This window comes from Gavia stellata, chromosome 3, assembly GCF_030936135.1.
Source record: "Gavia stellata isolate bGavSte3 chromosome 3, bGavSte3.hap2, whole genome shotgun sequence".
Lineage (NCBI taxonomy): Eukaryota > Metazoa > Chordata > Aves > Gaviiformes > Gaviidae > Gavia > Gavia stellata.
The window spans coordinates 102,589,061-102,733,239 of NC_082596.1; the positions used below are offsets into that span (position 1 = coordinate 102,589,061).

General features: G+C 39.8%; 1 protein-coding gene across 1 annotated transcript; it reads right to left on the reverse strand.

Moving 5' to 3' along the window:
* Positions 1-15,129: 15,129 nt before the first annotated feature.
* Positions 15,130-68,083, reverse strand: SLC9A3 (solute carrier family 9 member A3). The gene is made up of 16 exons (XM_059815381.1): positions 67,888-68,083; positions 40,109-40,411; positions 34,806-34,966; positions 32,654-32,732; positions 31,653-31,830; positions 30,916-31,136; positions 29,503-29,705; positions 28,590-28,679; positions 26,609-26,679; positions 24,226-24,355; positions 20,724-20,839; positions 19,891-20,020; positions 19,182-19,358; positions 18,516-18,591; positions 16,729-16,842; positions 15,130-15,377 (listed from the first exon to the last, which is right to left on the reverse strand). The coding sequence occupies exons 1-16, from the start codon at positions 68,081-68,083 to the stop codon at positions 15,130-15,132; spliced, it is 2,493 nt and encodes an 830-aa protein (XP_059671364.1).
* Between the last annotated feature and the right edge of the window lie 76,096 nt (positions 68,084-144,179).

Genomic DNA, 144,179 nt, shown 5'->3' on the forward strand with positions numbered 1-144,179 from the left:
AATTAGAGAAAGATGTGATTCATTTTCATGGATTTTACTGCAAAAAGGGAAGGAAAGCATAGTTACCTATCCGATATAATTCAGGAATCACTCCAATGGAGAATCTAACACAGAACTTCTTCCATTGGTACTTTTGGGTGTTCTATTTGTCCTGTGCAATGTGTTTTTACAGCCAACCTACCTGTGTTACAGCATGAGACTTTACAATCATCCCACACTTCATGCTCCCTAACACACGTCTCATACATTTTATAGCTCAGCATAGTGGCCTCATCCCTCAGTGACAGGACAAGAGGAAATGACCTCAAGTTTCTCCAGGGGAGGTTTACATTGGATATTAGGAAAAATATCTTCACCAAAAGGGTTGTCAAGCGCTGGAACAGGCTGCCCAGGGGAGTGCTTGAGTCACTGTCCCTGGAGGTATTTAGAAAATGTGTAGACGTGGCACTTAGGGACATGGTTTAGTGGTGGACTTGGCAGTGTTGGGTTAATGGTTGGACTCGATGATCTTAAGGGTCTTTTCCAACATAAGTGATTCTATGATTCTAAGATTCTGTGATTTACTCCAGGCCCACGTGTAAATACAGTGGGTTTTCTTGTTAATTACTGACAACCTATATATGACAGGATTAAGGGCCACAAAGCTTCACCTCAGCTGAAGTGTGTGCTACCTACACTATGGTCTTGTAAACAGCACCCGCTGCTTCATCTGGCAGACAGTTGTCACCCTGCCACCTGGCACAGCGTGGCAAAACAGCCTGGCCGCATGGCCAAGATGCATGCTGTTCCCAATCGTATGACTTGACAGTTGGTCTCACATTGGAAAGAGGCCTGAAAGAAGCTCTGTTATAGCCATACTGGGTCATTCACCTCATCCTCGGACAAAGTGATTAACAATTCCATTTCACACTGTATGGAAAACATTTTTTTTGATCAAGTCCGCCACCTGCCAGCTTTATTTGACACTTCTAAGAACTTGTGCTACAAGAAACGAGGAATTTTTATCTATACATCCATACTGTTGCACTCATAATTATATACAGCTCTGTCATTATCTCCTGGAAGCCATCCTGTTTCCATTCAGGGAAGTCTTACACTGCTTCCTCACCTTTCTCCAGACTTTTCTCAGTTCTTCTGCATTCTTTGATGGTGTATTTTTTAATTATTTAACCTGCTGTTCTTTAGCGCTTTAGACCTCGCTGTGATGATGTCTGTAAAGAAAAGCTTGCTCAGTACTGAAACACCAAGCAGAGTAACCTGTGCATATCTACAGACCACGCCTGGTTTTTAGGGTTTTCCTAGACTTCAGCATGGTACCTTCTAACCCTATCTGAAAGACTCAAAATGACCTTTGAGTCATGTCTTGTTTTTCCAAGCATGACATAGTCCAGAGAGGGGTAAGCTAGTTGGAGTATTGCCAGCTGCCCAATAATTGCTAATGGGTTTGTCTGTACCTTCGAATGAAAGAATTGACTGGAAAGTAGGATATATACTCAAATGCAACACACTGTGGCCCCTCTTCTGGCTCCAGAACGTCTTGTTGAGATTCTAATTGCACTTCTTCCCTTATGTTTTCATTTGTCCACATCTGGACAGGCTGGATCGATGGGCCCAGGTCAATTGTATGAGGTTCAACAAGGCCAAGTGCCGGGTCCTGCACTTGGGTCACAACAACCCCATGCAACGCTGCAGGCTTGGGGATGAGTGGCTGGAAAGCTGCCCGGCAGAAAAGGACTTGGGGATGTCAATCAGCAGCCGGCTGAATATGAGCCGGCAGTGTGCCCAGGTGGCCAAGAAGGCCAACGGCATCCTGGCCTGTATCAGAAACTGTGTGGCCAGCAGGAGTAGGGGGGGGATCGTGCCCCTGTACTCGGCACTGGTGAGGTCGCACCTCGAATGCTGTGTTCAGTTTTGGGCCCCTCGCTCCAAGAAGGACATTGAGGTGCTGGAGCGTGTCCAGAGAAGGGCGACCGAAGCTGGTGAGGGGTCTGGAGCACAAGTCTTGTGAGGAGCGGCTGAGGGAGCTGGGGTTGTTCAGTCTGGAGAAGAGGAGGCTGAGGGGAGACCTCATCGCTCTCTGCAACTACCTGAAAGGGGGTTGTGGTGAGGTGGGTGTTGGTCTCTTCTCCCAAGTGACAAGTGACAGGACAAGAGGAAATGGCATCAAGTTGCACCAGGGGAGGTTTAGGCTGGATATTAAGAAAAATGTCTTTCCTGAGAGAGTGGTGAAGCATTGGAACAGGCTGCCCAGGGAGGTGGTGGAGTCACCATCCCTGGATGTGTTCAAGGAACGTGTGGACGAGGCATTGTGGGACATGGTTTAGTGGGCATGGTGGTGTTGGGTTGATGGTTGGACTTGATGATCTTACAGGTCTTTTCCAACCTTAGTGATTCTGTGATTCTGTGATCTTCCCTATCTGAGGTTCCCCTGAGTAACAGAACTTAAACTGTCAACCACCTCCTGGCCAGCCACCAGGAGGAAGATCAACAAGAGAAATCGCTGTTACTGTGGGATCCTGTGCGCACTCCCTCCTTTTTTAATTATGCTTTAGTTGATAATTTTTATTTCATTGGTTACAACCTTCTAGGATCAAATTCATGCTGAGAATAAGCTGCATCAATAAAATAACACCAGATTATACTGTCATTACTTGCTGTAATTACCAGATTATATTGTTATTACTATATCTGTTATTATTTCATGAGGAACACCACATATGAAATCAGAATGAATCATTTTGAAGATCAGCATGTCAAAAGTGTAGGGCTTGTATTCTGCTTTTTTGGGCCTAAAGACCAAAGGAGTTGCTACTAGGTTAGCTCCAAAACTGACTTGTGCTCCAGGCCACTGCAAGTGTCATTACATTGCTCTGGACCTTATCAGCAGTGGAAAGGAACAAAAATGGGGGCCTGTCCAGCAAAAATTTTTTACCTTTTATCCTCAGTTAGCCTGTCTCACAGATTAATCATCATTGTGTGTCACAAGAGTGCATTCTTAGGGATCTGTGCAGAAATGTGAAGAACTGGGCTGAAACCCAGCATGTTCTGAACAGCTTGAGCTGCAGTGGACCTTGTGGAGTAATGCAATGGCATAGTGACAGATGACCTTCAAGCTGGTCATTCTCCTGTTAATGGGATCCAGCTCAGCAAAGGTGTCTTTGCTGACCAGAGGGAGAAATAGTATCTTAGGATATTTCTACATTGTTAAATGAAACAGCATCAGAGAGGGATTCCTGGACTAGAGGCAGAATAGCACACAGTGCCTTGGATCCAGATAGCTGAAATCTTGAAATCTTCCTCTTCTCCCTTCACCTTACAAAACAGAATCAATGATGATTATTGTTTAGAGGAATCTCCAACTTGGTGACTATACCACACACCTTTGCTCATCCTCACATCTCTTGAGCACATGGTACACACCATTCTCCCTTCAGAGGATGTTCTGGGCATAGGATGTAGACTTGCGGGCCGGCTCTGTGGGAAGGTTGCTGAATCTGTGACTGCAGGAGGACGTTGGTTAGCACTCACTTCCACAACAAGCTGCCCACCCTGGTTAGTGCTACATCTTAAGTTACTAATGATCCTGCTGTGCTCTGTTTGCTGCTCATGTTCATGCCACGCAGACCATGAGTCTTCCTCTGACCAGTCTGCCAGCATGTCATCGGGCTTTTCCTTCGGGAGCAGGAGTTCTGCCAGTCTGCATCATAACAGGTAAGCGGAACTCCTGCAGAACACTAGGTCATGCAAGAGACAGATGCCAGAGAACTACACATTTACCAGTGACCCAAGAGGCTGTTTGACTACCACCTTTGCCAGTCTCTTGACAGTAGGAAAGAGATTTGAGCTTTTAGAGCTCCATCCAGGCACTCACACTGATTAATTTACTCCTGAGAGTTTCAAAGTCTACTTCATAGACCTGTAATGGATGGAGATACAGGTTCTGTGTGGCACATCACCTAGCCAACCGATCAGAAGGACCTGTTTTGTGAGGCAGAAGTGATACCGCTCAGATCCATAACAGTATGTTATGTTCAAGCCATTCCTTCAGTTCCCAGTCTGCATACGGTTGTGAAGTAAAAAAGTCACCACTTTTAACAGAGATCTTAAAATTCCTCCCAAATTTGCATTTTATATAGAAAAAAAATTTTAAGCCTGTCAGTAGAAATGAATACATTTCACAAATGAAGGCATGAATAGACTATACATTCTTGGTGGTGTGTAAAAACCAGACATTGACTTTGTAGCCACTGTTAGCTTGGGTTGCTTCCCTGACTGTCCACACCTCCTGCTTGTTAAGTCACTCCCAAGGTGCCTTCTGCAACAGGAACCACCAAGTCCTGCATCCAGCTCTCAGGAGAGATTCAGTGGCCACACGCTCCACAGAATACTCCAACAGGCAGTATGGTTGAGACAACTTCAGGCTCTATTCCCCATCTTGTGATCCCGTTTTCTAGCCTTTTCCCTTCACACACCCATTCCCATGCTTCTCTGCATGCAGCACGCAGACATCGCATCGGGTGAAAAGCCTCAAATGGCAGGCTTTAGTGCAGCTGTGTCTCAAAGGAAGATGACTGGGAAAAAATGGGTCCATATGTTATTGGGGTCTTTCTATGTTTCAAGAATGAAGAAAGCTCCAGAGGAAATGCAAAGTTTAAATGACAGAAGTTTTTATGTGGTGAAGACTACTGGAAAGCAGAATTCACTACTGCCTGCGGAGTCTTGGCAGCATACAAGACTGTTGCAGAGCAGCTACATCATCAGCACTACCAGCACAGCTTCCTGCAGTGCTGGTTAAAGCTAAAGAAGATGAAGACTACCTATCTTTAATCCTATGACCAGGATTATACTTGTAGCTACCGCCTCTGGGGAATAGAGGAGCAGTGTTTTTCACAGAGCAAGGTAAGTCAGCGCTTATAGGGAAAAGGGCATGGGTTCAAAATTAGTGCCACATACATCAGCATAATAAACACCCCTCTATCGCACATTCTGAGGATTAGTATATGCAGAAGGCTTTATTTGGCTGGTGAAGTGATCTTAGCCCGCTCTGTCCTGAGCATACCATACCGTGCCCCTCTGCAGTCTGGACTCTTGGCTCCTGTATAAACCTCTAGACACCAGGGATTACCAGCACTTGGAATGTTTTCTTGGGGATACCCTGATGGCTTTCCGCCAGGAAGGTAGATTTTCTTTTGGTGAGCTGAGAAAGTAGCCTTGAGAGCTGAAAGTGAGTGTATGAAAAGAGGTAAATCCTGCCACCCCCCTATCATTCCAGATTCTAACCTCATTTGACTTTGGTCAGTTAGCTCTAAGTTAGTCAGCCCTCAGCTAGCTCCTCAGGGATTGGATAAGAGGACGTCCAGAAGTCTCTTCCAACTTAACTTTTTCTATGATTCTCTCATTCTCTGCCTTATGCAGTATCAGCCAGATGTTCACTCATCCATAGCCACACAGTTCACAGCCCAGTTACACAGATAGACTCAAATTTGATGTCTTTGAACCACATGTTGGGTGTAATACTGACATTTTCGGGATCAATATTTCAGAACAGCAAGTAATTAAATGGTAAATGCACATAAATGAGAGGGATCAGGTTTTGCAAATAACAGAATGCAGTAGCTCTAACAAGAGCAACACTGGATGGTTATGTGTTCTTGACAGAGGCGTTGCAGGCCAATCAGCTCACCTGTAATGGATGGAGTTACACGTTCTGTGTGGCACGTCACCTAGCCAACCGCCCAGAAGGACCCGTTTTGTGAGGCAGAAGTGATACTGCTCAGATCCATAACAGTATCCAATGAAATTCACTGAAAGCCTGCTCTCTTCCAGTCTTCCCTTTCCGTAACTGTTGAGCATAGTGGGGTGTAATATTGGTAAAGAAATGTGAACCTCAGGTGTGGTTAGGATTTCAGAGTGAGTTAGAATATTGACAACTCCCTAGGCGTACGTAGTTTTGACTCTAGATTGGCAAAAGGCCATTGTTGACGGAGCTTCAGTTTATGTCTTGGTTTGAACATGAAACCCAATTTGTAAAATCTCTGAAACAAAACTTTCTCAGTCCTCCTGTAAAGCACAATGTCTGGGGTGAAAATGGGGTTTCCAGTCTTACCTGCTAAAACCATGACACACACAAGTAGTGGCAGAAGACTATGTGGCATTGGCTATGATAGGTATGATGACATATGATGACTGCAGTAGCCATTATCTTGTATCACAGCAGGAGCTGATATGAACTGATACCAGTAGATAAAGATACATCTTTTAAATATAGAGCTCCAGTGCTCCAAAAATATAAACTGAAACAAATGTAATTACCATGAAAAAATACACTCCAGTTTATAAGTCAAAAAAAATGGCAAACAAAACGACAATCGAACATAATGATGCAAAGCAGCAACTTTGCAATTGATGCTGTGTGCCCCAACATCAAGCTTCTTTGACTTTCTCATAGTGTTCTCATAGAATGTTGTAGCTTCCAAAAGCCACTCTCTTCTGTTCGAGTTGGGAAGAGAGTCAGATCCAATGCCAAAAGCCAGAGTTTATATGCCACTCCATATTTCTGCTTGGTTTGGCCGAAATCGCTAATGACTAGCATTGAGCCTTTCTCTACCTCCATATCCGTGAGGTACAAAGCTCAGAGGTACAAAGCTTTGGGATACCCCTGAGAATGTGAGGAGTGCCTGAAGCAGATGTGAAGGGGAAAGAATATAAAAGCTTTTTGTGGTGTGTTCAGTCCACCAATACTGTTTTAAAAAAATGAAAACACAGCTGGGATTTGAAACTTAGTTATAATCTCACTGGTTTTATCAGGGATTAGAGCTCATGCGGAGTGTTATCTAAAACCTCTTGGACTGTTCACTCTTCACCTTGCCTGGGTCTACTGTGCTGACCACAACTTTGTAGTTGTTTGCGTTTCTAAGCAATGGACAGCACCGAATTCGCTCATCTTCTGCGTGCCGGTTGTGTTGTGCACATCATTTTGCAAAAGCCTGTGATCTGTTTCAATGTGATGTACCTCTTGGCTCATTAAACTAAGAAGCCATTAAATCTGACCTATCAGAATCCTTACCAGTAGCTTTCAATGCTGATTTACAAGTTTAATTTTTCCCAAGAGAAGTGGCCATTCATAGCTTCTGTATGCTTTGTGTATCAACAAAGGTGTGATGACACTCCCCCCACCATTGATTTAATGAACTATTAACTGATTAGCTATTGTATGGGCATACCACAAAAACAGTTCTAATTTTACCATTGCAGCATCTTTTTGCTAGCATATGGTTCAATCATCTGTCCTATCTTTTTAAATCTCTTCAAATCCATACTTAGAAAAGGATGTGTATTTAACGGCATTAAATATTTAATACCATTACACTATAAATAAATTTAGAAGTTATTTCTTCACCCCATGCCTCCATCTATTGTAGAAAACAATGTCAGGTATGGAAACATCCTAACAGCAGGATGACAGTAGAAATGGTAATTTTCACTGGGATAACAGAGCTTTCAGGGAAAATGGATTCATCCAATACAAGACAGCTTAGATTAAGTTTCCTTGGTTTCTGTGTAGCAAATCAAGCTGGCTGGCATTCGTGACTACCAAATCTTCAAAAAGCATTGCACAGTAAAACAAAACCCCAAAAGATTGCTTGAATCTTTGCATCAAAAGATGGTGATATTGTAATGAGAATTATATTATAATGATATTATAATGAGATGCTATATATCGTCATATAGGTAAAGTTTAAATTATAGTGTTGCTATAATGACAACATCTCCATATATATCTTGACAAAATATGGACCCTTCTGTTCTAAGGATGGAAATATTGGCTTGTAAAGTCAATGGGAATTCTGTCATTGACTACAGTGGGGCTAGAACTGTACAAAAAGTGTCATAGTTGTCAGAGAGAGACTCAGGAGATCTACAACTTCTGTTGCTGCTTTTAATGCTTTTTAATGCGTTTTATAAATGACACGAATTATCAGCAGCACACTATTGTCTTTTTTAACTTTGATTTTGGAGCAGAAATACAAACTTCTCGGAAGTCTTGTATGGGAAGTCTTCTCTAAATGTGCTAAATAAATGATTCTCTAAATCACTTGCCAAAGCAGTGTGATTCCACCAAAGTGATACAATTTATTGCCAAACTTCTCATTATGATATACTATTAAAACATTTCTTTAAAGACACATTAGCAGAACAACTTGACTTGTTTAAAAATATATGCAGTAAGTTGACACCTTTTGGAAAGTACACACAAAAATCTCCAAAGAGTGACAATTTAAGGCACATGATTATTTTGCAAACTTTGATACATAAATCTCCGGCTAGACCATATATTTGTAAAACATAATTTCATATATTTCAGTAACTAGTTTCACAGCTCAGAGAGACAGAATTCCTCTGAACGCAGGCGACACTCCTTTTTTTTAACATTGCTAGGTCATAGTGCAGCATAATAAACATTTTTAAAAAGAACCTTATCCATGGAGCAAAATGTATAGAAGAGACATCAAATATTTCTGCATTTCATCTTTTTACAACAAGGTAGGCCATAGTTACTTGTCCAATAAATAGCGACTGTGGAATTCCCAACTTGCCTTTCTTTGAGAGACCATGTCACACAAAAAATTTAGAAACAGAATTTTCAGCCAGGGAAGCAAGAACTGAACTCGCCTCACCAGAGGTGAACTGATTTACCAACTGATCATTCCAATCTAATTCACAGGTAAAAAAGAAGCTGGTACATACAGGCAGATCCTCAGCAGCTCTAAATCTATGTTGCTGTGATGGAAATTAGTGGTGCTTGACTGATTAAAGTGTGCTGAAGAAGCAACCAAACACTTGCACCCACAGGACATGTACTGAAATGTGAAAGGACATGGAAAGAGTATGGGGGGGAAAAAAAAAGTGAGACAGATTATGAACTCTTATAACCTGCTTTTTGTATATACCCTGGTAGACATTGGGAGCAATTGCCTTGGAAAAAAATAAGGAATTAGAATCCACTACATTCTAGCTAAGATTATGTTCCCAATATAGAAATTGGGGACATGAAGCTTTTTTTTTTCATCACATTTCAAATTGAGAAACTATGCCAAACGAAACCTTGCTGTAGAGGCAATTACACTAGGAAACACCTTAAAGCGGCATAAGAGCTTCAGAAATTATGCAAGCTACTCCAAGGAAAGGTCTCTTTGCTATCATAATTGTCCATTTTATCCTTCATCTGTTCAGCGATGGTGACACAACATGTAGACAATGCCTAAGGCCTTTGAAAGTAAATGGAGAGTTAAGCCCTTTGTATATAGTGTCTTTCCACTTCTTCTGTTCTTAAAAATGGCATAATATTCCTCTCTGTTTTGCAAAAACTCCTACAGCCCACAGCCCTCTCAAAAGCAGATAGGATCCTGCTGACTTTTCACAGAGACTGCTGTATTTGTAAACACTATGGTGTCTATTGATCCTCTCTTGTTCGGCATAAAAGCATACAAGAACGTTAAAATCTTCTCGCCTGTGATCTTCAAAATTGCATACTCCTGTGTGTGCAACACACATCTGGTGAAAACTTCCATCTGCTGATGATGATTTACAAATGTTTTCTTGAGGTAGCCTGTACACAAAGAGATTAGGAATGCTCTAAAAAGCACGCAGAAAACACGGTCCAGTGTGTTTCTTCTTCTGACTGCAACACAGCCGTGACCTCTGTACAGCAGCAATAAGAAATGAAAGTTTTATTTCAAAGCCAACACCTGACGAGCATCTTGCCAACTTTGGTGTTGGTACTTCAGCATTATGCTGTGAGACTGGAGATTAGATTTTGGCACATTGCACTTTACCTGTGCTAATATTTAGGATCAGTCATGGTCCTGTTATATATCTATGCCAATGACTAAGATACTTGTTCCAATTATAATATCTGGAACAGCATTAATATGCTCTACTTCACCAAAATAGTATGTTCATAGGTACTCAGTTCACAAAAAATTGTATTTACATTATTGAATTATAAAATAAGCATCCCTACCGGTGACAGCCTTATGTCTCATGACCCTCATTAACAAGACTAGCTCTGGGTGATGAAGCTTTCCAACTAGGGACACTGATTTGAATCAGCGCCTGAGATGACTGCAAACAGGCAGCTGCTTGCGGGTTAATATCAAAAGAACCAGTACTCTGAATCTAGTCTCTAAAGGCATGTGTTTTCTATCTATCTAGGTTTGTATATGACAGTTGCCATCTCATCTCTGCAATTTGCACTAGCCTAACCGGCAGTTTTAGCAAAGAGGACAAAGAGAGGAAAAAGACGTGGGCACGAATTGTCACACATTGCTCCACTCTTTTTGGGTGTCTGGGTGAATGTCAAATTTGACATCTGACACAGAATCACCTAGAACCTGTTCAAAATCTGGGTAGGTAGAGTGAAACAACCACTAATTCCTAAAGATAAAGTAAAATTTACCAAATAAAGCCTCTGTTGGATCCAGTCTTAAGCAATTCAGATACCTCCCTGAAGGTGACTTAGTTCATTTACAAATGGTTTACACTGATATTAAATAGAAATATGGTACAGATTAGGATCACAGAAGTGGCTAAGCACTCATCTTCTATATGTCAGAACCTTTGCAGCTTATACCACTGAAGATTTCAAGCCAAAATTTCAGGACTGGAATCATCCAAGGCAAAATACAGACAGGCCAGAGGACTATACGCCAGCATGTAGCGTTGTACATCCATGAGAGGTCTCAGAGTTTTCACTTTTATTTAGTCTTCATCTAAGCTGGCTCTCACTGATGTCCCTAGCTGTCTTCAAGGTGATCGGGAGCAGATTCATACGCAATAGGTGTCTAGTGCAATCTTAACTACTATCATTTAACAGAAAGCTGGGGACAAAAAAATAAAGGAAGTTCCTTACACAAACAGGTATGTACACACACGGTAGCCAAACTACCTCTGTACAATACTTTGAACCATCAACATCCTGAGTCATTGTGGCACTTAAACCATGTGGCAAAACGCAGGACAGTATCTGAGAGACCATTATCCTGATCAGCTATTGAAAGTGATATATAAATTAACAAGATAATCTAACAGACTATTTGGAAGGTGTCTTCCAAAGCAGCAGTAAAAATGACAAATATTTACACTTCTGTCTGAGTGAGGCTATTTAAAATAGAGCAGCTTAATTAAGAATATGAAATGAATTGCTTGTGACCACACAAACTAAAATTCTGAGCTAATTCTGGATGTTCTCTCATTCCAGTGCTACTGAGTTGAGAAAATGAAGGTGAAGGAAGGAAATGGCCTTCCTGGAGTCCTTGATTAAATTTCAAGATGCCAGGACTTACTTCTCCCTGGAAAGTTTTCCACCAGAGTCAATATCCCACAATTACTCAGTGACATAAATATTCAAGAGCAGGAAAGTATTTTTTCTTTAGCTTGCACTTATAAAAGGCACTGATCCATTTCAATCAGAGTAGACTTAGCAGGCAAGAGGCTAACCACTGACTTCTCCTACATTAATTTCTTACATTGTAAATATTGAATTCCATTACTGAAGCAGCAAATGCAGCCTATTTCTTTAAATGTATTTATGGCATAATGGCATAGTAAACCATTTCCATGTAAAAAACCAACAAGAATTTACCATTGCAAAGATTCTTGGTTTAGCCCTCCAAAAATAATATTGATTTTTTGTAACAGTCTACATGAAAAAATAACAAGGAGGCATATTTCCCCTTCACTATGCATCCTTTCGTTATGAATAAGAACTTAAAATGTAAGTGCAGCAGAAAAGCTCCAGTGTTTCTGACATGATGGGACCCCACTCCCTTTCCGTCTGAAACAATTCTAGAGCAGATCCCATGAACCAATAGGTTGCTCTCTATTTTTACAGAAGCCCTTTGTTCAAGTTATTCTCTCTCATCTTCTCCTTTCAAGTAAGTCCTGGCTCACAACTGTGTTTCCTCTTGTTCCAAAGAATGTGGAGGGACATGGCAAGATGCTGGAAGAGATGCTAGCTTCTGAAGCTTAGGGTGTTGCAGAGGTTTTGGCCTGTGAAAAGAACGTCGGCTTTGTACACGTCTGGCTGCAGCAGATCTGTAATTTCCTTGTACATCAAGCAACATTTTCTCCTCTTGGGGCTCCTTCAGATAAGAGTCTTCCAGCCCTTCAAACATAAGTAGAGAATTCTCTTCTTGTGAATTCTCTGACTTGTAGCTAACTTCAGAACCATAACCTGAGTTTACTGTCTCTTTGTTATTCATATCTGTACCTGCTTCCCAGAAGAGATCAGGTACATTTGGGTCACAAGAAGCTATATACTCAGAGACAGTAGAAAGAGAGATATTCCCTCTGTTTTCCAATGAAGAATAGTTTTGTGTCCAAGGCATTTGAAGACAAGATGGGAAGAATTGGAGGGGAGTCACTGAAACACTTTGGTTTTGATTTAGTTGGTCATCTGAAGAGGAGTATTCTGTCATTTCAACATCATGGTCCATATCACCTGGAGAGCACAGTTAAATAGAAACATTTGTAAAACACACTTTCTATACTAGCATGCTGGCTATTGGGCTTTGCTTTTGGCTATTTTTATGAGTGTCTTATGAAAGTGAGTGGTTTAAGATGGTTTTTTTTGCTGGGGAACTGTACCCTGTCCCAATTTCTATCTTGGACAACCTAAATTGAGTTTATTAAACTAACTTCTTATCCTTGCTGAGTATCAGGCAAAACTTAGTTCAGTGTTTGTGATGAACAACTGCCTCTTTCAGATATTTAGGAGGTGGAGCCATCATCTGGTCATTAAGGTGTATCTTGAAATATTTAGTCCTCATGCTCAGCAAGGAAATCTTTTAGAAACGTTTGAAAGAAATTGTGCTCTTCCAATCGAGTAGCAGAGGCTATCACCAGGGAGTCCACTTCTTATTGACCAGAGCCTATGATCAGTTTTCTGTATACTTTAGACTCTGTAGAGAAACTTCACATTTCCACCCTTGGCTTCCAGTTTACATTGTTTTTTAAAACATTTTATTTGAAATTTCAGTATCATTCTCCTATTAGGAGAATTTTGTTAAGGAGGTAATTCAGAGGACTGTTTCAGAGACTAATCAAGGTCTAAGCTTATTAGCTGGGGAAATCTAACTTCCCAAAACACTTCTTAAGAAACGCAGCAGTCAAAACCCAGTGATTTTGATATATCAAAGGTATCTGCACAAGAACTTATACATACCAGTTCCTAGTAATAAAGTAAATTATAAATAAGGCAATAGAATGGAGGAGAAGAACAAAGGTTAGCAAGAAAATGTTCAGCAAGTCATATGCCAATATTTTATGACAATGTTCTCAGTGGGAAAAAAAAGTGAAGAGAATTTCAATATGGGTAAGTGCAAAGGAGAAGTTTTCCTTTTGGAATGCTGCTTATTGTTCAAGTTTCTAATCAGGATATTGGAATTTCATTCACAGTTCTTTAATTAATCCAGTGTTAATTTTAAAATATTGTTTTAAAAATAATCAAAGCTGCATTAATAAGGAACTGAGTACTGGAAGCAACCACAGACCTACAGGCCACTCCAGTAAAGAAAGTGATGTGCTTCCTGCAATTACACTTGAACTAGCATATCTTCTGCAGGGACAGAAGCCAGAACAGAGGAAGAATGGAACTTCCTTTTCTGTTTCTCTTCAAAAGGTTATGAAGTTCTTCTCAAATCAAATTTACCAGCATTTATTCTTATCCTGAGGTCTTTGTCTGAACAAAGTTTCATCAACTAACTGCAGAAGTACTTTCAACTTACCATATTCCTTTATCTGTCGATGCACAGAGGACACTAGGTCATGCATTTGTGATCAGGGATTCCACAAAAGTGAATTCACAATGAAACTAAATATTGCATTTCATTGCATAATCCCTGCAGTGCCCTATGTTCCATTCAATTATGATGTCTGAACTGTGATCTGACCCACCTCATTTACAGCACTGTGTTGATTATAGAAGTGAAGGCTGCTTTTTATGGTGTGGAAAATTTCCACAAAGCAAGAATTAAAGGGCAACTAAGATAGTCATTTAAACCCAGAGTCAATTTAATTTTAAGCCTCTAACACATTAGAAGCAACAACTTATTTACTGCATCAGAAAGATAAACATTTTTCTGTTTTCAGAATAAGGTATGGATTAAGATAAACTTACAGTTTAAGGATAAAGCTCTAACCAAAACTGGAATTCTGCTTCTTCACTGTCCAGCTGTTGTGTAATTATCTCTACCTGTGCAAGGGCACTCTGATACATTCTAGTAAACATGCTTCATTTTTAAACCCTTTCTTATGTAATTTAATTACAACATCAACAGTGTCATTGAGTACTTGTATTGTAGCAGTGGGACCATTTTCCCTTCCTGGGCACTGGATAAATAACCTGGACAAATGTTCAGAACTGACTCAAGGCTTCTTAGCAATAGAGTCCAAAATCATATGCTAATCATGCTAAGAATGAGAGACTTAGCCCAGCTCATTGCTGGCCTAGCCCTGCCGCTCCTGTTGTACATCCGAATGCAATAGAGTCCCACGGGTTAAATGACTCATCTGACCTCTTATGGGCAAACCATATCCTTTGGCATCAGCAACTGGATTGTCTTTGTGGGGCTTCAGACTACTTTGCTTACATCTGCAGACAGTAGCAACAGGGTTACTTGAAAAGACCAATCACTGTTTAAGGGGGTTGAATCAGAATTAGCTGATTCCTGTTAGGGAATTCAGGTACAAATTTTATCGTCTAGAACTGACTAACCAAGAAACCTGGAATCTCTTGAAAATGCATGCACAATATTCTGGTATTTGGAATGCTATTTTCTTGGCATTTAAAGTACTCAAGCCAAAACAAAGAGTGGGACCCTTAGCTGCCATAAAAATAGCAAGGCATTGGACCCCAAATAGTTGGACAGCTCTTCTGCAGAAGGAAAATAGAAAGGTGTTTTGTTATTCAAGCTGGAAGAAAATAGAAAATGTTTAGTTGTACGAAGAAAACAGGAAGGAAAGAGATGTTCTGGGAGAAGAAAAACCAGAAAGGTAAGTTTACTTGTCAGTAGTCAGGGTTGATAGGAAAGCTGATTAAAAATAAAGGTGATAATATCCTTTAAAATATTACATATGTGTTGATTCTGGGAGAAAAGATCTGGGTCGGTCCTCTGGGCCGTCTGCTAGCAGGAAGGAATCTATTGATTTATTGCTGAGCCGGAATGGAGTGAGCCGTCTGAAGTTGTTTGGAGAATATGGGATCTGCACTCGGGCCCTTTGTGATGGTACCACAGTATCTTCACTAGATAACCATGGTGAGAACTTCATGTAGATGCTTTGATCATCATCAGCTGAAAATACTGGGTTATCAATTCCTAAAAAAAGTTCATGAGTGACAAATACAATTAATCAAAATAATTTCTTGGTAATACAGCAAGATACTTGGTAAACAGAGAATGGCTATAGTGGGAAAAAAATAGACCGACACACACTGGTATAGGTGTGACTAGGGCAATACACAGACCATTATACACACATAGGTTGCTCTTTCTACCTTGGTTATTGCTAGTCATTTTGGATTTCTATTAAAGAGAAAAATTTGACATTATATCCAATATGCAGTTATGTTTGGGATATCTGGAGACAAAAAATAAAATCAATAAAAGAAGAAATCAGTCAGCAAATTTTAAGCAAAATAAAGCACAATATAAAACAACTGCAGAAAATTCAAATCAAACCCATAAAAAAGAAACAAAAGATGGAAAAAAACTGCAAAGGCATAAACTGCACAACTCCATAAAGGAATGAGATGTGTGTAAGGGAGCTAGAGAAGGCCACAGAACAGTCAAAAGTAAGTTACAGGAGCCTTTTAATATAGATATTAAGTTTGTAGTGTTTGAACAGAAAAAGAAATCTAAAAAATGAGTCTAGGTCTGCACCTTGCCACCCACTTATTTCTGGATTGATTTCTGGACGACTTTACACATTCTCAAAACATAGAATTTGTCATGGAACAGTGAAAAGGCTGTCTCAGCATGTCTGCCAAAAGAGTACAGACACAAGTATTTTTCTTCACTGTATACACCATGTTACATATGAAGCACACAGTGGCATGCTGAAAATTCAAGCACAAAAGTGCTAAAGAGAAATACTAGATTTTAAAACTGTGTAAATCATATAATATAATTTGTTATATATAGTGACACACTTTCAGTCTGGTATTTTGGAGCCTTTCAGGGCTGGAAATCAAATTCAATGAATGCTCCGGGAATGCTGCAAATCTGCCCTTTTCAGTGACTTCTGTGAGCCTGTAAGGATCTGAGGGAGCTGTGAATTTAAGAGGAGAAATCCTGTGTGAAAGAAGAAGCATGGAATTTATCACAACAAAGTGCTTCAATTGCAAGTAGAAAACAGTTCCAAAGGACTAGTATTGACTGGTCTTGTGAGCTAGGACAATGCTAAAATAACATTTTCTGTTGCTAGAAATAATTGGTGGGTTTAGTTCTGGTTTAGGCAGTCATGCTCACAACTTCTACCAGTAGCAAATTTGACGCTCTCCATACCTCTAGATATCCAAAACTTGTTATCTGTTAACATTAATATATTTTCTAATAGAACACGTCAAATCAAGACAAAACAAAAAATACAGGCTAAATCAAGCAGCATTTCTAGTATTTTTTTTAACATGTGAGAAAAAAAACCTCTGTAGGTAATTAATATTTTTACCAGTAGGAGTATCTGTGAAATTTTGCTTCGTCACATTAGCCAGGAAATCAACTCCTTTGCCTAGATGCAAAGTTTCATAATCATTATTTTCTTCTGATTCAGAAAACTCCACATCTGGAAAAAAAAAAAAACAAAGTCCAATTTGATTAGAGATTTGTATCAGTTCTGATAGAAAATGCTATTTCATGCTGGTTTGATGCTGGCATAGTTATCAAAGATACATCTTTAACAAGGATCTAGATAAGGGCAAAATTTAATCAACAGTTTTAGCACTGAAATGCAAATGTGAATGTATGTAGAGTTTGCAGCTTGGATACCAATCACGTCAAGAAACTCAACACAGGTTTCTGGCTTGCATTATTATCTGGTGCTATGATAGAGAGATTTCACATTCTGGCTAAGCATTTGGCTAACGGAATTGTTTGCTTTCCTGGGACTGAAACAAACCAACCTATGACATGGCAGCACTGCTGCTGCTGTGTTTTGTGTCTTAAATGCTCACGTGTTGACAAATGCCGTCCAGTTACAATAACAAGTCACTGCATTTTCATCATTTGACAGAGGTCAGCATTAGTATCCTGACTGACTTCAAATCTGGTGAGGTCATTGCTACTTTTACTGCAGTGGAATCACTTTTACAACAGCTGCTAAACCACTTGTTAAGATTATCTTCCAATAAAGCTTTTTTTTTTTAAGTAGAGGATGACATCTATACACTGTGTTCTTTAACAAGACAGTATTGAATGGCCTACTTAGAAGTATTCGGAAAGCTCTTTCCATGCAAAATGGTTCTAGAATATTACACTTATTCAGCCAGCCTGCATTGCCCTTGTCAGTCAAAGAAAAATAATGCTCAGAAAAATATCTTTGCTTGGCACTATTGAGAAAAGATGAATCCCTCTCTACTTCAATTCTCTTTGAGATCAAGGGGTTGCATGCATGAGCAGAGGAAAGAACACAAATAAGAGTTAGTTCAGTGGCTTTTAAACCACGTTTCAGTTTTTAAGTGACACATACTATTTTATAATTATATAACAAACATATCAACATCCATCACATCTTGCTATGACTGACACCAATGCCAAAAGATGGCTAAAACATGAGATGAAAGAATCTGGGGCTTTACATGCAAAACCTACTTTGCTAGGGGTGCTCCCTAGGCCAGTCAGCTTCAGATTACACTTTCAGTGTTGACTTGTGTGCTAGATTTGTGCATGAAGTGTGAATCAGTGCTGAAACTGGTCTCTGACTATACGTTCCTTTCAAAGCTACACTCTCCTTGAGTTCTAACGCGCTTGCTTAGTGTCGACTCGGATTCAGACCCTTCTAAACAAGTGGACCTCAACTCAGATCAGAACGTCATCTCAGCTACTGAATTTGATATGGCATGGCATACTGGGCAGACATATCCTGCTGTCACGAAAAAGAAGAATGTTAGCAAAAGTTGCTCTGTGCAGCTTATCCAAAAGGAAGCTGAACGTTCAACCCCGTTGTAGCCACTGCATTGTTTGGTTTTCAAAATTTAAATGTGATATTTTAAAAATGTGAGTAAGAAGGCCAATTAAAATTTGGTTTGTCATCCAGCTGCCTAGAAAAACACTTCTGAGTCATCGAGACACTGCATTTAAGCATGGAGCAGATCCCTGCTCTGAGTTCTGAATGATGACTAGAAGTCCCTTTTTAATACCAGCTTCGCTGTTGCATACCACAAAATATTTCAATGATGCTTTACAAACAATGTAGCTGGTAAAATGCAGTTAATGAAACTGGTCTAAGAGTCTTTTTACCTTTTTCCTTCAAAGTAAAATCTTGTACTGGATTTTCTGAAGGTATTTTTCCATTTGGTATGACACTGCTGTTTCGCTGAAAGAAAACAAACAAAGTTACCAAAAACGCTACCATCATCAGATAGCAATGGCAGTGACATCCTTTGAAATCACGAGTTCAGCAGCATAACCCTGAAATCTGTTGTAATCTTTGCTTGAGGCTCAATATGGATGTCATTAGCTTCCCCCCTACACTTGTACTCACTGCAGGAAAAGAAAGGAACTTTGGCTCTTTGTACACTGTATGTTCCCTCTTAGTTTCATGCAAATTTTGTGGAACGCTCTATGCTGTAGTGCTACCCTGCTACATCTACACTGCAACATGTCCTCACAGTATTGTAGCATGGCTCAAGGTCTGTTGTTTTTGAAGTGATCAAAAATCTCTCGCCCAGAAGAAGGGTCCCAAAGCATAGAGAAAAGCAGCATGTGAGAAGATGCCCCTTGAGTTATCTCATGGTTTAATTCTTCTTGCTTAGGCCCTTTAAGTTCATGAAGGTCTATAGGACAGAGATAAATGTAGGACATAGGACCCTTCAGAGTCCTCCCTGCCCTCCCCACCCCTTAGGTTGTATAAGGTGGTATAAGGTTGTAGGTGGCTACATCTGGGTCCTTGTGAAAGTATTTTACCCTTTTTTGGCCACGGTCTCGCTTGTGGATTTTGTTGAGCTTCTTGGAATGGTTTATTCCTAGTTTGGTACTCTTGAAAGATTCTAAACGCTTCCTCATTGTCCTATGGAAAATCTCCTTGTCTTGTTTCTCATCTTCACTGTGCATGATCTCATGTCGACTGTACAGGTGTTTGTGCTGCGGTCAGGATAAGAAGACAATATTCATTTATTTAGAAATACAGTTGGAAGCCCTGAATCAACGCATTCAATCAGTGTCATGCAAATGTAAACAATGCCATAAAAAAGAATGAACCAAAGACTAGTCCGAAGGCATTAATGCAACTCCTATTTTCCTTTCTCTTTCTTCACCATGAAACAGGTATAAGTCCAGGAATTTTAAGTACATAAGTGTGACTGTCATTCAAAGGAAGCCTCTCCCTGTAAGTGTCTGAATCACTTTAGTTGATACACTCCATTTAATCCTGCTTCAGAACCCATGTTGGACCCAGTTCTGCATTCCACTGGCTCCAGTGAAGTCAAAGGCACTAGCGCTGTTAAAGAGGCATGTTCATAAATGAGAAAGAATATAACCAAAAAGCCTATCTTCCTCAAGGGTGTGGATTTTGCAGATGGGTTCTTTCCTTTTGAGTTTCAATCCCAAGTTTTGGTTCCTAATGTCTCCGAGTTTTAGATTGGAAAACAGTCCAATGCTAGCCTTCTGCTCTCACCTCCTGCCTGGGTTTGTACAGGTACTGTTGTAGGGTGTGATGAGCGACCGTGTCTTCTGTGTCCCGGATACTTTTCCGCCTCTGCTCTAAAGCTTGCATGTCAAGGCAAACTGGTCCAGCTTTTTCTCTCCTGAAGAAGAATACAATATACAAACAGCAGTTTTAAAAATCAGCAATTGCTGAAAGAGGAAGGAAAAACAGGAAAATGGGGAATGAGGGGGAGAAATGAAGTTTAAATAAAAAAAGGAAAGGACAAAATCAGCTAAATGAAAATGAGTGAGCAAATACCTAAAGGGAAATGTGAAAAGATTATTGTTTTTTGTCTTTCAGGTGGGTGCAGCATTAATTTCTCAGTTTACATGACACACGGTCTGTTCAGTGAAAAAATCATGAAAGAGTTAAGGAAGGGGCAATTTTTTTCCTTGCCTCTCTCCTGACTTTTTCTGGAGCAGACACAAAAATGACATCCAGCGCTGTCTATAGCAGTTGGTGAGCAAAAGGCACATGAAACAACTCTAATGTGGATGTCTGCTTTGTCTTACCAGCCTTTACTGCAAAAATGTGTTTGCGTGTGAAATGCAACAATATAATCACAGAATCACAGAATCATTAAGGTTGGAAAAGATGTGTAAAATCATCAAGTCCGACCATACATAACTGTATGTATACCCATTTTATGGGGGAGAAAAGATTAACTGAAGTTCAAAAAAGCAGTGAATGAAGCCCCTGTAGTTTGCATTTTTCAAAATTTATAACACTCTTTCCATTTCCTCACATATAACAAAAAAACCCCACAAACCACCCCCCCCCCCCAATCAGTCCACATTACTTACAGTAAATAAGAGACAGAGCTTTCCACAGTGCTTGGGCGTGGTGTGCTGAAATCCACATTTACCATGTTGTCTGTACTTGGAGAACGTATAAATGCCAAGGAACCTCTACGTTCTCCCTGGCCACAGAAAGAAACAAGACATATTTCAGCTGTAAACAGCTAGGGCAAAATGTATGTCAGAAAATGCACATAATTTGTGAGGCTGCTGTATGCAAATGGCACAAGAAGCAAGGGAGAAGTTGTATTTAGGCAATGAACACAAACCATTTTTTGGGTTTATGGTTTCTTTACGTTGAGTGATGTTATCCCAATGAACAAAGCTAGGAGGAAAACTATTCCACTCTTGTAAATTGATTTTGAGGAGGTGAGTGATTTCTTAGGCCTCAGTCTATTTGCGAATTATATCCTTGCACTTTTGCAGTCTAGCTCTTTTCACAGACCCTTTCAAGGATGGACCTTTTACTCTGTACCACATTGCAAACCAAGTATGTAGGGATATCTATGCAGATTTTTATGACTCGACTTATCACTGCACTAAAAGTAGCGTTTTTGAAGATATCACAGTAAGTTTTTTGTTCTCTACCAGACCGGAAGCAGCAAATGTTAAGTGGTGGTAGAAGTCTACAAGACTATTTGAAAGAGGTTATGGCACGAAGAGATGAGATACTGAAGAGATGAGATTTGCTTTCAGTTCTAAAACTAGAGTCACAGAAGTGAATTGCTGGAAAAGCTCGGATTTATGTCTTCAGAGTTTTCCCTGGTGCTTGCTTAATGTCTTAGTTTAGGTGAAAGGGAGCTGTGAGTGACATCGTGGTTACAGAGGCTGAACCGATCTATGCTTTTGAATCACAGCAAAGTGAAATCACATACCAGGTCTCTACATTTTAAACTGTAATAAAGAATACACCAAGAAAAAAGTCTCCCTTGCAGAATATTGAAAGAGATTTTATCTACATTTCTCCAACTTTAACTGTATTGTGTCCCCTTAACATTTTTATATTCATAAAGCAAATCAAACAAATGTTTGTGGTAGCCCACATACACATTACAGTAGTATGCGTTGGATCAGATCAGTGGCATTAAGAAGTACGCTCTGGCCTCTGTAGGCAGAAAACTTAGAGAAAAAAAAGTAAATTCTGGGTCAGCATCATCCTGTCCATTTTCTTAAGTGCATCTGACTTTCTTTTCAAATCAAGTTTAATGTTTCATACATACATCATACCGTATCATCAATGGAGGAATTTTAACCAGAAGAAGTTATGAACTGTAAGTATTTTGAGTCGCTTCTATTCACTTGCTCTGGATTATTTTCATTTTGCCTGCCTTAGCCTCTCCCCTCTCAACTGCAAGGAATTTATTTAGGTTCAGACTGAACTCTCACAAGCTCTTGTTTATTGTACAGATGCAGCATAACAGCAGAGCTGAAGAAAGAAAAAATTATAAAATAGTGCAAGTGAGAAGAAAGCGCGTAGCTGGGGGAGGCAGATCTTTACTCCTCCTGGAAGAAATGGCTTCAATTTCAATGTCAGCTTGTAATTCACAGATATTTTGCTCAAAGATACATTTCAGAAGTCAAGGGAAAGTTGTTAAAGCAGTGTATCACTGAAGCCAATATTTACATGAGACAGGTGGAATGACTTTAGGATTGACAACTCATGACTAATCAGGCATATTAACATAACCAATTTCCAGTGGAAGAAACCATGTTGCAAATCTTTTGTAGAACCTGGAGAACTTCTAATATCTTTGTCTATTGTTATAAGATCAGTAGACATTTGCCAATAGAATTGGCTGCAAGACACAGTATACACAAATAGTATTTGGACTAGGGTAGCAAAAGTCAGTTTACTTGTGCTATGAACTGTACTAAGGTATAATGAAAAAGGTAACTCTCCTAAAAAATGAATAATCTAACTTAATCTGACATTACTAGATGGGATTCAAGACATTATTGGGTAAGGATTCCGGGGCTAAATCTGCATGGCTTAGTGATCTATAGAGCCCTTTGCATCTGTTAAAGAGAAAAAATACTGTAGTGAATATACTGAACAGATTCTGCAGTGAATCTGAACATGAGTCTCATGCTCATCAACATCAAAGTTGTTATGAGGGATGCCCCATCCCTGGAGGTGTTCAAGGCCAGGTTGGACAGGGCTTTGAGCAACCTGGTCTAGTGGAAGGTGTCTCTGCCCATGCCAGGGGGGTTGGAACTAGGTGATCTTTAAGGTCCCTTCCAACCCAAACCATTCTATGATTCTATGATCTAACTTTCTTCCTCCGAGGTGTGACCCAGAAAGCACCACGAGAAAGAAAATTACTTCTTGAGCTCACATGGTCTGAAAACTGAATGGATAGTTTACCAAATCTCAAAAGTATTTGCTTATCTTGTGAACCACTGCCTCTTTTTCACACTAACATCATTTCTGAATTTTATCTTATTTTATGAATTTGATCTTTGAAATTCCATGTTTCACTGGGAGAAGTATGCCTGGCTGTAGATCATTTTCAAAAAAAGAAAAGAGTAGGAGTAGCACCAGTCATAGTAACCAGTTATTAGTAGTAGTATCAGTCATAGCAATAGTGTTTATTTTAATTAAAGAAATTAACTGGTATATCACTTAGCTGTGAAAATGAGTTCACCGGGAGATTACGGACATAGATAGATCATCACTTCAAAGATTACTGTTTAAAATATTCCATTTAAAACTATCCTCTACACCGTATGCATACTGCACATTTGTGGTGATTTGAACTAAGGAGGCCAGTTTCATAGTGAAGAAGATTAGGAACTCTTACACAATCTGTTAACATTGCTCCAGTCTGGGAATGGTACTCCTGCAAAAGGCCAGTAACTTTCTTCCATTCTGTAACTTTAAAAATTTCTCCTGTTGCAAGTCTTAAGTTTCTCTAACTTCACAATTCTATGATTGCATTTGATATCTGTTGTTTATCACTTTAACCCTAATTTTTGAAGTGTGGGTGTTATGATTCCTTTGAATTGAAGTTACCCTTCCCAGTTTTTTTGTATTACTGTGATCTGGCAGAATGAGATTATAGCAGTCCACTACTTTGGTCATATATCCACATCGTTTGGAAGTGAGCTTCTTCAAATCAGATTTGTCATCACATAGAACCACTGTTCTGCAGGAGCGAGATTCTGTTGTCACATTTAGAAAGACACTACTTTGCCTGATCCCTTTGGAATTACAGTATTTTTTCATGCAATGAATAGAGAAACAAAGTTATTCAGTAAAATCCAACAGAAAAGTACAGTGATGTAAGTACAATATACTCATACTTGGGGATCAGGCACGATACCGAGAAATACAGCCACTCAAACATGAGACTCAAAACACATTTAGAAAAAAAAAGCAGAGCAGAAATGAAAATAGTTTTCTTTTAGACATCTCCTGCAATATATCTAACTTCAGATTATATTATAAATAAAAAAAAAAACAAAAACCAAACGATGCTATAATATGTCAACAAGTGTTCATAAGTACCTCAGCCACATAGCTAATTGCATCCTTCAAGTTGAGTTCATGGAAAACATTAAGGATCTGGTCTCTTGATTTTTGAGCAGATCTTCGCATCAGCACTTTACTGAGGAATTTCCTATCAAAATTGGACCACCTGATAATTTAAACAAACTGTGTTAATGGCAACAAGCAATTTTAGTTTCACAGCATTTTTAGTTTAGCATAAATGATATTTTTGTGAGCTAACCACTTTTAAAAAAATGGTGAACATCATAGCAATGTGAGGGATTTGTGTTTTGAAGCTTTTCAATTAGCATTTAAAGAAAGTTAAGGAAAAGCCTGCTACAGAGTTATGCAGCTGTCACAAAGCATTTAACAGGTTCCCTTACCAAACACTACTACAACAGCAAGAGTGCTATGATTACAGTATCCCATTTCAGAGTCACTAGGACATTTTATACTCTGGGAGATCATGCTACCTTATTTTTCCACTTCTGATTACGCATTGTTATATTTAATAGCTTCATTCTAAAAGTTTAATTTTCTTTCCTCCTTTGGAAGGGAATCTGCTTTTCCCCAGCTGTATTGTAGAACAGCCAGCCTAGAAAATGAGTTCACAACAACAGTGCTCTTCCAAAAGCACTTGCAGAGGGCCTTATTCATGCCATTGATGTACTCTGGGGGATAGAAGTGACGTGTATTTTCTCTGATTTACACTTCCAGGCTTGTTGGATAGCAGGATATCTGCCATTTTGTATTTAGGCTCCAGAAGATAAAGGTTGCTTTACTTTCATCTACCTTCCTCAAGATTTTCTCTAAAGGGCATGAGGCAACTTCACCCATCTTGCCCAACGGCTATTTTGAGTTTATGACATTTTATTGAGACTGTTGAAACTTTTTTGTTGTTAAACATTATTCACAGAATTGATAACTATTCCTCGTCTCTAGCCGGAACATCTGACAAGCAGTCTCTAATTCAGGCTGCCACACCTGAGCACGTCAGAGGGGATGCTGTGGCTGCCATTTCTTTGAGGAAGCAGCACTTTCATGTACGTATAGTCCAAAAGAAGCAGACTAAAGGTGGTCTCATTCAAAATACATTAGTCATCAAACCACACACTCAACCATGAATCTACATTAAGCTACTGCTTCTCTTGTTACTCAGGGAGATTACTTTCTGACATCTAAGAAGTCAAACTCTAATCTGCCACTTTAAAAGTATTTAGCTCCATCTTCAAGACAGTATTTCAAAACTGGGGATGTATTACCCTGTATTATAGCCTGCTGAAATTCATTCCCAAAAAGTAAACTAAAAATTTAGACCAAAAGAAAGAGGATGTTCTATTTGGGATGCCTCATGAAAATTCTTCCCTGCATAAATGAGAAAAGAGCAAAGGGAAATGAAGGAGACTGTCCCTATAACTGGGTACAGAGAGGTGAGCAATTTGGCTTGAGCTCAGATACAATCTAGCTCCAGCCCAGGAGTTGTATAATTATATGAGCATAATGCTAAACCTCGGCTAATATACTCAGCTTCTCAGCAAGGCTTAGGGGAGTGCTCTGCGGAAAGCTGACACAACCACATGGCTTTTGGATTGGAATTGTCATGTTGAGTCAGCAGGACATTGGCAGGTCAGAACTGTGACTGTCTGCACCTATGAAATGACCTAACTCCAGGGAGAGAACTGCTTAACTTTAAATAACCTTCCTAAAGATGTCCAGATTTAATGTCCTTTCTTCACATTTGTTCATCCAGATTATGGAAGTGTGCCCATCACAATGGCAACTCTTCACGTGTACTTTAAAGAAAACAGTGTCCATATCTTTCAGCTGAGTAATTTTGCTTCTCTCAAGATGAATCAACTATAAACAGAGAGGGATGGAAATGATCCATAATTTTCATCGTTGGTTTCAAACTAATAGGCTTAAACTATCCAAGTCATTTCAAAGCATCCTCTGCCATCACTTTCAGAGCTGTTGAACACATCCTTTGTAGAAATAGGATAAACAACTAGCACAGTCATAGTTGAGGTTTTTTTAGTTACTCCACACACAAATAACATTCATGAAATGGAGTATTACAGAGAAGGGCCAACATTAATCTTTTAGGTTAAATCTTGTGCAAATGGCCAGTTCTCAAATCTTGAGAGAAGCTGATCCCTGGATATGAACTGAGGCATTTGCAAAGGCCTAATCTGAACTGCGGAAGAAAAAGAAAATATTCCAGTTGTAGGGGACAAAAATAAACTATTTTCACATTTGCTGTATTTCCAGTATTTGCAGTATATACTCTTTCAAGCTACATTTGACATCCTTCCTGTCCCTAAACTCACAGGCTTAAAAAGTCATAATTTACAGGTAAGATTTCCTAGCAGTATTTCAACATTCCAAGTGAGTTACTACTTACTTGTCTCTCAGATAATTATGTCCTATTTGTCCAGAAATGTCTTCTATAGCAGAAAGAATGTGATCAAAGGCCTAGGAAAGTGAAAGTGGAATTAATATCTTTACAGAAATAAAAGGCATAATTAGAAAATAGCTCAATTTATGTCAGGCTAGACCAGGTGACTATGCAGAATAATTTTATTGCTGCTAAGCAGATTTTTTTTTTCCCATTTACAGAAATGCTAACTACTATATGCTTTTCTTCAAAGTTCCTGAGCTTTGTAACCAGTTCTTTACAAATTCACTAACTATTCTTGAATTACAAGGGTCTCAGCAAGAAGGTACTTAAGCCCCCATTTTAACATTCAGTTTTAAGACTCTGTTTATCGACTCATTTTACCATCTCCATTTCTGGCCTATGAAGTACATCAGCCACTATTAGTGCTGGTGATTAAATCAGTTGAAAAATTTCCCTAGTGTTTCTTTTTAGACATTTCAGGAATCCATACTTCCCTCAGAGTAGAAGCAGGCACCATTCTTTCGCTATCTAGGGCAAAATCCCGTACTGGGTATATTAGATGGATGATTGATAGAAATCCTGAGGTTTGTAACTCCGGATTCAAAGCAAGGCAGTTGCAGGTGGAATTTGGTCTTTTTCTGTACATGGTTGTTAACATGTCACTCTAACATTGGAGTGATTACTGCAGAATATACAGCATGCTAGGTTTAGAACAACATGGTGATACGGATTATTCCTGAATATAATATTAATTACTGCCTCAGGAGATATCTGACATGGAAGTTGAGAAAATGATATTATAAGTAAGTTGTCTCCCTCCTACTCCCTGAGAACAGACAGTGCTCCCTCCCTCAGAAGGCTGAAATTTATACAGTTCTGGGAGCGCTGTGCCTCCTGAGACAATATCTGCTAGAATACTCTAGGAAGTGGTGAATCAGTACATACAACGTTACAAAGTGTTAGGATTAACATTACTGCTTGGCCTGCACTACTAACTGACATGTAAAGGTATATCCCATAAATGTAGACAGGCTGTATTTGTTCACCTGGGGAAAGAATCCTGATTTTCAAATAGTAAAATATTTGAATGGAAGTGGAAATTTGAATTGCTGGATAACAAAAGCATAATGTATTTATTCAGTAGTCTGTAAAAGAATTACTCAGAAACAAACCCTGTCCATCACTAAGTTGTTAATTCACTTCAGGTAGCCCCCAATGTGAAAACGGACAAGATTAGAAGCTCATTCAAGAATGTGTTAAAATGCTCAATGCAGAATAGCGGTGTAAATCTGAAAAGTTTATGAATTAAAGAAGGCCATGAAAGATGTCTTACCGTCTTCCATCCTTTAACCTATATTTGTATTGAAAATGTATGTTTTCTTTTACTGAATAAAAACTTTATAATGTTGTGTAAAATTGAATTGGAAGAGATCATGTTTCAAAATCTTTTAAAAAGGTTAAAGAAATGCAGGCAGACCCAGCATTCACATTGAACTAAAACTATTACCATTAATCTGGAATTTCAGTATATAATTAACATCTGCACTGGGCAGCAGGCTACCTTTCTATGTAATATGCAAGCTACAAAGCCTGCTTTCTTATCTTTACCATAAATAAACAATATTTAAGAAGAAAAAAACCCCTTACTTCCACATGCTTTGCCCTAGCAATCTTTAATCAAATGTTCTCCTCTTTTAGATGAAGAGAAAGAAGCATATTCCAGCCGTGCTGTTTCCCAGTACTGTCAGCCCCATTGAACTCTCAAGTGAAAGACCAGAACCTTCAGTTGAGTATCCCCTCACAGGACTCAACCCAAAGACAAATTACAGCCTAGAGATAACTTTTGAAATATTTGAAGGGTTTTGCACTTGAAATTTGATTCTCCCCTCCCTTCCAAAAAGAAATTTTCTCTAATATTTTTTTTTTCTTAAGGCACTCTGTAAAAATCCAAAAGATATCGTAGTTTTGTTTAAAAATATCTTACTCTGCCATGAAGTTTCTCATTCAGTTTTGGCTCTCTGTGTTCACTTTTCTTCACTTTCAGCCACTGTACCAAAGGCTTGATAGTCAGTCCCTAAGGATTGAAGCATGATAACAAATACTTAGGAATTATGTTAGACTTCCTTCCAGCTGGTCATTGTTAAAGAGAAATAGAGCATTTTTGTATGTTATGTGGTGTTTCTCATACTTCCTTGGTTGGTCTCTGTCCCCTTCAGATGATTAAATAACACAGTACCCTCAGCTCCTGTTACAAAGGTTTGAAAAGACACCAACCAGTGGAAATATATAACTTCTACAAGAAAAATAAGGTAGTGGAAGGGTTAAAGTGTTTCCTATACCATTGATTGTGGTATTTTCTGCACATATCAGGAGTTTGTGACCACAATTAAACCTTCTATAGTAAATTTTAGAAAAAATTCCAAGCTGGTATATACTGATATATCTCAATTTAAATTAATGTTGTTTTTTTCAGCCAGAAAGTGCTATCTTTTTTGGATGCTAAATATTTTCTTGTCCCACTGCTTACTGTTGTATTTTAAAACAAGGACTTGGGCTCAGGTAGATCAGCTTAATGACTGTATTTGCCCATAAAAAGGACTGTTCCCTATAGCTGTTCACATGAGGTGAAGGATGTTTAATCAGATATTAACCTGAGCACTATTAATACCAAGCAGCTAAGACTGAACATTTTTTAGCACAGAGGAAATTGTGTTTTGTCCCTTGTGGTGCCATATCAAAACATAAAATAGGATCTTTGTTACTAAAATTACAAATTCAATTATGCTTTCAGTTCAGTGAAACAATATGCAACCTTCAGCTGAGAAATGCTTTAAGCATTTGGTACTTTGGGGGGACTCCTTCTCCTTGCAAGAAGCATGCTTAAGAAGTTGAATTACCTGGAAAATAACAGTAAAAAACACAACAATGATAGTTGTGCTGACAAACAGGTTTTTATCATTCACTTTTGTATCATCCAGAAGTACAACCAGAGCAAAAGCAACCGCTCCACGTAGTCCACCATATGACATCACCACCTGGTCTATTATCTCCAACTGGACCATTCTGTAGTGGTTAAGAATCCATGTCTGTAAAACTACACCTATAAAAAAAAAAATGCCAGCATGTCTAGAAATACCCTTATGAAACGTCAATATCCCAACCATGTGTAACAGAAACAGTACCACCAGTCTGCTTTCAAAACAAATTCTCTACACCACCTACTTCTCCCTCTGTACTGCTACACTGCCAAGGAGGGCAGGCCCACTCAGTATGTTTAGCCAAAGGAATTAGATGAAGCTGCTTCTGTGACACCTCACACACGTCAGCGGTTACTGAAAGGTGGCTAACCGAACAATGGTTCCTTTAGAAAGGAGGACATGGGGCTAGGCCCTTCCTTTAGCCCAGGAATCTTGGGATAGAATAAGAATACAGTGTCTAGGAAAACTGCCAGCTGGATAGATGTCTTACATTTTATTTTAATTTAGTTCAAGACAAACAGGCAAATAAACCCATTTAGTTTATTCCCAGATGTAAGTACATGCACCAAATCACGAAGTGTGTTACACTCTAGTACTTCATTCTATGCCTTTTTTGCGATTTTATACCCTTTGCTATGTCACAAAACAGTGATTAAATAGTAGAACTACATAGCTGGGCAAATTGTCATTAGTATTTTGAAATGTTTGCGAACTTATATAAGCCCAGTAAATTGACAGTAGGTAATCCCTACCTGCCACAGTCTTATTTACCTAATTTTTCACCAGTTCCTGAGAATTATTTCTTAAGCCAGAGAACCTGTGGTATAACTATGTATGGTCTTACATCACTGTGTGTCTCAAACCTGAAGTCAACCATAAAATTAGCTTAAGACAATCTCTTTATTACCAAATTGAAAGACCTGAAGGAAAGAGATGGCTGACAGGACTCACATCTTTTGTTAGGCTGCAAGTTAAAGAACAAAGTCCATTTCACTGGGAGATTTTGCCAATGCCGTGTGCTGGGGCAACAAAGGTTAGCCACTGGGTGATTCATGTTAACCACTGGGCTAGTCATATCCTCACACGTTGTCAAAAGTGAAATCCTACTATATTTTCAGCATATGATGAAGCTTACTGTAGAGATCTACCCTCCTAACCCAAAACCAACCATAAATTCAACTAAAATAAATGGAATATTTTAAAAATAACAAGTCTAGAACTCCAAATTCTTCGGTTTGGGGTTTTTTGGTTTGGTTTTTTTTTTGGTGGCAAAAGAATATGTGATTGCATCAACAATAAAATGCAAGGACAGGAAGAAGATCATTCCCTTACCAATAACTCTGTATACTGAGATGAAGACCAGAGTGAACAGAATAAAAGCTGTATTCCAAGTCCAGATATCTGGATCTACAGCTGAAATTCCCAGGAACATGAAGATAATAGTTTCTGCTCCACTGGCCATCATTTTCATGGTATATCTTACAGTTGTAGAAGATTGTTCAGATATGTTAGCCTTGACATATTTCTGACAGCAGATGCCACAGAAAGTTATCCTAGAATAAAGAAAAGAAGCAATTATTCAGAAAATATTTGTTGTAACATGTAATATTATTTCCATCTGTCTGTCACATAGTGATAAAACCCCACCATTAATTCCTAAGAAAAAATACCCTCAGGAGCCATTGTGGAGTCTAATCTAGGTAAAAAGCATATCTTGAACATTCATCCTGAGGTGATCCCAAGAGATCAGAAGACAGCATTTCATTAGGTTGTAACAGACCTTAATTCTCTTCAGATTACCATACTGCTTTACAGGCAAAATTTTAAATTTTGTTTACAGTAGACATAATCTTAAACTAATGATCTGTTTACAGTAAGATTTTCAGGTCTTGAATGACACTATTTGCGAACTATAATCTACTGCAGTGTGAAGATAGTAATATTCAGCATAAATTTCATGAGTTTCATGAGTGTCATTTTCTACATAATTTAGGTCTTTCTTTTCAATGTTTTTAAAAACCATATTCCCTTCTCAGCCCCTGCACAGGCAGTAATAAAAAGAGACTTACGCAAGGATAGCGGAAAGAGAAAACATCTCTGCTGTGAGGTAGGATAGGTAGGAAATGATAAACACAAATCCAGGTTCAATGATCCTCACATGCTTGGTGAAACGACTGACCAATGAGAGCAGGAATGCAAAGAAAATGCCAACCAGTGTCCCACCCAGGCTCACCACAAAGAATGACACTGAAAAACAAAACCAAATACAGCTTAAACAGTAGAAATACAATGGTCTGAACTAGTTCTCTTCTATTGTATGGCCAGCAAATCAGAGACAATTTTGGAGGACACATCAAAAATTATTTATAAAATGCAACAATATTAATTGCTTTTGAGCACTTGGTATGTGAATGCAGAATTCTGTAGAAAAAACAAGGTTGCTTTCTGGTAAGACTCACCATTTTAGGCTTGTTCAAAACCCATTACATTTCTTGGAACAATTTTTTTCCCACATTCTGTAAACAAAAGCTTTTCCAAAAGCATATTATAGAATATGCCAAAGTCACTGTTAAAACATTGATTCATAAGATAATGTAGTATCATGTCATGCTTGGAATGGTAAATAGTGACTAAATTTTTAGGTAAATAACATTTCTTGATAGTCACTGGCAAACGTTGCTTGATGGCAATCAGTGATAAGGAGTGAGAATGCCCATAGGCAATCTCAACTTTCCTGGAATGCCGGGAGAGCATAGGCTGAAACCAAGGACATGTTATAAAATAAAAAGAAAATAAGTAGAGCTGTCAGGTTTGGTGGTCTTAACAATTGAACTCCACATCTGTTGAGTCTCCTCAGAAGAAAACAAATCTGATTAAGTTTCCCAAACATTCAGGAATAGTCATTTCTTAATTTTCTTAAGACATTCGTCTATGCCAGAGGAGTGTGGCAATATGCGTGACAAGGGAAAGGGCTGAAAAATAACAGTTACTGATAGCATAATAATGATATTTTGTTCAAAAGTCTGCACATGTACATCAATGATGTGATACGGAATTCAATTCTACGCACCTATGCCTTTGACACATTCAATCCCCGTCACATTCTCTGGACCCATTTTAACAAAAGTTTCAAACACATTGTACAGCACCTGAAAAGAAAGGCAGACTAACTTAATATTTGCTCCTGAATTAAGCCTATTAAAATAATCTCATCATAAGCCCCAACATTATTAATTCTGAAAGTACGTATGACTGAGGAAAATTCTGTGTGGAGAGGATTTTGCAGATTTTTTAATTTTTCAAAATGGAAAAAATGCAGTGGAGCAAGAAGAAACAAAGATTTTTTAAAAACAACTTTCCATTTCTTATTTCAATATGATTTCTATCTATAAGAAGCATTGTTACACCTAGATGTGTTTTCTAAAGCACTTCTCACTCTAAAATCCAGGTATTTGGCAGATTTATTTAATTGCCTGTATAAGATAAATAAGATACTTAATTAGATAATAATAAGATGCTAATAACAAGATACCGGATTGAAATAGGTTGAGCATAGGTAAAATAAGTTGAACAGACAAGAGAATAAACTATAATAACTGTACTAAAGCTTTTAAAATAATTGGCTAACAGTGATAGTGCTGACAGTAAAGAATTCATCTTATCCATACCCCTGCCTAAGGAGGTTTGTACGAGCATCATTCTTGACACATGCCTGTCTAATCTATTCTTAATTCCTCCAGTGATGGAGGAGAACTTCACTATGGCTTTGTCCGCTTTCCTTGTTGCAGCTAAGATTGTTAATTCTTATCATATTTACCCCAGTCATGGCATATGGGTTACTTCATTCTGTAACAGTAGTCTTTTACATATTTACTTTTAAAGAATGCTACATCATCCACTTTCTTCTGTCCTGATGTCCTTCCTTTTTCAAGGTAAGAACTACGGTTGTTTCAAACTTTCTCATAGGCTATGCTCTCTGACTCTTGATCGTGCTCACTCTTCTTTTCTGCATTTTCTTCAACAAATAATCAAACTTTCTTTTATTGGTAGAGTGAGTGTTTGATTTCATTTCACAGTAACAAAATCTCCTTTCCTTCTGAATGCCAGTGATGTTGATAGTTGAGTTCATCAAGGGTTATTTTAATATTTGTTTCTGGTAATACCCCAAAAGTACTAATGAGACTATCTAAAGGCAATTAGGTTTCTCTGGAAGGCCTAAATGGCATTTTCAAACTCATGTGAGCAGCTAGGCTGCTGTCAGTGACCTTGCAGTGCCCTGCTGCCTTGGGTGCAAAAAATTAAGTCACTGAGCCTGGTGGACATCTCTTACCCTCCTTTGGAGATCTGCAGGAGCAGTAATAGGAGATGATCCAAGAAGCAAATTGAAGCTCTATAGCAACTCATTTGCATAGCGTCTCTCTGCCTTCAGACTTCCTGGTCCCTGCCTACTAGCACTGTACTACAGAACTATTGACTCTTTTATTCTGAGAAATTTTTTGTGTGAAAAGGAAAGGTGTTTCAATCAAAATAAAAACATCAGTAGAAATTTGCGATTGTTTTAAGTCTATTAAAGTCTATTAAGTTTTCCTTTCTTTCTAAATGAAAAAACCCCAAAAAACAGAAATCAACATGTTACCAAAAAAAAACCAAACCAGAAACTTTCTAAAATGTCCCACAATTTTTTCCAATTTGGCTTTTTGTTATATATCTGTTTGATAAACACCTGATCGACGTAAAAGAGAGGAAACAGGCATAAGCACTTTGATGAGTATTCTGTCTTTCATTGTCTGTATGTCTGAGGTATGCGTATAAATTATCGGCATAATGGAAATATGCAGGAAAGAGTATGTGCATTAAAAAACAACAGCAAAGGCAGGCTTAAAATCCCTGGAACTAATTTCAGTAAGTCATTAAGCCCTAATTGAACAGCAAAGGCAGATAGAACATACACACCTGAAACTTAATTTTGAATGTTTTTATGCTCATCCAACCCAGGACTGTATATTTTTATGTGATTTACAGGCTCCAAATAGCTTTCATGCCCAAACATTTAATCTTTGCAGTACAGTGTTTGCAACCAAGACAGAGAACACCACGAGCTACAGTACACTAGCCCATCAGCAGATAGACACACATGATACAGTATTTCATTTAAGGGGAAGATACACTTCAGAAGAAAGCCTCTAGAGTTTGGGTGACTTTGGGATATATAATTTACTTACTACAGTTACAGCATCATTCAGAAGCGATTCTCCAAAAACAATGATGAATAGAACTTCGTTGACATGGACTTCTTCAAACACTGCCAGAACAGCTACAGGATCCACAGCAGCAATTAAGCTGCCGAACAGGAGGAACTCCAGCAGCCCACTCTTCAGCTGGCCTTCAGAAACAAAGCAAAGTATAAGAAGATTCAGCTCTGTATTATCTATAATAATGACAGACTCCAATATTACAGATAATGCAAAATCCTTGAAAATAGGGATCCTAAGGCATCAACTGGAAAACATGGCACAGAAACTACTTGACAATTCTGCGTTGTGTCACCTTGTATCCTACAAGGTTTGTTGGATCCAGCATTGGCCCGTGCGGATCAAAGTTGATTCTGGGAGCAGTACAGTCCTGTTCTTATGGCAAGCCACTTGAGATAAGTATTTCTAGATCTAAACTGGCTTTGTATTTGTGGGTGGTATGGTTTATCTAACTTGAGTAAATTATCTCAGGATAACTGAGAACTGACAAGAGGGTAAGAGGAATATGCCAGTAATCCTGAAGTAAATGTTCCAAAATACTTCATGCCACAGGCCAAATTTGACTCTTGGTCGCTAGGAACTGCTACAGTGGGGCTTAACTGCACTCAGTGCAGTTAAATACCACTTGTGGCCTCCTTGTTGAAGTAGACATGCATTGATAGGTGCAGTTAAGCCACTTGTTCCAAATTATGATTCATGAGACCGCTATTGAATTGTCCACAAGTGGACCATAAAAATAGATGAAGGACTAAACTGTACCTCAACGTGTTTGTGTTGTAGCCCCTTAGGAAGTTTGGCAATGATTTCAAAAGTTTTGGAACTACAAAAGTCTGGTGACAAAGTAACCCGGTATTTATTTAATTTTTTTAATCTTCTTTTAGTTATTAAGGTTATTTTGTTCAGTTATGCAAACAGACAGAGGCAAGCATCACTATTGTTTTAACAGCAACAGAAAAGGGAGAGCCACAAAGATCACTTTGCTCAGCTTCCTAAATATCTTGCAAAATTTACCCTCTTCATGCAACCATGAGTGGTATCCCAGTTGTTTTTTATGGGGAACAGATTTTAGAAAGGGTAGAGAACAGGAAAATTTTGTGTTCATTAATGGATGGAGGAGGAAGCAAGGTTCATTAAGAGGTGATAAAGCCCAAAATTATATGAGGAAGAGCAAAGAAGGAATATGTTGAGAGTTCATTCATTAGAACGCAGTGCAGAGGCCCATGCTCAAAATTAATAGACAGTTGTATCAGGCATGATATCTACAGGTGAGGGAGAAATCCATCTGATTAAATGATTTGGAAGCATGTGTCAGACAATGACAGTCAGTAGCCGTAGCCAAAGGATCAATATTGCCTATAAGGTACTTCCAGAACAACATGGCCACTCCTCTAGCAAGAGCTCTTACAAGATAATTTTTCAAATCCAGAATGTTTAGTGCTTGGAAGGTAATTGAAACAGAAACTAGATTCCAATTATTTTTGATACAAAATGGCATGGGCATATTTACTCAAGAGAAGGACACTTACACAGACAGCCAGAGACAGGAGTAGACAACACCCTGTTGTAAGCAACAATGGCCAATAATCTGGGGGAGCTGCAGAAGTACATATTCTCTTAGCTGCTGTCTGCCAATCAGAGCATCTAGAATGTTTTCCATACAGTTTATAGGGACCTTGGTAAGGCCCTGAAAACAGAAATTCATAGTTTGCACAGACATATAACTACTTTATCTCTTCAAAAAGAGAAATAGTCTTGTTCGCTCTTGGACATACTGGGCTGCGAATGAGGACTGAATCTATCCATTTTCGTGTGAGAGAGAGGTTGAAGCAGTGAGCTGAAGTCTGTGCCAAAAATTCTGAGAACAGCCTTGAACCTGAATCTAAGTCATGGTTCCATCAAATGTTGTCCTTCTCTGCCATGCTTAAGGAAGGAACAAGCCCAATGACAATAACTATCAGGTATCAGGGTACAATAGAACGTAAGCTTTTAAAATAAATTGGCTCACTGAGATTGCTTATCTTTTTTATATGTTACCAATTATAATCATTGGTACATTCTTTGAAGACTTGCAAAGCTAGTGAGCAAATATTTATGGAAAGGTTAGGACACATCTATAATTCCAACAAAGCAGTGTCAAGAGGCATGGGGTTTCTAAATCAGACTTTTATTTAGACTAATAATGCAAGTTATTTCCAAGTGATACATGACCACTGCTTCCTCCAGCTCACCAGAGTCTGGAGTGACTAGCTGCTAGCAGTGACACCTGAGCAAGGTAAGTTCGCTGGGCCCAGATTAAGAATTCTACACGTACTCAGCACATCATCACTGTGACCTAGATTGTACAGGAAAAACTTTTCTAAGCGTTAGTCACAACCACAATTATTCAACCGAGAAGTGCTGCATGTGCTAGTTCTCCAGCAGATGGTGAACAGGTAGGTGCAAACAGCCAGGAAAATCTAGGGTTAGATACTTCTTCCTGTTCTGTGAAAGCAGACTTGTATGTCTGTTAGTTAATAGTTAAAGTGCGGATATTTTAATTTCCCTTCTAAAGAAGGATTTCTTTGTTGTTATCACCTCTCTCTTTTTCTGCTGCAAATTACAATATCTATAAGGATACTGAATGCAAACAAAGAGCTGCTTTTATGTTTATTTATGTAGAAAAATCTGTGTAATCCAGTTTGGATTATGCACTCTCGTACTGATGGCCCATTCAATGGTAAAGGCCCATTCAATGGTGAAGTTGGAAGTAATTTGGTTTTAGTTCATCTAAGTCTGTAGTGGATATACATTGCTACATTTTCATTATATTACTTTTAGCATTATTCACTCCAATTGTAGAAAAAGTGGGATAGAAACAAAAATATGCCATAGAACTTCAACCAGAGGCTGCTATGAACTCTTCTAGAAATGGAGTAACTCAGCATTCCCCTGTCTTCAGCAAGTAAGTAGCAACAGCAAAGCTTTTCACAAAGTGTGGTGCTCAGGTCTTGCTTACATATTGGAGGCCAACACGATGTATTTAGCGGATTAGTCAGTACGTGTCATGTAGATATTTTAAAGTCCTACTTAGCTTTCCTGGAGAATGACATAGTTTGAATCAGGGACAGGCTTCTCTGGCCTTTTCCATAGCTGAAATTAGAACTCTGGTAGGTTATAATATGTCTTGGTGGTAAAGACAGGCCTCCACAGCATACAAATTAATGTTCATTCTAAACATTTAAATTCACCAGGCATGTCAGTTTATTGTTTGCCTTTGTTAACATCCCTATTTTTAGCTTGTAGAGCTTTAGCTGTGACCTGTGGTAAGGGCTGATTCTCCTGTTTAACTGTAAGCTCAGAGTTCTAGTATATACTGTCACTGAAGGATTTGCGTAATGATGAAGCAGAACATGTAGCCATCAAATCCAGCTTTTACAGTTAGTCAAGAATTGTTTATGGACTGGGAGGAGAGCAAGAGACAAATGGATTTTTCTCTTAAAATAAAATTTGGGGAGAAACACTTAACTTTTCCATTTCACATGTCCTAAAAAGGTCAATGCTTTTCCTTTAATGATTTTTATCAACATATTTTTTAAAGTAATTATCATTCATTCTATTTCCCAGAACAGGATGTTAAAATATTTTTGGTCATATTTTTTAAATTGTTCCAAGCAGCTTGGATATTTAAAGAAAGAAATCCCTGTCCGATCTGTTACAACAGCAATATCCCTTTGTCATCTTTTTTGTTCCTGAAAACCTGTATTTAACTACAAATGTGAAATTGTGGATGCAATATATTGTGCCTACAGGCTGAAAGCACATAAAACATCTTACCTACCTATAAAAGTCAATAGTGTCTGCATCTGAGCTGTCGCCTTTATATCTTCTAAAGAAAAACTGTTACTTATAAAACAGGAGTTATAGTAAGGTAAATATATAAACTGTAAACTAAATCTATCATAGATGTCTATATTAGAAACACCTGAGTTACGTAAGATGAGTCTCATATAAACAAGTCTGTGGTCTAGTTTTTCCAGACTGGGATTTTCAAATAAGGACAACAAAAGTTTCCCTTAAAATGGGTGGAACAGACAGCCCAATCTTACACTCAGTTTCAAAGAATCCAGCCCCAAATTCTGCTGCTTCCCTGTGCTGGACAATGGGAGCAGTTTTTGAGGCTGGAAAACTCTACTACGTTCTCTTCTGCAATCATCAGCTAATAGTTTAATTCTTCATCACAGAAATGTCCTCTGCAACATCTGCAACTTCTGACATTTGAGGCACTCTTTTTATCTGGACTTAAAAGGAAGTCTATGGTAAATTGCTCTGAGTCGATTTTGCACCACTGTGTTTAGAGAACAGCCCCATGCCTAGCTGTTGAGCCTTTCATACAACACAACACAACCCTTGCAGTCTTGGAGCTGCTCTCTCAGTCCAGGATCTCAGCACTGGTTGCCAAGAACAGATGGGCAAAAATGCACAGCCAGAGCAGCACATTGTATCTGTACTGCTCTCAGCAGCACTCAGATGTGCCCTGGAAGTACTTCCCAGAACTCACTAACCTAAGAGAATTTTGTCCTGGAAAAGCTCTTGAGCTTCTTCAATACAGACACTAAAAAAGCATAAATAGGATGCCTGTTTCAAAACACGTGCAATCCACATACAATGTGAATTACTGTTCTTCAGGTGGCAGCACATAGCTTACGTGCATGCCACAGCTGCTGGGGAGATGAAGAACTGCTGTTCTGTGCCTCTTCTAGCAGCCCCATGCCCTTATATTTTAGTAAAAATAGGACAGAGTGTGTCTTCTATGTGCTGCTTGGCTCTGTAAGCCTTCAATTGCAATTTCCAGCCTCAGAAAGCAAAATAGAGATGCGTCGTGCATACATACCCACTCAGCAACCATTGCTTACTTAATATTAAAACTGACTGAAGGAAGACAGTTCCATTTCACAGTAACTTTGAAGGTTTCTATCACAGCAGAAAGAAACAAGTCCTTCAGAGTGTATTTTTGTCCAGATGTCCATTAGCAGGATGAATCCTGAGCTTTATCCCGAGAGTGTATGCACACATTTAGAGCAGGGAAATATGAGACGCACAGGTTCAAGTCCTTTTTGTGCTTGCTTCAGAGAAGATTTCTCAGATCATTCTTAAATTTGGTAAAAAATATTACAAATTTCTCCCATTAAAATTGGATTTTTCTGCTGAAAAGAGTTGTTAGGTTGTGAAGTATCACCCGTCTAACAGCTGGCATACCGTAGCATTCACAATTTGCCTTCGCAGATCAAACTTACCCATTATTCCTGTCCGATAGACACCATAGAGAGATAAACCGGTTGTGGCAGCATTCCAGACTGTCCCAATGACAGCATACAAAAGGATGGAACCAAGATTTCCAAAAAACAATCTATTTGGCATAAAATATCCAGCATCCAAAACAATGGGGGGCAGCAGATAGAAGAAAAATACAGTTGGTGTAAGGGTGAAGGAGGCGATGTGATCTGCTGCCCATACAATGCCACCAAGGACGAGACCAAGAACAATCAGCAGAGCACTCTCTGGAACCACCCGAGTGACTTTGTGCGACAAGTGGAAAACTGCAAGGGAAGAGGAAAACGGTTGTCAGAATTGGAATGGAGAAACAATTTGAGCAACAACTGTTGTTAGCTGGCAATTTTGACTTCACACAAACTTCCTGCTTTCATTGTTATTAGACCCAAAAGCATGTACGGAATGCATGGGATACAGACAGTGTCAGAACCCAGCCACTTATAAAGTAAAAAGGTTGATTTTCGGATTTTATCCAGCATATTTCAACTTACATGAACCTAATATTCCATGACATTTATTTCCGTTCTTGGATTACCTTCTCCATACAAGATCTGTTTAGGGAAAGATGATGTTCTGTGCAAAGCAGTAAGTGCAAGACTGAAAAGAAATGGTAGAAGTGCTAGAAATGTATGACTTTATGGGTTTTTTCTGTATCTAAAAATACACCTCTGACCTCCCAACATTTGTCTTTAAAAATAGTCAGTATACTACCAGGTTTATAGCAGGATGGGAGAAGAATGCTGAAAGAAGAACTAGTTTCAAGACAACTCTTTAAATTTATGAAGAATATTATACGACAACGTAGCCTGCAGCAGGAGCAGAATGGAACTAATATCATGGGAGATCCCTTTTGGGCCTTTTCCTCAAAATCTCCCTAGTAAGGATTTCAGATAATTCAGAGGCTTTCTGAAGGAACAGGGTCTTTAGTGGTGCCTTCTTCATCTATAGATATATTTGTGGGAAATGGTTCTGCAACAGGCTACTATCTTTTGCATAAACAGCGTCATAAAATCTGTATCTTACAGTAGTACATCAAATCTATTAATAAAGATGAACAGTTTATGGTATCTATTATAGAAAAACATGTAATGGTATGGTGTGGTAAAACTGTCAAACCAGCCAATAATTAGAGGGAGAGAAAATCAGAGAGAGCCATGAGTGAATCTAATGAGACAGAAAGATGGCAAGGCCAAGACAGAAAAAAATAGACTGTTCAAGGTGACAGAAACACAAGTAAGGCTGCAAATATATGTGGCAACATATATTTATAGTGCACTTGTTAGGTATCAGATAAAAGAAAAAAATAAACAGAGAGAAGAACAGAGAGAAGCAAAGTCTACAAAGAAATATGGAACATGAAAAAGGAAGAGGTGGCAAAGGTGTTTGGTAGTAAGGAAGCACAGGTGTGTTAACTGACTTTCTTGGGATTTCTGTGAGCTTTTCCTTCAGTTTATGTTAAATATTGATATGTTCCAGATGGTCTGAACCCTGGCATTTTGTGATACTGACCCAATAAATGGAATTTTACTTATATAGCTTTGTGTTGAAAATGTGAGTTTCACTTTAGGAAGAAAATTCCACTGAAAGCCACCGAGTTTCTCCTGGTTTGAGCATCAGCCTAGAACTGTGTTGGAGCTTTTACAATGCTAATGCAAGTTAGCTCAAAACTAGTTTGGACAAGAAACCATCATTAAGAATTCCAGCCTTTTAAGGTATAGTGGAAGAATCTTTCCCATGACTATGCAGAGATCTTAGACCAGGTTACTTTACTGAAAGACCATTGTTTTTCCTCCCAGCCAAGTATTTGTCCTAGTCAAACATTTACTAGTTACCTTTTAGAGTGTTTTAAGGGCCCCATTCCTCAACTGTCTGTCTTTGTCTTGGCTGCATCTACCCAGGCAATGTTAGGAGCATCACCCATCATTATAGTAGTCCCACAATAAGATGGTTCCTACAATAATGTTCCTACTCTATATATAGTTGTATAACCTCCATGGCCTCATTGGAATAGAAAACACGAAAGGAAAAATGACAACGGCCTGCCTATACCAACAATGAGCATGAATGTAGATGTTCCTAAGCATTTGTAGACAAGACTTGAAAACTAAGCCATGCTAGAACATAGCTTCAGAATGGGATTAATACAAGAGCAATCACACATGAAAGCAAAACCGCATTCAGTGAAGTTGGCTAAACCGTGCCAATTTTCTGTATCATCTGTGTCATGTAATCAATAGCTGAATAACACTTCACAGAAACAAAGACTGTGGTTTTTCCAGGTTAGTTTCCTCTATAATAAAATCCCTTGGGCTTGCATAAAAAAAAGAGAAGAAATTACATAAAGAAAAACAAACTAGCTACTATTCCATGTATATAAATTGTAGCATTTAACTTCTCAAAAGTCTTTCCTACTGGTCATTCTTGATTCCTTGAATTTCCAGTCAGTGAATTATCAACTAATTTATCACCTCACAGAGTAGGGATTATCTCCTTATCCCTGAAAATGAATGTTGCTGAGCTAGTCTTACTAACCCAAGTCTGTTTTTCCTACTCTCATGTTTGCAGATAAGCCATGACTACAAGAAGTTAAAGTTAAAAATTTAAAATAGACCTGTGAAGACTTTTCAGAACTAGACATTTGGAAAAAACTCCATGTCCAGCTAAAAATTCATATTCTGTATAATTCTCACCTTTACAACCAAAACCAGTTTCTCCCGGTGAGTGCTGGGAAGCCAGCCTGATTTTGGTTATAACACTGTCTCCTCCTAGAAGTTGCATGTTCCCAGTGAATCAGCTACATCATATCTGTCTGTGTTCCCTTTAACTCCTATCGACTGATTATCTGTACCAGATTTTAATACTATCAGCAATAAATTCTTCTACTCTGTTAGTTTAGGAATGCAGGCTGTGGACAAGAAAGTTATTGCATGAAACAGGGCTCTAGAGATGTCTCTTCTCTTTTTTGCATTTGGCCCAAGCAAAATCTGAACACTAGACCATATTTGTTTTAAGGTAACTGCCTAGCTAACTCTGCAGGCAGATAGTATGCAATACGATTAGCAGAATCCTAGTGTCTATAAACATAGAAATATGTAAAAGGAAAATACCACAACTGATGACATTCAATGAAATAGCTTTAGACTAAAATGTAATTGGAACTTAGATCGATGTTTGAGTTCATATTTGCACTTACAGTGATAGATTTTTTTTTTTCTGGCTATATGCATAAAATATATTCAATCAAGATCGTGCATTATGAGTAGTTATTACATTTATGGAAATTGATAGAGATAGGTTAATTCCAAATTCACTCCCTAATTTTTTTTTAACAATTCATTACCCTGAAGTTATGTCCCTAATACATTCTGAGTGTGTTACAAACTGACATAATGATAGTATATTAATTTCATAAAGTTTGCCTTTACTTGCTTAGGAGAGATCCAGAAATAGTACCGCAAAATGAATTATGTCCCCATGATAAAGTAGAAGAATTGGAAGCTTTAATTATATCTAAATGTCTAGCATGACTAGGTATTTCACTTGACTGAGAGGTAAAATACAATCCAGCAATAATGGACAAGGAGTTTGATTCTGTCATGAAAGAAATTACAAATATCAGGAAGGATAGCATGCAGTGCTGCTGAGATAAATTACTCTGTGAGGGACCCAGAGATGAAATCAAGTCTATTTTCACTGCTGTTAATAATGAAAAGTACATGAATATATTTTAATGCGGAGAGGGAAAGAGCAAACAAAGAAAATTTGTAGCCAGTCCATGGCATAAAAGAAATAACAGTGCACAGGCCAATCTTGTGATCTATAAATTTTAGCATTTATGATTTAGAATTCATCTACATAAGTCTAGGCACAGTATTAGTGAAAAAGTTAAACGTATGCCTTCCACCCAGTACATGCTAAACCTGGCTTGAAAATGGGTTGGACTGGCTGGTGGGTAAACTCTGTTTAAATTCAAGCTGAGCATCGCTGAATTAGAAGCTTTCTACAAAGTTAAGAAACAACTGCATAGTATAAACTTCCTGTGAATTTTTTTTTCTGACACTTCCTTTGAGAACCAAGAAAAGGGACTGTGACATTTAACGTATCTGATGAGAAAGACAAAACAAATTAGCAATCTATGATTTGCTGGCTGGAACCAGTTTCTTTTGACTCAAAGAAAGAAACATACTTTAAAAAGTAAGTTATTTTTTATCACCTTTTAAAAGCATAGTAACTTAGATTAAATCATTCCGTGGAATTTACAGCATTCAGTGAACTATCTGTCACTTTCTAAGGCCATCTGAGACTGCTGTGCAAGAAGTGATTCAACAGAACAACCTTTTTGTCATTCACTAAATGAAATGAAGACAGAAAGTACTGGTTAAATAGCAAGAATATTAGATAAAAGAATAATAAAGAAGAGATAATGTACAATTCATGCTCAAGTCACTTAATATTTCTAGATACACTAAAAAAAGTTTTCTGAAGTAGGGTTTTCCTGTATTTCTTTCCAAATTATCTCTAACAGCACCTGTTTTTAATGAATACTTATTTTTGCTTATCAAGAGAAACATTTCAATGACTTTGTTCTAGAATTTTGTGGTTTGTTTCTATCTGAAATGAACAATTCAGGATAGATTTGCCACCTTTTGAAAATACAGTGCTGCAAAAATAAAAATCTGAAACTACCTCTTTAATATACTGCTAAATTTCAGGATTTATATGGTCATTTCAACACTATCTCAAGTAACTAATGACATTTCTATTAACTTTGTTAGTGTAAAATCAAGGCCCTGAAATGACTGAAATATTTTTTTCCAGATAGCGTCACTGGCCCAGTCAATCACAAAACCTACTGCATGTGCAAACTATGCAACATGTCAACCAGAAAAATCAAGAACTGACTTACAATAATGCTAGTAATTCTCTGCTGAAGTTTCTTTTGCATGTATCTTTGGATAAAATCCAAGAAATCACAAAATAATTTAGATTATTAAAAGATTTTCAACCTCTTTTTTCAGACTTATCATTTCCATAGTTCCCATGAAAGCATCGATATGAATTTGCAAACATTTCTCAGCTTCTCCTACCACTGCTAGTGACAGGTGTGGGGTCTACCATCTGCATTTTTGCTAGTGTGTCAAATATGCACTGATAGTATGCTATATATTAGACTATTTTTCAGTTTTGACTTTTTATTTTCACTTATAAAGATGAAGTTATCATATTAAATCAAGCCATGAGTGCTTCTAATTTGAGAACCAAGACTTGATTCTCTGTAACTGGTGAAAACCCTTGCCATTGACCAAAGTGAGAACGAAATGCTGCAAACTTTTCTTCATGAGTCTTTACATTTACTTTACAGAGATGCAGGTAATAGTATCTCCAAGGCAGTATATAATCAGGTTCCAGCAGAACATAGAAGCTACTTAAGAGAAGGCATGAATAAATTCCACAATATATTCTGCCCAGAGGGAAATCTTTCTTGTAAACATCTTCCAGCAGTTGGACTCTGACTGGCAAGCATGAAATTTTCATTTATCTTATCTACCGGTTCATGTTCTCCTTAGCATTATAGAGGGGGAATTCTATTTAAAAACTGTTTAGTTCTACCTTTTCAGCAGGTTTTTCAGTAGTGTCTTCTGCAAATATATGTTTTTACTTAAAAAAAAATCATAAATCCGAAATATATTCGAGTAGGACGCATGGAAAAATCTGCTTTATCTTGCCTGCATAACAGCTCAAAGTCGAATCAAATACCAGTTTGTGAACTCAATTGATCAAGTGTAGCTGGGCAGTAATGCAGTCCAAAAGCCTCTGGAAAGTCCCAATCCATTCCTATTATGTTGGTCTACCTGACCAGGGAATGGCCACACTGTCTAAAATATAATATGGAACATACATTTTTCAAGAAGGGATCATTTTGCTCCCGCCATCCGTAAAAGGCATGCAGCCCTGGCCACTCTCTTGCTCCATATTGCCACACGTTAGCTGTAGCCAGTTAGTGGATGACAGCTCAGACAAACCAGCTGCATCTGCCACACCAAGAAAGAAGCAGTAGTGCTGCAGAAATCCGTGATACGGCCTACACAAGCTCCTGGGCAGAGATTGCAGCATTCATGGTGTAGGAACTGTGTGTAGATGCTGGGGCAGAGAGAACTGTATATTTTCTATCCTTTTTTTCCCTGTCTTTTATCTGCAAACTCCTTTAAAAGGTTATTTTAGATTCTTAGTGTTTGACAATCTTTTCTCATTAAGCTGTATACTTAGGAGATCCAGATACCCTGACCTCCCCAACATCTAAAAAGAAGCAGAACAATCACAGTTCTAATATTACTTCTAACTCCTGCTTTACTAACAGTCTCCTATAATCCCTGATCTTTATTGGCTGCCTGTAGCGTTGGCTGTGGTCCTCCCATGATCCTGAGGGCAGCGTATGTCAGTTCATGCTGCACATCGCTGGTCCAGACTAATAGTGAATGTTTCTTAAACAATGGACAGTACAAACTCCTTAGGAAACGTCACTGTTGCAGTTGTTTAGAAAATCACTTAACAATAATGAGCATTATTGTTTCTCTTTTTTGTTTTTTTCTTTTTTTTTTTTTTTTAAGGATGGGTAGCTCTCTTCCACTCTTCAATCACCTTGTCTTCTGTTTGATGGGCAACTTTATTTATACTTCTACAGCTTTAATCTCAAATTTCTGCAGAGGTTTTTCTACTTGTCCTTAAGTATTTGGTGTTAATTGCTATCTATTTCATATATTTGTTCAAGTCCACTTTCTACTTACTCCACTCTTCTACTAAGAGAATGTTTTTTGATTCAGTTTCCTGTGTAATGAAGTTTCCCCTATTTATATTTCTCTTATCTTTTGTTATGGCTCCCTTTACTTCTCAACAGTCCTGCCCACCTACTAGCTCTCTAATAAACTTCCTGCACTTGCTATACTTGATTTCTTTATACTCATATGTCTTTCATTTTCTGCTCTATCCTTGTAACTCTTACTATTTTCACATGATGTGCCAGTTTTGCATCCCTGTGCATTGACCTCAGTTGTACTGGATCTCTTTATTAAGATCTCCTTCATGACTTGACTACAGAAGTTTTCTAACCTTGCCACATTACCAAGCACAGCATTTCTTGCCTGCATAGCCGTAGGCATACTTTCCAGCTAATTACGGTTGCTTATCTAGCCTGCACTGTGGATCTAGGAATTTTAATTATGACCATAAGAAGAACTATTTGGTTCTGTAGCCAGGCCCTCCATTATCACACCACCACATTTAATGCTCCTCATTTCAGAGGATTTTTGCTCCAGCTAAACCTATGTGAAGGCACGCCAACAGCGCTCATCACATAGTTAGAGACTTCATTCTGATTTCTAGCCTAAACTCGTTCACAGCTATTTTATAGCTATTTTCCTTTGTGACAGTGATATCAATTTTCTTTAAAAGTTCTTTTCCCCTAATGTTAAATCACAGAATCATAGAATCACTAAGGTTGGAAAAGACCTGTAAGATCATCAAGTCCAACCACCAACCCAACCCCACCATGCCGACTAAACCATGTCCCACAATGCCACATCCACATGTTCCTTGAACACCTCCAGGGATGGTGACTCCACCACCTCCCTGGGCAGCCTGTTCCAGCGCTTCACCACTCTCTCAGGAAAGAAATTTTTCCTAATATCCAGCCTAAACCTCCTCTGGTGCAACTTGAGGCCATTTCCTCCTTCATTTCCTATTATATAAGCACAGACAGAAACATACTGTCTTTTTGGTGCTTGTCTTTTTGGTTTGTTAAACTAAACCACTTATTTTCAGTCTTCAGCTCTCTGTATTTCAATCTGAGTTCACCTTTGTGGACTCAGAGCCATCAGAAATATAGACTGTGTTCTGCATGAGTCACAGTAGAAGCAGGTCCAACAGCATTAATAATTTCCTATCATAATCTATAGTTCAGCTACATCCTGGATTCATTATCGCATTGGTGACTCACAGTCATCCTTCGTACTCACTTCATACTCACTTCATACAGATGTGTACCTCTCTTCTCATTCACAACCTCAGGTAGAAATTCTTGTCATTGGTTCCTGAGTGAAACTGCCCTTGGTATTACTGTATTTAATCCCTTCCCCTAATCCTTAAGATTATATGGTTTTTCTAGTTCAATAGCCAGATTTACATGAATACAGAGAACACCTAGGGAAATGCATCATCAGAAACCTTCGGTAGGGTACCTCACCTCTTTGTGCAGTGGTAATTTAAAATTAAAACAAACCAAAACCCTGCATAAGACCAGTCCAAAAACTAAACTCTAGTGACTTCCACAAATAACGTTCTTATAATGTCACACTGTATCTTGTGCTTTCCTTACCCACCCAGTAAATGTTCTACCTCCTGTCTTAGTAACAGATGAATTTAGGCCTAAATCAAGGGAGGGACGAAAATCTTCCATGCTGTTCTGAGAGTGGTTCGGTTGAACCAAGGATTCAAAGCATCAGGGAACTGTTTTTCTAGTCTGTCCAGGAAGTGTTTGAGCAGACTCGACATGGCTGAAGCTGATCATTATTACTTATATTTGCCTTTCTAATCTTTATCAACACAGTATGCTCAGGTTTTTTTTTTTCCCGGTCAGAAGACTGATAGCATATTTTATAGTCCTTTAGATTCTGTTCTGTGGACCCTGCAACAATGGTATTCTGCAAGTCTTATGAATTGATTTTGCCGTTTTGAATTGTTTATATACAAGTGGTACAAAAACCTTAAAGAAAAAGCTTTTACTAATTTCTTCTAAACAACACTACTTAGACAAATCTTAAATTATTTTATTAATCAGTACCTTATGCTTTTACCAAATCTAGCAAAAATTGGAAGATTTATTGAAAAAAACTCAGATGTTTTATATCTCAGATATTTTATATCTCTAGGAACTCAGAGATATAATATACGTGTATTGTGGAACAAGCAGTAAAAGGCATTTTTGGTATAGGTCCTTGGGTACTGTCTTAAAATAAACTACATGAACATGACTATTAATACTATTCATACTTCATCTTGGACATATTTTTCCCAAGCAAGGCACAAAGTCCTTCATATTTAACTTGTTTAGATGAACTGGTTTGAGTTTGGTTTTATCCAGCTCAAGAAACCTTTCTTTATTTGTCACGTATCTAATGATCACCATTTACAAAGTGTACAGCATTGTAATGAGCTCATTAAACAGGAGATTTTTAGGTCGCTGTTCTTTGTAGGTGAACAATTAACAAAATATGTTAGCAATTAAAAATGCAACCAACATACAGGTCAAGGTTCCCTGTTGATAGGTCATAACATAAGAAGATAGCCCCGAGTCAAATTCAAAGAAGTGTGTGAGTAAGCAACTATTACCTCTATAAGCACCTAGAACATAATGAAGTTTAAACAGTCAGGTACAGTTTATTATAATTATGCCAAATAGTTCTTTTTTTGAAGGAGCAGTCCCACTGCAGTGCAAGTGTGGTAGCATTTGGCCCTTATGGAACTGAACGGCACTGAAAGAAAAATGGGAACAGTCAAAAATAATATTTCAAAATGAGAGCAAAGTACACATTAGAAACACCTTGAAGTATAGTAGAGGATATAAAACAGGACAGCAAAAGTATCATAAAACTGCTTCATTTCCTTTGAAAAGGTACTAGAATTAAGTTTGAAAGACAATCTTCTTACTCAAGTTAATATACCTCACAGCCTGAACTCAGTTTACCATTACTATGAGTTTTCTGTGTTTAGGATGCTGTCAGTACATGATATTCCATACCGAATACAAATATAAAGAAGCACAGCTGAAGGGTACTACATACTCTGTAGACAAAAGAATAAAAATAGTATGTTTCTGTCATAACCTCTTCCAATTACATGTTAAAGGGTCAGCAATAACTGTAAATAGAATTAATGATAATTTTCTGATCACTAAGATAGTTTTGACTAAAATGATTGCCTGAGGTCTAAAAATCCATCTGATTTTACAGTATAATTTAAAAAAAGCATTTTGGGGCATGAAAACAAGGTAGAAATCGCTTTCTATTAATGGTGTACATTGCAACCGCTCCAGCTTTGAAATGATCTTCAAAAATTTACCGCAATTTATTGGCAGATAGTGAAAGCAGTTTTTTCTCTTTAAAATAACAAACTATTTTCCAGTAACATGGGGAGAACTGAGTTAAATAAAGGAATGCCAAGAAATGCTGAGTTAACTCATTTCACACTATGCATTTTAGAAATTTTTTTCCTTTTGACCTTCACTTTAGTATGATAAATGAATTAAAACAAAGGTTTCCCTTTGGGAATGTTTTGGCTTTTGCTCATACAGATAAAGAACTGCAAAGAAATGGATTACTAGTAATATATGGAAACAGTTGTTGTGGTGTCATGATAAATTGCGTAAAGAATTACCAAAGCCTGAACACAAAACAGAACCAGTCCTTCTCCTTGGTTCAGGTCCACTCTACAAAGAAGAAAAAGAAGATGAAGAAGAAATAATTTAATGAATCCCAATAGTAGGTTGAAACTCTGAAAATTTCCTTATACTAGGGACTTCCTGTTCTTCCCCAGCACTGCTTCTTGCAGGGCACAGCAAGGATTGCTGCCCTAGGCAGGGCATGAAGGATGTAATTAAAGCCTAAGAGCTAGGGGGAATAGCTATGAAGGCTGCTGCAAGTCAGGGGGTAGGAAAGCACTTTTTTCCAAGCCTTGGTAGACTGCCTTGCTTCCTGCCCCTTACATTCCACCCCAGCAAGGTTTTAATTAGTACAACTGGAATGGCATGGGATTACAGTGGAAGTATTCCTGATTACAGCAGTAAATTAAATAGCATTAGGGCATTCAAATTTAGCAGTGATGCCCACGGACTAAAAAAATCACAAATGTCAAGTAGCTCTTGCTTGAAACTGAAAACAAACTTTTCTTTTTTTTTTTGAGAGAGAGAAGTTAAGAAAACATACCTGGCTAGTTTCCTCTGAAAGTGAATACTACTGTGCACCCTGCAAGGCTTCAAAATTTTGCCAGAGTCTTATGTTGGAGGAAAGGCTCCAGGAGCTTGATAAGAGAAGAGTTTCATGATGGATTACAACTCTTGTACATAATTTCAGAAACTCAAGTATGTTGTTTACATGTGCTAGGAATTTGGTAATCTCAGGTTTTCTAGATGAGATTATTTTTAGCTAACAAGTTAGAAACACTTGTAAGAGAAACACTCCCTATTGCCATAAGGTGTCCAGAATGACAACAGACAAAAGATAGAGTCTTTTCCTAAGATTTTTACAGGGCTGTGGAAGCTCCTTAGTGAAGGATTTGGGATTCCAAAGCTTTGTCAGGAAATGGAGAAGCAAGTAGAAACTTTTTTCTATAAGAATGCTGGTGAAATCACTTGTCACTCACCTGTTCCTCCATATACAATTCACTTTGTGGAGTTTTACTTAATGACAGAATGGCTCTTTTAACATCAGTAGTGCCAGTCAGAAAGAAGATGGTAAGGAATGACCAAGGTGATACATGGGAAAGAAATAGGCAAGGATTCTCACACTACAATACTTGCACACTACTCTGTCTATTTTTTCCACAGAAGGTTAAGAAAGCACCATTTTCACCAATTAAGCCTGGGAGTTTCTGGCTTAGGCAATAGAGAGCAGAAGATGTTACATGCTTCCTTACCGAATGCACTCATTCCTGCCCATAAAGGAAGTAATTTTGCTCAGAAATCCAGATACATGGTTTATTTTTCCATAGCTTTAAGAAGAGCAAAGTGGAGCTTAATTTATATCACTCTAATTTTTTCTTGCAAATGGCTCTGAGATGCTGCTATCATTATCATTCAATGTGCTTTAACATGGCTTTTGATTTTTGTCCTTACAGCTTTTCTGATTAAGTAATACCTTAACTCTCATACCTTCATTATCTCATTTGAGAGGTGAAGTACATGATGATAACAGCAGGAAGAACAGTCGTTTAAGTAGTGTCCTTATACTGCAAAATGTAGCACACGGAAAATAGGTTTGATGTTTCAAAATGGTGTAGGAAGGTAATGATGGCAGCTGTTTTTCTCAGCTATGCATTTGTGTTTTGCAGTGCATACACAGGGAAAATGAGAAACATTAGCATGCAAAAGGAAGTTCACAAGGAGATTAGTTTAAACTGATTTTCCACAGTGAAGAAAGAAAAAGGAGGGGAAACAAAAAAAATGGCTAAAGCTCTATTTGAAGTAGCTCACAACTCAAACCTTTTCGTTACTGAAGATGACTGCTTTTTTCAAGAAAAAAGAAGGGTAGAAACCACATACAAATCTCTTTCTAACTAAAAAACATTCCAGAATGTCACACATATGAATACAGGATTATTTACTTTATATAGGAAAGTGTCCTTCATATAGTCAGATCCCTTCCGACATGAGATAAAGATTTTGCATATATTCCTAAAAACATCTGTGCAAAAATTCACTTTTGGGGAGCAGTAAGAATTCAGTATGAATCAAATGTTACACCTAGTACATGCACAGTAGTGCCTCTTTTTGTCTTCTATTACCACATATATATGAGATAAAACTTCAGTAGAATCATAGAACAGTTTGGGTTGGAAGGGACCTTTCAAGGTCATCTAGTCCAACCGCCCTGCCATGAGCAGGGACATCTTCAACTAGGTCTGGTTGCTCACAGCCCCGTCCAGCCTGACCTTGAGTGTTTCCAGGGATGGGGCATCTACCACCTCTCTGGACAACCTGTGCCAGGGTTTCACCACCCTCATCATGAAAGATTTCTTCCTTACATCTAGTCTCAATCTACCCCCTTTTAGTTGAAAACCATTACCTGTCCTATCACAACAGGCCCAGCTAAAAAGTCTCTCCCCATCTTTCTTATAAGCCCCCTTTAAGTACTGAAAGGCTGCAATAGTGTCTCCCCGGAGCCTTCTCTTCTCCAGGCTGAACAACCCCAACCGTCTCAGCCTTTCCTCATAGGAGAGGTGTTCCAGCCCCCTGATCATTTTCGTGGCCTCCTCTGGACCCGCTCCAAGATGTCCATGTCCTTCCTGTGCTGAGGACCCCAGAGCTGGACGCAGCACTGCAGGTGGGGCCTCACCAGAGCAGGGTAGAGGGGCAGAATCACCTCCCTCCACGTGCTGGCCACGCTTCTTTTGATGCAGCCCAGGATACGGTTGGCTTTCTGGGCTGTAAGCACACATTGCTGGCTCAGGTCCAGTAAAGGGAGCTAAATTATTTACACAGAGTTAAATCATAAGTGAGAGAAAGCTTATAACATGTAAATGCCAGAATAGGTTCTAGGAAAAAAAAGCTGGAGTGGAAAAGCATCAACCTGACAGAAAGACCTAGCTGAAGTGATACTGTTTTATACCAACTATAAAATAAAATTGCAGGTAGGTTAGTCCTGCTTTTGCTCTAAAACAGAAAGTGTCATGAACAGCCAAACTTCATAATTTTCTGCTAATACTGTTTTTGCCATTAATCTCTTGAAATCTTGTACCCGAACATATTGCTAGTCCTGAGAGGGAGGAAAAAAAAGATGAACAAATGTCAAGACAGAAGCCAAGTTTCAGCTGAATTTTCCTTAAATCCATGGATTCTCCACTTTCTGTCATGTTCACTAGCATCTAAGTAATCATATGATATACAGGACACATGATATACAGAAAATTTTACTATTTTCATTTCAGTTGAGTGTTTCATTTGTCAGCAGCTGAATCTGCTCGATGATTTATCTGTACTTCCATCATATTCTTAACTGACAAGCAGTTCCCAAAGTTACCAGACTTCTTTCAACCCAAGTACAGAGACTGTGGTTTAGGCACTACAGCACAAACACTACTGTTGGCTGTGGTACTACTTCACTTGACTATAGTCATAAAACATTTATCAGATGAGGGCATATAAACAAGATTCTACTGACTTTCAACACATTGGGATCCTCCATCATGTGACAGAGAACACATGCTACACCAGGCAGTAAGAGGCAAATTCAGCTATAGACCATTCATCCTTACTTTTGGGTAGGTCTTTCCTGACATAAGAGCTTCAGTACCCATACACAAGCTGAGTTTCCACCTACAGTGGCAGGTTTATCTTGGACTGGTTTTAATCTTTACTTCTAAATCACAATAAACAGAAGGAAACTTCATACTTCCTCCTGCTGTTTTTACATCCTCATACTTTCAAACAGCAAACAGCATTATTCAAGTGAACATGCCTTGAAAACTATGTTTATTAGTAAGATCAGCTATGTTGTATTCTTTAGGAAAGGCTGAAGAATAAAGATGCTTTATTGAGTGCTCAAAAAGAATAGTTTTGTCTCAAAGCAAAAAGCTTTTGCTTTTCACTTAATTACCATTTTCTTCAGTACAAGTGTTCAAGACATGAAGACAAGATGTACTTCTGTTTACTGAAATGCTAGGGAACATAAGGTTGCAAGTAAGATTAATGTATTATGCACTAATGAATTGCTGCTCCCCTTAACTCCATGATAAATGTAACAGCCCTTTTTTTAGACTCATGTGAAGTGTAATAACTACATCCTCAGATCAGAAAATCTCTGAATATTGATTGAATTAACTTGAGTAGGGAGGAGGGGGAAGGTGAATTACAAAGCATTTAACTTTCACTGACTTCAATGCCGTATCCATCACATTGTGAAGAAAAAAAAAAAGTGTAGTTTCTGAACTTGCTATGTTATTTATTTCTAATCAAAATTTTGGAAGAGTGCAGACATTTTCTCTAAATATTATCAAGAAAAAAGTAACAAAACCAGCCTTCTCTTTCCAGACACTTTAACTGCTTAAGCAATGTAAGTTTTCACGAGTACAGGATACAAGTTTCAGGCTCTGTTATGGATGCTATGCAACCACTTAGATAACTGGCCTGAGCGAGCTACCACCTTCCTTGTTTTACAACCTATCTTTCGTTCTTGTCTTGAATCATAAGACTTTGCTGCATGAGAGATTGTGGAAAAAAGAAGTAAAGGAAAAAAAAAAGTAAATACTAAAATAGAAAAAAAGCATTTCAAACTCTGCAACTGTGGATAGCTACACCATATTGGGTTTTTCTAAACCTGTTAGGTACAATCAGGTACAGATCAGCAACAATGCAGCAACTGGCAGATATTTAATCCACCTCTAAAAAGCCCAGATAAAATGAAGATTTATAGGATTATTGGGAGCAGATAGAAAGGTGGCTCCCTGACTTGAAGGAATACTTAGCATAACATTGAAGAGAACAAAGTGATGGTGACTATTCATCTTGTCTAGGAAATGCCTTGTTAGTGGGGAAAACACTAAGCCTTGCTATGCATGTTCTTTTTACACCTCTAAAAGGTAACATCCTCTAAGATACACTGTACTCCACAGGACCTGTAAAGCCACTGGATGAGTCCCCCGAGGAGAGATTGCCGAAGAGAAAAAGATATCCTCTTGAAGCTCTACAGAGCAAAGTCTAAAAAAAATCTTACATTGCTAATTCATGGTAAGAAATTATGACTTATGGACATATTGAGAGAAGCTGTCAGGCAGCAGTTTATGACAAAATCCTTTCATTGAATGGAAGATATGTTTACAGAAAACCTCTGACTATAGTCTAATATTTATCTTCTTTATGATAACAACACAACAGAAATGAAGAAAATAAGAAATGAATTAATAAATTTATTTGCTAGACACTGAATGTAAATATGTACATACTTTCTGCTCTTTTTCTTTTTCCCTCACAATCTTTATGCAACATACATAACAGCACTCTCATCTGTAGCTTCCATCCTGCCCTTTCTCTCACAGTACTTTCTCTCCTACCTTTTTTCGTTATCAATCAGTGCACTGATCAACACAAAACTTCATTTTTTAAAAAAGTAGACCACCTTAGCTTATTACACTAGAAAGATTGTGCTTGCAACTGAAGTTAGTTGTTTACCCATAAAAATATCTATGATTGCTTTTCCACATGGCATCTATGGTAGCAAGTATTAAAGAAACATGAGAATAAACACAGTATTTACGCAGTATTTCTACTTAGAAAAAGCATACACTATCCTCCACTAATGATCATCCATGGCAACTAATCTAAACAGATAACTGAGCTCAAAATATCTTCATCTACACTCCAATAACATACCTTGAGAAAATACCAGTTCAGTAGTCGAAATGTCCTCCTATCCAGAGTCAAAGCTTGCACAGTCTTTTGTGAAGTGAAATGGAGGTAGGACACAAATGAGTATCATATAAGGTAGCAATAGGAGACCACCATGGCCATAACTATCATGGACACGGAAATTTCCTGATCCTTCCTGCAGGAGAGGAAAGAACTGTAATGATGGAACATCCCCTCACATAGTTTTGCATAAGGGTTTTTTTTTTCATTCGTTGGTTGGTTTGGGGGTTTTACATTCTTTTTTTGCTTTGGGGTTCTTTTTTTAGGGGAAGAAAGGCAGTCTTATTGAGAAAAATCCCATTAGAAATGGGGAAACTGAGATAGGATTCCAAAGTACCGGTGCTGCAATTCAGGTAAGTGGCAGACCCAGAAGTAATACCTACCTAGTATAGAGGAGGACTACAGAAGTGTGCTTGCTGACATACAGTTGTGGGTAGAAGAGAGATTTGTAGGAAGCAGATCTATCATCCTGTTCTGCAGGAAGCAGGGAACACTACAAACACCACCTCCAGGTTTACACATGTTCCTGCTGAATCAGCTAGCTACTGCTTGAGCTTAGTACTACCACTTAATAGATCTCACTGCACGTTCCCATCAAGTAATACTATTAATTAGAATATCAGTTCATCCTGGAGAATGGTTTATCTAAAATAAGAGATGGAACTCATACTGTATCAGCTAAGAGAAGGCAGAAAAGTGGGTGACATATGACTGAAAGCCATTTGGATCAAAAAATTAAAGTAATTCTGATCAGAAAACACCCAGGTTAGAGGAGAGCTGAACTTTATGCTGGTACCTTGTCATTCGTTTCTTTAATTCATGTGGCATGACCATTGTGGCCATCATGTGGCCACCATGTACTCTTCTCTCCTCTGTATATTAGCATGCAATTTTGCTCCAGTTAGTCAAAGTATACTGATTCCATCAAAACAGCATGCAGAAGTATTGCTTTCTTTGACCAGGTAGGACATGGATAAAGTTCCATCCATGTATGAACCAGGATCTGCAGGTCTAACTGATAGAGCAACTGATTCTGGAAACCATTTCCAGGCACCTGAAGGACATTGCTCGTGGCTTAGATGGGCACACTCTTCGCTGGGTAAAAAACTAGATGGATGGCCAGGCCCAAAGGGTTGTGGTGTATGGAGTTAAATCCAGTTGGTGACCGTTTACAAGCGGTGTTCCCCAGAGCTCAGTTTTGGGGCCGGTCTTGTTTAATATCTTTATCGATGATCTGGATGAGGGGATCGAGTGCTCCCTCAGCAAGTTTGCAGACGACACCAAGATGGGCAGGAGTGTTGATCTGCTGGAGGGCAGGAAGGCTCTGCAGAGGGATCTGGACAGGCTGGATCAATGGGCCAATTGTATGAGGTTCAACAAGGCCATGTGCCGGATTCTGCACTTGGGTCACAACAACCCCATGCAACGCTACAGGCTTGGGGACGAGTGGCTGGAAAGCTCCCCCGCAGAAAAGGACCTGGGGGTGTCGATCGACAGCCGGCTGAAGATGAGCCAGCAGTGTGCCCAGGTGGCCAAGAAGGCCAACGGCATCCTGGCCTGTATCAGAAACAGTGTGGCCAGCAGGAGTAGGGAGGGGATCGTGCCCCTGTACTCGGCGCTGGTGAGGCCACACCTCAAATGCTGTGTTCAGTTTTGGGCCCCTCACTGCAAGAAGGACACTGAGGTGCTGGAGCGTGTCCAGGGAAGGGCGACCGAAGCTGGTGAGGGGTCTGGAGCACAAGTCTTGTGAGGAGCGGCTGAGGGAGCTGGGGTTGTTCAGTCTGGAGAAGAGGAGGCTGAGGGGAGACCTCATCGCTCTCTACAACTACCTGAAAGGGGGTTGTGGTGAGGTGGGTGTTGGTCTCTTCTCCCAAGTGACTAGTGATAGGACAAGAGGAAATGACATCAAGTTGCGCCAGGGAAGGTTTGGGTTGGATATTAGAAAAAAATTCTTCACTGAAAGGGTTGTCAGACACTGGAACGGGCTGCCCAGGGAGGTGGTGGAGTCACCGTCCCTGGAGGTATTTAAAAGACATGTGGAGGCACTTAGGGACATGGTTCAGTGGTGGACTTAGCAGTGTTAGGTTAATGGTTGGACTTGATGATCTTAAAGGTCTTTTCCAATCTAAGCAATTCTATGATTCTATAAGAAATTCCTCAGGAGTAGTCACCATGGCTTCACAAAGAGGAAGTAATGTCTGACCTACCTGGTTAACTTACATGATTAAATGGCAGGCCTGGTAGATGAGGGGAGAGCAGTGGCTAGTATCTACTGGGCCTTCAGTAAGGCCTTTGACACTGTCTCCCGTAAGAGCCTCATAGCCCCTCAAGCTGTTGCCATAGGGCCTGGATGAGCAGACAGTGAGGGGGATTGAAAACTGGCTGAAAGGCCAGGTCCCGAGGGTGGCGATCAGTGACACAAAGTCTAGTTGAAGGCTGGTAACTAGTGGTGTACCCCAGAGGTCAGTACTGGGTCCAGTCCTGTTCAACATCTTCATTAATGACCTGGATGATGGGGCAGAGTGTACCCTCAGCAAGTTTGCTGATGACACAAAGTTGGGAAGAGTGGCAGATAGGCCAGAGGGTCGTATGCCATGCAGAGGAACCTCAACAGGCTGGAGAAATGGGCTGACAGGAACGTCGGGAAGTTCGGCAAGGAGAAGTGCAAAGTGTCGCACCTGGCAAGGATCAACCCCATGCACCAGATATATCCTGAGGGCCACCCAGCTGGAAAGCAGCTTGGCAGAAAAGGTTTTGGGGGTCCCAATAGACACCCAGTTGAACATGAGCCAGCAATGAGCCCTTGCAGCAAAGAAGTCTAATGGTATCCTGGGCTGTGTTAGGCAAAGTATTGCCAAGCAGGCCAAGGGAGGTGCTCCTTCCCCTTTGCTCAGCACTGGTGAGGCCACCCCTGGAGTGCTGTGTCCAGTTCTGAGCTCCTCTGTACACGAGAGACATGGACATACTGGACAGAGTCCAGCAAAGGGCCAGGAAGATGATTAAGGGACTGGAGCATCTCACATATGAGGAAAGGCTGAGAGAGCCGGGACTGTTTAGCCTGGAGAAGAGAAGGCTCTGGGGGGAATCTCATCCATGTATATAAACACCTGAAGGGAGGGTGCAAAGAGGACCGAGTCAGGCTGTTTTCAGTGATGCCCAGTGACAGGACCAGAGGCAATGGGCACAAGCTGAAACACGGGAGGTTCCCTCTGAACATCAAGAAACACTTTTTCACTGTTAGGGTGGCCGAGCATAGGCACAGGTTGCCCAGAAGGGTGATGGAGTCTCCATCCTTGGAGATACTCAAAAGCTGTCTGGACATGATCCTGAGAAATCAGCTGTAGGTTGCCCTGGTTGAGCAGGGGAGTTGGACCAGATGACCTTCAGAGGTCCCTTCCAACTTCAACCATTCTGTGATTCTGTGAACTCTATAGGAGACCCAGTGTCCAGCAAAATATCAAACTGGTGCCTGTGCTGCAGAACACTATGCGACTATTCCTGTGTTCTTTCTCACTAGCCATCAGCTTCAGAGACAGTTACATCCAGGAGCAGTGTATCACTGACTTAAGCCTTAAACACAGTCACTTATCACTGACAGACCCAATCTGAAAGATTACTTTTCCCCAGTTCACTACTGTCCCAAAGTCTTCCCCAAAACTAAGTAGGGCGGAATAGCTGAGGACCAGAGCTATCCCAAAGTCTTCCCCAAAACTAAGTAGGGCGGAATAGCTGAGGACCAGAGCTATTTCAGTGGAAAATTTGGCAACTTAATTCAAACCAAGTCCTATAACAGTTTAAACTGTAGGCTACGCATTGCAACAGAAGAGTAAGCATTCAAATGCTGTTTCATTCACTATGGCATGAATATTGTAACCACTTAAACCACTAAATAACATGTATTAAATGAATTTGTTAAGCATAAGTCTAAACTGTCAAGGCCTGAAAATCTACATCCAGATATTCATCAGTACTGCTATTCCACTGGAGTAGGGGGATCATAATAACTCCATACAACAACTATATTTAGTTTTATGTATGATCACATAACAACTATATCTCCAGTACAACTGTTAGTACTGATGTACTTAAATTAACATAAAGCCATCTTGTATCAACCTATGTCATCTAGTCCCTGGAATACTATTATACCACCAAACCAATCTAACAGTATTCATTTTAAAAAAGGAGTTAGAATGTTTTAACTATGACAAAATAGTTAACATAAAATCAGTTTTGTGTTTAGACAAGTCCCTCCATCAGTTTAAAATCTGTTTGCACCTGGGAGATTTGCATTACAAAATCTTACTGGCTCAAGACCTTTACAGGTTTCTGAATATTTAATGTTTTCCTCAAAGCCCAACTTTTGGAAGTGATTGAATCCATAAACCTTCCACTTTCCACTTTTTTTCCACTTTTAAAAAACTGTAATTGAAGCAGAGAAAATCATAAACAAATGTTTTTGAAAATCAGTATACAATCTACTTGGAGATTGTCTTTCTTGGTGTCTGACTACTGCTATTTTAACATTTGGGGTTGACAAAAGGCCAGAGGCATTTTTTCTTTCAAAAGATAAAAGCAGAAGAACTCACCTAGGCACATACTAGTGAATCCAGAATGACTTCTACTCTCAGTTATCGGAAGGAGAAAACTCTCGAGATCCATCTACTTAAAACCCCTGCTTTTGCATAGGCCTTTCAGAATATCTTCCAGTTTTCTTCTTCCATGAATAAACATTAAATATTTGTGCCTTAATTAAGTGTTTCCACTTGAGGTCTTGCATTCCATCTCTGGTCATCTGTTCCTTGTCAGCCTGTAGTTTCAGTATTTATGACTTTACATAGCAGCCAATTGGGTATCAAGTCACTCCTTTCATAGGGGTGAATACTCTGTAAGGTGTTTTACAAAAGGAATCAAAATATTACAACACGGCCAATCAGCCATGCTTTGCAGTTTACCAAGACTGTTTTAATGGTCTGTAATTTTAAATGGGTGTCACTTGTTAGCAAGTTGAAGAATAATTAGAGCCCCTAGTTCTTTGGGAAATTAGTTTAACTGCACTACTGCAGGGAGATGAGAAAAATCAGAGACAATTTCCTGAAAGAGCAAAAAGATTATTCAGATAAGAAACAGTCTTCTACGACTTTGGACTCAACTCTTCATCTTGGAATAGATCGAGCCATACAGAAGGTACAGAAGAACTCAGTAATCCATTACCCCATTACTTCAGAGCAATTAAAACACAGTAGATAGAGGGAAAAGAAGTACTGTATTTGAATTCAAAACATTTATTTAAGCAAACTGGTGGTGAAACTCACTGACTTTTGATAGACTTCTGGTGGTATGAGTCAAAACAACTGGAGAAGCAACTTTCTTACTGCCAGGTCAAAGTAATAATTCAGAATTTCCAATACCAGCTTCCCTGCTAAGGATCTCTAACACACAAAGCTCCACAAGAACAAAGGGGACCTTACAAAGCCTTTCACCTGAAGAACCTATGCACACCTGAAAGGGTTTGCTGCTTGCACTGATTACTTGCAGACCTGTGGTCTGCTGCATTACCACATGAGAGATTTACAGTCACTTCGGGGGTTTGTAGATCATGCTTAGTAATAAGTGGCTTTAGCTCTGAAGACAGTAAATCAATGGTTTCAACAATCCTAAGACTACAGTATTAAAAGGATTCCATTGTTCTACAGAGAACGCTGAGCACTTTGCACACAGGTGCCTGAAAGTAATTGATGGCAGAGATCCTTTCTTAGGTATGCATGCCTGAACTGTATTCAATTCAGGGCCATTCTCAAAATGCCATTGTTTTCTTATGTAATTCACACAAGTTGCCATTGTGCATTTGCTATTCGTCAGGGGATGTAATCTGAATCTTGTCGAATTATACTGTCCTGATATCTTCTTCCCTACTCTAAATAATTAAGACTTGAGACTTGCAAGACTTGGAGGGGGAGGGGGGAGAAGAGAGATGTGTGTTTCAGGGAGGCAAGGAGGACAGGAGAAGGATGAGTAAGGTACGAGAGTAAAATGGAAACAAAATGTGGAAGTAGGCATCCTTTTACAGATCATAAATTTAATAAAGGTGTGGCTTACACAGTTGTTCCTGGGACTGGAAATGCTAAGCTATTATTCTATGTTGGAAATGTTCTTTTCAGCTGCCTAAAATGTTGCATACAAAAGGTAATTCCTTAGAAGGCAGAGATTTTAGAGTACTTAACATTCCTAGCTTACAGGTATTCTAAACAGCACTTTGCAAGAGGAAATACAGCATCTTACTAAAATGAAGACACCCCAGTTATATAACATAATTGCCAGCACAAATTTATAGCATTTCTATGCAATTGTTTTTAAGATAGATAATAAAAGGCTATATCCATGAAGGAAATGCATGTGCCTCCCTTATAATTATGCCAACCTGTTCCAGCTTCTCCTGAGTTCACAATAAAAATAAAAGATAACTTTTTTCCTTGTTATCTTGTTCAGGATATGGGGGAAGGTAGCCTAGTCCAGACTTCCTAGTCACAATGAAAAGTCCCTTTTCATATTATCACTTGCTAATGAAAGCAGCTTTTAGCAAGAACTACAATCACGACAAGGCTGGTGGTTTAAGCTTTGCAGGGTCTGGTAGTATTCTCAGCATTTGAGTCTCTGACTCCATTTTCAGTTAAATATTTCCAATTAAGTTCTGCTAAGTATCCTTCAACATTTCTTCCTAAAGACGTTATTTACTGAAGAACTGCCAACAGAAGAGCTATTCTCCCATTTTTTGCGTTTATTAAAACAATACCCTAAATCACTTTCTCTAAGTAATTGACACTTTTCAGTTAGTGTTAAAATGCCAGGAGGAGAAACTTGGGAGTCAAATGGGTTTTTGTTTTGACAGTTTGCATTGAAGGGAGGGGTATTGATTTCTTCAAAGAAAATATTGCCCCAGGAGTCTAAATTGGATGGGTTGTTAGACCTGCATTTCACAGTTCCTTCCCTAGCCCATCCCTAACATGCTTAAAATTCTCCACAGCAATTGTTTGTGTTAACAAAATACTCTGAAGAGCTCCTTTCTCAGAGTAGTTTGAGACAGTATGAAGGGGACTGGGCATGTAGAAACTAGAGCATTTGTAGGAACCCATATCTCTGTAAGCTTAGAGATACAGTGTGCTTTACAGCTCATGTCCTCCTGGGGTCTCAAGAGCTGATGGACTCAACAAGTCCATCTGACACAGTATCTTTTTGAGATATCTCTAGGTCAGCCTTCTCCTAAGTGTTTGTTCGTTGTTATTGAATCACTTCTTCCCCCTCCTCCAAAGCATTGTGACATTCCTGAAGACAGATTTACCAGCTGCCCTGGGTTCAAATTTCATTCCCACTTTTAAATTTCTAATATAAAAGCCTTTAGAATTTGTGCACAACTACACAGACATTAAAAAAAAAAAAAAGCTTTTGTGACATTCTTAGACTCAGCATAAACTATACCAACAAAAACAGTTGGCAAGAGGTTTGACTTACAGATAATGAAAAGGCCATATACCCTTCCTCATTCCTGTTCATAGTCACTCACTCTCCCACCGTTTCTTACAGTTGCTTATCTGCTCCACATTGAGCAAGTTCAGGGGGCTAAACAGACAAAAAAACTGCTTTGGAGGGTTTTTTAATTTTATTTTGGGACAAGCTATTTACCATCCTTCTGAAAAAATGTTATAGTACATAAAAGGATATAAACCACAAGTAGGAATTTTACGAGTTCCCCAACATAACGTACAATGAAAATATAAATACAATTACTCTCTGTCTCCTAGGATTTTGAACAAATATAGAAGGATATCCCCCAATTAAAAAGCATTTTTTTTTTCCAATAGACATGGCCTCAGAAATATCCTCAGAAAAAAACTGTATACAATATTCAGAGTTTAAACTATTTCTTCACTCGCCCATTTTTGGCTCCTGAGCTGATGATTCCTTTCCTTCTACTTGTTTCCAAAGTTGTTTTCTGATCTGCCTCCTACTTCCAGCTTTTTCTGTGGCAGACTTCCCTGCCATGGTTTGTATCTTCTACACATCTGTTTATTAAAACATTATTTTCAAGATGTGATCTATTAAAGACATATAAAGAAGGAGGTGAGCACATGACAAAGGGAACTTAGAAAGCATGTGCAAGGCTGGTCAGTGTGCATGTGTCTTTAATCTTGAATCAGAACTATACTGTGCAAGTATGTTGATTAAAAATGTTACATCCCTTATCAACACAGTTACAGTGGGAAATGCCCTAGTCTGTAACTATATGTACATACGTGTATATGTTTGTATTTTTTTTCCATTGGTATTGATTGTTTCATCTGAGGTACCAGGAAGTGGACACCTGAAGTCCTCCTAGGAGGGTTCTCAGCTTTACCTCATGTACCTTATTCGTGTAGATAAGATGTTTTTCTGGCTTAGCTTTACACATGTAAGTAGTTTATTGGCCTTATCCCATAAGGATACTCATTGGTAGTGATAAGAGAGCCTATCAAAAGAGGAAATAAAGATCATTAGCCCAAGTGGAACACTGTGTACCTTAGAATGAAGAGTTGGAAAATTTCAAATGAAGAGGATCAAATCAAATCAATTATAGTATGTAAAACAGTACACTGAGATGAATCAGAAGTTTCATAGCAGACACAAATTAATTTATTTCCTATAGTGCATGAAAGCCAACTGTATGAAGACTCTTCTTCCACAGATTCATTTGTAGCAATACTTAGACTTAGCATTCTTCACACAAGAAAAATAAAATAGAATAGCAGCTTCCTTCCCACAAAGCCCAAAACTCTAGGCACTTCTTCATGTATTTGGGATGCTTACGAGATTTCTCATACAGTAATTTATGTTGCAGAATACCTTGTCAGCACCAATTTACATTCTGAATGTACACAACTTGAACATCAAGTCCCAGAAAAAATCCCTTATTAAATACATGTTTCCCCAAGCCATATAACATCATGAACTGAAACTTTTTTTTGGGGGGAAAAAAAGGCCACACAGCAAAAAACGAAGAAAAGAAAACAAAAACCCACAAAACCCTAAAGTTATTCTAATGCAGGAGAAGGCAAAGTATTCTCATATACTTTTCATCCCCAGCTACCAATTGCAATGCCCAGAACACCCTTTGCTGACCCAATTGCCTGTCACCAACCAGTAAAATAGCTCTCCCAAGCTCTGCGGCCATGGAGAAGTGAGCTTGCATGTGTAAGAACAGCTCCTCCCCTGCTGAAAAACCCACAGCAAACCCAGCATTTTGGCTCCACTACCTTTGCCCTCCTTCAGGTAGTAAAGCAAGAGCCACAAGGGCAGATGTTCTGTATTTTCTTCCTCGCTTCTTTTCTGTCTGCTTTTTGAATGTATGAAACTTCTTTGATCCAGCATAGCATTTTTGCCATTCAAAATCTTCTGATAGATTTCTGGTCTACTTTCCAGAACCCTTGACACCAAGGCAGAGAGAAGGCTGACAAGCTGTTTTTTTCAGTTCCCTTTCTCATTGACTTATATATAACACTTTCATGCTTTCTCCGTTAATGAGCTGTTGAACAGCGAGTGTACATTTCTGCTTCTCTGTATTTTATTTGTGACCGGTGGGGAAAGCAGGAGCATTCATAGGCTCTCAGTAGAATACAGCAGCTGTCCATTGCTTCTTCACTGACAATGTCCAGAGAAGTATAGGATTGCAATTACAAATGTGAAGAGAGAAAAGAACGAAGCCTGAGAGCTTTGGGGAAGAAAAATTATGGAGCTGGTGATAGGTACTATCTACTAGTAAGTGACATGCTCTGTGCAGCTGTGAAAGAAGTGCAAAGAATTTAAAAACAGAACCAGCAACATTCAGGTCCTGAACTCCAAGGACAATTGGAGTCGCTTTATCAAGAGTTTATACTGAGGTCTTCATGGTAAAATGGCTCATCTTAATCCAAGCTAATCTTAATCCAGGCCATTGCAATTTAAATATAGGGCAATCTAACTGTCCTGTTAGCTTCATTGGGTTTCTCACACTTCACAGATATGGTTGCGCAGCACTAATATTACTCTGTACAACTGTGGCACATATACAAAGCAGCAAAGCCTTAATAACACAGATGGCAGATACTTATCTAGAAGAGTATCTCAAAAAGAAAGTTCAAACAAGCAACCTGTGTATTAGTTTAGTTAGCACAATTTTATAGGGACTCAACACTGTCACTGTTTTTTCCTGTATCTGGTTTCCCCAGCTTTCTACTTGATATAATCCACTAATAAAAGTCAATTAAAACAAAACTGTATTTGTGTAATCTAGGTAATGCAGCAACCATCTGAGCACAAACTATTTGCAAGGTGTAGTCCAACAGTGATTCAGATAAAGACATTTAGTTATATATCTGTGGATAAGCAAGTGAAACCCAAGACGCAGGTATCACTGAAAAATGCTTTGCAATATCACATCTACATAACTTACTCCTCATTTTTAAAATGTTTTATTTGGATTTGGAGACAGCATTTTCCACCCAAGTCTTACTGTGTTTAGCTTATGTGCTAGACAGAATATACCCAAGTACACCTTTTTGCATCTTCTGTTCTCTGCAACATGCAAAATCCATGGAATGTGATTCTGGTGTCCCAAATTAGTATTAACAGTACCAGTACAGAAATGTATTAGTAGGATTTTCAGCTGATCATACCTTCTGAGTGGAGACTGATTTTAGAGGTGATTTATTGGAAATCAAAAATGACATTTTCTATGTCAGTCAAGCTGGAGGTCTGTTTTTATATCCAGAGGTAAAAGGACTGAAAATAATAGCATCAAGCAAATAAAAACCATTCCAATTAAACTGTGACTCTTCTAGTTCAGCAAACAGTGTTATTAATATAAGATTGCTTTTGGAAAAGTCACAAAGTTCAGAACACAAGAGTTAGAGCATTCATATAAATTCACTTAAACCACACTGAAGTTAGACTAAGTCCTTGCTTCTCACTGATTCCAGTTTCTTGCAGAAAATTCTATGTGCTCTAAAGCTTGTATTTTTTCAGCTGCATCAGATGGTCTGATAATACACACTACCTTTCTCTATAAGCTTTGCTTTTTCACCAAGTCACTAATGCACTACAAAGCAGAGAATGCTAAGTTCATACGTGTAGTTTACAGTGTTTTTGATGGTGCTAGCCAACATAGTACCAATCATAACCAAAAGAATAGCACATCGTAAACTGGAATAGCTATTGTATAAGCAATACGGCCCGATTTTGTTTCGCTTCTGTAAAAAGTTTTTCCCGGGAGCAACAGCAATGCAAGGTTTCAAGGAATCGCAAGGGTTTGCGAGGAGTCAGGCGCAGAAGCCACAGTCCTAGGCGCTGGAAATGCACTCGGTAACCCACTGGGGCAGGTGAAAATCACGCCGCTGAGCACCGTGTAGGGCAGTATTATGAAATCAGGACAGAGTACAGTAAACCCCCTGAAAACGGGTCAGTGGACTTATGATAAGCTTTCTTCATTTACGTCGGGTGGGAGAAGGGAAAGGGGGAAGGGGAAGGGAGAGGACATGTATTAATATATAACTCCGGACTCACCGATTTTGGCCAAGCTGGCCACAAGTATCCAGAGTATAATGATATAAGGGTCCTTGACATGGTCCCATTTGAAAGAGACGATGGCAAAGCTGTGAGGCTGGCTGCTATTTATAGCGCTTTCCGAGCTTCTCTGTCCCAGCGCCGCTGGGAGAGCCATCAGCCCCAGGAGGAACCCCACTCCAGATACCTGCCTCATCTTCAAGCCACACAACAAAATCCTGCTTCCCCTTCCCGGAGAAATCCCGCCTCTTCGGAGGTCCTCGGGGGCGAGGTCCTGGTCCCTTCGCAGAGACGCGACCGAAGACTGCGGACCGCGGGACACCGCTGCCGGCGGAGGAGGGGGGGGTGGGGGGTGTCCTGTCCTGTCCCGTCCCGCCCCCGTCGGCGCGGCTGCACCGGCCGGCTCAGGTGCCGCCTTGCTCGGGGCGGCCGAGGAGGGGTCAGGGGCTCTGCGCCCAGGCGGATGCTCCGAGCTGGGGTCCTGCTGCTTGCCCGCACCTGCCTTTATCAGGCTGCTCCCGCACGGCCGGAGGCGGAGCTTTCCCGCCGCTCCCGCGGAGGCAGCGATGTCCTGACTGAGCACCTTTCGGCATCGGCGGGGAAGCTCCGTTCCGCCGAGGGGATGACGGCAGGCTGTGGGCTGTGTCCACCGCCCCGGCTGGGCGCGGGACACACGGGGGCTGGAGAGAAGCCGCCGTGAGCTTCTGGCGCCGGGGCAAAGGCTGGGGCGCTCCCGCGGGCATGGCCGGAGTGGAGCCGGGATCAGCTCAGCTCGGGGCCGGCGAAGCAGGAGACCCGCAAGCCTCCGCCTGGGGCTTCGGGTGGGCGGCCCGGGGGGTCCCTGCCTCCCTCAGCCGCCCTGCCCCAGGGGACGTGCAGTCGTCCCCGCTCCTCGGCAACGAACAGCGCCAGGACGCACCTCCCGGAGGAGAGAGCGGGCTGCCCAGGGCGGCGCGCCAGCCCGCCCGCCCGCCAGGGAGCACCTCTTCCCACCGCGCGCGGGCAGCGGCAGCCGGGGCCGGGCTTTCCCCTTGGAGCCGCTTGCAGCCGCTTGTTAAGATGCGCCCTGTTAAAAACGCTACCCGGCTCCTCTTCCTCCTCCCTTTTCACGGTTACAAGGCGAAATCTTTTGGAAGGCTCTCGCTTTCCCCCTGAAGCCGCCTTTCCTGCTGGTCACGTTCGCCCGATGCCCTGGGCAGCCCGCGGTGCGGGCGGGCGCACCCGCCGCCCTCAGCCCTCAGCAAAAAGGCGGCAAAGCGCCCGGCAAACGGGGCGGGGGGCGCCTCGCCACAGGCCGCGGCAGCAGCTCCCGTCCTCCGCCTGTACAGTCCACCGCTTCTGTCAGTGGCTCTGGAAAAACACCGCCTTTTGGGGTTGCTTACATGGCAGTTGGGTTTCCCCAGAGTTCAGAAACGAACATAGCAAAGCTCTTCCTTAAAATGTGTTGGAAGGTTAAGAGATTGCTTCGATTCTTTCAATCACTTGGGAGAAAAATGAAGTACTTCTTCGAAGACTAAGTGACCTGCACAGACACTCTATAAATCGATTAACTGGTTAATTAAAACAATAAATTTGCACGGAATGACATTGTTAGAAAGGGTGTCTCTCATTATCACACAATAATCTTATTTAGCTAAGGAACTCAAGGAGCAAAGTCCTCTTGAGTTAATGCACTGAAGATTCAGTCATTACTACCTCAAAGCAAGTGCAGGCCTTGTGTTAGACACTCTCTTCAAAGGGTGAGACATCTTGGGGGGCTCATTTCCCCGGCTTCTTCATTACTTAACGGAAAGGAAATTACGTAGGAATTCTTTAAACTGGGAGCCCATCTGAAGATGGACTTGGCAACTCTTTTTAGGAAGCATGACAGACAGCAGAATATTTTCTTTACGTTTAGGACATGTTCTAGACAAAGAACTGAAGGGTATTTCGGAGTCTAACAACTGAAAGCCTAGCTAAGTTATTGTTATCTTTTTCAGAGTATGACTTGGGCATCCAAATCTCCTTTAGAATTTGTTCCCAAGTTCTTTAAAGGTTCTACAAATGGCTTTGGCCAATGCAAGAATAACATTTTTGTGCATATAGAGGGAGAGCTACAGTTGGAAGTAAGTAGCTGCTGATCGTCTGTTGCTGAGCCCGGTGGGTAGTAGTGCTTCCCAGTTGTTAATGTCAGTTCTGTGCGCTGATAATTAGGACAACAATGAACTTTAGTAGAGACAAGCTGTCAGCACTGCTTTTATTATCACAACTTATTCTAAGTACCATCACATCACAATTAAACATTCCAGCTGCAACTGATAAGAGGGCACCACAACTGCTCCAGCGTCCCATTTATATATGGGATTCTTCCCAAATCTAGTTCCACAAAATGATAACTGGGTTAGAAATAAACCTTGCTATTGAAAGTGTTGAAGCTAACCAGTCGAATCCTGTGTTCAGTTGTGGGCCCCTCACTCCAAGAAGGACATTGAGGTGCCGGAGTGTGTCCAGGGAAGGGCAACGAAGCTGGTGAGGAGTCTGGAGCACAAGTCTTGTGAGGAGCGGCTGAAGGAGCTGGGGTTGTTCAGTCTGGAGAAGAGGAGGCTGAGGGGAGACCTTCTCGCTCTCTACAACTACCTGAAAGGGGGTTGTGGTGAGGTGGGTGTTGGTCTCTTCTCCCAAGTGACTAGTGACAGGACAAGAGGAAATGGCCTCAAGTTGCACCAGGGGAGGTTCAGGCTGGATATTAGGAAAAACTTCTTCACTGAAAGGGTGGTCAGACACTGAAAGGGGCTGCCCAGGGAGGTGGTGGAGTCACCATCCCTGGAGGTATTTAAAAGACGTGTGGATGAGGCGCTTAGGGACATACTTTAGTGGTGGGCTTGGCAGTGTTAGGTTAATGGTTGGACTTGATGATCTTACAGGTCTTTTCCAACCTAAATGATTCTATGATTCTATGTTGTTAGGACAAATGTGTCATAGATCAAGAATACCTGCAGCTGTGCTAGAGAAATGAGAAAGCCATCTCCAGTGGATCTTTTCTACGGATAAGCAAAGGCTTACACTACACTTGGAGGAGCTGCAGCCAAGATCATGCCTCTTGATTGCCCTTGGGTAATGTTCTACTCATGACAACAGTGAGGACAGTAACCAAGTTACAGGACAATTCTGAGTTTGCTGGTGGCGGTATTAACAAATAAAAAATGTTGGAAGTACCATCAGACAAGCTAATGTTAATATGCTCCTCAGCTGAAAGTGTAATACTCAGCAACCTACTTTAAAGGAATGTTGTGAGAGTTTTAGAATTTGTAAAGATTTTTTAAGGCCTTGGTCCAAACTGCTACAAAAAGTGCATAATTTTGATTGTCACAAAATCTTCTCAAAACAAGGTTTACAACACCGTTAAAATGCCAACAACTGTGGTTTTGTTTAACAACAACAAGTTAATGGTTCAAGGTGTTTCTGTGACATTTGTCCTATCATCCAACTGCTGATGGAATTTTTTTAAGTTGGGTGGATATCAAATGGCTGTCCATATCAGGAAGTTCTTGTGCAATTCATTAATGTGTTAGAATGACACAGAGGGGACAGAGAAAGGAACTGGCTGGCAATCATGAATCTCCTGTAGGCACATGAATACATGCGAAACCAACAGTCCACCGAATATACATGAACTCATGTACAGAACAATTCATTGTACAAGAATACATATGCATTTATGTATTTATTAATAGATTCCATTTTCTTGAAGGTTCTTTATGGAAGCCTTTATATAGTTTCCTATGAACTCATTCCGTATCAGTAACAAAATGCATTAGCTTTTATGTTTGCAATAAAGATATCATATCACACAACAGCTGATATTTCCTGACTCTCCAAAAAGATCGCACAAGGAAGATTTCTATTTCCTATAAAATCATGGCTTTGTGTCCTGATTTTTTTTTTTTTTTCAACTGAAAGAACTCCAACATTGTCACTTCTGGAAATGTTGTGTAAATAATTGCTTAGAGAAAAAAATAGTAATCTCTTATACAACATTCACATGATCTGTGTCCTGTAAAGATTACTTCTTGGGGATTTTTTTTGAAAGCTGAGGTAAAAGACAATTTCAGTTAAAAAAAACCAAAACAGATAAACTGAAATCTTTAAACTTACATTAGTTTTCTCAAGAAAAATAACACACACAGTATTTCAGCTGTACTTAGAGGTAGAAGTTACAATGAACTTTCAATATTAGCATTTACGACAAATGTGTTTAAGCTGAGGTGAAATTAAGCAGCACATTGCTGTGGAACCCAGAACTTTCATAAAGGAAAATAAATAAATCTAAGTAGCAAAGAATTGGCAAATGAACTGTGAAAAATCTCCTGATGCAACATAAACCATCATAAATCACTTATTATCATTCCTGTCTTTCCTCAGGGAAATGCACTCTTTTTATATTAATGTCTATTAAGTACATAAGCAAGTTAAGGTAAGATTTTGAAAGGAATATAGTTCCAGCTTATATTTTTATGCCATAATTCCAACTTTATACATAGTTAAACAGAACAGTAATTGTTGTGAATGGCATTGTACCAGCATAACTGTATGATTTGGTGAAAATTAATGTGGTTTATATGCTGATGAATGCAGAACCATATGAATTTATAAGTGAATTTACTTGATTCAACAGATGACATTTTGCCAACTTCTCTCCGAGTGAAATGAGTGCAGCTGTGTACGTTTATGCTGCAAGGAGTTGGACAAATATTGCTGGACTGAGTAATGTTGCAGTGCATTATGTTACAGCATGATGAATACAATGCTCTGAAATCACTTTGAGAAGCAATGTATTAATTCAGCCCGCACACATTGCTGCCAGTTTAAGTGAACAAAATGAAGACTAGGGTGAGGATGAATGAATTGGAGACGTAGGTGAAAATGGATTTGGCTGGGAGGTAGGATGGCAGAGGAAATTAGCTGGATTTTTCACAACTCGTTTCAAACATGACTGAATTTAAGGACAGTAAATGGAGAGGATTTTCACCAGATCCCTCATTTTTAGCCTCACAGCTTTTGGAAAATGGCAGACATTTCAGGCAGATTGTGAGATTTTTCTGTCTTGTTGTTGTTGCTGTTATTGTTTCTAATGAACTCCCACATTTATATTAGATTAGCAGCTAATATAGTAGGAGTGGGAGGGTACAAGTGACAAACATTAACCCCACCTATGACCTCAGTTAAGGATGGCCCCCTCCATAAGGGATTATATCTGTGTGACCTCTCAGTGTAATGAGCAGTGAAAAGGGAATGGGACAGGGAAAGAAGTTGTTACATAGCACCAGATACCTAACACATTTTATCATATTATGTTCAGAAAAAAAAATATACTTTTATGAAATGCCACCTGTATTAGAAGTCCTCCTTCTTTAAGTTCCACTTTCAATGAAAATTCTTCTATTATGTATTAGGACTCTTCTGGGCTTGCTACTTGTAAAAGATGACCACAGAGATTTTCACCTGTGACAGCCTGCATCTTCCACACTTTCCCTCTTGTACTGTTCGCATTCTCATATTTTTGGCATCCCACTGCTATTCTCTTTCTTTGTACTGTTGGTTTCTGCCCTCCTTCCTTTTCATGCCTGTCTTCGGTCAATACTCACCAAAATTCCCAAATACTAAGACCTAAGGAACACTCACAATGCTATTTGTGTATGATGTTTGATCCCAGTACTTAAGCTCCCATATGACTCTCTCTCTATCCCTCCAAATACAGCTTTGTCATTATTTACTACATATCCTTCCAGGTACTCACACCAGCCCGACCAACACAAATACATACACTAGACTCAAGACACAAGTCACTACTAGTTTTCCTAGTCATAAGGGAGATTGTATTTGCTGATCTTTAAAAATCTATTGCCATTTTGCTCTGTGTTAAAAAGGCTGGGGGAAGACGGTGTCAGAAACCATAACTACAGATTTCAGAGATCAAGTGGGTAAAAAAAAAAAGGCAATAAAAGTGCATCTCTCTGAACTGTTTCCGTGTACAGGTATTCAGCTTTCTGTAGCTTAACCTGAGAGGGAAAGCAAACCAAACATCCGAATTGCTTAGGGGAAAAAAAGAGGACCCTTAAATAACAAAGGCAGCTAAATAGAAAAGTTTCAATTTCTAGCACAACAATTTTACATTTATTTTTTGGCTTTGTATCTAGGCTCAGATGCTTCTTGATCTTAATTTTTGGCTGACCTATGCAGAGGGAATCTTTCATTTTTCTGATTCTCCATATATCATGCCTCTCTGAAATCCATGGTTCATGCCTCCCCTGCCTAGCTTAACATGTGCATGTTCACACTAAAAAGTCCAGTTGGTTTCACCCAGAGCAGCTACAGAGCTGTCAGCCCAGAGCTCCTCTTTTGGCAGATGCACAGGACTTCTTCTATGTGATATCTGCAGGGGAGCAGATACCACAAACTGAACAAGAGTGTCTCCTGTTCTCCCCGCCCTTCACAAATTACATACTGAGGTCTGCACAGCTGGCAGCAGCCACTCTCACATAGTGATTCACACTTGTTTCTATTTGTAGGCCACGGGGTGGACGTGGATGGTTTAACCAGTATGTAAAAACTCAGCAACGGAGCAAATTTACTTACCTGTTGCAATCTGAAGCTTATTCTAGCAGAGGGCGTGACCCTGCAGTCTGCCAGGGCTTGAGGGCACCCAGTAACCTTTGGGGATGGGGATTCCCAGAGCTTCCTGGCTCTGATGCTTGTTTAAGGCTGCTCCTACCTTCAGGATGCCTCCTAACGTCAAAACGCCCAATCTAAGCCTCTCCTCTGTCATTACACATAAAAGAGCTTTCCTCTGAAATATTTTAAGAAGGCAGTTGAGATTTTTCTGAGAGCAAAATTTTGCGCTTTTTTTCCCCCCCTTTTTTTCTTTATCTAAATTGTGATAAAGAAAACAGTGAACCTTGGCTGACGTGCAACAATAATCATGTAATAATTAACAGTTACTTTGAACTTAAATCAGGTAAACCTTAGAGTCAAATAATTAAATTAATTGTGATACAAACAAAATCTGCCTACACAGTTTATAGCTTTAGGTATTGGTTATGGCAATATGATCAACAAAAAAGACATAAATAACAGTCAGTACTTCCTTGTTGTTGATGCATAATTTAAAACCTGCACATATTTAAGAATCATGCATTAGAGGTGGTGGGGAGTTTTGTTGGATAATTCCAGTTTATTACAATCAAAACATTTAACCAGAACATACACATTCTTATGAATTTTTCTTTAGGAAGTTTTCATATGATCAGAATGGTATTCCTGGTCAAAGCCACAGAGGAAGGAAAAACTTCAGAGCTGATGATATCAATCATCTGCCTAATTCAGTGCAAAGACATAATCTTGAATCTCATATATTTCAGGTGAATGCCCTGATATTGATCATGACTCAGAAGAAATTAAGATGGTCCTGATTTAATTTTGTTCTGCACTGAAGCTAAAACAATTGTTGAAAATTCAATTTTTGAGAAAAAAAAATTGAGACCTGTTTTTCGACCAGTTTGGGCTTTTAAAAACATTTATTACATCAGTAAGCAAATCTTTGCACCAACTGTGCTAGAAGTTACAATCAATTTGAAGACGTTTGCATGTGGTATTTCAAAAGTCAGTTTAAAAGGAATGCAGTCCATGTTTTGTAGTCAATTGGACAGTAGAGTGGAATGGGAAGAGACGGTCCTTTGCTGCTGGTCTTAAAAGTTACAGAGATTCTTTGAAGTAAAAGGACTCTCTACTTTGAATTGAGGGAATCTGGATTGCTGCTTATCTCACTGAAGTTCCAAAGGCCACGAGGTGCAGCATATACATGGCATGCACTTCCACACGACCAAAATAGCAGCCATAAACTGACTAAGATCAGTTAATAAATGTGTAAACAGGAAGAGGGATATTTTCTGAATATGCAAAATAATTTGACACTATCGTATTTAATCATTAATGACATCAATCTGCTTTGACAAATTTCTGGCATCTGGAAGCATTGATCAGAGTTATTATTACTGACTTTTCAAGAATTCTTTTTAGAATCAAATAATATCTTGAAAAAAAGTAACTTTGTCATGATAACTTTAAAGTAAAAACAAGAAAGAAACTGACTAGAACATTACTCTCATGCAGTTGTACAAATAAAATTAGGGAGTGGATCCAGGTTTTGTCACGCTAATGTATTTTAAACTGCTGTTTCCTACAAAGTTATGCTTTTGGAAATACAGAACATAAGCTGCACAGTGCAGAGAAGAGTTATTGATTTTATCTGCTATATGAAAATAAGAATCCACACAGTAAAAAAGTCATTAGGAAAACCTTTCTAAATCCTAACTGCTGTAGCCACCTTGGAGGTGACACAGGGACGCACCACATCTTTGGGAGCTGCTGGAGAATTTGTGTCTGAGACTAAGGATTCAATCTTATCACTTGTCCCCGGGCTGCACATTCTTCCTGTTTTCCTTCTATTTCCTTGCTGGACCTTTTAATATACCATTTCTGCTTTTAGTCCACTGCAGTCCTGAAGGGAGGCACTACTAAAATCAGCGGTACTTGTTCGGAAAGGTTCTCACCAGCCTAATCTCAGTTCAGGACATCATTAAGCTTTATGGACTGTACCCTAGTTTTAAAAAGTGAAGAAAAATGCATGGAAATGCAGATAATACTGGAGAGAGATACAGCAAGCGGAGACTATGATGGCTGCCCTGGTCACTAAATCCAGTCTCCTGGGATTACAAGCATCACATTGTGTATTTCCTGCATAAGTTTACCACACATTGTCTGGAAAATGTTATCTCAAATACTTTCTGCTGGTTAGGAACATTCATATAATTTCTAGCCTAAATTTCATCAGGAAGTTCACAACCTATTTATTCTTGTGTGACCACTGTCCTTTACCATTGTTTCTTCTGATCTTTTCTACCCTATAAAAGTAATCATACTCTCTTTCAGCATTTCTTTTAACCTAAACTAGGTTAACCTAAGCTACTCTGCATTTGTACGACAGGCTCTCCTTTCCCTAACCACCTGAGCAGCCCTTCTTCGAAAAGAAGCTTGAATTAATCCTCCTTGAACAGAGCTCACCAGGCCACACACAGCCCTGTGAGGTTTTACTATGCCTTGTAGGCTGGCGACACCACTTCCTCATCACCCTTTGCATCATCAGCAAATCAGTTGTGGATGCCAAAAGCATTGATGAAAATATTAAACAAGATGGACCCGAAAGTGTAACCTTGAGGTATTCCTGTTTTGATCTCCCTCCAGCCTGATTCTCTCGCCCTTTTTTCAATAGTAGTTTTCTCCACAGACCATTGCAGTCTACAAACAATATCTTAGCATCTTGACAAACACAACACTGAGAATGTGGTATTCCTGCATGAAGTTGTGGTAAACATTTGCATGTCCTAAAATAATGAACATCATCTCTGCACCTCTAACTCTGCTGCTTATACATCACAAACTTCCAGTTATATATGGTCTGAAGGAACATGCAATGCTGTTGCAGCATGGTATGCACTAACAAATGAGGCAAAATTTCCCCCATGATTATTAGCTGAAAAAAATTTAAAACATTCATGCTGAGTTAAAACAAAATCAGATGTCATTAGGTTCCCATTTTTTGAAAATTTTTTGAAAATTGTCAGCTCAATAGATTTAGCTATTTGAATTTTTAATATATTTAGTTGTCTACACATAGTGCCAGCAACTCTATTTAAAAACAGGCCTTCATAAAACTTAAATTTTTAAACCAAAGCAGAGTTTATGACAGTTTGGGAAAACCACACAGTCAGCAAAAGTTGCTATGATCAGGTTGAAGAACTGTGACCAAGCTGAAGAACTGTGATTTCGTATAAAATTTTTAGGTATATGTGAGAAAATTTTGAGTTGGATTTGAGAATAGACATCAAGCTTTGCTTTGCATCTTCAATGAACTGAGCCTGCAGTTTCAGATGATGTGGTGAGCTTACCTAACATCTCATCATTGAGAAGCAGAAATTTTGAGAACTCATCTCATATTAAGGGACTGGAGCATCTTATCTATGAGGAAAAGCTGGGAGAGCCAGGACTGTTTAGCCTGGAGAAGAGAAGGCTCAAGGGGGGATTCTCATCCATGTATAAAATACCTGAAGGGAGGGTGCAAAGAAGAGGGAGCTAGGCTGTTTTCAGTGATGCCCAGTGACAGGACCAGAAGCAATGGGCACAAACTGAAACACGGGAGGTTCCCTCTGAACATCAGGAAACACTTTTTCACTGTGAGGGTGGCCGAGCATAGGCACAGGTTGCCCAGAAGGGTGGTGGAGTCTCCATCCTTGGAGATATTCAAAAGCTGTCTGGACGTGGTCCTGGGCAACCAGCTGTAGTTGGCCCTGGTTGAGCAGGGGAGTTGGACGAGGTGACCTTCAGAGGTCCCTTCCAACCTCAACCATTCCGTGAGTCTGTGATCTCATCATCAGAATGGGAGGGCTTCACAGCTTATGTCTCTTTCTGGTTCTTCACTACCTTGTGCTGGCTTTAACAGTCAACAGAACCATCCCTGATGACATTCTCATAGGCCAGCAAAAAATACCAGAAGAGTTTTCTTCTGATTTAGTAAGCTGAACTGGTCCACTGAAGGTCCAATAAGCTCCACATCTTGGGCGAGGGAAGAAATCAGAGCAGGGAAAAGAGGAACAAGTAGACAGAAGCCAAAGCATAAAAAAATCTTTCCCTTTCAGCAGTGGTGAGCCGTTTAATTGAATTTAAATATGAGCAAATAACCTAGGATGCTTTTACTCCATTGTGTTCCCTAATCTTCCATCTTTTCTATCATATTCTACAATAGAAAAATTTTTTAATATTAGAAAATATTAAAATATTAAAAATATTAAAAATATTTTAAAATTACAATAATTAAAAAATATAGGGCTTTCATTTAATTCATTGAAAGCCCAATTTTCTTGAAAGGGAGAAGTCTACTATTGATTTTTTGCCAAAAAGTGTACTACTCTATTTGATAATGAATCATAAACAGTAGACCTACTATAAATTCAAAAATAATGAAATAAAGCACTAAGATTTTGCCAAGGTAGCTCACAAATTACTAACATATTCCCCAAAGTGTTCCCTGCAAGAGTGGTTTTTATGATGCCACACTTGGGAAATCAACATCGCACTTGGGCATCAACAAAATTCTACTTTTTCCTGTGTCCCTTATCTCATAAATGTCTTGCTTCACCTTTTCCTTCTGTGACCCCTAGCAAAGCACACATCAAACATGATTGTAGGGATCCAGAGAAATTTACAGACTTACTGATCTTGATATTAATATTAATACAGGGTAGGAAACAGTGCATAATTAAACTTTTCACTTGTACTTCTGCTTGTTACTTATACTTCATTTAACTTTTCCTGTGAAAAGAGGACTCACTGAGAAGTACAGCTAATACTTTCCTTATTGAGATTCAGTAGAATAATTTTTACTACTCTTTCTGAAAACATTTTAAACTATGATCTCAACATTTCACATGCTTTACTTTTTTCTCCTCTTAAACAAATTGAGAACTTCCTTAATCTTCCATTTTTACTTTCTTTTCTAACTAAATGTCGCCTAAGTTTTGTTCTGGAGAGAGACAGAGAGAATGCTACTTCAACAGTGCAGTAGTCTTTATCTGAAAGAAACCACAGAAGCTACAGGTTATTACTTCTCTATTTCCTTGTACACCAACTACGACAGTCCATATATTGGGCCAGGCAACAAAGTCTTGGTTTCTCCTAAATCAGTTTGCATCACCTTGCATCATCATGTTCTGTGCTAGTGACCTTGCAACAGCTACCCTTATCCCGCTCCTCCACGTCACATCGGGGGGAAAATAACCATGGCCATGTTGAAGTAACAAGTACCTTCTAAAGCAAGCAAGTAAGCAAGCATACCAGACACAGGCTATACAATCCACTATAAACTGGAGTCCAGTACAGATGTGAATACAAGCTACATGTTACAGTTCTCATTCTTCATTTAAATCAGCTCTTCTTGAACCACAAGGATGAAATATTTATGATTCAAAGGGAAGTGTTTGGCTTTCTGGCCGTACTTGCACAGAGCTCTCAAACTGCTAAGAGGAAGGATAATGTCACAATGTGCATGTTGTGTCACTTTGAGAGAGTCATTATATATAACCTTAGTGGTATTAAAAAGCAGACATCAAAATGTAAACAGTGTGAGATAAAAACACCTGTGTTGTATATCAAATGATGTAATTGCATTAATTAATTAATTCGTATCTACGTACTGCATGAGGGTACTGCATCCTTGAACACTACAGGCTGATCACCACATTTAAGGATGAATCAAATTGCTTGTCATATCATCTCCTTCTTTATACTGGTATTTATAAACTTTGGATAAGATTGAATACTCTTGATTATCAATCATGATAGATCTTCAAGGAACGTGTGGATGTGGCATTGTGGGACATGGTTTAGTGGGCATGGTTTATCTTTATCGATGATCTGGATGAGGGGATAGAGTGCACCCTCAGCAAGTTTGCAGATGACACCAAGTTGGGAGGGAGTGTTGATCTGCTGGAGGGCAGGAAGGCTCTGCAGAGGGATCTGGACAGGCTGGATTGATGGGCTGAGGCCAATTGGATGAAGTTCAACAAGGCCAAGTGCCGGGTTCTACACTTTGGCCACAACAACCCCAGGCAACGCTCCAGGCTTGGGGATGAGTGGCTGGAAAGTTGCCCCACAGAAAAGGACGTGGGGGTGTTGTTGGTCGACAGCCGGCTGAAGATGAGCCAGCAGTGTGCCCAGGTGGCCAAGAAGACCAACGGCATCCTGGCCTGTATCAGAAATAGTGTGGCCAGCAGGAGCAGGGAGGTGATCATGCCCCTGTACTCGGCTCTGGTGAGGCCACACCTCGAATGCTGTGTTCAGTTTTGGGCCCCTCACTCCAAGAAAGACATTGAGGTGCTGGAGTGTGTCCAGAGAAGGGCGACGAAGCTGGTGAGGGGTCCGGAGCACAAGTCTTGTGAGGAGCGGCTGAGGGAGCTGGGGTTGTTCAGCCTGGAGAAGAGGAGGCTGAGGGGAGACCTTCTCGCTCTCTACAACTACCTGAAAGGGGGTTGTGGTGAGGTGGGTGTTGGTCTCTTCTCCCAAGTGACGAGTGACAGGACAAGAGGAAATGGCCTCAAGTTGCGCCAGGGGAGGTTCAGACTGGATATTAGGAAAAAGTTCTTTACTGAGAGAGTGGTAACACAGTGGAATAGACTGCCCAGGGAGGTGGTAGAGTCACCCTCCCTGGAGGTATTCAAGTAGCGTGTGGATGTGGCATTGTGGGACGTGGCTTGATGGGCATGGTGCTGGGTGGTGTGGGTGGGGGTTTTTTTGTGTGGTGGTTTTCGTGGGTGGGTGGGGTTTTTTTTTGTGTGGTGGGGTTTTTTTGTTGGGTTTTTTGTTTTTTTTTGTGGTTGTTTGTTTGTTTGTTTGTTTGTTTGTTTTGTAATGGTTGGACTTGATGATCTTACAGGTCTTTTCCAGCCTTAGTGATTCTGTGATTCTGTGGTGTTGGTTGATGGTTGGACTTGGTGATCTTACAGGTCTTTTCCAACCATAGTGATTCTGTGATTCTGTGATACAAGAAACAATAGTAAACATCTCTGTTTCTCATTTTTTTCTTGAGCAAATGCCTTTTCTTTCTCTCCCATAATAAAGTATGGCAGATAAAATTTTGCTCTCTTTACACATAACTAGGTGTATCATAATTTAGTTGATGATATTAATATGAGACACTATTCATAAAAATCATATTTACTTTTCAGTTAAACAAATGGGAGTATGTTTATAATGGTTTGTAGGCTGTGGGGGAGAAGAAAGAGGAAGAGGCCCAAAAGTATTTTGGTGGAAGTAAGTCATTGAAATTCTTTTGATATTCTCTAGACTATAATCTATGGAGAAAGAAGAAGTCAATGCCAGTTAGCTACTTCCACCTTCAAAACCTGCAGGCTGCTCAGAACTGGAAATCAAAATTCAAACAAAATTCCAGCAATAAATACACAGTTTCCTTCCAGGAAAAAATACCAGAAGCATACGTATCCTGTTCTTGAACTCCTTATGAGGCATAGGGTATCTACCACTGTCAGAGAACTAGGTGACTGGCTTGAATCAGGGTGACCTGTCTTACATTCTTATGATCACACTACATTTAGCTCTAGCAGTGGTGCTCATCAGTAACATTTAATGTGAAACTTCATGACCTAGAAAATAATCTAACAAAGGAAAAAGCAGCTAAACAGTGTCAGTTTCTCATTATAGGGGAGGTTTCTGAAAGGTGAGAAAGTTTCTGAAATAGAATGCAGGTGTGTATGAACAATACAGTTTAAAAAATATCTAAAATCATTGGCAGGGGTTGAGTTTACGCAATATTTGGAATGACTAGGCTCTATATAAGCAAGAGACATTTTCATAACATAAGTAAACATTTAAGCCTGGAGAGTTCTTAAAAAATAAAAATACAGGATTTAGATTTACAGAACAGAGCATTCAGTGATTATATTATTTCCTTGAAATAATGTGGCACCCATGAGTGTTGACTAACCACTTTGTTGTTCAAACCTCTAATTTATAGGAATGTAATTATCGACCGAGTAATTTGGGTTTTATTCATGAATTTGGAATTTATTATCCTACAATTTCACAGAATATTTCCTTGTTCCTGTTATTTGATAGGAAGAACAAAACGTTCCACCTTTTTTCCTGTGTTATTTTATCGTGTACAATTACCATATACCCTCTTACTCATTTTCCTCTTAAACCATATAATCCTTTCCACTTGTTCTTTAGGTGCAAGATTTTTTCCCATGCTTTCCAGCTTCCTCAGCGTTGCCTCATTCTGAACTACCACTTCAGTATTTTGGATTTGGATACAGGTTAATTTAACTTTGCACTATATACCTCACTGAAGTTAGGACCATATTCACTTCAGCATTCTGTATTCAATGGAAAGACACAGGCTGTCCATAGGGATGCTCAGGACATTCTGAAATAAAAATCCATTACCTTCTGGAGGTGCCTGTTTATGCTTTGTATACTGAAAATAGGGTTAGGGGGGGTCTACTTTCACAATGTAGCCATCTCAACAATACTCTTACAATTAAGCGAGAAGAATGTGGACTGAAGTTACAGATAGTGAACAAAATATTCTACATAAGATTGTAATTTCAACTTGTGTCATTTTCTCATTCTTTTCCCTACATCATCTCCTTTTCTTTTTTTTTTTTTAATTCTAACATCCTTATTACTGCTACATGCTTGCCAGGGTTGTTTGTTTGCTTTTTGGGGTTTTTTTTAGTTGACAAAAATTATTTACATACAACCTGTCCTGAAGATGATAGGATTTACTTAGAATTTTATGAGTGGTAGTTCAGATCCTCCCCTCCCCAGTCAAACACTTTGCTTTAATCAACACTGACTTTCATCATTGCTAAGTCAGTTCCTCTGGAGTTCCTCACAGTTTTATCTTTCCCTGACTAGTTTCTGTAACATAGTATCACTTGCATATTTTCAAGTGTACTAAATTGGAAGTTATTACAATTTAAGTTTAAATACATTTGAAATTAAAGCATCTTTAACCAGGGAGTGGTATACACACTTACTTCTCTTAAGGAGGGAGATTAAGGCTTGATTTCTACTGATTCAAAAGTCTTCAATCAATTCCTACCATGAGAACAGATCAGCTGAAAACTTGTTTTCAGAAGCACTATTTGCAACAGCTAAAGTCTCTCTGCAGTTTCACAGTTACATAAAAATGACTCATATTTTCTTTTGAACTGATAAGAGTATGATCTTATTTTAGATCAAATAAGACATTGCTCTAGTTTGAAAACTGAACTATATTCCTCAGTAAACTCTAATCTTGGCAATGTAACAAATGCAACAACAACAAAGCCACTTCTACATGTTGTTCTTCCTTACAGCTATGAGTAACTTCCCATATATCAAACACAAAGCTTAATATAATCTCGCTCATTCTTTTCTCTCTTGGGGGTCTTTGTAAATTGTATTGCTTTAGGAAATTGAATACAGTGACTACCCCACCAAAGATACTACAGAGGAGTGGGGAATACACGCTTAGCAGAGAGATCTGTTTGCTTGCAGGATTTTTTTTTTTTTTTTTTCCTCCTGCATGTTATCATTTAGAAGTCATATTGTTATCTGGCATATTTGAAATGTTTTAGCAGAAACCACAGGATTCCATTCAAAAGAAAAAAACTACTACAGACCTTGACCTTACTGTTAACGTCTTTTTCCCCAGAAAACTTGCTTTATTGCGCTTGATATTGTATTGAAAATACACGTACATTCCAACATGACCATTAAAATACTTTCTACAGAAAACATGTTTTTAGAGCAGATTGATAGCTCATGGCAGAAAAGCAAATGGTTATTCTGCACCTGGGACTCTGGGAAGGCAGACAGCAGTAATTTTACTTAGGGACTTAGGTAATCTTTTGCCCAGGATCATAAAGGTATCTAGAAATCAGGGCTTTGTTTCTTTTTTTTAATTGGCATTGAATACACTTGAGAGAGGGTTCTTCTGTGCTTCTATTTTTTTTTAAACATAGATATAGCTATACATGGGAAGATTCTATAAGGACTGCAGAACAAATGAAATATTGACATAAGAAATTGAAAACTGAGAAAAGGAAAAAGCATTATTTTAATCCAACTGTTAAGAAACGTTTGCTTTTGCTTTCAATTATTTAATTCCAATAGCTAAAGAAAACTTAAAAAAATACACAACAGAAAAGGGAAAGATCCAACATTTTAAAATCATACATGAAGGAATGAGTATAAGTTACAGGAATTCTTTGAAATCGCCAAGTGGCCTACACGAAATCGATTGATTTAGCATAGTTAAGGAAATAACCTCAAAAGCTCAGCCAAAATGAGAGGTTTTAAGGAAAGATACCTTATTTTATAAATATGAACTAGAGGTTATAGTACAAACATTATGTTGTTTGGAGAAACAAAATGACATTGTTACTATAAGAAGCACATCACTGAGCAATGTTTTATATTTGTTTATGTGTCTGCACTTTGGCATGTTCAGGGAAAATAATTTGCATATAAGATCTTGCATATAAGGAAGAGGCTTATTTGCTCATTGACTTGAATTTGCCACAGACTTAACGGAAGCAACGGAAGACAGTTTCTAGGTTCTCTAATGCAATGTAGCCTCACAACACCCAGCTGCTAGCTTGGAAGTCTCCATTTTCTATTATACGGTCACAACTTTGGTACATGCAAAGCACTAGTTGCAGTGGGCACATTACCTGTCTGATTAGTTCATTAGCCACATTCTGTATTACTGTCACTAGTATAATTTCAAGCCCAGATCTTTATAAATCACAACAATTTTTAACCCACTCTGGTCAGGATTTTCCTAAATTCGTAAGTATTTAGTGACCACCCTAATGCAGAACTGTAAGCGTGAGGTTAGTTCAGAAGCCCAATTTGATCTTGAAGTAGATAACCCCTTCTGGACAGATACTCTGGTATCCACACTGGTTTGTAAAATGATTTTCTTTAGAACTTAAGGGCTGCCATCACTGCACGGAGCAGTAATGCCAAACTGCACCTTCATAACTTTTATTATGGCCTGTGTTCAAACTCAAAAGTGCTACCTTTTTTTAACCTGACTGCTGTTTGTGGCCTGGAAAAACTTATGAAATTCAACTGCAGCAAACACAGTTGTGGATTACATTTTTCTTTTCTACTGGCTTCTGAAAGGATGTACTTAAAGCAGTGCAGATATTTTTTTTTTCATCCAGTGGCTTCATCACAAGAATTGAAGCAAGAGAAGTATTGGTTTGGGTGAAATCACAAGAAAAGATCATACAAAACTTTTTAAAAGGACAACACAATAATTTCCGATAAACCTGAATTCCTTCACTCTAGAAAAAAATTACCTTACAAGTTTATTTTCCAAGTTACTTAGCCTCAGTTTTTTGCATATGGTAAAACAAATGTAAAATGAAAATTATTGTCCAAAACAAATAATTTAATTCTGAATCATTCAAAATCAGTAGTTCAGACATTTTAATAGTTTTGTCACTCACCAATTTTTTTTTCAAGTAAACCAATTTCTAATAAGTAGTTCAGTCCTCTTGGAATTACGGTTATCATTGAATTTGCTTTAAAAATAATTCATGTTGTATTTAACTATAAGTAACGAAGATGGAAATGGTCACCATATGCAAAGTAATCATTGTCTTTACTCTCTGAGTTGATTTATTTTTAGTGCTGAAATAATTTGCCCTAAAAAAGAATTTGAAAGCACAACTAATTGTTTTCTTTTTTTTTTTTTTTTTTGTTCCCTGCCATGAGTTTTGGCTTTTCAGTACTGATCTATTAATAAGGTAGACCCTGATACAAAGTAAGACCTGACTGGAACCCAGGTTCCATTGTTGTTTTCACTAGTTTGTTTGTAAACACTGGGTGAGTGAGATAAATTGGTCTGACGCTGATTGCTCTGTAGTGAGTTCATCTGGGGCAATCATAACTGATTACGAATCAATGTGTTCCATCATCATGCCACTGGGTCTAGTAGAAAACAATGTTTTCCTATTATTAATTGTAATACACAGGACAATAAACAAAATGACACTGATCAATAGGAACAGAAATATTTGGAAAACGAACTTACATTGTATTAATTCAGAATGTTAATTCCCTAATACACATCCCATAATTCTTCCAATTTACAATAGGTCTCTATTCAAGTACAACTCGTTATTCTGGTACAGTAACATATGAAGAAAGAAGTGAGCTAAGGTTTAGCATATCAGAGACCGAGTTTATTTCAAAATGCTGGTGTCTAGACTATGTCTACTAAAACGCAATCCGTGCTGAAGGAGGTGTGAAGTACACGGAGTTGTCAAGTTCACTGAAAAGCAGGGTTTGCTTACACTTGCTTACATTTGGTCTGAAAAGGTATGACCTTTTATTTAAGTAGTTGTATTTTCAGAACCTGAAATTCTAAGGACAGTGCCCCAGGTGCTCTGCAGCTGCTCAGGGAATTTAAAGTTCATGTAGCTATCAGTATTCTTCTAAGAAATTATTAATTGGAATTGAGAGGAGTGACAATTTCTCTGGGCAACTGCGGCAACCTGGGTGGGAATCAACACCTGTCCTTGGGGAAAGGCCAGTCTGCAGGCTGCCCAGAAGCCACAATCCATGAAACCTACACTAACACTTCAGGATCCCTAGTGTGGAGAGTAAGATTAGACTGCCAGGACTTTCAGTGGCAAAGAAATAAAAACATATTGATGTTCTGGATCAAGAAATCAGTATTTTTGTTTCACGGAAAGGTTTGTTACTGACTGTAGTGTGAAGAGAATGTACCAGGGAGTGAGAAATGTCTGTGAAATTCCCCCGAGAGATCCCAGGAAATGCAGGCTATGGCAGCATGCTTCTCTGGATGAAGAGCTCAGGAACATGGTTTAGTGGTGGACTTAGCAGGGTTAGGTTTAGGGTTGGACTTTATGATCTTAAAGGTCTTTTCCAACCTAAATGATTCTACGATTCTATCGCTCTGGAAAAGAGAACACTGCACGTTCCACTCTACTAAGGATAGCGGGGGTGTAAGCTTATTCTTCTTTTGCCTCTCCTCAAACACTGAACAGCCATAGGGCATCACCTATGAGTGGTGACTGACTCTCTGACATATGGATGCAGAAATGATCATAATTTCATTATTTAACAATGAAATAACTACACAGTATATAAAGTGAGAGCTGGCAAACCATCCTAAGGTCTTGCTGGTATTTCTGATTTTGTCAGCCTGGATATGTGTGACTAACTGAATAGAATTAGTCTTACTTTCTCACTTCCCAAGTTTTAGGGAAAGTTCTTAGCATGAATGGTCCCAGCCTTCACTGTCATGGTGTAACCACAGGACACTCATTTACAGAACTTCTAATAATGAGAGAAGATACGAATGAGGAAGATAACGCTGTTTTTAGGAATTAAGGGAAGCCACAGTATAAGAAGGGTGAGTAATGAACAAAATTGGAAACACCTGAGATGAAAAACAGGGACATGGTGAGTACAGGGCAAAAGAGCACAGCAAGACTCTGGATGAGTTATTTTTATGTGGACCAGCAAGGAAATGCCCTGAAATAGAAAGGCATGTGGCTAGTAAGCTGTGCTTACTAGCTTACACTTCATATCTTGATACCTCTTCATAATTTTATCTTACTCGGAATCAGTGCTCTTCTTTCTCAAATCTAAACTGATTCCTATATCTGGAATGAATCTCTCATCTCACAGTAGGTCAGTGATGGTAGATTCTGTAATGCTTGAGGCTGAAGCTAAGAACAGAGGCAGGCACAACAGTAAGAAATCTTTTTTGCCATTCCTTCCCTTTTACTGTAAGATTTGTGATAGTGTTGTCCAGTTATTACAGTTCTACAGCTGAAGGAGCACATAACACTGTTAGTCTTTGATGGGGGAGAAAAACCAAAATTCCCTTTTGTGGTGGATTGTTACTTTCTCATGTGTGTAAAAGAAGAGGTGCGTATCTTTGCAGATTTGATGAATCATGCCACCACAGCAAACTCTCTTAGGACCCAAGAAATCATACTTTCTTTTTAAGGTGAAGGCAAGATTCTTTAAGATAAAACTAGTATTCTACTAGTAGGAAAACTAGTGTACTACTACTAGTATTCTACTGCAAGGAAAGTCTGCTTCAAAATTCAATACATACAGCTTTGATTCTTTCTTATTTATATTAATTTTAACTTACTGTACTCAATTAGTTTCAAGAGGGTGGATCTTCATGCTGTTGTATGCTATAGGAAAATGGCTTCATACTGAATTTTCCAATCCTTGATTTCTTATCAGCCATTATACCATTGCCATCCTGTCTTTCTCCTCTGTTTTACAGCCTCCCACAGTTCTGGAGTGATGCTGCAGAACTTCTACTTTCCCCATGATACACACTGAAAAAGAATTTGCATCTGTGTCAGAAGCTGGAATTGAATTGCTTTTGTTTGCTTTAGGCAATTAGGCTCTGCTGACTACATCCTCTACAGCTGTGGTTTGCATGTAGGGTGGCTCAGGAGCCTGTTAAGAGCAGCTGTTAATGAAAGCTACACAATTCAGCTGTCCCATTAGCACACTTTGCTGAATTTTGTGAAGGTTTTACTTTTATTTTTGATTTCTCAGCTGGTTTAGCCATAGCCATGAGGACTTGTCTTTAACAGACTTTGTTTAAACTCCTTTTAGCTGCCACTCCCAGAATAGTTCAAATCGCATGCCTGAGTATCACAGCCATCCAACAATGTGATCTTGTCAGGTAGACGTTTTTGAACAGAAAAAATAACATGAGTAAAGCATTTCTAGACAAGAACATTCCTGTTTTTTTGAACAACAGGACAACATCAATAATAAAAGCACCGAGGCAACAAATGGAAAAATTTTATATGATCGTTCCATTTTTTAAAACTGAAAATTACAATGAAAACAATAACATTAGAAAATTAATATTATCTATCCTCTATTACTCATTGATCAAATAAAAAGGGGTCTTACAGCATAAACAATACTAAGTACAGGTACATGCTAGCCACTGTTCGCCTATTCATTTCAGTCTACTGGCTTTTCATTTTAAAGCTAGCTTAAATTTCCTGAGGCAAAGCCTGTCGTATGTTTTTGCTTTTCCAGAGGCAAACTCTGTTGCTCCGGAAACTCTGATGCCCTTCAACTCATCTGAGGGTATAGCCAAGTCAGAATTTTCAACCATAACAGCAGATAAAGAAATTACTGCCACTGAAGAAAGGGGGGTGCCTACATGATCTGCTACAACAGAAATTAAAGAACACTAAAAGAGCCATGCGCTTAAACCCTTTTCAGTGGTAATGTTCCCCCCCTGTTGCTTTAACACAATAAGAGCTCAAGTGACCACAATCTAAGTCAATATATCTTTCAACATAACTTTAGATGCACATTATGGAAATATTCTAACTGGACTGAGATTCTGACTGAAATAACTTCAAATGAAGTTTGGCTCCAATAAGCCTAGATGACTTAAAGCACGTTGATCTCGGTGTTCATGTACACGCAAACCTTTACCTTAAAGCAATAGTGTAAAAGTGTCTTGACATATGTGGGTATACTGGGGGAATTTGCAGCTAGGAGGGAGAAGCATTTTCTCAAGCTGTGGCACAGATACACAGTGAGTACTTTTCCTATACATCTGCAAAAAGAAAAAGGAAAAAAAAGTTACTGTCAGACAGACAAGACACACAACTGCTTACTTTGGAACACCATGCAACAGTCAGCTCAGTTTCAGGCTGTGGTTTCCAAGTCTGCCTGTGTCACTTGGAAAAGTCTGCCACTGTTCTGCATCTCGCTGGGATCGGTTTCCTACCCTGAGCCTCTCCATCGCACTGCTCCAGGGCTGCTGCTGCCACTTTCTGGCTTCCAAGGCCAAACAAACAAGATCAGCTACCGTCATTCAGAATTCTCACTGTCTCCCTGCACTGTGCTCCTCAACGCATCTGCTTCCAGCAATGTTTGGTGCAGACAGCAGAACTGCACTCTGCGGGACAAGCGGAGAGTCTATTTTTTCGGGTCCTGTGCTGTATTTCACCCCTAGTGCCCATGTGTCTTATTCCTGTGAACCACTCATTAACAAGCCAGTGGGAATCACTCATACAGAACATACATGGTTGTCTTTGTACTATGCCCAGGAGAAAAAATACTTCAGTGCATTATATCTACAGGAACAAATACACAGAAACCAGACAAAACACATAACTGCATTTCTTGAAGTTAGTACCCAGACCCCTGAATAAAGATTGGCAGATGCAATGTGTCCTTGCAGTACGTGTTAGTAATTGGTCAGTAATTTACCAAAGGATGACATTAAACCATAGTGTCTTTGTTGTTAAACCACATTAAATTGTTATGAAGGCTCTTGTGGAGTGGGTCACTTTTGAAAAATTACTCACACTTCGTAGACACATACACATTCTTCCTTGTGACAGGATTATTAACAGGCATTTAACAGTTTCTTTGTGTGGGGGCTTCTGCTGGCATTTTAGCAAATCTGCACAAACTGGTACAAGTTATATTTATTTGTCATTCACTCTCACCCTTTTATATTTGTGGACAGACTTCCTATAAAAAGCATTTGCCAAATAGGGCTACTTAGTTGTTTAATAATTATTTTGACATCAAAGTGAGACAGACCAGGAAAGATGGGGATATTAGTAACCATAGTCAAGACAAAAGAATAGGAAATTGCTCTCCAGCTGCTGTAATAGACGAGTGCATGGATATTAACCTATTAGGAACACATCTCTCTTCTTCCATTATCACCTACCACTGTGCATAGTTGTTTAACACTTCATTACCTTCTGTATTTCAGGACACGGGAATATTGATATTTCTGATGAACCAGAGAGTTCTATTGGCCATAGCCTATCATTAACCAGGGAGAGCAAAGGGCCATTTCATGACCTTCGGCTCTTACCTAGAAATCTCTCTGAATAAACTAACTAAAGTAATATGCATGTGTGGAGTCTTTATAACCACTTTCAGGAAGCCCTGGGGTGCTCTTTTCAGTATTAATCATACCTATTTGTATCCTGTAAGTTCCTTAATTGTTATTACAAGAAGATACGAGGTTATCTGAAATCCTCTCCACCCTACTTCCTCAAGAAAAAAGACTTACAGTGTGCCCCACAGTTTAACAACTTAGCCTGGTGGAAATATGCAAACTGAAAAATATAGGGTATTCCACCAGGTGTTGGCCTTTGCACTGCTGCGTCCAGTGACCGTCAACTCAGGACTTCCAGCAAATTGCTAGTGATACTGCAGATAATTAGTTGTAGGACTTGCTAATGACTGCCCCAAGCCATCCAGTAGCATTGAAATACAGAATCAGCAGGATGAAATGAGTGCTGAAGCCTATACATGCTTCCTAGTTTAAGGCAGACAAATTTTGCACTCTAAAATTCATAACGTAGAAATGCACCACAGAAGCCTTATAGAAAATTACGGCAAACAAGTAATATTTATGGAAAACCCTAAGTAACAAATAGTAGTGGTAGAGTGTATTCACATTATTTTAGAGCTTTATTTGGCCACATATGGAGTCAATCAAACAGTCCTAGAAGCATTTCCCACATATGTGATGTAGCAAGTAACTGCACTATATAATGGCCCTGAGATATATTTCTACACACACATTAGCAGCCAAGTTCAAATCTGAGAGAACATTGGAAAAATCTAGATACAAAAATACAATTAGCCTCCACAACCACATACATACAGGAAGCAGAGCAGGATCGAAAGACCATAGCCAAATCATGAATGCTTTAGTAAATATACAATCCCTTAGAGAATAAGTCTTATAAACCGCAAATTTTCTGCAGCCCATTCTACTGACTATCATTCTGCATTGGTTATCTGCCTTGTTGGGTTTCAAAGCTCAGCCCACCTCCAGGAAAGCAAAAGCAGCAACAAAAATATGCAGTGAAACTAAATATCACCTGCATCTTTGTGAAACAAGAGCCCCAGAAGCCTCAACATTTCACCCACGATCAAGTACAATGACGCAAAACTGATTCAGGAATATCTGAATAGTGGTCAGCCTTTGCCCAGCACCACTACAGCGGAGGACAGGGCCTCCATTGATACACTCTCCCCCACTCAGTGTCTTGGCTGACTGCATGCAGTTAAGGCCAGAAATAAAAGCCTAAATCTGCTTCCGAAAGGGAGACTATACCTTTGGGCACAGCCCTAAGCAAAGGTTGGTGTTTAACCTTCATTATGGGAGTGGGAATCAAAGGAGGCACTATGTCCCAGAGACACACCTCAGGGGCAAAACATATACATCATTTCCTCATTGCTTCAAGGGGGTAATAATTTACTACTCAATCAGCAGCATTGGCCACCATCTTGGGACATGTCTGATGTAAGGCTTAGACTGTTTCTCCTCCATGTTTTCTGTCTGCCTCCATGCTCTGAGATGGTTGTGGATGAGAAATGAGGTTGTGCACAGAGAAAGGAAAGAAAGTGTGTATGAGAGGGTCTTTCTTCCCTGATTCCTTTTGTAAGTGCCTCGTCCAGATAAGTCACTGGAGAACTGAATCTCCGACTGAATTTATGTAGAAATTCTGGCCTCCGCAAGACCTGGCACTTTCCTTTTGGTGCTTAGTTCATCTTTTGTATATGAATTAGATTTACTGCTTCTTTTCAATTCATTTTTTATCTATTTGTAGGCAAAGGAATAGAAGGCAGTATTTAATGATGAAAAAGGGTGACCAAACAAGGTCTGTAGGGAAGAAAAGCATAGTTATTCTGCTCATTTTAATTATTTCATACAAATAACCTTAAAAGCAAGACTTTATATATTGGACTTTATTTTAATTATATATAAAGAGAGCTAAAATAGTTTGTAAAATCCTAGGAAAAGATAAGTATTGAAAAATAACAGAGAAAGGTTATAAAAGGTTGCAGACTCCACTAGGGCATATGAAATAGTTTGAATCCTAAAAGTCTTGCTTTAACTAACATTTTTTTCAATCTTAGCCAGACATAGCATCTAGAAATTTACTTTCCCTATAGTTTCTGTTTGTTTGCTTCCTTGCTTAGTTTTCACTTTGAAAGTAACCAACAGAAAATAATTCTCCTGGACAAAGAATGAAAAAATTGCTTCAATTTTACCAAAAAGGCAGTATATGTGCTTCAAGTTCTTTTTCTGTTAAACCTGAAGTACTTTGCCTTCATTGTATTTCTTAATTTGCAATAGTCCACAAGCATTGCTATCTTCAAGGTAAAGGATTAAACTTCTTTGAAGGAGTGAAAGCAGAACTGCGATTTCTGCACTGTGCTCCTGGACCACACTGGATACAGTTTTAGGACAATAAGCCTTACAGGCAAACAACTATTTCCTATTTCCTTGAAGAAAAAGCTGACTTCAGGCTCCCTCTCTATCACATTTTTGCTGATTGACAGGGTCAAACTAAGCTAAAGAACTAGCTTCTCTGGTTTGTTCCTATTATAGCAAATTCTTTTGGAACTCAACATCTGCCCCTAGTTTTAGACTTTCTCACTCTCCTGAGCTGCCTTCTATACTAACTCTGCTCTCAGCTCCTTTACAGACTTGCAGAATGTGTTCCAGGGGACAATTCAGCCCAAATAAAATGGGATCCAAAATTCTCATTGCTTCTAGGCTTCACCCCAGTACAGGTTATATTTAAGGAACATACTTAAACCCCAAACAGTTTCTGAAATTTTTGAATACTGCTCTTCTCCCATCTAGGTGTAGCTGCCTTCAAGATGTGAGATGTTGACTCATTATTACAATTGTACATAAGGCTTTAGGCCTTTCTTGTTCTTTTTACTGATCCTTTTTGTTCTTTCTCTTATCTTACACAGTCCTTTGATGCTTGAAAATAGCTGATAAGCTAAATAATGAAGTGTGGGAATGAAATCTAAAGTACAATGTGGCAGGATGTGTTAAAGCTTTGACCTAACAATACATGGAAAAATACATGGTTTGATATTATAAATTAATTTCCTTCTAAATCTGTAAAAGGAATAGCAGAAGGCAACTAACTGGTATGAATAAAAGCTGACGTTGTTTTGTTTTATATATATATGTAACTATGTATATATTTGTACCAATACAAAATATATTTTAGACTGATTGAAACTGCTGTCTTATCATACAGACTTCATGGCAACTGGATAACTAGTACAATTATGGCATTGCAATAGTTAAGAAAGTTAACAGTAGCCAGTAGGCAGGACAGGGCTTTATAATTAGGTAATTTAGAACCTTTTGATTATTGTTTTGTTTTTTTATCAGCTGTTGATCTCCATTGACAAAAACTGAGGAAGGACACCTTTTGTTATTTATTTTCAAGAGTTTGCCAACTCAGCTGAAGTGGGAGAACTTTTGAGCCTGGGCATTCCTGGGGTAGGACCATTCTTGATAAATGCACCTTCAGTCGAACCAGTTCTGAAACTTTTGAATTTCTAAAGTAAAACACAGGGATGTGACCCCTTTCTGAATGCAAAATGTACATAATACATTACCATTGCTATTCATGTGCAGTATCTTAATTATGCTCATATCAGTGACCAGAAAAAGTGCAAAACACTCTGTATTTCAGTTTCAAATTCCCTTCAGGTATAAATCTAGCTACCAAAAGCACAGTTTGATGAGTGGGACGTTCTTCCATTTAATTTTCTTCCTATAAGCACCTAAGTCCCTTCCCCATACCAGACCTGGTGCATGACAGGAAATAATATATTAAACTTTGCCTGTTCTGATAGCACACAATGTACTGGTAACCTTAAAACCAAGATTCTTCCATTAGACAAATCATCAGATCACTGTTCAAACTCCCAAAAGACAGTATTTCCCTTATTTATTGGCCATCTTGAGATGAACGGACATAAAATCCAACCTATTACTGTACTGCTCTAATGCTGCTGTTTTACAGAGGTGTACAAGGAAAAACATATTGTCAGGAAATAATCACTCTACTTCTTTTTTTTATAAGTTTAAATACCTGAAGTATATACTTTTGAATAATAAGTAAAATTCGACATTGAGTATTCTGAATTGACAGAATTTAATGCTTTGGGAAAGTATGTATATATACACTTATAATACCTCATAAAAATGGTTTTGACTAGAAGAGGTTAGGACAGAGGGAGAAAAAACTGAATAAAATTATAAATACCAATTTGCATTTTATGTTGAACTTACGTATTATTAGGTCGTCTGCAACAATTAACATGCTGCATTACTGACATTCGTCACATTACAGGGAAGCTTGATGCCTTCATGAAAGACTATGCTTGAGAAGCGATGGGATGGCAAATCAAAGCTCTCTTGCAGGCAAGAGAGCTTTGCCTAATCTAAGATTCTGAGAATCTGGCTCACACAGAAAGTGAAATCAGACTAGTATAATGTGCATCTCTAACTTCTAAGTGTTTTAAAGATAATAATGACTTTAAAAAATTGTTTGCTAAATTTCTATTTCTGACTTTCCAGTCATGTTGTCCCTAAAGTGATTAACCTAGAAGCTTGACCTGTAATTCCACTGATGGAAACAGCGGTGCTCTGTATAGTCCTATCTGGCTATCTGTCCTATCAGGACACAAGTATCACACCAGTACACAGTGTGACTTGGTCAGGCTTGAACAGTTCTGTCTAGCACATTTCGACATAAAATTACATCCCTCTGTAAGATCTGTCGCGTCTTCCCCACTTGTTAGTGATTTTTCTAGAGTGAGGCCAAATGTCCCAGTGTTCTTCTTGGCTCATCTGCCACTGTCTGTTTGGATCTCTGAAATGTACAGGACAAGGTACTCTGTAAGTTAAACTTTATTTTATGAGCTCACTAGGAAAGAAAACTAACAAACATGACAAACAAGGGCTCAATCCCCCTTGTACAGACTAGTCTAACACGGGAACTCACTAATTCATCACTTAATTAACGAGATTTCTAACTCACAAGTTCTCTAATTCATAACTTGCAGCTCATAACTTGTAACTTGTGCACCTATGAACACAATAGTTACCTAGCTGATGGTGAGAGGGCTCATCCTTTCTCCTCTGTCATAGTGCGGGCATCTCCTGTATCCCACCGGGGAGCACAAAAGCCTTGGGAGTCCAGCTGCTGTTGGATCCACCTCACAAACTTTTTGGGTCAGCTGATGTATCTGTACCTTCCCGCTTGGAAGTTTGGTCTATTTCCATCCATTTTTAGTGGATTCTGAAGAAACTGCCAGGCAGTTGCTAATGCAAGGATTACGGCTGCAGGAGGACACTGCAAGCTGTAGGTGATGGTGGCTGCATAACGACCTTTAGCCATTTCTGGCCACCGCATCCTGCCTATGTGTTGCCCTCACTTTGAGCTAATGGCGCTGCTCCCAGAACACATCAGGCCTTAGCATGAGCTGGCTTAGCCAAACCCCGAGCAGGAGTTGAGTGAACAGTCACACTCTTAGACAGAATTTTCTGATCATTATTCTGCCGGCAATGGTAGGGCTACTCAAAGAAAGGTGTACATGCTTCTCTACTTCAGATGTGCAAATCATTTGTGAACAACAGCAAAATTTTAAAAAGTTCTGGAGATCATTTTTAGAAATGGAACTTCAGCAGATATTATTCCTCTTTTCTGACAAAATGTATTTACCCTTTAGCATATTCAAGCATATTCTGTACCAGCTTGACTGAATTTTGAACTGAAATTGTTTGAAAGCAAAGAATTTGGCATCTTAAATTTGTCTAACAATTTTGACACTTCAGGTTTCTTTAGAAACAGAGTTTAGCAATATGTAGCCTAATGAGTCATTTAATTCATACCTTTTTTCATTAGCAATTGGTGCTGGTGAATGTAATACATTGCTGGATATATCAGATGTAGATGATAATACAGGATTTTAACCAAAATGCTTCCACAGTTACGTGTAACTTTCCTCCAGAAGAGCTACATTCAAACTGTGCCTGTTCTTACTAATGACTGTGAGCCATTCTGCAAATGACTGTATTTTATAAATTCTCAAGCACACAAAGAAATGAGAAATGTGCTTTAGAACGCGCTGTTCATTGATATAAATCTCGTCTCTGCAGAACAGCCACTGTACTTGCAGTCTACTTGTATAGCTAAATATGGTTTTATATCACAGTGAGCCAAACTAGTCATTTTTTATCACTCAAAAGGAGAGATCCCACTTCCTCTTTTCTCCATCTTCCTTTTCTAATCAAACACTGTTTTCACCTCCTGTTACCTCTGGCACTTGTCTGCTTGCACTGTGAGCGTATTTTTGCTTGGTTAGTGAGTTGAGTCAGCTTACTGTGTGATCAAAGGACTATTGGCAAAAGCTGGGGAGAGGGAACTCAGAGAACAACTCAGAGCAAGGAGACAGAGCTGACACCGATTTCCACACACACGGTCTCTGCATGAAAGTTTATTACTACTCAACTTATTGTAGGAAAAACTTATTACTGGAGTAAGGCACTGTGTTATTATTGATTTTACTATCACACATCACGGCTACATAATCTTTGCAGTAAAAAATCTTGTGTAGACTTGGAATAGCATAAACTTTACATAGTTTTCTTTTACAACAAATGCCCATAGTACGCGAGTGAATCCTTGGCAGTTTATTTTGTAATGTACTTCAGATAATCCAGGACTGTATTGGTAATTTTTTTCTTAAAAAATGAGAAAAAACTTGCACATTTTTGGGCTCATTATAAAGAGCTTAGGTGGGGAAAATGAGGGGGAAAGAGGTTTTATTGTTAATGGGGGATCACTGTCAAAACAAATGTTCAATATAGAGAAACAGAGTTAAACATAACCATCAAAGCACCCATTGTCTCCACTGGCTTTTTAAATAAACGCACACAAAGTATGACAGTTAGAAAGATATTCAGTGTGTTTCCTCAAGCTTTGATAATAAAATTTTCAGAAAGAAGCAAATGGGCTAAAACACCTCTGTTACCTTCCATCAGGTGACTCCTTAAAGCTTAAGTATCTGTAAGGGCTTGAGGTCAAGGTCAACCCTTGATATGTCTTAAGTGCTCTATATTGTCTGAGTATATAGCACAACTACCTTACTGTTTTCAGGGCAAAGAGCAGAGAACAGAGCTGTGCTGAGCACTGAGGAGATAGCAGGTTGCAGCCTTAATAAAATTAAGGTGGGCTCTGCCCTTTCCAGGATTGTGATAGCTGACTCAATGTTGTTTGTGGGGAAAAATAATAATTACTAATTTATCAGCAGTGAAACGAAGCAGCATGTTTCTTTTCAGATGCATTCCAGGAAACGTTTGAATTTAAGTCTGAAATTACAAGCAGACTTGGCTTTGTTAGGAAAGTTTTAGCCTTTTATGCCATATCCCTCTGCTATCTGTGCTCAACAAAAGATGATACAATATATCAGCACTGCAGTATAGAATACCTCTATGCAGCACAGGGCACAGATTTCTCAAGACACTTATGTTAATTCGAAACTAACTATCTAAGGAGTCAGGATTGTGGCCACCTCAGTGTAGAGCTCTGTTGCTGTGTAATTACTCTTACTGGGAAGCAGGATATGTTATTGAGAGTGGAGTCTGAGCTGATAGAATTATATTGCTTTGGGAATCAAGGCTGGTATCTCTCTATGGCACCGAGCTGCCTTCTGTAGACGTACCAGCTTAATCAGAACTAGCTCCAGCTTTGCTATGTAAAGCTGTACTCTGTGATGGAGACACATCCAAAGTTTCAGGCTTCGGACAGAAGGATGTGCTTGTCAAAGTAAGATTCCATTGTATTGCACCATTATCTGGGGGAGTCTGTCTGAAGTAACGAGCCATTTATGAAGCACACCACGGAAAGCATCATGTTGCAAGTTCATCTTTGCTTGCTGTTTTAAGCAGTATAACCCAAACACTTAGAATAGTCTTGAAGGAGTCAGGGACTCATCAGAGGTGAGGTTGCACATGTGTGTTAGGAATATCCAATTATTCAGTCAGCATCAACTTACTCATAATTGAGATCAAGCAGATAAGTGGGTGGGCATAGCATTTCAAAGGAATTCTCACAGTCCACTAACTCAGCACATCATTACTCAATTTTGGTGAAATACATGAACCATCAGTCCAATGGAAATATGAGAAACACAGACTATAATCAAGAAACTGATAAACAGAGAAGCAAAAGGAGAAAGTCTAGTCAGAGCAGTGAGAGCAGGCTCCCTACCATTAAACCTGACAGAACTGTTGAGTAAAGTCTGAAAAAGGGGCCCACTGCTCACTGAAAGAAACTTGGAACCTTTGATAGACTATCTAGCAAAGGATATTTCACTGAGTGTGACTGGAGAGACATCTTGATAATCCCTGCTGCACAAAGACTCTTCTGCCGCATGATGCAAAGTCATCATGTGCAGCACGCAAAGCTCACAGAAAGTTGAAAACAGAGGTACTGTTATTCTTTTTACTGCATATTAAACATACTGTATATTAGCAGGTATTCGCACTAAGGACATTCAAAGATGTACGCACAGAACGGTCAGCTAACCCCAACACCTGTTTTGTTTCTTTTCAGAAGGCATTATCCTGCAAAGACCTACAGCATGGACTTTCAGCTCTATGGAATTCCAGTTTGGCCATCAATATCATCACATTCAGATGTGTAAAGTGGCTTGTAGGGTTTCAACCACCAGATAACAGAATATTTCCATGTGGAATCATGAGGTTGATATGGGATTACATCTCTTCACTACTGTTTGGCATTGCTGCAGACTTAGTAATGAAGAGTTGAACAGACGACACAAACACCAGCAGAGTACGTATGTGCAAAACCACACAAGACCTAGATTTTGGGTTTACTGACCACACTTATGAAATGCTACAACCAAGGAGAAATAAGCTGGCAGAAATAACAGACCAGATTCAAAATCAGTTAAGGCTTACTTAAACCCCCGTAATAGCATGTCTAAAAGGAAAAGCATCAACAAAGGAAAAAGGTTCCCCAGCCACTACCACACAAGCAAAGATGTAACTCAAGTAGGTAGCACATCAGTTTTAAGAAATCCACTAGCAGCATTTACTAAGGAGTTTTTTATGCAGTAAAAATAATGTATATTGTGTTTATTATATTATATTGTATTTTAAATAACGTATCTCTCAGATGGATGCTTTTCTCTCATAATTAAACTGAACTACAAGCAAAAGACATGAGTCACCCTTACACATTAGCTGTCCAGCTATTTCTCTGGATTTTGCTAGAAAGTACGTGAATTACCTTCCAGTGAAGAACTAATGGTTTAGAAAGTCTTTAAGATCACCTTTCATTTTCCTAGACAAATTGCGTAGTACTATTCATCAAGACCTGAATGAAGAAGAATTTAAAGTTCTGTTTCATGAGCTAGGTTCTAGCACTACACAGATGACTAATTGCAATAAATAATTTTTTAAGAAATTGAGCAAATTCTTTCTTGCAAGGTTATATGTACATCATAACTTGTAAACACTGTTTTATCAATGTTAAGTTCTTCTGAATAGAAACAATCCCCCATTCATCATCTGTACACATCACATCATCAACTTTTAGCCAAATTCACATTATAATACTTTGGAATTTACGATCCAATTAAAAATCGAAATGAAAAAAAATATATGTGATCTATAAACAATCTACATGTCCGAGTGACATGTTTCTGTCTCTACTATGCCTATATTTTATTTAACGTAAACTACGAAGTCCTGGGACAAAGAGCCTCTGTGATTGCCAGATCAGATGAGGATACTTACACCCCGGGTTTTTACAAAATGAGAAGCTGAATTACGCGGAATTTTTTCAGTGATGTGCTGTGGAAAGAGGTCTTAATCATTATCACCTGAAAATCAAGATACCATGAGATAAAGTGGATTGCCTAAACTCACTCACTACCTCGAAAACTGAGCTAAGACCTGACCAGCCCGGCTCCCTGTCCCAGACATTGCTTATGGAACTACAGGCCCCAAAGAGGGATGGCTGTAATGGGGGTGTGCCTGCGGTCTTGCATGATGTGCTGTCAATGCAGAAGCATGTCCCTGTCATTTAACTTAATGCAGGACACATGACAGGATACTGGACACATGACAGGATACCGGACATGTGACGGGATACCGGACACACGACAGGATACCCTGTGACTAGATGCAAGGAATGAAACCGCATCCCTCTGCCATTACGATGCACCTCGAGAAAGCTCACTAAGGTGTTTTGGTAAAGTTGTATCAGCTGAAAAGCTGTGTCTAAAAAGGGAAATTGGTTTTCAGCCAGCTTTAAAAACTAGATGCCTGTGAAGCCTGACTTTAAGTATCAAAGCAGAGTTACTCTGTTACAGCACACACAACTGGGAAAAGCTAAACCCTCTGTCAAGTGACCTGGTGACAGCAGAACTGTGGGACTTCTAACAATTTCAAAAGATAAAAAGCATTAAAAAAAAAGCCACCATTGTTCTCTGCTTGCATGAAGTAAACACACAAAAAAAGGTCTGTAAACACAGAGAAAGGATTTCCCGCAAGCTAGGTGGGGTGTTCAAAGCTTGTAACTGAATAAAATTGAGCCAAAAATGCAAGAATTCTGGGGACGTTTATACTCACATACTATGGGATGTGTCTGTGCCTCTATGTGCACATGTGAGTAGAATCAATTATTGCCTACCTCTTAATTATTGCAGAGGATATAACAGTGTTTGCAGAACAGCAGTTTCCTGTTACTGATATTTATGTATTTTCTTTTTAAGTATTAAACTCTGCAGCAGGGACAGTCTTGGTTTTACTGTCTGAATCACTGAATGTGTTACCAATTGTCTTACTAGACATGCGCAAATTATATTCCTGATACTGAACATATCCACTTCAATATTTTAATCAACAGATACTGTAGTCTCAAAACTGTACCCTGTAACAAGTCACAGAATCACAGAAACACTAAGGTTGGAAAAGACCTGTAAGACCATCAAGTCCAACCATCAACCAACACCACCATGCCCATTAAACCATGTCCCGCAATGCCACATCCACACGTTCCTTGAACGCCTCAATTCATACAGCTTGCAATGACACCCTCAGAAACGATTGGAGATCAGCAGAAACTAGTCTGTGCAGACTTAGCAATGATGAAACGGAGTTCATAGGAAAGTTTTAAAAAGCATTATTTTTTAAGCTGGTTAAACACACATATTAAAATGGAACTAATTTCTATATTTTAGGAGGCCTTTCAGTATACAGGAATGAGAACTTCCTGAAATACATGATTTTGTGAGAAGAGAGCATAGTAGGGAAGAACCTTTTTTAGCAAAGATGGCTTATACCAAACTTACCAGTTCACAGAATCACAGAATCATTAAGGTTGGAAGAGACCTGTAAGATCATCAAGTCCAACCACCAACCCAACACCACCATGCCCACTAAACCATGTCCCACAATGCCACGTCCCCACGTTCCTTGAACACATCCAGGGATGGTGAGTCCACCACCTCCCTGGGCAGCCTGTTCCAGTGCTTTGCCACTCTCTCAGGAAAGACATTTTTCCTCATATCCAGCCTAAACCTCCCCCGGCGCAACTTGAGGCCATTTCCTCTTGTCCTGTCGCTTGTCACTTGGGAGAAGAGACCAACACCCACCTCACCACAACCCCCTTTCAGGTAGTTGTAGAGAGCGATGAGGTCTCCCCTCAGCCTCCTCTTCTCCAGGCTGAACAACCCCAGTTCCCTCAGCCGCTCCTCATCAGACTTGTGCTCCAGACCCCTCACCAGCTTCGTCGCCCTTCTCTGGACACGCTCCAGCACCTCAATGTCCTTCTTGGAGTGAGGGGCCCAAAACTGAACACAGCATTCGAGGTGCGGCCTCACCAGCGCCGAGTACAGGGGCACGATCACCTCCCTACTCCTGCTGGCCACGCTCTTTCTGATACAGGCCAGGATGCCATTGGCTTTCTTGGCCACCTGGGCCAAGAAAGTTCCAAGAAAAAAGTTCCCCTCTTCCCAAACCTTGTGCCTTCCAGCTGCAACTGACTGACAAATTTCCAGCACTGTGCTTCATCAAGTCCCATCGTGGGTGAAATGTTTCCATTAGGATCCCAAGTTTCTACCAGGAGAGATGTCTGGGCTGCTGGATCTCTTCTGCTTAGAGAATACCAAATCAAGAAGTTCTGATTCAAAAGCACACATTTTATGCACAGAAATGCTCAAAAGGCTTTGCCTCTTGTTGAAGGATGGAAAAATAAAGGTCAAAACCTCAAAAGTTCTCATGAAAAAAAACCTGATACCAGGTTTGGTCAATCTTGCTAAGCTTGAATAGTTTTTGGAATTACTATCTTCCTTATAATTAAAATTCAAGATCTTACATTTCCCATTCACATAGAGATGTAGAGACTAAATCTTTAAAGTCTAATGACTTCTAATCTGTGTTGCACCATTGTGAATGTGTCAGACTTACAATTAAAGAAAAGCACTAGTTTATTGATCGAGCAGAAGTCCTTGGCTACTTTTTGATTTCACAAACTAAGTGAATTGCTCAACTATTTCAACTTTTTTTTCTTTTAAAGAAAATAACCTTTTGTTCTATTGGTGAAAAAAAAAAAAAACAACCCAGGAATTTTCTTTACTCCTGAAAGGATACAAGCTAGTGAATTGCCTTCATACCTGTCAAATCTATTCTTTTCAGGAGCCAGCATTTGCCGGAAAGCTGTCTCAGTTGTTTCTCTGCTGACAAAAGACCATGCCCTCACTGTTATATTAGCTCATCAGTGAAATATCTTGGTTTACTGAGGCAAAAGTTCCTTCATCCCACCTGTCATTTCACTAAGTCTGCAACTGTTGTCAGCCAAGCCATTTTCACTTGTATAATGCCTGCTGAATCTGCATGCAAACTGACCGGCACAGTCTTGGAAGCCAACATTGACCAACGAACTATCCCAAGTGAATTCTCTGTGGTCAAGAAAAAAAATGGGATTAAGTAGGCTCCAGTTCCATTTGCAAAGACTACAGGAACAAGACAGCTGCTCTGGTATGGAAATGATCAGTTTTCTGTCCCAACCACAAGCACCTCCAGTGTTCTTGACAATGAAGGAGGAACAACACCCTCTTAACTACTTTTCACACTGGCCTGAATGTGCCTGCCTGTATTCTTCAAGAACTGTGTGGCAGTATGCGGACAGTGGACTGTAAATGACACAATTTACACATATATGATGTTCAGTACTGATTGCTTCCATCTGCTGAAAAATGCGATGGCATGGAGCAGAAGACAACATTGGGAAGGTAGACTCAGCACGGTATCCTTGACTGCCTTCCGATCACTCACAGACCATAATTACCTGTTGGTTATGCCCCATAGTACTCTGGTATATGTATGTCCTTTCCTCATGTGGAAAAAGATTAGAGGAAAACCCTGAAAAACTTTGTAAAGATTTTTGCTGCTAGAGCCTGTTCATTACATTTCCACACCTCAGGGTTAGTTGGATACACAGAATGACATCAATAACCCATCTTTTTATAACATAAAACTACTCAGAGCTGCCATAGAGTTTTGGGGTTTTTTTAAGGGCAAAGAAAAAGAACCAGAATGAATTCTTCCATTTACTATATAAGGAAATGCTTTTACAGCATTTTTGCATTTATAGCATTCCTGCACTAAGACAAGATTTTAATTCTCATTCAAACTAAGTAATGTTTGTCACACAGCCAGTCTTTGGAATATAAGGAACTCTGTCTTCTCTGGAGCACTATATTTGTTCACATGCCCCACATAAAAAAACTCATAGGAAAACAAACTCAGATGGGATCAGGATAAAAAGTATGAATGACAAGATGCTGCTGTCAGCTCATTTTGACCAAAAAAGACTAGGGAGTGTTCATACAAACAGCTCTGTAAGCCGATTTTAGAGGCTGTAACTAGGAACAGGAGCTAGCTGGCTCCCAGGAGCCAACTACTCTCGCTGGGAGTAGTAACTTGCTTATCTCAGCAGCTAAGTCATTTACACAGAACACATGGATTCATACACCTACAGAAACACTCCAGCACAAGCAGTGCACTCCAACAAAGTTTGCACGTATTCTAAATATTCCTGACAGGAAATCAAGATGTGCACGCGCCTGCGATAAACACTGACGTAGACTGGGCAAGGTCAATCTGTCATGGCGGTGGATACCTTCTCAGTGCCTACCAAAATTTATGTTCTCTTTGCGTTCCAGAAACTTGACAGTATCAGTGTCAGGAAGGTCAGACATACCCAACTGTACAGAATTTGTGTGAACAGACTAGTCCAGAAGCCATGTCGTATTTTCAGTCCCACAACAACTTGAAAGATACAGTGTTCACTGGAAATATGTCATTGACAGTGCAATATTCATCCAGATTGGCATGCTGCTCTGCACCTAGCACTGATTGAGTCGTAGCGGAGCAGGGTCACAGCAAATCATTTTGGCATCTTGGGCAGCTTGCCATGTCTTGCCTAGGAGCACTTTTGCATTCCGTAGGCCTGTTTTGAGAAGGTACCCAGGTTGAGGTGAGGCCGGCACAACCTTTCTACCTCCTCTCTCCCTCCAGATCAGAGAAGCAAATCTTCAGCACTGTGCCTGAAACAGTAGGAGTGACCCATGTTTGCTGGGGATGTGGAGGATAACTGTATGAGAGTGGGGAAGCTGATCACTGTCCGGGAGTCCAAAAATGGACTTTGACTTTACAATTGCAGTCTCCACATGGAAATGACCTATTACAGGATGTTGCTCACCAGTAACCCACCCTGCCTCTGTCATGCTTATCAGTGGATGGAGCAGGACACTGTGTGATATGTCTGTGACCACTGGTGCTAGATTCCACTCATTTTTTGACACCTGACTTGGTACAGTTGTACAAAGCCTGTTGTGCGCACTCCCACTGCCCAGTGGGCCTGACCAACCGTCCTTACGTTGCAGGTTCATCCAACCTTGAAGCTCCTCTGTCATTGGCAAAGTTTCTCTTCTATTGGTCTCGTTACCATCTTGGTTTCATAACCCTATTTCTTTTTCAAAGTGAAGTCAGGCAGCTTGGAGCAAATCGGGATGAACACAGACAGTTGTTGCCAGTATGTTCAAAGTGGAGAATAACTTGTGAATCAGGATCACCTGCAAAGGAAGGCAGTGGCTTTGGGCTCAGTCAAATACTACTCACTAGTGGGCCAACAGACAGGTGTGACTTGGCAGCAGAACTGGAGGATCTCAAACACACTTTCTTAGAACTCTCTGCTTAGTCTGTTCTGTAGCTGCAGAAATTACCTCCCATACATGAGAATGACCTCAAGACAGAAAAGCATGTGACAGTGGTTATTTTACCACCCTGGCGATTACTAATTAATTTGGCATATAGGTAGCTCAAACAATAGGGCTGTCGTAATAGAGACATGTGACTCTATCCAAGAATAGTACGACAACCCAAGCTGTATCTTTTGTCTATATTGATTGTTACAAATGGTTTTATGTAGCTGGTATTCTCTAAATCAAAGGCAGCTATTGATTGTACAAATGTTTGGGTTTTTTTACTCTATACCCCAAGGTTCATAAACAGAGAAAAACGTTTCTCCACTGTATGTCAGTGTTTGGTCTGCATATGGGAAGTTCACCTACAGTAATGAGATATATAGAAAAGACCAAGACATAACACAGTGGCACATCTAAAAGACTGAAAGACAGAGATTCCAGAGGAAAAAAACATGTTCCTTTTGACCGCTGTTTGACGTGTTTTGCAGAAACTCAGGAGAACAAGTAAGAGAGAATCTTGCACAAGGGAGTAGGAGAAAAGCAAGCTTGGTAAGTCAGAAAGGAGGACTCAATGGAATGATACAGATTCAAAAAATGAAGGATGAATTGTACTCATACACTGATACTAATTTCAGCTTTTCATCAGTATACATTTTTTTCATAGAGCACATGTCTTAGGAATGCTACAGGTCTTCTTGGCTCAGTGTACTGGTATCACAGTTTAATCAGATTTGATAAGTGTTATCACATTTAGTGTTATTTTTGCTGCACATTCATGCATAGTTTGTAATACAGTTCTTGTAACAAGGTTGAAGTTCCATGTTATTTCGGAGTCTTTGAATACGTTATGATGATGATGACGATGTAAAAGGGGGATCCATGACCCAAAACAGCAAGAAGAAAAAGTCAACTCTTTTTTTATTCAATGCATAGCAATACCAAAAAATTATTACTGTTCTTATAAAAATCTTGGCCTAGGCTTTCATAACACTATGTACATTCAAAAGACTATCTTGCTATGTATTTCAAGAAAGTTGTTTGCCTTTGCAACATCATTCACTACCCTTTCCCTCTCCCCACCCTTTCTTTTTCATGGCATTAGAGCTATAAGGCAAAAAGCAGGAAAAGTTAGCTTCCTATGTATTCCTTCATCTACGTTACGGTGGTTGTTTATATAACTGCAGATCAGTTAAAGTAATGCAGAACATTCCAGTGAAAAAAAGTCTCCACTCCAAGCTTCTCAGTATATGACCCCAGCCAACATCATGTATGGCAGATGAAGCACCAAGAGCTCTGGTTTGTGAACTCCGGTTTGTGAACTCCTTATGAGTTAGACATGACCATGTAAAAGTCTTCAGAGCAATGTTTAAACAGCACAATAACCATCACTCTACCATGACTCCAGGACAGAAGAGGCAACATGGATGAACAGAAAGCCGAGAAGCAGCAAAACATGGTAGAAAAACAGTGGCAGGTTTTGACAGCCTTGCAACATGACGTGTTTCACAATGTAGAATCATCCATACTGGTTTTGGTGCAAGTAAACTTGTAATATTATCTAAGTAAAATGCCAATCATAAAAGCACAATTTAATGCCAGATAATTTACAATAAAGCATTCTAATCTGGATGTAAGACATTGTAAGATGAACCAACGCAAGGTAGCCCACAACAGATCTCAAATGTAGACAAACCCTAATGACCTCAGAACTAAGCATGCTCTGAGATATATTTGTTCTTAACCTTTAGTAGCCCTATATTAGTTTTATTAGTTTTATACTGTCACATAATTCTGAGCAAACCAACAGACTCAAAAGGAAAACAGTCAGAAAGGATTTCATGTTCAAATATGGAAAACGGGTGACACACTTGTAACATACATAATTACATGTCAGTTATGTGTTAAGTACCTATATATGAACCGATTTGGTTTTTACCGCTTTATGTTTATAACCTGTACTACGAATGGTGTTGATTTATCAGCCAATAAGCAGCTACTGCCATCTATGGGAGAAATTATTAAAATACAGAAATTACATTACTGTCAGCAAAGGATCTGGAGTGCAATATCCTTTCTGGAAAGAAATGCTCAGTGTTTTATCACACATAAAAACTGTTGCCAGAATATCATCAGGGGCTGTTAGCTTAGATATAGACAGATTACACGTAAGGAAGTATAAACAAAACAATTTCTGTTCAGCTCCATTTCAGAACTGTTGTTAAAGCTTGCTTCTAAGATATCAGGTAATTGTAACCAATTCCATGCCCCTACTCTGCACCACACAGCTGTGCTGACCGCTGCTGTGCTGCCTATCATCTCTACTCTTCCACTTGACCTGGGACAGCTCTTTACAACAACAGCTACCTGTTGCAGATGTCTTTTAACATAATACAGTGCTGCTTTGTGTCATATACTCTTCCCACTGAAACTTGGTCCCGGGGCAACAACAGGAAACAAGAAATCTACAGCAGGTGACCTCAGAAATTGTTCTTCCTGCCAGTGCAGACTATAGCATCAGCACAGGCTGACGGTACGGACTAGTGACCTCAAGCTGCTGAGGTACCAGATCACAGCCAGTGACCACTCACCAGCTGAACTGTGGTAACTGAACATGTGTGTGCTCTTAGCCTCCCCTAAAATACATTGTGAAAGAAAATGTTCTCTCAAATCCTACTCTGCGACTTGTTGAAAGCCAAGAAAATAAGATTAATCTCTCTTAATTTTAGAGATAACATGAATATTCTATTCACCAACAAGATCCCCTTGTAAACCATGGAGAGAAAGTCATTAAAAAGGTTATTCCTACAACTTGTCTTAGATATCTGTCTTAAAAGATGAATTATCATGCGGAGAGGTCTGCCTTCACAGACTACAAAGAGAGTTCAGATTTGCAGATCCAATTTTGAGATGCCTCAGTATAAGATAAGGTAAAGTGATGGGCACTGCTCCCAAAACGTGAGTTTCTGCTCCCTTCTGCCTATAACCCCCTCATCTTCCTGTCTCCAGCAAGTCCCATGTCTGCTGCTGTCTGTGGTGGACCTTTCCGCGAGTGCCTTTAACTGAGTAAAGTAACAGAAACCTGGCTTAGCAAGAAAGACGTCAGTGTTCTGCTTTGCTAGTGAGTTAAAACAGCTCACCGGAGAGTCTGATAAGACCTGCACAAAGAAATGGACAGTAGCATGTGACCTGGAACAAGGGAGAACAGAGTAAAACAGGGCAAGAGAAAAAAACCTGTAAGACATGCTACCTTCAGGAGCAAGAAAGCATCTGATCAGCTCCGCCAATGGTAAAACTCGAGATTCACAATCTGTTTTCACATAAACCCTTTGAAAAAGTCAGTCTAGAAGAGAAATGTAATTTTTTACTTAAAGTTCAATTGTCTTTTTTTGATTAAGAAATGTAGGCAATTACTGAGAGAAAAGATTAAAGGCTGTATGTTACGCTTAGACATCTGTATACAAAGAATAATACCTCCAGAAAGTATTTGGACAAGGAAAACTGCAAAGAAGGTTGGTGGTTCTCTTTCCAAAGGTAACACTGAGTTGCTCACTTGTCAAGAGTACATCTGGACCTTGGGTGATCACTGGGGGCAAGCTCCACAGAGGCAATTTTTGACACCTCCTCTAGGGCTTGAGTAGAAGTTTGATACTGAAGTTGAAGACAGTGACCCAACGAGCCCAACATCCAATGCTTAAAAAAAATCAGTGAGATCTCTTAAATATGTTAGCACCTATGTAAATATGTTAGTACCTATCATCTCTTGCACTATAAAATTCCTTACACGGCTAAACATCAGTTTCTACAGTCTAAAAAACTAAATTTTCAGATTTTAAGTCTGTACTGTACAGACATGTAACACTTCTAAGTTGAATACTATTTTACTTCAAAAGTTGAAGCCAAACATATCAATTAAAGGACCTGTAGGGAAACTAGAAAACACTACAGACACACTGTTCTTAACGTTATGCTCTGTAAGTCAATGAGACTGTCATCAGAAATTGGAAAAATACACTCAGAATGTAAATTTATACACTGAAATGTTGCAGTATCTCAAGTGTACAGTATCCTAAGGAAATCAAATACTTAATTTACTAGCTGCATGACACTCATAAATTGGATTCTTTTTGGCTATGGTGGAAAGTTTTCAGTTGTCACCCTTATACATAAGAATCTCATTTTTTTTTTCCCCCAGAACACACTTTCCATTTTCTGATCAGGTTTAACCAGGACCTTGGTTTTGTTTGAGAAAAAAACAACCAAGTGTCCTGCTGTGGCACTGACTGACTACCAACTGAAAGAAAATAGCACCATCTGCCGAGTAACCATCACTCCTTGCTGTAACGTTTAAGGCTGAGAGAGTTGGGGTTGTTCAGCCTGGAGAAGAGAAGGGTCCGGGGAGACCTTATAGCAGCCTTCCAGTACCTGAAGGGGCCTACAAAAAGCTGGAGAGGGACTTCTTACAATGGCATGTAGTGATAGGACAAGGGGTAATGGCTTTAAACTGAGAAAGGGGAGATTTAGATTAAATATTAGGAAGAAATTCTTCACCATGAGGGTGGTGAGGCACTGGAAGAGGTTGCCCAGAGAAGTTGTGGATGCCCCATCCCTGGAGGTGTTCAAGGCCAGGTTGGACGGGGCTTTGAGCAACCTGGTCTGGTGGAAGGTGTCCCTGTCCATGGCAGGGGGGTTGGAACTAGGTGATCTTTAAGGTCCCTTCCAACCCAAACCATTCTATGGTTCTACGATATTTGGAGATTTCCTCACAAAGGTCCAATCCCACCTGATCTTTATTCATTTTCCTAATAAACACCAGAAACATCATAAGGTAAAACACAATGGTATGAAATTACTTCATGTAATTTCATTTGCAAAACAAAAGACACTGAACACAGCATGCCTCTTAGCGATCGGATTACAGATTTAATGCTAGTTTATTTATACTTGTTATGATTGCCAATTCAAGTGACATTAGAGCAAAAAGCAGATCAGTTACTACTTTTCCCCCTTTCGTTTAGTACGTATGAAGAAGGTGGAGTGTAGTTTCTTATGTTTTCAAACAAGGCTGAAAATTAGCACATTCCTTCACAAGTAATCATTTTAGGGCAGAACTGTTACGTGATAAATATTAACAGGCAACTTGCTATACAAAAGTTAATAATTTAATAGCTCAGAGCGTTGAGTTGTGCAGTATTACATGAACAAGTTTTAAAACATATTCTATTTATTTCTTGTACATACATATATACACAGCAGTATACTGCACCTATGCTTAACTACTTTGCTCATCAGCACTTTCTAGAAAGAATAAATAGTACATAAAAAAATCAAATTGAGGTATTTGAAAGTCAGTTTCCATACCGACTTTCCCAGACTGTATCAAAATATCAAAGTACTACAACTCAACTTTGATTTTTAAAGTATACTAGAGAAGATGCTCTAAAAAAAAAGTTGATTTTTACTTTTTATTTATTTTAACAATTAATTCAGTGAACATCATCTTCAACTCTCTCAGCAAAAAGATCAGAGTAAAGGCTTCTTTCTTTACATGTGGCAGCAAGGACTGGCATTTCTGAATTTCTCTCTCCAGTGATCTCTCTTGTGTATTTTGTGAGGAGAATAATCATATACTATGATTTAGCATGTATTTTACCCACATGCTTCACTGAAAACACATTAATAGATATGGAAGACTTTGTCTCCATACAAAGCAACCTGATATGCATTAAAATCATTCTATACAACTGGTTGTAATGTGCGCACGGAAGAGCACGCTATTTTTTCCACTGAGTATTCCACATCATAGAGGAGATACAGAATGCTGCCTGTTCCTTGCAGAAGTCACGTAAGAACACTCACAGCAAAATTTTAGCGTGCACGAGGAATCTGTTCCAAAAGAAAACCAACAAAAGCCAGACCACAATGTCCCTTGACAAGATTCATAGCTGTCAGCAGTCAGAGTCCCTTACCAGTATTTCACAGCTTCATCTTTCACAGCTCCACCTTCACAGAATATCTTGCAGCCACCCACTATTTCAGGGACTTCCTTTTAGAGAAAACTGGACAGATCCTGGAGAAGGAAACACCAACGGAGGTGCTTTAGTGGACTATGAACAATGAGGTCTGAAATTCTAAGCTGATTCTTTGTCATACTGACACAGACAGCTGAGGACAGGCATTAAGCAGCTTCTTCCTTTCTATAACATTTGGAAAAAGAAAGAAAAAGTACTCATGGTTTTTTGGAGTCCCAAACACTCTCCTGCACTATAGCCACTTTGCTCAGTTATATTAATAAGAGCAGCCTTAGAAGCTAAAATTACCAGGACATGACCACTTCTGGCTTGTCCAGTGGTGTACAAGTTCTTGACAGAACTTGGAACCACAGTTCCACAGAACCACACCTGTGGGTGCAGCATCAAGGATGGTTTGGGAATCTCTTGTTCTAGTAATGATTGCAGTAACTCATGTAACAATCTGGACTGCAATGGATATATGGGCCATATCATATGGGCTTAAATACCACAGTCTCCTTAGTCTTGGACAGTTGTCACACTCTTTCTCAGCCTAGCTTGAACAATGAAGTCTGGAGCACTCTGCCTCACTGTAAAGTATCAAACATAAACTACTTTCTTTTCCCCCAGCACTGGGCTAAAATGCATTAAAATAAATAAACATGAATTACAGATTACAGCACTGTACCTTCTCTGAATGTAGACAGAGTTATCATGGGAGCAACTGTTCCCACCATACCAAAATGATTCAAAAACCTGAAGATCATCTTTTCTCCGGCTTGAGAAATGTATCATGTTCCTGATGGAAATAGTTCCTAACCTCAGTTTCAGCTAAAAAATTCTCACAATATCATTGAACTAGAGACTAAAAATGTATTGCAGCCAAAAGCAACAGCGCTACGCTTGATTCACATGTGTTATATTAGTTTTAAAACAAGGTCTTAAATATATATTTCTCTCCTCTTGCACATATATTTTAGACTCTCACAGGGCTTAAGCATTCTTAGATTTCATAACAACATACATGTAAAGAAGCATATCAGAGTACATTAAAACAGCCTTTTAAAAACCATGCTTTAAATTACTAATTGAAAAAGAAACATACCCAAATCACAAAAAAATTTAATTATGTCATACCTTGCGGTCTGCTGAGGACGCATTCCTGAAAAGCGCAATGGTTAGCAGTTTGTAATTTTTCCCACTAGAATGAATGTAAGGGGGGCATGTGTGTATTTCTTGATTTTCTGTACAATGCAAATACACAGGGACAGTACATAAGACAGGGAGGATGGACCACCATGAGCATCGACTGGAGAAGACGCTGAATTTCAGCAGTTGGCTTTGTGGAACAGGTTGGTATTCCAAAAGAATTCATCTGCCTCATCTACAAAATGGAACACTTGTAAAACATTTAGTTCTTGCTGGTGAATTAAAGTCAATCAAATCAATAAAACATCAAGGATTGAAAAACATGGTAATGATAACAGTCATTGGAGCATGGTCTTAAATGATTGATGATGGAACTACAAAATGATAACCAGAAAAACTATAGAGAGCAAAGCGGTATATTTGTATTTCATTATACTGTGTCAATAATTTGAATAATTTTTATCTAGATAGCTGTTGAACACAAGAAAAGTTCTAACTGCTTACCTTTCTGTAAAATTATAATAAAAAATCATGTATTTTCATTGATTCTTGGAGGAAAACTCTGATATTAATGAGAAATCTGTTTGCCGCAGAACAAAACTGGATTAATTCAAATGAGATGCAATAAACTTCATCTAGTGATTCTAAGTCTCAGGAAACTGGGATTTTAACAGTGATCAGAACAAATCCGTCAGTATCTTGGAGAGTCACACTCTGAATTTTGAAAAATAAAGTAAAAAAATGGAAAAATGAAAAAAAATATTTCAACAGCAAGTTTAGGATAAATTTTCAATTCAGTTTCAAAGACATTTTCTGATGCTGTAATAACAGTAACTTAATTTTCTCATTAGTCTGTAATGAAGTGCAACATTCTTAATGTTAAAAGGCACACTTTTCAATACCTGAAAAGTGTCATTCAACACAGTCAGCTCATCAAGTTAATTTTGCTGGCTGCTGTGCATCAGCAAACCACTTGCCACACTCCAAATTAAAATTCCTCAGGAAACCTTGTGTCGCAGAATTAGTATTTGAAGAAACAAGTCAGACCAGCCCCCACGAAGCTCATTTTTGTATGGCAAACAGTTGGTTACTTCCCTTTTATTACATTATGCTTTAGAGAAGTTCAGGAATCAATCACCCCACACTCACTGTCACTCCAAAGAGGTTCATTATTATTATGTGTAGTCAAGAAACAGCAGCACATTACACAGATCTGACACATGTGGGTGTTTCCATTGGGTTCGTTTCTATACGGGCAGGGTAACAGAACATAAAATCCAGCGTAGAGCTCACTTCACCATGAAACACACACAATGAGTCACAGAGAGAAAAGGAGTTGTGTGCTGGCCAGTCAAGTACAAGAGAGAACACCAGGACTAGCAAAAAGATACTTGCTCATTTTGATTAGACAGTTTTGTCCTGAAAAAGGGGGAAAGTAAGTTTTCATTTCAGGAAAAGATTAAATCTTTAACTCCAGGAGTATTTTACAGAAGAAACTGAGTGTAAGGGTTAATATGCTGCACTCAGAATCAGGGCATCCCTTGACTAAGGCCCCACATGTTAACGTGGGGAAAACGAGATGTCAGGCAAAGGCAGAGGCAGAAACCCCTGACAGCTACTGCATGAAACAGAAAGAGACCCTCTCCATTTCAACCTTAGGCTTTGGTTTGTCTGGATGAAATACATAGGTCTAATTCCTCATTCTCCTCCCACACAGTCACACACACACATTTATGTACTCCCTGTTGTTGGCACTGGGGCTCATCTGACTCCTTGGAGAGCCACTTCAGTTTACTACACTTGCAGAAATATGAGACATTTTTGAGAAGATAGCTTATTCTAAAACTTGTAAATTGGTATCATGCTAAATATGCAACAACCGACTCAAACGATGTTTCCCACGTAATACAAATAATCTTTCAATGTCATAAGAACGTGTAGTCAAAATAACAAAGTAAGCACCTAACTGTTCACTTACCCACACGAGATCCAAGAGCCACTAGAATCCAGGAAGAAATGAGATAGGGGACATGACTGTCATATCAACCAAGAGCAAGTATGTTTAATCCCTGTTTAATATCACTTCCATTACTTCTGTTTCATCTGTCTGGAAATTTAACCTTGTCTTGGAATGCTTCAAACACCATCACTGAAGCGCTGAAGGGAAGACGCGGCCAGCTACTTCCCCAGACTGCACAAAAGTAAGGCCAACAGCACAGATGCCAGAGTTTAAACTTCCTTGCCTTTGTGGCCAACAATTCTGCTATAGATGTCTTTGCCTTGATTTTGCACTTCATTTCCCAGTTACCCCTGTTCTGCCCAATAATAAGCCTTTGCTCAATAAGACTAAACTTTACTTCTAGTTATCTTGATCCCCCTTTTTAAAAAAAACCCAAACATTCTGCTTTTAAAAATTAGTTTTGACAACATTTAGAGCTATGGACTGTTTCTTGGGCTGAACTCCACTTGTTCTTTTTCTCTAAATTCCTTAACACTGTAGCCCCAAGCTTTTGCTTCTCAATGCAGTGCTGGAAGTAAGAATTCTAACCCAGACTTACTCTACTCTTTTTCTTACCACTGGGTTTTTACCTCCTTTGAGGAAAGACAGATGTGGTCTTTTATATGTTATTGAATCAGAATGGGAGGGGTTTACCTACAAATATCAGTATATCTCATTACAGTATCTTATCTGCAAATAGTTATGATTAAAATATTTCCTCTTCTGCATAAACCTTTTGACATAAATTAAGTGGGAAAACAAATTATAATAACCTATTATTGTTCTTAATAATTTTAATGCCATAACATTTCAGAGACTGATAAAATTAGAAACATGCTACAGAATACGTCCACATTAAAATTATACAATATTAAATTTTGTATTCTATTAAAAATATAAAAGTAAATGAGAATTATTCAATATACCCTATTCCAAGATCTATCCAAACCACATTAGGGGTTCTCCTTCCTTATCTTCTAACGTTAATAATTATTTACTATGCTGGTAAAGCTAGGAGTCACCCCTGGAAGTATAACATTAAGGTTGTGTTTTGTCCCAGAATGTCTCCCAGCAGGGACCCTAGCGAGGAACTGGGAGTCAGAAAGAGACTTTTCGCATCATCCAGGGAAGTGATCGTGCCCCTGTACTCAGCGCTGGTGAGGCCACACCTCGAATGCTGTGTTCAGTTTTGGGCCCCTCACTACAAGAAGGACATTGAGGTGCTGGAGTGTGTCCAGAGAAGGGCGACGAAGCTGGTGAGGGGTCTGGAGCACAAGTCTGATGAGGAGCGGCTGAGGGAGCTGGGGTTGTTCAGTCTGGAGAAGAGGAGGCTGAGGGGAGACCTCATCGCTCTCTACAACTGCCTGAAAGGGGGTTGTGGTGAGGTGGGTGTTGGTCTCTTCTCCCAAGTGATGAGTGACAGGACAAGAGGAAATGGCCTCAAGGTGCGCCAGGGGAGGTTTAGGCTGGATATTAGGAAAAATGTCTTTACTGAGAGAGTGGTGAAGCACTGGAAGAGGCTGCCCAGGGAGGTGGTGGAGTCACCATCACTGGAGGTGTTCAAGGAACGTGTGGACGTGGCACTGTGGGACATGGTTTAGTGGGCATGGTGGGGTTGTGTTGATGGTTGGACTTGATGCTCTTACAGGTCTTTTCCAATCTTTGTGATTCTGTGATTCTGTGATCATGACATGGGAGATGTGACGGAACCACACCTACCCACACACTACTCCATGTATTTGTTTGCAAAATAGTGTACTGAGAATGCAGTCCTTGTCCCAAGCAACTGAATCCAGGGTAAAGATTTATGGGGCTACAGTACTAAAATGATCTTGTCGTGTGCCTTTGCACAGCCACAGCGGTCTAGAAAAAAAAAATGTCCTCAGGCTGAACTCGCATAAGACAAACTCAGGAGATCTAGAGGCTTACCACTGGTGAACGGCTGTCTTGCTCCTGCTGTGCACTCAGTGGTACTTTGGTTACCCTGGCTCTAGCCAGGTAGATGCCTTCTGCTACATTAAGTTGAATCAATCCCAGAAAGGTCCGGCAAACAGTAAAGCTGGCATAAAGGAGAGGCTGGAACTGTGTAGCTGGAAGCAGAGCAAGGACTCCCCTTTCCAGAAGCTGCAGTTACTGGACTGGCTCAGCTATTTCTTTTAACTTCACCATGATGGATTGATCTGAATTTACAGAACAGATCTTTTTTTTTCTCCATACTTATTCTGAAAATACATTAATGAAGCAGACACTGACATTTATAGAAACAAGTAAACAATAAATGCAATTCCTTCCCCTCTGGCATCTTCAGTTCTATGCCTATCAAGACAACTTTTATCAATTAGATATTTTTTGTGTACTTTGGAAGATTTCTTGGGAGATCATTTTACATAGGCAAATCAGTCACCAGCTGGTAAGCAGGTTTTTGTCATTTAGAAAAGCAGAGGCTTTTGGAAGGTGTAACAAGAAAAAAACATGCGCAAGTGCATGAGGCGCAGAACTACTCTGGGAGCGAGGAATATGAAAACAAGTAACTCTCCAGTCTTTGCACCAGTCTTCCAAATCTCAGAAATACTTTCTAAAATCTGTCGGAATGGTGCAGGCATACGCTTATAGCCCTCTCGGACCATTTCTGCATAGGGATAAGAGGAAGTGGATAGTCCTAAGGAGTATAATTGGCTGTGAAAGAGTTAGCTAGTGCCACAGCTTGTGCAAATGAGAAGGAAGAAGGAAGAATCGTATGACCAGGAACGGGGATGGAGAGGAGAGTTTCGGCAGTGGTGAACTATTGGATGAACTCATCATGTCTCTTGGAAGCATACAAGTTTCAATGCCAGGCTTTACATCAGTGCACGGATTTATTTGACCCGGAACTAAAAACCTACTACCTGCTAGACTTAAGAACAATGTCTATTCAGATGGATGCAAAACTTTTAAACTTTTTGCTGTCTTGAAGTTAGAGATGAAAGTCCAAACCAGCCCAATTCATTCCCTTAAAGAAATTTACACACTGTGAACTGAATCTCTCAGGAAAGAAACTGCTGTGTCTTACAACATAATCTGCATCCTTCGCAGAGTAACTGGGTATGTTAGTGAACAGGAATGTGTTAGATTGCTTAAAAATCAGGTTGAAGATGACGTATTTTGACTGTAGTACAAGAATTAATGGGAGCATTACTTTAAAAGCACATATAATTCTGGCTTCTCTGAAATTATAAGGACCAAACCTGTTGTGATGGGTTGCAGTGAAACAACTTTGATTAAATGAAAGATGTGAACACATATATCAAATATTAATTAAGACTAATTCTCAAAATACTTACAGGTATTACATTGGCAAAAAAACTATACATCCCAGACTGCCAACCTGAGCCAGACACGGCTAGCAAACATTTCAAAGTAGCACCTGTACTGGAGCTACTTCACCTAACCAGTTATGACAGGGAATGCTAAGTAGGAAGAGGGAATGCTAAGGAACAAGGAATGCTAAGGAACAGAGAATGCTAAGTAGTCCAAACCCCTGGCTACAGGGGAAGTAGATTCAGCAGAATTTTGTAAACTGGTATCGGGGATTCCCCTGGGAGTCAGCTGCATACCCATTCTGCAGTAAAGCAGTGGGATCTCTGATAAATCACTACCCTCTTCTGGAAATGAGCTACTTCCAGAGTTTCTGGATTCCCTTGTTGCAAGTGTATGACAAGAGTGCTGCAGTTCTCTGTCACACAAACATCTTAGGTAAATCTCTAAGGTTAGGAAGTTGGTCCACCTTTATGTCAAATTTATCGGTTTCATAAATGAACACTTATCCTGAAATCTACTGAGGTCATTAGAGGGGCTCCCTTATTTGGCTTCACCCAACCAGCAATCTGGAGCAACAGCTTAAAAAACCCAGAAAAGCAGAAGTGACAGTCACTAAGTGTGCCAAAAAAGTTTAATGGTGAGTTCCTGAACAAAGAAAAGGTTGACCTTCTAACTGTCAATGAAAAACATGGGAAAATATGGGAATTTTGTCATAGAGATAAGCTGGAAATACACAAATAATAATGATCCAACACACAAAGAATTATTACAAACAAAATGGTAAATCATCAGGAACCTGCAATGAGATTAAAGGTAAGCCAACTCCAACAGTTCCAGTATACAAAAGGGACAATATATTAGCTGCCACTACCTGAAGAAGAGATTGTAAAAAGCAGATTACTAATGAATATTAATGTAGTTATATTAATTAATTATCTATTATATTAAGTAATTAATATTAATGAGGAGGAACTTGTTTCCTTTGAGGGTGGCAGAGCCCTGGAACAGGCTGCCCAGAGAGGCTGTGGAGTCTCCTTCTCTGGAGATACTCAGCACTCGCCTGGACACATTCCTGTGCAACCTGCTCTGGGGGACCCTGCTCTGGCGGGGGTTGGACTAGGTGATCTCCAGAGGTCCCTTCCAACCCCTCTCATTCTGTCGTTCTGTGATTCCGTAACCGATTTACTAATTTTTCATGTGTCATCAGAATTCAAACCCATTTTACATTAATTACATTAGTTTACTAAAAGTTATCATCACAAGTACAAACCCTAAAAATCTGCACAGGAATGTGATTGCTGTTTATGTATTCTGCTAGCTCCTGCCCGGTCACCATACTTCTTATCACGTATGTATTTATTACTGATATGCTTTAAACTCATTGATCTGTAAGAATCTGCAGGAACAAACATTTTTCTCCCTTTTTTCTTCATGCAGCAAAAGCCATTCCTTCCACTTTGATTAGTAACAACATTCACCATTTAGAACCCTGAGCACTTCTCACTCACCTGTTCAAAACCACAAAAAGGACAAGGCATGAACATCAAATAAGTAAAAATGTGCTCTCAATATCATTTGTGCAGTTTATAATGCCAGTTGAGTCTCAGGTAAAGCAGAGTTCTAGATGACATGAAAAGAATGGAAATAAATACTCAGTAGAAACAGATAATTTTAAAATATCCCCATTAGAAAATGAAAGGCTTTCTTTTGGTGAAGAGCATCTGGAATGGTTACATGATTTTAAGACACAGAAAAACCACTTGTTTAATTTCAGCTAATCTTGTATCCCCATAAAGTATGCAAGCTAGGAAGCACAGGAGATCCTCAAATTCTTGAAACTACTACATTAGTTCTTGCTTGTTACCTTATTGCCTGATGAGACATAACTTTAATTCTTTATAAGAATGTAAATGAAAGAATATTAAAGTGCCTTAATGATGAGTACCAGTTACAGGTATCAGATATTTATCGAATGGCTCTTTTGTTAAACTGAGTAGCAATTCATGCAACAAAACAAATCATTCCTGGATTACCATTGTGAAAATTTGGAACAGACCACTGATGCTAATACTTCAGAGCAATTAACCCCTGCTTCTCCTTGAAGTAATCAAATTCAAAAATTGTGTTGAAACAAATTATTCCACCTGGCTGCCTTTTTTTTTCATGTAGGAAAATAAACTTGCTGTTGGAAACGCATGATCAAGAAAACTGTAAGAGTAAAATAATTCTCCCAGTAATAGTTAAAGACAACGATTCAAATACAAGAAGCCTTCATCTGCATAGGCTGACACACAATCATTTTGCCCACGTACTAAGTCAGTTTGGACCATGGGATAGCTGCATAGCTTCAGTTAAGGCAGTGCTGCCGGGCAAGGTGTATTAATGCTCGTTAACACTGAGCTTAATATGGTGCCCTTTGGCTTGGAGTGTGAGCATAAGACTGAGTAGACATTAGAAAAACATTCTTATCCCATGGAAGACGAGACAGTCACTAGTCACAAATGACTAGATCTGTGTTTGCTGGGAAGTAGGTGCAAGCAGTCAGTTCTGCAGAGTAGAATGGTAAAACTTGCATGAAGAAACAGAAAACAAACAAATTTTTCCACAAGAAGCACTGTAGCTGAACTCCACGCAGAGATTTTTCAGTGCCTTGGCAGACGCCTATGACAAGCATTTATTGGTATTCATGTTTGGTTTCACACATGCTTCCCTGATTGCTGGACACTGCAGGGTACCTGTGAAGCCTTCTCACTGAGAATTAAGAAATGAAAGAACAGATGTGACTTTACTTTTTAAATTTCACAGTTTTTCAAAAGAAAAAGTGTGGTCATCAAGCCCAGATTCCTAACGTTGCAACGGATAATGCTTGCCACAAGGAGCACACAATCCAAGCATTTTTATGGTAACTGGTTCTAGGGTGGCACTTATTTCTAAGAAGCTATTTCATAATTTCAATACGAAATATTTTTCCTTCCCATCCTATCTTAAAACAATATGGCACTAAATGTCTTATGACCTGCTTTAGTTTGTTATGAATAGCCTTAATCAGCCTACAGCTTCTGTCAAATCACTTGAAAAAGGGAGTCAAAACTGTGGTATGCTGCTGATTTGGATGACCAACTCGTTTGGGCTTTTATCTTGTAGAAATATTCAGAAAAAAAAGTGCTAAAGTGCTCCAGTTATCTCACTGGTTTCTAGTTATTTACTCTTCACTCTTGATAATATATTCATTCCTTTAATCAATTCTGACTTCATATTAAGTATATTCACTAAAGCATATAGACTTTTATTAGTGGTTATCAAAGCAAAGTATTATCTTTGGTGGGCAACTGAAATTGCCAAAGAACTCAAGAGAGAAAAGAACAATGAAAAAAGATACGGACTTTATGGCTTTACATTTTTATATATATATACACACAGATATACGTATAAAGTATATGCGGATATATAAATGCTAGAATTGAAGTCAGAATTTAATGGAAATCAGCAGCATCTAATTTATTGTATAATTTCAGTGATGAAACTTAGATTTTGAAGAGATTTTAGAGGAATTAGGCACAGGAAACTCACAGAAATTAAAAAGAATTCTAGCACTTACCTTCCCTAGACTCTTTAGAAAATCCTGTCCCCAGATCAGTACAAGTGCTTACCGTAATATGACAGTGACTTGAACTGTTTTACACCTTTCAGTGTTCTGCTCTGGACCGTAGGGTACACTCAGATTCACTGCTGGTAAATGCCACCTGCAAACTGTGTAGAAATAGCCTTGGCAAGATCAGGATTAACTGGTGGAAGAAAACAGATGAGTAACTGATGTATACAATCACTGGAAACTAATCCCTATATGTGAGGCTTTTCAGTGACCCAAACCTGAGAGAGCAGTCCTGACATTACTCACTCCTGACCACTATTACACAGGACTCAACTAGAACTTCAAACCTGCAGCAACTTCCAATTTTCTGTTGTCTCCAAAATGAAGAGAGAAAAAAAAAGAAAAAAACCCCCACCTTTCTTTTTGACTAATTCTTCATCACAATGGAGAATACAGATCTGAAATGAGAATTGGTTCCCCAACATTCCAGATATTTTTCTCTCTAGACACAAAACACAACACAGTAGGCTATACACTTGGCTTTGCAACCAAAAGAAGATTTTAGAATTCTGAAACAACTTCTCAGGTCTCTAAATTATTTTTGGCATTGTATCATTGTTCTGCAAAATCATCCCTTTATATTGAAATGAAAGTTTAAATCAGTTGAGTCAAGGAAATACATTGCTACTTAAATGAGGAAAGACCAAGAGAGCTGGGGTTTAGTTTAGCAGAGAAGGCTCAAGGGATATCTCATCAAACGTTTATATATATCTGAGCAGCGTATAGAATCATAAAACCACAGAATGATTTGTGTTGAATGGAACCTTCAAAGATCATCCAGTCCAACCCCCCTGCATGGGCAGGGACTTTTTCACTAGATCTGCTTGCTCAGAGCCCCATCCAACCTGGCCTTGAACACTTCCAACGACAAGGCATCCACAACTTCTCTGGGCAACCTGTTCCAGTGTCTCACCACCCTCATCGTAAAAAATTTCTTCCTTATGTCCAATCTAAATCCATACTCTTTCAGTTTAAAACTGTTGCTCCTTGCCCTGTCACTACAGGCCTTGGTAAAAAGTCTCTCTCTCTGTTTCTTATTAGCCCCCTTTATATATGGAAAGGCCGCTATAAGGTCTCCCCAATAAGGTCTCCCCAGTGCCTTTTCTTCACCAGGCTGGACAACCCCTTTCAGCCTTTCCTCATAGGAGAGGTGTTCCAGCCCTCTGATCATTTTTGTGGCCTCCTCTGGACCCGCTCCAACAAGTCCACATCTTTCCTGCGCTGAGGACCCCAGAGCTGGACGCAGCACTGCAGGTGGGGCCTCACCAGAGCGGAGCAGAGGGGCAGAATCACCTCCCTCCACGTGCTGGCCATGCTTCTTTTGATGTAGCCCAGGATACAATTGGCTTTCTGGGCTGCAAGCACACATTGCCACCTCATGTCCAATTTTTCATCACCAGTATCCCCAAGTCCTTCTCCACAGGGCTGCTCTCAATCCCTTCATCCCCCAGTCCATATTGATACTGGGGATTGCCCACACCCATATGCAGGACCTTGCACTTGGCCTTGTTGAACTTCTTGAGGTTCACACAGGCCCACTGCTCAAGCCTGTCAGGGTCCTTCAGGACGGCATCCCTTCCCTCTTGCAGATCAACTGCACCACTCCACTTGGTGTCATCTGCAAAATTGGGAAGAGTGCACTCAATCCCGCTGCATATAAAGATGGAGCCAGACTCTTCTCAGTGGTATCCAGTGGTTGGACAAGAGGCAATGGGCACAAACTGAAATACATGAAATACCATTTAAACATAAGAAAAAAAAAACATTTTTATGGTGTGGGTGGTCAAACACTGGAAGAGGTTGCATAGAGAGGTTGTGGAGTCTCCATCCTTGGAGATATTCAGAAAAGGGCTAGACAATGTATTAAGCAACCAGCTTCAGCTGACCCTGCTTTGAGCCAGGGGGATTGGACAGATGATCTCAAAGAGTTCCCTTCCATGACTTCAAAGAAACACCGTTACACAGAGCAAGAACTGAGCTCCTAGTCTGGTATAGAGAATCTCAGACCTCAGGAACAGAGGCAAGAATGAATTCCATTCACTTACACAATCCTTAAAGCTGCTACACTTTGTATGATAATTTTATGATTATGTAGTGTCAGATATTTTTAGGTGTCCTTAATCCTCCTGTCTTTATTTTTCCAACCCATACCGATCATTGTTTCCTGGAACATGAACGGACTGATCAAAAAAATATTTTAATGACCTTGGAACTGAGGTAGCATACTTGTAGCTATTTTAATGCCAATATCTTCAAGCCAGAGATTTTTTTTTTAAACATTTTATAGACTTTTTTTAACCTTATCTACTACCTTCCAATTCTCCCTTTTTCATCTGGCCAATAAATCCTGATTTAGCATCTTCTTCATTTTTTCCCCCTAAATTAGACTCCTAAAGAAAAATATAGTCATTTATCTTGAACACAGTGTATCTTCTAGCTTTACTATCGTTCCATTCAGAAATCGTTTTCCTATAGGCCTTCCGTAGAAATTCTTGAGGGCAAATTTTCCAAAAAACCAGCAGGTAAGGAATCAATCATCAAGAAAAATTATTGTCCATTACGTCCCAATTTCCAGTGATGCCTTTGGAAATTCCCTTGCATACACTTGCATGAGAGCTGCAGATGAATGTCAACTGCTATACGCACCTCAAAAGTAATAACGGTATTTGCACTACACTCATATTGGTGAACCTGAAGAGGTTTACTTCTTACCATTATAGCCCAAAGGTCACTCTGAATATGCATCTGGCAAGCAGTTAACTTGGCTGCTGCTACACATCCGTTTGATACACAAGGTCCTAGAAGTCAGAACAGTACCACTGAAATCCATGGAGGTAAGCTGACATAAAATGATGTAAACCTCATTATAAGAAAATTAACATATCCTTTCAACAATTTTTTAAATGTTCAGATGAATCCAAACCAGATCCCAGAGAATTCAGCAATGCCACTAAATATTCGGATATTTAGATAAATATGATCTGCTTGGGAAGAGTCAACACAGCCTCTATAGAGGTACAGCTGGCTTTACAAATCTCTTGCAGGTCTCTGAAGGGGTGAAAAACACGTAGGTAGAGGTGCTAACAAAGCCCCTTCCCAACAAATTTTAAGGGAGCTAAGCAATCATGGGATAAGAGGGAAAGTCCTTGCACGGAAAAATAACAAATTAAATATTAGGAAACAGCATATAAGACAGAAACCTTCAGTTCTCCCGGTGGAGGAAGTTCATCAGTAAAGTCCTGAAGAATTGTGTGATAGGACCTATCCTATCCCATCCCATATATATTCATGGAAGAGGAGGTGGTGAGCAATAAGGTGAGAAGGTCTGCTTGGTATTGCAAAGCAATTAGAGTTTTTAAGTAAGAGGGTAAACTGTGAAGAACTACAGAAGGACCTCCGGACACTGAGCGACTGAGCAATAAAATGGCAGATAAAATTCAGTGCAGGTAAGTGTAAAGTCATGCCTGTGGAGAAAAATAATCCTATCATCACTAGAGTTTATTATCACTACTCAGAACTGAGGTCTTGAGGATATGATACATACTTTCTCAGAACTATGAGCTCAATATACAGTCAAAAAAGCAAATCAAATGGTAGGAATTCTCAGGAAAAGAACAGACGACAAAATCAAGACCAACATTACACCACTTTACAAGCTTATGGTTCACCCATACTTGAAATTTATGTGCAGTCCTGCCTCTCTCATCTCAAAAATAAGACAATTTAAAGACAAGAGTTTCAAAGAAAAGCAACTAGGATGGTAAAAGTTATAGAACACCTCCTGTTCAAGGAATGACTAGGTGGGCTAGCTAGTACTCTTCAGTCTGTAAAAGAAATAATTCAGAGTGGATATGCTACTTAAGAAGATTATTCTTCAGAAGAATAAGAACTAACTGTTAACTTTCTCTTACAATACATAATTTGTGGGTTCCATCAAATGAAACAAGTAGTATCCAGGTTCAAAGCCAACAGAAGAGGTGATTCTTTGCACAAAAAATAACAATTTTGTGCTTCTGTGAATACTTCAGAGAAGTGTTATCATATGATTGCCTGGTTCTTACTCTTCCAGAGGCAGCCATTTACGACCACTGCTTTTTTCTAAGGCAAAATTGACTGTCAAAAAGATGGGTAAGGGTACAGAGACAGTACATTCCATAGACACATACATAAAGCAAACATGGACATTTCACACTCAGGAAATAAGTATTTAATCCCGGGATCAAACACTGCTTCTTGCATTTCCTCTTCTACTCCTCAAAAGAAGAATGCAGAAAATCTACTGCAAGACCATCTTTGTGAGGAGGCAGCTGCAACCTATTTGGAGACAAGATACTTGGCTAGATGGACTCAGCCTCAAGCAGGACAGCAATTCTTAGGCTCAGAGGGTAAAAGATACTGGAGACTTAGTACAACAGTAGTTTATTGGGCAGAGGAGCGTAACTAGGTTGATTGTTGCCCCACATGAACTTGCAGCAGTGGCCATGAATCCAGCTGCGAGTAGGATCCAAAGACAGAGTAACGGCCGGAGATTAATTTCTAATGGCTATGCATCATTATTGATCGCTGAGCAAAAAATTAAGTTGCTAGAGGGGAAATCAGCGCTTCAGAAACTGTAGTTGTCCTGAGCAGAGGGACAGGGGAGCACAACTAACAGGCAGGTGTTCAGTGGCTAAGGTAACTGCCTTTAGAAACAGATGTTCAGATGGTAAAAATTCTGGTACCAAGTACTGTGCTTAAGTCTCTACATTGACAATATAATGAATCTGTTCCTTTTCACCTTGGTTTGTTTGAAGTAGATAATATGTTGCCTGCAATTAAAAATTTGGAGAGAAACAGTCTATACAGCTCTGAAAATCTAGCATTTAGCGCATTGTTCAGAACCGCGCATGGCTGCAAAATCACATTTCTATTATGAAAAATAAAAATCCCGATGCACTGAAATGCACTACAGTGTCTGTTTTAACATAATGACTTCTCCTTGGCTTGTACGCGTTTGTTGGAGAAATCCTACTAAAGGTAATATAAACAGTCCCTGACATTATTATCTTAAAACTATATTTAAAGAGAAACTTTTGAAAATTGGCAGAACATCAAAATACTTTTTCCTGTGCTTCCTTCAAGTAATAACAAAGCATTAATTTACTCCCTTTCTTAAAAAATCTGCATTATTTGTACAACTATGGTTACTGCAAAAAAACACTGAACAGAACATGGATTAAACACATTAACCCTTCACTTTATGAGCAGAATGTAATTTGCACACAAATGTGGGAGATTTATTTTTCTGAGTCACTCTAGCCAGGAAAAAAAGAACTCTGCATAAATCCACCTTCTCTTCTTGTGAATCTTGGTTTTTCTATCAGCAGCTTTCAACATACAATTAAAATCCTCTTTTGACTGTGTTTTGTTGCAGGGACTTGTTAGCAGTTTTATACAGAGTGGGGTTTTGTTTATTTTTAATAGGACTGTAAAGGATTTCAATGTCAGAAAGATGTGGAGAAAGTAACATTTCATTTTCCCCTGGCTAATGTCCAGTCAAATGCACTTTGGGAACTAATTAGATTATTTTAATCTTCTGAGAACAACTTTTATTTTCTCAAACTTGTATTTCAATTTTCTGTAATAGCAGACATAGTTTACTTTTCTAGCTATGTCTAAACAATATTATTTTTTAAAAGATTAATGATCTGAAGATTTCTTAGTCATCATATCCATTACTATGATGAATGATGAAATAATTAAATATGAAAAAGAATTATCTGATTAACCTTTCCACTCCTTAAAAATAATTCAGATGGGCTACATTACATTAGCAAGTATTGCTGACAATCAGGAGAAGATCTGTAGAGGAAAATATTTGGTGCTGATTCCCACACCCAATATGCTTGGCACATTCATTTATAGCCATTACTTTATAAAACCTTTTCCTCCCGTTACTGACAAAATTTATATGGTTAGAATAAAATGGGAACAAAATACACCTGCATTTAAGGTGAATGGACTATACACAGAGTAAATACACTCTCTCCATTTCACCCACTTCAAATGAATACTTACAGAATTTGATCTGAGGTTAGCATTAGACCAAAAGCTGGAAAAAACTCTGACAAACCTGCACCAAAAGCTCCCAACCTGGCTTATTTAGGATAGATAGTGGTCTAAAACTGTAGGCCAATCTCTGAAAGCTTTCCTCGACCAACTACAGATCCCTTCATCAGTGGTTGTTTATTAGTATGTAGTAAATGAATGATGGACTCGTTAGTATGCATTTCTTGGCGAATTCCTCGGTGTAATTACTTATATAGCATACCTTCCTCCAGCCATTTGAATCCCAAAATTGTCCTCTGCTACACACACGTCACTTAACTATCACTGATAACAACTAAAAGTTTTATACAGTGTAGAATCATAGAATCACAGATTCGCAGAACCATTTGTGTTGAATGGAACCTTCAAAGATCATCCAGTCCAACCCCCCTGCATGGGCAGGGACTCTTTCACTAGATCTGCTTGCTCAGAGCCCCATCCAACCTGGCCTTGAACACTTCCAACGACAAGGCATCCACAACTTCTCTGGGCAACCTGTTCCAGTGTCTCACCACCCTCATCGTAAAAAATTTCTTCCTTATGTCCCTCTTTCACTTTAAAACCGTTGCTCCTTGTCCTGTCACTACAGGCCTTGGTAAAAAGTCTGTCTTTCTTATTAGCCCCCTTTATATATGGAAAGGCCGCTATAAGGTCTCCCCAGTGCCTTTTCTTCTCCAGGATGGACAACGCCTCTCAGCTTTTCCTCATAGGAGAGGTGTTCCAGCCCTCTGATCATTTTCGTGGCCTCCTCTGGACCTGCTCCAACAGGTCCATGTCTTTCCTGTGCTGAGGACCCCAGAGCTGGACGCAGCGCTGCAGGTGGGGCCTCACCAGAGCAGGGTAGAGGGGCAGAATCACCTCCCTCGACCTGCTGGCTGCACTTCTTTTGATGCAGCCCAGGATACAGACAGCTCTGGTGCTTGTGCAAAGTTTATGAAATTAATACAGTATTAAAAAACAAAGGACGACAGTTCATCACATCAATCATCTGTTCCAAACTACTAAATAAAGCAGGGCCAAGGAGAGAGCTAAAGCCTACCACACCTCCTGGTAGAGTTTTCAACTCTACCAGCTTGCACTCTCCTACACAAGGGCAGAACAGAGTTCAAGGGACAGCACGTACCGGGGACCACCCCAACAGCCACTCCAGAGAAGGCTCTGTTAGGTTTCACTCCCTCCTCCACTACACAGCCATCAACAGGCCGTCATGACACAACCTAATCATAAACACATACTCTCTGTTCCAATTTGTGAAAGCACCACTCTGAAATAATACGAAGGCTGCATTGCAGCCTATCATATACTATTATTTTGTCTTAGAGCTACCAGGGCATCACATGTGGTCAGAGGTACCGTGGATATGAATGTTTTATGCCACTAGGAGCGGGAAAGAGCCTCTGGCTGTACTTACTGAGCAATACAGACACAACCAAAGAAACAACCTGGCTCCTCCAGCCCAGCTCTCCACAGTCACAGGTATCCGTGAAAGCAGTGCCAGGTCCAGAACAGTCCACAGAGCATCCAGTCCATATACAACAAAACATGGAATACTACCCGATTCTCTAGAACAACTGTAAGACCTGAGATAGATAAATAGATAGGTAGATAAATACCAAAATAGAGGTAGATAAATACCAAAGCAAGACCTATAATGTTCCACAGGAACAGAGCAGGCAAGATTGAGACAATGTATTTCCAATTTACTTAAGATACACATTACATTAGTCCTGAATAATCCTAGGAAAGTGGTACATCCCACGCTACAGACAAGCTAAAATCAATGGCTAGACCTTGCCAATTCACCCATTATGAGACTGATGCACCTGCCTTGACAGGTGAAAAATGGACCAAGTAAGGAGAAATCTATGTAAACTGTTCCATGCTATTTTTTTCATTAATTCTGTTGTGCGGGGAGCGTTCTTCTCACCTTAGACTCTTCTCGGTGCTGTTCAATTTCTTAAGCATTGCATGCTTATGGCTTATTTGGATGTTAGACTTTCTAAGGTCCAAATTTTACCAGCCAATAAGTCAGGATTTATTCTATGAGTCATCCTATTGAAGCCAGTTATTTAATGAGAAAAAAAAAGAAATCATTCCTGAACCTACCAGCAAAAAGTGTCAGAATGGTTGCTTTGAAGGTGGTAACAGGAAAAAAATCTGACTCCAATTTTGGAATTTATTTTAAAGAAGGTTCCATTTATTTGGCCCTGCTGCTTTTCAAATTTGACTTTTGAGCTTTTTTCTTGTACCCTAAAAAACATAAATGAAAACACTGTTAATTTCAAAGTAACTGGTATGACTTTAACAGATTGATGAATTCGATTAGATTATATTAGGTTAGCAATAAAATATTATTCCATTTCCAAAAACTGATCAAGAATTGAAAAATAGCTTACATGGACGGTCAGTCACATATTATAATGGTGACAAAATTAGGCCCTAAACAAGCAACATAAAGAATGGCAGATTAACAGCCTGAAGTTGATCAAATAAAAAGGTAAGATACTTGAGCTACAAAACTCCTTATAATATAAGGAACAATTGTTTACTATGAACACTGAAATTAAGAAAAAAAGTCTTTAAAAAATATCTCCTAATAAGCAGAAAGAACACTAGGAGACTGAGATGGGATGCAAGGAGAGGGCATAAAGCTGTGTCAGAAGTTGTTCAGATTGGGTATTAGAAAAAAGTTGGCCCCTGAGAGAGTGACCAAGCACTGGAACCAGCTCCCCGGGAAGTGCTCATGGCCCCAGGCCTGTCAGTGTTCAAGAAGTGTTTGGACAACGCACTCTGACATTGCTCTGTGTGGAGTCAGGAGTTGCACTTCGTGATCCTCCTGGGTCCCTTCCAACTCAGGATATTCTATTATTCTGTGGTTTTGGGTTCAGAGTAGAGGTACTTCAAGTGACAAGGGTATAATCTAAATAAAGGTGCTATTTAATGGACAGGAATTAAGGGGAAAAAGCACAACAGTCAGATGTTAAACACAACGATGGATATGAATGTTGCAACTACTTTGCCCTTTGAGTCTCTTTTCTTCCATCTTGCTAACATCCCTTATTCCATGAACAACCAAAGATCACACACAGAACCACACAGAATCACTAAGGTTGGAAAAGACTGGTAAGATCATCAAGTCCAACCATTACCAAAACAAAAACAAAAACAAAAACAAACCACCCCCCCAAAAAAACCAAAACCACCAAAACAACCCACCCACACCACACAGCACCATGCTCATCAAGCCACGTCCCACAATGCCACATCCACACGCTCCTTGAATACCTCCAGGGAGGGTGACTCCACCACCTCCCTGGGCAGTCTATTCCACTGTGTTACCACTCTCTCAGTAAAGAACTTTTTCCTAATATCCAGTCTGAACCTCCCCTGGTGCAACTTGAGGCCATTTCCTCTTGTCATAGAATCATAGAATCATAGAATCATTTAGGTTGGAAAAGACCTTTAAGATCATCAAGTCCAACTGTAAATCTAACCCTGCCAAGTCCACCACTAAACTATATCCCTAAGTACCTCATCCACACGTCTTTTAAATACATCCAGGGATGGTGACTCCACCACCTCCCTGGGCAGCCTGTTCCAATGCTTCACCACTCTCTCAGGAAAGACATTTTTCCTAATATCCAGCCTGAACCTCCCCTGGCGCAACTTGAGGCCATTTCCTCTTGTCCTGTCGCTAGTCACTTGGGAGAAGAGACCAACACCCACCTCACCACAACCCCCTTTCAGGTAGTTGTAGAGAGCGAGAAGGTCTCCCCTCAGCCTCCTCTTCTCCAGACTGAACAACCCCAGCTCCCTCAGCCGCTCCTCATCAGACTTGTGCTCCAGACCCCTCACCAGCTTCGTCGCCCTTCTCTGGACATGCTCCAGCACCTCAATGTCCTTCTTGTAATGAGGGGCCCAAAACTGAACACAGCATTCGAGGTGCGGCCTCACCAGCGCCGAGTACAGGGGCACGATCACCTCCCTACTCCTGCTGCCCACACCATTTCTGATACAGGCCAGGATGCTGTTGGCCTTCTTGGCCACCTGGGCACACTGCTGGCTCATCTTCAGCCGGCTGTCGATTGACACGCCCAGGTCCTTTTCTGCGGAGGAGCTTTCCAGCCACTCTTCCCCAAGCCTGTAGTGTTGCATGGGGTTGTTGTGCCCAAAGTGTAGAACCCGGCACTTGGCCTTGTTGAACCTCATACAGTTGGCCTCAGCCCATCGATCCAGCCTGTCCAGATCCCTCTGCAGAGCCTTCCTGCCCTCAAGCAGATCAACACTCCCTCCCAACTTGGTGTCATCTGCATAGATACGCTATATAACCTGTATTTCAGGAATACCATAGGAATAGCACATCTGTATATGAACATAATTTTATACGGCCTGACCATCTGTCCTCCTTCATAGCACCTGCACAGATTTTACGCTTATCTGTTCTTAAGCTAGTGCCAATATGAAGCTGTGTTCATCTTACCTAGCTCTGATGGTACAGATCCGTAATGAGCTTACTTCTGCAGACCTTACTGTGAGAAGATCAGATCCTGTCTAAGAGATTCTTTTTTTTCTGTTTATTCTAAGAAATTCACCACTATCCAGAATCTGGCTTTTTATCTGTTCTTTATCTAGAGGCTATAAATCTGAATCATGGTTTAGTCATTAATCCAACTCCCATTAAACCAACAGAGAGACTCCCTATTGATACCGACAGAAAATGTATCAGATTCATACTCAAGATAATGCAAATATTTTGGAAAGACAAACAGAAATAAACCAGCTGGACAATCAACGCTCAAGAAAGTTTGTCTTTCTATCAGTTTTTTAAAAGGCGGGCAGTACAGGCAGGTAAAACAGCAAGACGCTTTCATGGCTAAAGATGGTCATGCATTCCTTTTCTTTAGTGTAGCAACATGGTTACAATTTAAAGGACTTTAAGGACTACTTTATTAAACCTGAGTATAAGCCTGCTGTTTTAAACTGAACTTGGTAAAACCTGATCAGCTGCATGCACATGTAAACATATTACAGCTTAAAACCTTCCTACACCAGTTAAAAAATTAAGAAAGTCCAGCAAGTTAAAATGTATTTTATTTTCTATGCACTTTTTCAGAATGTCATTAATTTTTCATCACCAATAAATAAAATATTGCAAGTTAATAGTTTACAAAGAGCGGCAAATGACTTTGCTTAACAATACCATGCCTTGTTGACAGGACAAGAGGAAACGGCCTCAAGTTGCGCCAGGGGAGGTTTAGACTGGATATTAGGAAAAACGTCTTTCCTGAGAGAGTGGTGAAGCACTGGAAGAGGCTGCCCAGGGAGGTGGTGGAGTTACCATTGCTGGAGGCGTTCAAGGAACGTGTGGACGTGGCACTGCGGGACATGGTTTAGTGGGCATGGTGGGGTTGGGTTGGTGGTTGGACTCGATGCTCCTCCAGCTCTTTTCCAACCTTAGTGATTCTGTGACACACGTGATGAAAGGAAGAGAACTGCGAAAATTCCGTACCGGCTGGCGGACGGCCACAGCGCACAGGTACTAACGGCATCTTCGTCGAGTCACGGGGTAGTTGAGGTTGAAGGGACCTTTCAGGGTCACCTGGTCCCACCTCCCCTGCGCTGAGCGGGGCCGTCCGCGTTTCACCCACAGCAACCCAGCCGCGGGGCTCCTCCTTCCCCGCCTTTCCCCCTCGTTACCGCTCCCCCACGGGCGCGGCCCAGCCCCTCGCCCTCACGGTCAGGGCCCAGCACACCCCACACCCGCCCCGCCGGGGCGCGGCCCGGCTCTGCCGGAGGGGCGTCACCGGGGCTCCGGCTCCGAGCCCACCTCCCCTGCCGCGCACAGCCCCGCGGGTCCCGGGCTGCCAGTCGCGCACGAGGCCTCCGGCTGACGACCCGCTGCGGCACGCGGGGTTGCGGGACCCTCCGCCGCGGCCCACGGCGCCACTGCCGCTTGACTTCCGCCGGCGGTGCCTGCGGAAGCTGGGCCGCGGCACCAGGCCGGGCGCCGCCTCTCCCGCCCTCAGCGCAGGGAACAAGGAGCTCCCCACCTCAAGCCCGGAGGGGCAGCGGAAGCAGCGGTGGCGCAGACAGCCCCGGACCCGCCGCTGCGATCGCAAGCGGCGACGCCGCCAGGAGCGGAGCCCGCACTCAGCGACCCCCCCGCGCTCCGCCCCGCGAGAGCGGCAACTCCCCCGCACTGCGCGCTCGGCGCCGCGGCGGCGGCAAAGCCCCGCCCACTACCCGGCTCCCTCGCCCCCTCCGCCGTGGTCCCGCCTCTGGCAGGTTCCGATTGGCTGCGCGGAGGGCTGGGCGGTGGCCCGGCAGCTGCCCGGTGTGTCAGGCGGAGGAGGGAGGGAGCGGGAGGGAGGCGGGGGGAAGAGAGAGGAGGAAGAGGAGGCGGAGGGAGGGGGGGCCTGCTTGCCGTACCGGCACCCCGGTAACTGCCTCGTTGCGCCGCGGGAGGGGGCGGAGGAGAGGGGACGGCCGCTGCAGGCGGCGGCGGCGGCTTCCCCTCCCTTGCCGGCGGTCCCTTCGGCTGGGCGGGCGGAGGGCGCTCTCTGCAAGGGCCGAGCGCCCCGGCCTCCCCCGCGGCTCTTGCGGCTGAGGCGGTGGTCGGGCCCTGGCCCTGGCCTTGGCCCTGGCCTTGGCCCTGACCCTGGCCCTGACCCTGGGCTTGGCCCTGACCCTGGCCTTGGCCCTGGCCTTGGCCCTGGCCCTGATCCTGGGCTTGGCCCTGGCCTTGGTTCTGGCCCTGGCCTTGGGCCCTGGCCCCGACCCTGGCCCTGACCCTGACCTTGGCCCTGGCCTTAGCTCTGGCCTTGGCTCTGGCTCTGGCCTTAGCCTTGGCCCTGGCCCTGGCCCTGGCCCTGGCGGCTGCTGCTTGCTGGTGAAGCTGCGGGCATGGCCTGTTACACAACCGCTGAATTTAATCCCTGACTCGGCATCTTCCGAAGCCTGTTTGCACTTCTGTATCCTCATTCACAGGGGACAACGTTAAAGACAACTTTGTACCATCTTAGTACTGCCTTGATTCTTGCTCACTGCAAATTTGAGGGATGAGCATTACTGTAATACAGTAAAAGTTTAACTGGTGTCACTTTTCCCCTGATCAACAATTCATACATTAATAAAATGATTTCACAGTGGTTTATGTCAGAAGAGCATTTAACTAAGGTTTGGATTTTTTGCACTGTAGATAACTCTCTTCTCTCCAAATACCTAGTCATAAGCAGTGTTCTGTGTTTTGCCTGTAAATGCAGCTACTAAGTGCTGCTCTCAAGCAGAAGAAAATGCGGATACTGTTCTGTTGGTCCCAAGTCACCAGAAAAAAACAACTACACCACAAGAACGTGCTGTCTGATTTTTAACCGCTGTGTACGCTGTACGCTAGAATAGCTGTAGTTTGCTGAGTGGTTGAGTCTCTTCTCATCTTGTACTTCAGGCAGTAGTTTATTTGTGTGCTCAGGGAGTGTAAATCTCTACAAAATCAGAATGTGTAACTGGATGTTCAGATGTATGCATGTTACGTAGAGGTACTGCAAGAGAGAGACACCCTCTTAAATACGTGATTTCTTAATATGCTTAAGGTTAATTAATAGGTGGTTGATATATGGGGATGCCTTGTCTTTGTTTTCATCCTTCCTCACTGCTCTTCTTTCTCTTTTCCTCACTTCCAGTGCTATATCTTCCTACTTCGCACCGTCTCTGGCCTTCATCAGCTCATGCAGTATATCAATTCAACTTACTAACCCAGCAAAAAGCGCTTGCGTGGTTCTTGTTTTGTTGTCCATCATTCCCTGAACGTTGATTAAGTCATTGCCAGAGACAATGCAGAATAAAGCAACAGGAGGACATAGCTTGAAGGAAGGTGGATGTGGGAGGAGCAGGACTTAAAGTTTCTTAAGCTTAGGCTGTGGAAAAAACCCCTCTGGTTGGTTGTCTTATCTTTCTCCCTTAAGTAAGCCAGAAGGCCTGGAATTCCTGCATAGGAATTTCCATTGTTTCCCATCCCTTTTTCATCTGTTCCCAGGTAATAATGAACCACCAGCAGCTGTTATCCCCCCTGTTTTGGGTGAGCTGACATTCATAAACCCTTCTCCTCTTTTAGTAGATTGTGGATGCTGAGAGATTAAAAGAAAAAAAGACAAAAGAATGTCTGTTCCTCTTGCCTAGTGCTTTTAGATAAAGAAGTTGTTAACCAATACTATGTTAACCTAACTATTACATAACTATGTAATGGTATGCTCAAGCTAAAATGCAGTTTATTAGCTTTCAGGCATCTAATGTGATGACCTAAATAGGAATCATCTAGACAGGTCCAGAAGAATTGTTAGGTGGATCTGGACAGGTTTCTGAGTTTCTTAAGCTTTTCATTCCTATGTGATTGAGAGGAGAGGGGTTTTCTCCTCCTTGCACAAAAAGCTGTGGCTGATATTTGACAGTGAATTGTCTGACAAATGCAGTTTTCTCATTCATGACAATTTGTTTTTCCTAAAGCTGTTTGAAATTACTGACATTCTTAATTTGGATCGGAAGGAAAGCAGAAATTTGGCTTGTGTTCAGTACCAGTCCCAATAAGAGCTAACTTAATTTAGATGTGCCGTTGACATAGTTCAGTGTTTATTTAATAGTTCAGTTCTATTTAATTGTTTCTTGAACTTTGAGTAACATGAAATGCAAAGTGTTTTTTATAATTCAATGCCTGAAAACTTTAGGTTTTTAAAAAGGATGTAATGCTCAAACACCCCAAGGTATTTGGGAGTAGTGTTCCTAGATGTGGAAACTAAGCCCATTAAGGCTTACAGATCTTCACAGAAGCAGATGTTACATGTTGAGTTAAATCAAGGGAGGGATATAGGGAATGGCAGGTACCCAGAGAGAGAGTAGGAGTTCCCAATTTAGAAATACATACTTTGTTTCCTGTGTCCTGGACAGATCTTATCCTGGATGCCTCCTGCACTGTGTTAAGTATATTTTCTTTATAATTGTTCCTACAGAAATAAAGTCATAGAGTTCAGCAGAGACGGGCCCAATGCTGCCAGGGAACGCACAACCTGTTTTCTCTTTCATAGATTACCTTCAAATTAAAAAAAAAAAGAAGGTAGTTGATTATTGCAGGCTCATAAGACAAATCTAAAAGGTTGTTTGTGGTCAAAGTGCTCATATATTTAGAAACTGAGTTTTTATTTTTCCGTAGCTTCTTTCCTAAGGAAGATGATACACAGGTCTGTGTAGTTGAGGTGTGTTCTCCCTGTACACAGGATGATAGTGATTTAATTTATGTAATACGCACCTGCTATAAGTACTTGTTTTCAAGGAAAAGTTGGAAGCATAGAGGTTATTTTGTCCTGGGGAGCCGATATGCAGGGTTTTGAGCAGGTGACATTTGGAAGATGTAATACTTCTTTCTAGCATCCTTCTGCAATGGTTACCAAATAGTTACTATTACTAGTACTACCATAAAAAAACCCAACAAACAACCAAAAGAACCCTCAAGTAGTGACAAGAAATCCATCTGTTTCCTATTTTTGTTTAGTACTAAAAATGTCCTAGTTCTTGACATACTGCAGAATAGCTTCATCCTGTACTTCGTATTAACTGTCTTAAGTATTAAAATGTGTAGAAGATATTACCTGTCGTTCTTATAAATACGCTGAGGTTCTGTGTGTTCCCACACATGCCCCCACCATGCCTGCCCTTTGGCTCTGCTGTAGGTGATGTACAATCCTTGTTCCTTTCTGGAAAACATCAGGAGAAAATTACTCATTTATGAAATTCTCTGAAAAATTTCAGTCACCTGACATGCCTAGATGTCTCTCACAATGCAGTGGTTAGTTTGGAGGTAAGGACTTTGTATGTTTGGTTGGTTGGTTTTTTAACTAGCTTAAGAAAGATGTAACCAATACACACTGAGTCTTGAAAGCATACGGAAGACAAGGTTAAGAAAGTGTCAGCTGTCTGGAGCAATACTGTAATAGTTACATGTGTGCTTTGTTCACCTTCGTTTTCTGTGGAAAAACAAAGGGGAAGTATGAGGGAGAAGTTTATTTTCCAATAAAATTGAAAATCAGCATTTGTGAATTGAGGGAGTCTCAGTGCCTAATTCCAGTTCCAACCTATCATGGAAGTTGTGACTAAGGTGCTGATTCCTGAGACGTGTGTCCTAAGACATGGGCAAGAAACGGTAGGTTTCATGCTGAGGTGGTAGCTTTACTTCTGCACTTCACAGAATCACAGAATGAGAGGGGCTGGAAGGGACCTCTGGAGATCACCTAGTCCAACCCCCGCCAGAGCAGGGTCCCCCAGAGCAGGTTGCACAGGAATGCGTCCCGGCGAGTGCTGAGTATCTCCAGAGAAGGAGACTCCCCAGCCTCTCTGGGCAGCCTGTTCCAGGGCTCTGCCACCCTCAAAGGAAAGAAGTTCCTCCTCATGTTGAGATGGAACTTCCTATGACCAAGCTTGTGCCCATGACCTCTCGTCCTGTCACTGGGCACCACTGAAAAAAGACTGGCCCCATCCTCCTGGCGCCCACCCCTTCAGTATTTATAAGCATTGATAAGATCCCCCTCAGTCTTCTCTTCTCCAGACTACAAAGCCCCAAGTCCCTCAGCCTTTCTTCACAAGACAGATGTTCCAGCTCCTTAAGCATCTTTGTAGTCCTTTGCTGTACCCTCTCCAGCAGTTCCCTGTCCTGCTTGAACCGGGGAGCCCAGAACTGGACACAGGACTCCAGATGCGGCCTCACCAGGGCAGAGTAGAGGGGGAGGATAACCTCCCTTGCCCTGCTAGCCACATTCTCCTTGATGCACCCCAGGATGCCACTGGCATTCCTGGCTCCAAGGGCATATTGCTGGCTCATGGTCATCCTGTTGCCCCCAGGACTCCCAGGTCCCTTTCCACAGAGCTGCTCTCCAGCAGGTCAGCCCCCGACCTGTCCTGATGCGTGGGGTTATTCCTCCCCGGGTGCAGTACCCTACACTTGCCTTTGTTGAATTTCATAAGGTTCCTCTCTGCCCAACTCTCCAGCCTGTCCAGGTCACGCTGAATGGCAGCGCAGCCTTCCGGTGTGTCCGCCACTCCTCTCAGTTTTCTGTCATCAGCAAACTTGCTGAAGGCACGCTCTATCCCTTCATCCAGGTCATTGATGAACATATTGAACAGGACTGGACCCAGTACTGACCCCTGGGGAGCACCACTTGTTTCAGACCTCCAACTAGACTCTGTGCCACTGATCACAACCCTCTGAGCTCTATCTATCAGCCAGTTTTCAATCCACCCCACTGTCCATTCATCTAACCCACACTTCCTAAGCTTGATCATCAGCAGCTAAAACTTATTTTCCTGTAGCTATTCAAAGTTCACTTTAGAAAGCAATGTATGGATTTAGTCTCTTTCAAAATGAGCAGCCATAGCAAACAAACCTTTGGCAGCAGTTTGAGTGAAATAGATGTAGAGCTTGGATAAGTATTTCAAACTTCAGTTTGGCTTTCACAAAGATTATATTGCGCTAATCGGTGAGTATGCAGAAGAACATAATTGCCTCTGCATATTGATTTGACAACACTTGGAGGAACTTCTCTTTAATAGTGACTATGATTTCACAAAAACTCAAACATAGCAAATCGCAGAACTCTCAGCAGCATCATGGGGCTCCCAGGTGCTTATCATGGGGATCTTAAGTAGTTGCTCGTGTTTTGGAGTTATCTGAGTTACTTAAGTATTTTTATTGAAAAATGGCATCAGTATATTCAGCAATTATTACTTTTGAAGTTTTTCTGACTCAGGTAAGACAGCAATTAAATCCGTGAATTGCTGTTGAGCAGTAGTGTTGCTGAAATAAATGAATTTGCTGCTTCCTGCTCCTACCACAAGCGCTAACACAGACCTTTGTATGGCTAAGTGCTGAAATAAATCTAAAAAAAAAAAGATATTAGAACACCAAAAAATACCCCAGGTGGTTATCTTTCAACTGGATCAGCTTTCCAGTTTGGTTTGCTATAGTGATGTAACACCTGTCATAATGAAGAGATGTAATGTAGAGAGAATATAATGTCCAGAGAAGGGTGACGAAGCTGGTGAGGGGTCCGGAGCACAAGTCTTGTGAGGAGCGGCTGAGGGAGCTGGGGTTGTTCAGTCTGGAGAAGAGGAGGCTGAGGGGAGACCTTCTCGCTCTCTACAACTACCTGAAAGGGGGTTGCGGTGAGGAGGGTGTTGGTCTCTTCTCCCAAGTGACAAGTGACAGGACAAGAGGAAATGGCCTCAAGTTGCGCCAGGGGAGGTTCAGGCTGGATATTAGGAAAAATGTCTTTGCTGAGAGAGTGGTGAAGCATTGGAACAGGCTGCCCAGGGAGGTGGTGGAGTCACCATTGCTGGAGGTGTTCGAGGAATGTGTGGACATGGCACTGCAGGACATGGTTTAGTGGGCATGGTGGTGTTGGGTTGATGGTTGGACTTGATGATCTTACAGGTCTTTTTCAACCGTAGTGATTCTGTGATTCTCGGTAAAGAAACACTTCCGAATGTCAAGTCCGAACCTCCCCTGATGGATGCAGCTCTGAGTCATTCCCAGGGAGAATAGCTCAGCACCTCCCTCTCCATGTCCCCTCCTCAGGAAGCTGCAGAGAGCAATGAGGTCACCCCTCAGCCTTCTTCTCTCCAAACTAGACAAACCCAGTGTCCTCAGTTGCTGTTCCATTTATAGCGTGAAATAACTTCAAGGCCACATCTTTATAGGGATGCCTTTCAAGCAAAATCACCAGCATCATGTGTACTAAGCAGTATGTCAGTCAGTGTTGTGGCTTGTTAGTTTACTGTAGCGGAAATGTAAATAATGAAAGCTGAAGAAAGCAAGCAACAAATTCCCTTAATCTAATTATTTCAAGTACTTGCTACCACTTTTAAATAAAATGAGATTGCTCAAAAAAATCCATCGATTTTCAGGGTTAGATTGTAAGTGTGTTCAGCTTTGGCATAAATCCCGTTCATGTTTTGGGGAGACTACACTGGCTTCTGTAAAACATCAGACTCCATTAACTTTATCAGTTTGGACTGTATTTTGGAAATACAAAATTAGTTCAGAAATAAAGTTGTTTTGAAGTAGGGATCACGGTAAAACTCAGGGAATACAAAATAATACTATATTCTGTGCTTAAGTTTTTATATTACTGTCCTCTGAGGATATGACTTGATTACATTCACAGGTATGCACACACCTCATTTCCAGGTTATACACGAATATTTTGATAAGATAGCTTATTTCCTTTTTGTTTGCCTTTGTTCCTTTGAAATGTCTTGATAATAGGCTTATCTTGTGCTCACAGTAACAGAAGGGAAGAAAACTAGATTCTGTTTCCTCTGGGAAGCTGTGCTGGTTTTTCTTTTCTGTGGCACTACAAACCAAATTGCTATATTATTGCTTTGTGAACTTTGATCTGCCATCCATATTGTAGTTTATTGCTTTGTCATTGATATCAAAGGCCACAGAAAGTGAAGATAGCTACTTCTGTTAGTAGTCACTAGTAGAACTAGTACTATTAACTGACAACACTATAGCAAGATGTAGATTTTTAATTGGATGTTCACTGTGAGGCCTTCCTATGTTTTCTGTGACTTTCTTACAGTTATTTCTGTACTATTTTTTGCATGTAAAGGCTATTTGTTCAGTTTTCCCTCCTACCAAATTTCAGGAGTGTCATAGCAGACAGTTTGCGTGTTTACCTTTGTATGAATAAAATCACATTGTTTCAGGTGTAAGACTAAGTTAAAGAACAGTCATGCTCAAATGAAGTATTCAGAAGCTTTCCAATTTCCATATGAAGTCCCAATGCTACTGACATTAGTCATCAGTTTTGGTCACTGATTCTATTGCCGAAGATTCGCATTGTACAATGCCAGCCTAAATCTCCTACATGCCTAACTTGCCAAAGTTCTATATTTGTCGCCCCCTGCCCTCTTTATATTCCTAGGTAATCTAAAAGTATCAATAACATAAAGTCAGCAAGTTTGTTCCTGTTGCTTCCTTTACAGCTTTAACAGGAGATGAATTTCAGCAACTGATGTAATGTAATGGATTTTTTCAAAATGACAGTCAAGAAGTAGCCTTTTCCTGACATCTGAGTTAAAAAAAAAAAAATAAATACCCTTTCCTCTGTAGAATGGTTTGATTTACAAGATTGGTCAAGATTTTGTGTGCAGTTACTGTGTTAGTACGGATTTCATGTCCTACCAATGGTATCTTGAGTGCACTTATTTTTTCCATTAACATTTCTTACCTACTTCAGTATTGACACATCACATTAGATTGATAAACTGTCCTTTGATTCAATAATCTTAAAGATTTAGTGGTGTTGCTCTAACTTCCTGACTTAAACACTTGTGAAAATCCTAACATAATCAATTCCTTTTTGGAAACTTTAGATCATCGCCCAGTGAGTGATAGTGAATGACATGTATCTTTGTTGCATTTTACTACAGATCATGCATTTAAATTAAGTCTTCCTCAGCAACAGAATGAAATAGATGAAATTAAAAGGTACAGATGCATTAACTGACACAGTCATACTGAAATGCTGTCACAGAAGCTAGAGCTTCATTCAGAAGTGAATAGTATAGTTAGGTGAGTTCAGAAACATTCACAGTGAAGTCTGGAAACACTTAGAAAATCTACAAGGCTTCACTCACCAATTGAATTTTTCCCAAGTATTTTGGAAAGATAATTACACGTAACTATAGTACTGCTGCCTCTTCATGCATACAGCTTCATACAGCTTCATGCTTCAGTGGCTAGAATGTTTCTGGTACATGGCATGTCTCATTTAAAATAGCCGTCTTGTAGTACGCTCAGCAGCATAGATATGACCTCAGATATATCTAGTAAGTCTTGCCAGATTTTTGTGCATTAATTTACTTTTGGTGGCACCTTTTCTGTTGGCATCACATGTCTCCAGGTAGTCTCTTGATATTTATTTATAATTTGTGAACTCATTAAAACATTCATTTTCAACACCAGCATCCTATGTTCCTGCTAGCTTGTTTCTAAACCTGGAATGGGTTTGTAGCATTCTGGGAATTGCATGCCACTGGTTAGCACAGGGGAGAAAGGATTTCTGATGTATTCAGAATGGTTTTCCTGTTTTGAAATACCTGGTTTGAGTGTAGTTCAGTTGCATTTAAATTTCCATTGTGTTGGTTCTTTGTATTTATGTAACTGTATATTGTGCCTTTAAGCACCCCTCTGGCAATAAAAACAATTTTATATTATGTTTTGAATGTCAGCTTTGGTACTATCATTTTGTTA

Coding starts and splice junctions, on each gene's coding strand:
- SLC9A3 (XM_059815381.1), bottom strand. CDS start 68,083: ATGAGGCAGGTATCTGGAGTGGGGTTCCTCCTGGGGCTGATGGCTCTC. Junction 26,680..28,589: donor ATGAGAAACTTCATGGCAGA/GTAAGATATTTT, acceptor TCACTTTCCTAG/GCCTTTGATCACATTCTTTC. Junction 24,356..26,608: donor CATAATTATCTGAGAGACAA/GTAAGTAGTAAC, acceptor TTAAATTATCAG/GTGGTCCAATTTTGATAGGA.